At 45.0% G+C, this 142,502-nt stretch overlaps 7 protein-coding genes, 1 long non-coding RNA gene and 1 pseudogene across 10 annotated transcripts; 8 read left to right on the plus strand and 1 right to left on the minus strand.

Annotated features, from left to right (window-relative positions):
* Window positions 1-3,092: 3,092 nt before the first annotated feature.
* On the plus strand, window positions 3,093-6,141 carry LOC116519198 (zinc finger protein 665-like). Its single transcript, XM_032232961.1, has 2 exons — window positions 3,093-3,181; window positions 3,316-6,141. The coding sequence occupies exon 2, from the start codon at window positions 3,731-3,733 to the stop codon at window positions 4,856-4,858; it is 1,128 nt and encodes a 375-aa protein (XP_032088852.1). The 5' UTR covers window positions 3,093-3,181; window positions 3,316-3,730; the 3' UTR covers window positions 4,859-6,141.
* Window positions 6,142-11,456: 5,315 nt separating this feature from the next.
* LOC116519196 (zinc finger protein 420-like) lies at window positions 11,457-13,643 on the plus strand. Its single transcript, XM_032232958.1, has one exon. The coding sequence runs from the start codon at window positions 11,493-11,495 to the stop codon at window positions 12,807-12,809; it is 1,317 nt and encodes a 438-aa protein (XP_032088849.1). The 5' UTR covers window positions 11,457-11,492; the 3' UTR covers window positions 12,810-13,643.
* A 5,970-nt stretch (window positions 13,644-19,613) lies between these two features.
* LOC116519348 lies at window positions 19,614-37,962 on the plus strand (annotated as a pseudogene).
* A 4,627-nt stretch (window positions 37,963-42,589) lies between these two features.
* On the plus strand, window positions 42,590-43,433 carry LOC116518946. The gene is made up of 2 exons (XR_004256601.1): window positions 42,590-42,664; window positions 42,815-43,433. It is a non-coding gene; the product is annotated as an uncharacterized LOC116518946 (long non-coding RNA).
* Window positions 43,434-43,474: 41 nt separating this feature from the next.
* Window positions 43,475-45,922, plus strand: LOC116518945 (zinc finger protein 420-like). Its single transcript, XM_032232514.1, has one exon. It carries the CDS (start codon window positions 43,584-43,586, stop codon window positions 44,817-44,819), a length of 1,236 nt encoding a protein of 411 aa, XP_032088405.1. The 5' UTR covers window positions 43,475-43,583; the 3' UTR covers window positions 44,820-45,922.
* Window positions 45,923-55,354: 9,432 nt separating this feature from the next.
* Window positions 55,355-58,261, plus strand: LOC116519091 (zinc finger protein 347-like). The gene is made up of 2 exons (XM_032232771.1): window positions 55,355-55,503; window positions 55,646-58,261. Exon 2 carries the CDS (start codon window positions 55,762-55,764, stop codon window positions 57,319-57,321), a length of 1,560 nt encoding a protein of 519 aa, XP_032088662.1. The 5' UTR covers window positions 55,355-55,503; window positions 55,646-55,761; the 3' UTR covers window positions 57,322-58,261.
* Window positions 58,262-62,677: 4,416 nt separating this feature from the next.
* LOC116519090 (zinc finger protein 850-like) lies at window positions 62,678-87,774 on the plus strand. 3 transcript variants are annotated; one of them, XM_032232768.1, is made up of 5 exons: window positions 62,678-63,358; window positions 63,755-65,162; window positions 84,838-84,926; window positions 85,200-86,412; window positions 86,488-87,774. In XM_032232768.1, exons 1-5 carry the CDS (start codon window positions 63,049-63,051, stop codon window positions 87,122-87,124), a joined length of 3,657 nt encoding a protein of 1,218 aa, XP_032088659.1. In that variant the 5' UTR covers window positions 62,678-63,048; the 3' UTR covers window positions 87,125-87,774. The 3 variants fall into 3 exon arrangements, with proteins under 3 accessions (XP_032088659.1, XP_032088661.1, XP_032088660.1); XM_032232770.1 differs by lacking the exons at window positions 62,678-63,358; window positions 63,755-65,162 and adding an exon at window positions 84,057-84,140 and having other exon boundaries at window positions 84,540-87,774; XM_032232769.1 differs by lacking the exons at window positions 62,678-63,358; window positions 63,755-65,162 and adding an exon at window positions 84,218-84,306 and having other exon boundaries at window positions 84,540-87,774.
* Window positions 87,775-122,225: 34,451 nt separating this feature from the next.
* Window positions 122,226-126,131, plus strand: LOC116518950 (zinc finger protein 883-like). The gene is made up of 2 exons (XM_032232516.1): window positions 122,226-122,569; window positions 122,923-126,131. Exons 1-2 carry the CDS (start codon window positions 122,530-122,532, stop codon window positions 125,040-125,042), a joined length of 2,160 nt encoding a protein of 719 aa, XP_032088407.1. The 5' UTR covers window positions 122,226-122,529; the 3' UTR covers window positions 125,043-126,131.
* Window positions 126,132-129,070: 2,939 nt separating this feature from the next.
* LOC116518952 (G-protein-signaling modulator 1-like) lies at window positions 129,071-131,555 on the minus strand. Its single transcript, XM_032232518.1, has 3 exons — window positions 131,465-131,555; window positions 130,981-131,183; window positions 129,071-129,280 (listed from the first exon to the last, which is right to left on the minus strand). Exons 1-3 carry the CDS (start codon window positions 131,553-131,555, stop codon window positions 129,113-129,115), a joined length of 462 nt encoding a protein of 153 aa, XP_032088409.1. The 3' UTR covers window positions 129,071-129,112.
* Between the last annotated feature and the right edge of the window lie 10,947 nt (window positions 131,556-142,502).

The following is a 142,502-nucleotide window of genomic DNA, read 5'->3' on the forward strand; positions in this document are numbered from 1 at the left end:
AGCTCCCTCCATTATTTCTGAATCCCAAAGACCCTTATTCTGAATCCCAAAGTAAAACAGCGATCCAGGACAGAAAAAAAAAGTCCAGTCTCCTTTGAACAACTTCTGCCCCCCAAAATATTGCATACCTTAATGATGCTTCAACCCCAAGGCACATTTTTGGCCATGTTCCAAATATGAGGATTCCAGCAGTTAAAGAGACACAGAAGGAATCCAACTTGGATTATATCAAAATTATATGATTTCCTTTTTCCAACAGTGGTATTGATTTCTATGAGGAAATTCACTAGCAGGAACTATTGGCAGCAGACTCTCCTTAGGTCCTCTTTAACTGGAGACAGTCTCCTTTTGTGCAAGAATTCCGAATTCCTTATATCCAGGAAGAATAATTGTCCTGCATCGAATAGAGGCCATGTAGTTGCGTTTACAGGGACGTGCAGTCACTAGAGGCAAAGGGAGGCGGAGCCTCACCAGTCTCCTCAGGAAAAAGAAAGAAATTTAAATATTTTTTAAATAATTAAAGCCAAGATAGTTGCTACCGGATTCCAGGTCACAGTGGCTTGGTGTCTGCTTAGTGTTAACCAAAGCAAGAGGCGAGAGAACTCGGGGCCTCTTTTCCATAAGGAATTTTTCGCCTTCTAAAGTTAATAAAGAGTTAAAGGCAAAGAAGTTCAGATGGAAAAGAGGCCACTAATTCTCCCGCCTCCTGATCTGGAAGCAGTTGAATCATGTCTTCTTGAGCACGCTTACGTTGGGCGGGGCGTGCTTCAGAGGAGAGAGGAGGGGAGAGAAGGAGGAGGCTGCCTCTTTGCTGCAGACCTGGGCGCTTGGCGGCTCCCGCCATGCAAAGTGCCCCACCATCCCCGATGCTGCCGCCCGCTGCCCCGGCCTGCTTCTCCAGGCTCGCCGCTGGAAGTCCCCGATCGCCTCTGGGGTAAGGCTGGGTGAGAAGCGGAGCGAAGCTTCTCCGGCGGCCTCCCGGCACTACGCAGAGGCTCTTGCAAGAGCACGTGTCAGCGGCCGGCATCCTGGAGCGGCCCCAGCTGCGAGACAAGGGAGCGCTTAAAGCAGCCGCTGCCCGCCACCGCCCCTCCTTCGCCCGGCGGGGTGGTGGCGCCGGCAGCGGCTACTTTAAGCGCTCCCTTGTCTCACAGTTGGGGCTGCTCCGGGCCACCGGCCGCTGACACGTGCTCCTGTGACAGCCTCTGAGTAGTGCCGGGAGGCCGCGGAGAAGCTTCGCTCCATTTCTCACTCAGCCTTCCCCCAGAGGCGATCCAGGACTTCCAGCGGCGGAGCTTGGAGAAGCAGTGGACGCAGGCCGGGACAGCGGGGGAGGGGGGGGGCAGCGGGGCACTTTGCATCGCGGGAGCCACCCAAGCGCCTTTGCTGCAGACCCGGGCGCTTGGTTGCTCCCGCGATGCAAATTCCCTCCCCCCCCCCCTCGCCAAGGCCGACCGCTGCCCTGCTGAGCTGTTTCACAAAAGGATGCCCAGCTGAGCCTCACCAGGTATAACCTCACCTCACGTCACTGGCTGTTTAAAAACACACTTGAGTGAGTCACATATGGAGAGTTATTTATTTGGATCCTGACTTTATTATTTCTACAAGAAGGCGGAGAAGAGATGCAAGAAAAGGAAGGAGCCAATTTGGAGCTCAGGGTTGGACTGAGGGGCCTTTGGAGCTCTCTGAGCCCCTCCCCCTTCCAGCCACGGTGACCCCTCCCTCCTCTCTTCCCCCAACAACAACCCTGTGAGGTGGGCTGGGCCGAAAGAGCGGTTGCCCTACACTTGAACTCAGGCTCTCTTGCTTTCTCCCCACTGGACCCCCTTTATAGGCGGCTATAAGGCCTCCGCCCCAGAAGAGCCCCTGAGCTCCCCCGGCCTCAATAGGGGGGAAAGAGCGGGGGAGAAGGACCCCAAACATCAATGGGATCCCTCCGCCCCACCTCCCTGGGGAACCATAGCAACCATCCACACCGCACAGGCGCCATCTGGCTGGTCGAAGGAAAGAGGATGCCGATTGGTCATTTTGGGGAAGGCGGCAATTGGCAGGAGGGACTCATTGGGTGCAGTTCCTCCAAAGGAACAGGCGGAATTGTTATTATGGGTGTCTGAGAAGCTGAGTCCTGGGGGTTAAAGGGGTAGCCAGTGGGGCGGGGTGGAGGGAAACACCTCCTCTTTTATCCTTCTCTGCCCCTGTTTTCAGCCCATGAGCCTTGACTGGGGCCAGAAATCCGAAAGCAATTGGGAAGACTGGCTTGCAAAGGACTCCTGGCAGCTGTAAGGGGGGTCCACATGAAACGCCCTTGGCTCTTGGCGAGACAGAGGCCCACGAATGGAAGCAGTGGAAGCGGGCTCCATCTTTGAAGGAGGGAGGGGGAGCAGCAGGGAGAGTAAAATATAAGAATGCCACACCATTTTTTTGGCATACATTTTAGATCTTTGTCTTAAAATTATAATTATTACTTTTATGTATTATTTCATTTTGTTTGCCAAAGGTGAATTATTAATTTTAAACCATGAAAATTTATGCTTTTTAAGCGAGCAAACACCAGTGGACTGTCCCTGATCACAATAAAGGTTTGATAAGATAACCTTTATTTTCACGTTTTCCTATGAAGAAACTGGGACCCATTTAAAAAGGGAATTCTGATGCCTGCTCTCAACATATTATTATTTATATTTTTTATATTATATATTTTCTACACACGCACATTAATAACAGCCCATATAGAATATATAATGGAAAAAAGAAACTTGGGAGTTCAGAACCCTCCACCATCCCCACCCGTGCCTTCATCACTGGACCCCACTGGTTCCCTTTATAGGCGGCTATGAGGTCTCCGCCCCAGAAGAGCCCCTGAGCTCCCCCGGCCTCAATAGGGGGGAAAGAGGGGGGGGAAGGGCTCCAAACATCAATGAGATTCCTCCGCCCCACCTCCGCGGGGAACCATAGCAACCATCCACACCGCGCAGGCGTCATCTTGCTGGATGAAAGAAGGCGGACGCCGATTGGTCAGTCTGGAGGGGCTGGCGATTGGCAGGAGGACTCCTTGGGCGATCCCTCCAAAGGAGGAGGCGGAACTTCTGGAAAAGAAAGGGCGTGAAGCCTCCACGTCCGGAAACAAACTGGCAACGAGGGAGCTGCCTAAACCGGCGACAGAGAAGCCCAGTTGATGCAGGTTTGGCGCAGGGGATGATGGGAATCGCACTCCGGGAGGGTCTCTTTCGGGTCCGCTGAGGCGGAGGCTTCGGCCTGGGTTTCTTCTGTGGGGAAGGAACGCAGCCGTGACCCGCCTCTCTTTCTCCCCTGCAGGAGGCCGGAGGAGTCCGGCTGGAGAAGGAAGGAAGCGCCGGCCGAGAGGAGGAGGAAGAGAGCGGGCTGTCTGGAGGGCGAAGCGGGAAGGAGGAAATGGGCGAAGACCGAGAGACGGTCCTGGAGGGTGGAGAGTCCTTCCGGATACCTGGGAACCCCCAAAGGATCCAGGAGAGAGGAAAAAAATATCAGTGCCCGGTATGCAAAAAATCAATAAAGAGAAACGACCTTCTTAAAAGGCATCTAAGGATCCACACAGGAGAAAAGAACTATGAATGCCCAGAATGCAAAAAATACTTCAAAGAAGTAGAGAACTTAAGACCATCTAAGAATCCACACAGGAGAGAGACCGTTTAAATGCTTGGAGTGTGGAAAGAGCTTCCGTCAAACGGGAAGCTTTTATAGACATCAAAAGATGCATTGTGGAGAGAAACCAAATAAATGCCTGGAGTGTGGAAAGAGATTCCGTCAAAGGGCGCATCTTTATAAACATCAAAGGATCCACTGGAGGGAGAAACCGAATAAATGCCAGGAGGGAGGAAAGAAATATTATTGCCTAGAATGTGAAAAATCTTTCAAGAGAAATGACGTTCTTCAAAGGCATCTATGTATCCACTCAGGAGAAAAAAAATACGAATGCCAAGAATGTGAAAAATTCTTCAGAAGAAATGACCACCTTCAAAGGCATTTAAGGGTCCACACAGGAGAAAAACCTCACAAATGCCTGGAGTGTGGAAAGACCTTCAGTCAGAGGAGTAGCCTTTATAGACATCAAACAGTCCATTTACAAGAAGAGTATGAATGCGGGGAATGTGAAAAATCCTTTAAAACAATTCAGATCCTTGAAAAACATCTAAGGATTCACAAGCCAAATATATGCCTGGAATGTGGAAAGAGCTTCAGTCAAAAGGGAAGTCTTGATATTCATCAAAGAATCCACACAGGAGAAAAACCTTACAAATGCTTCCAGTGTGGAAAGAGCTTTACTAATGGTTCAAAACTCCGTCGACATGAAAGAATCCACACAGGAGAAAAACCACATAAATGCCTTGAATGTGGAAAGTGTTTTAGTAGAAGAGGAAGTCTATATGGACATCAAATGATTCACACAGGAGAAAAACCACATAAATGTCTGCAATGTGGGAAGAGCTTCAGTCAAAGGGGAAGTCTCGATAATCATCAAAGAATCCACACAGGAGAAAAACCCTTCAAATGTCTGGAGTGCGGAAAGAGCTTTGTTGAGCGTAGTAGCCTCCGGCGACACCAAAGAATTCACACAGGTGAAAAACCACATAAATGTCTGCAGTGTGGAAAGAGCTTTAGTCAGAGAGGACACCTTGACAGACATCAAATAATCCATGCATGGGAGAAACCACATAAATATCTGGAGTGTGGAAAGAGCTTCAGTCAGAGAGGAAAACTTTCACTCCATCAAACAATCCATTCAGGAGAAAAGCCGCATAAATGTCTTGAATGTGGAAAGAGCTATACTCAGCGTAGAGGCCTCCAGCGACACCAAATAATTCACATGGGAGAAAAATGATAACATGCCTGGGTGTGAGAAGACCTTCAATCCCAGAGTGTATCTCAGGAATTGAATTGCCTATTTAATCTCTATAGACATCAAAGAATCCACTCAGGAGAAAAACCATATCAATGTTTGGAGTGTGGAACGAGCTTTACTGACCATTCAAACCTCCGTCAACATCAAATAATTCACACAGGAGAAAAACCTTCAATCCCAGAATGTATCTCAGGAATTGAATTGAATTGCCTATTTAATTTGGCCAAGTGTGAATAGGCACCCAAAGAATTTATCTTGCCTGCACGAACTCTCAGGCTACATACAAAGCAACAGAATAATGATATTCATAATAATTATAATAATTCCAATATGAAGGTTTCAGTAAAGAAGATATTAAGAAGGGCAAATATGGGACTTTTCCAGGCTGAATAATAATAATGCAATTCTTTAGTTGTATATGATAGATGTTTCAACTGGCTGAAATTGTACCTTTTCACAGTAGGCTTTTGTGACTCATTATGCCATTTTCCATGTCAACATTGTTTTAATGCAAGGCTTATTTCTGTAGTTACCCTTAATATTATGGGATGTTTCTGTCCATATCTCTCATGTAACTGTAACTGAACAGGATTATTTCTTCCAGGATTGATTCGATTTAAATCACAATTTAAATCATTATATAAATCACAAGTAAAATGGCTTAATTTAAATCAACTTGATTTAAATCATAATTTTTAAAGAGCAACTGTTATGTCTGTCATGCAGCGGCTCCTCCTCTGACCCGCTGTTGACTCACCGACAGTCCCATTCACTTTATTGGGAGGGCTGGTGATACATCAAGGACACAACAAGGTGAGCGATGTGGCTGGCAACAGGTGAGCGGATGCCCACTAACAAGCACTGCCATGATCAATCTGAAATGTCAGGTGCTCTTTAACATATTTATAAGCTGCTTAAAAGGTTTCACTTTTGTTTTTACCGCTTGCCGTTTCCCCCTCCCACTTGGAACTTTGTGGTACAAATGTATATCTCTTCAAACAAAATTGTTTAGTCCAAACAATCTTATAGCTTGTAGTCTACATAGATTTGCAAAACAATAGGATAAAGGAATATTCCTGCACTTTATGATTATCTCATGGTTACTGTGAAATTGTGTGAACATATCCGTGCAATGCATGTTTAATTGAAATATTGCAGAAAATACAGTTTCATGCAACATAATGATGAGCGTTTGCAGGAACTGGGTATGTCTAGTTTAATGAAAAGAAGGACTAGGGGAGACATGATAGCAATATCCAATATCTGAGGGGCTGCCCCAAAGAAGAGGGAGCCAAACTATTCTCCAAAGCACCTGAGGACAGAACAAAAAGCAATGGATGGAAACTAATCAAGGAGAGAAGCAACATAGAACTGAGGAGAAATTTCCTGACAGTTAAAACAATTAACCAGTGGAACAGAAGTTGCCTCCAGAAGTTGTGAATGCCCCCACATTGGAAGTCTTTAAGAAGATGTTGGATAGCCATTTGTCTGAAATGGTATAGAGTTTCCTGCCTAGGCAGGGAGGTAGACTAGAAAACCTCCAAGGTCCCTTTATTGTATTGTATAACTAAGCTCCATTTCATGCTGAATAAATAAATTATTAATGCATCTTAAATAGAAAACTATCTTTAGACAGTTTTTAACTCCAAAAGCATTTTATTAAAATAAATTGATAAAAATCAAAAATGATTTAAATTTTAAAAACTGATTTTTAAAAATTGATTTTTATCGACCCTGATTTCTTCCATGCAATCAACTCATTTTCTAATTTTTCTACTTCATGGAGTATAAAATAAATCTCGATTCTGTGTCCTGTATTGCTTCTTTTCATTGTGGGATGACCATTTAAAGTTGCCTTTAATGGACATCCCATTCGGTGCCTAATTGGAGCAAGGGTTCCCTGGCTGAATCTAGGGCTAATTTGGCCTTTATTGTGCCAGATGTGAAAGTGCTTCTCCTTGTCATTGTTTGATATAATAAATGTGGGTTTTCTAAATGTCTGTACCATGTAAAACCATAACCAGACACCTGACACTCTTGTCAGTTGGATTCCCTGAATGGTCTCCTGTCTTCCAGCAGAAACCGCTACAAGGGACTCTCTAAGGCCAACAAAGCTTTGTGAGATACCAGCCATGTTCTCAAAGGGCCTCCATCCTTTTAGCCTTAAGCACCTGGCTTTCCTCCAGGCACTGGGAGATCAGACAATGAGAAATTGACAAGGATTGATGTCAGTCTTTTGTTTGTTGGTTTTGATTTTCAATGTTTTATGTTTTTATGTGTTGTATAGTTTTTTAAAACTGTTTTTTGTGACCTGCACAGAGTTGACTGAAAGATGGGCAGTTATAAGAATGTTTTAAATGAATGAGACTCATGAGGGACCTGTTTGCGCAGGTGTTCCCAGTTTTCAGGATAGTTAAAAGTCCCCCATTACTATGCTTTCTCTTAAATCAGCTAACCCTTCAACCAGCCAGGGGGTGTGCCCAGTCCCTCCCTTGTTCCACAGCGGTGAGGTGGGGTGTTCCCTTTGATCTTGGGCTCAGGCAGGGGGATGTTGATCCACCCTCAACTTATCCCATATTCAGGGTCCTCCCTAAGCAAAGCGAGGGGGGTGGTCTGTAAGATCATCAAGACAGGCAAGAGCTGCAGATGACAGACTCAATAATTCCTCTGTAGAACTGAATCAGCAGCCCTTTGGGCAGTTTGAGTTTTCTGAGTTGGTGCATAACTATTTTTTCTGATGCCTGCTCTCAAAGGAATATACAGTATATACATACATACAGGGCGGGGCATAACCTTTTCCTAGGGGGTCACAGCAAGATCGACAGCAGTTTACAACTTCCGCGACACCTCATTTTAAAGCCCATAAAAAACTGAATTGAATGAGCTATTAAATGTTAAATTTGCTTTAAGAATGGCTGGAAAATTCGATTCGGAAGAACAAAGGATCATTGACAGAATAAAATGCATTGCCTTTCGAGAGGCTCGCGATGCTGGAGCCAGATCTCAATTCGCCAGATCTCAATCCGGCAGAGAACATTGGGGCCATAATTAAGGATGAAGTGGAAGCTCTGATGATTCAGGAGCAAGGTCAAAATCGATATTCGGTTGAAACTTTGAGAATGAATTTGGAAACTGTGTTGAAAAATCTGGAAATCGAATGGAACTGTTTGAAGATTTGTTGTGTTCTTATCCACCTCGTTTGAATGCTGTTCAAAGGGCTAATGGTGGTCATACTGACTATTAAATCGTGTCAATAAACTCAGTTTTTGATGGGCTTTCGAATGGTGTATGAATTATTTGTGTTGTTATTACAAGTGTTGCTGTGACCCCCTAGGAAAAGGTTATGCCCCGCCCTGTACATACATACATACATACATACATACATACATACATAGGAACCAGCCTCACCCTCCCTCTAGCTGCCTTACCAGCCCCTCCTTCCCGAAATCCACCTTTTCCTTTCTCATCCCTTCTTTCCGCCTTCTTTCCAAAAACTACAGCAGAGGGAGGAAATCCCCAATACCTGGGATGCCCACAGTTCTTTCCATGCACCTGTTAAGGTAAAGAATAAGACTTGATTTAAAATGATCAACCAATAATTAAAAGTAATCAGAAATAGGGCTGAATGTTCTCATTTTCTCCCTGCTTCTCTTTCCTAAGAAGGGGCCAAATTGGCATTTTTGCCCTTGGAATACAACTCTGATGAATTGGCTGCAAATAGAGAGAATATTTCCCAGAACCCAGGAGTTCTTCTGAAGACTTCCTAACCTATTGGATGGCATCTTCACTCTGACAACTGAGAGTAACTGTCAGTTTAGCCTGCATTAATGAGGTCATAAAGCCATCAGAATTCCCATGGAGATGACAGGTGCCTTTCAAACCTCAGTTTCAACACTTTTTGGAACTATAGCATTGCCAGGCAAATATCTTTAGGAGGCAACCAGATAAATCACGCAAGCTGCCCATTTGTGAAAAAACAACCGATTGTTTAATGAAGACTGCCTCTATCAATGGAAGCTCTACACGTTAATGTAGCTCTGGGTCAACATCCCATCGGACCCTTTGTGTTGCCATCTGTTTTATGTTTTGTCTTAAAAGGGTCCCTGGAAGGATTAGAGCATGTACAGAGGGTGCCTAACCTGACCTTGGATTCCCTGCTGAGCTGAGCTCCATTGTAACCTAGTGGGCCAATTGAGGAGATAAAGCCTCCGGGCAAATTCCCAAGCTGAAGTAACCTGTGAAAAAGAAAGTGTGGATTCTGCTTCTTTGATGTAATTAAAAATGTGTATTCTCTGCAACCTACTGAGAGATAATAATGCCAAGCTCTAACAAAGCTCTGAGTAGACTTAGCAGTAGACTTAGCAGTAGACTTATATACCGCTTCATAGGCCTTTCAGGCCTCTCTAAGCGGTTTACAGAGAGTCAGCATATTGCCCCCAACAATCTGGGTCCTCATTTTACCCACCTCGGAAGGATGGAAGGCTGAGTCAACCCTGAGCCGGTGAGATTTGAACCGCTGACCTGCTGATCTAGCAGTAGCCTGCAGTGCTGCATTTAACCACTGCGCCACCTTGGCTCATGCTAAGTAACATGCTAGAAAATGTATTTCTTTCCCCTTCTAAGGTCCATTGTTCAGAGAAGCGCTGCAAAAATCATGAGCTTTTCCGTGACATTAAATCATGTTTTCTAACACTATGATGGTCAGTGCAAGCTGTTTAAGGGTATAAGAAGATTGACAAAACTGGGATTTTTTTGTGCGTGCCTGCTTTCCTCTCTGCCTGCTGTTAAGGGGGGAGAATAAAACCGTGGCCCAGTTTTGCTTTCTACCTAGAAATAAGAGTTGATAATCAGTAGCCTCATGTTCAGAGTTTCATTGGATTTAAAAGATTCTGAGCTGCATTGACAAACTTTACAGTTCCCTCATCCCAAGTGAGCTCCCTCCATTATTTCTGCTTAGGTTCAGATATGACTCTCTTTTAGCCAAGTTCCAAATGTTGAGAGATCCAGCAGAGAGAAACCAACTTGCATCACATCAAATTGTTTGATTTTCTGCTTGTTTTTTTTCCAACACTGAGGTATTGATTTCCATGAGGAAACTCATTAGCAGGAACCATTGGCAGGAGATTCTCCTCCTCAGGTCCTCTTTAACTGGAGACGGTCTCCTTTTGTGCAAGAATTCCGAATTCTTATATCCAGGAAGAATAATTGTCCTGCATCGAATAGAGGCCATGTAGTTGCTGTTTAAAAACACACTTGAGTGAGTCACATATGGAGAGTTTATTCATTTGGATTCTAACTTTATTATTTCTGCAAATGAGGCAAAGAAGATGTGCAAGAAAAGGAAGCAGCCAATTTGGAGCTCAGGGTTGGACTGAGGGGCCTTTGGAGCTCTCTGAGCCCCTCCCCCTTCCAGCCACGGTGACCCCTCCCTCCTCTCTTCCCCCCAACAACAACCCTGTGAGGTGGGCTGGACCGAAAGAGCGGCTGCCCCACACTTGAACTCAGGCTCTCTTGCTTTTTCCCCACTGGACCCCACTGGCTCCCCTTTATAGGCGGCTATAAGGTCTCCGCCCCAGAAGAGCCCCTGAGCTCCCCCGGCCTCAATAGGGGGGAAAGAGGGAGGGAGAAGGACCCCAAAGATCAAAGGGATCCCTCCGCCCCATCTCCGCCGGGAACCATAGCAACCACCAACACCGCACAGGCGCCATCTGGCTGGTTGAAGGAAGGCGGATGCCGATTGGTCGTTTTGGGGAGGGTGGCAATTGGCAGGAGGACTCCTTGGCGCGGTCCCTCCAAAGGAACAGGCGGAACCTCTGGAGAAAAAGGGCGTGAAGCCTCTACTTCCGGAAACAAACTGGCAATGAGGGAGCTGCCTGGATCGGCGACAGAGGAGCCCGGATGATGCAGGTTTGGCGCAGGGGATGCTGGGATTCGCAGTCCGGGGGGAAGGTCTTTCGGGCCCACGTGACGCCGAGGCTTCGGCTTAGGCCTCCCTTGCGGGGAAGGGGACGCAGCCCTGATCTGCCTCTCTCTCTCCCTCTCCTACAGGAGGATGGAGGACCCTGGCAGGAGAAGGAAGAAAGGAAACGCCGCCTGAGAGGAGGAGGAGAGCGGGCCCCGCGGAACAGCCCTGCCGAGTCCCGGCGTGGCTTCCCCGGGTGACGGTGGGGAAAGGTCGGGAGTCTCCGGGGCTGCAGGAGGGATGAGCCCAGGGGGACCCCGGAAAAGGCTGTTGCCTGGAGGGCGATGCGGGGAGGAGGAAACGTGCGGAGAGTCCGAGACGGTCCTGGAGGGCGGAGTGTCCTTAGGAAGACCGGGAAATTCCCAAAGGATCCAGGAGGGAGGAGGGAAATATCAGTGCCCGGAATGTGAAAAATCCTTCAAGAAAAACGACCTTCTTCAGAGTCATCTAAGGGTTCATTCAGTAGACAAACCATTTAAATGCATGGAGTGTGGAAAGAGCTTCAGTCAGAGGGGCAACCTTTTTTCACATCAAAGGATCCACACAGGAGAAAAACCTCATAAATGTTTGGAATGTGGAAAGAGCTTCAGTCAGAGGGGCAACCTTTATACACATCAAAGGATCCACACAGGAGAAAAATCTCATAAATGCATGGAGTGTGAAAAGAGCTTCAGTCAGAGGAGCAACCTTTACAGACATCAAACAATCCATTGGAGGGAGAAACTGAAGAAATGCCTGGAGGGCGGAGGGTCCTTTGGAAGACCTGGAAATCCCCCAATGATCCAGGAGGGAGGAAAGAAATATCAATGCCCGGAATGCGGAAAGAGCTTCAAAAAAAAGGGAGATTGTAAAAGGCATCTAAATATCCACTCAGGAGAAAAGAAATACAAATGCCCGGTATGTGAAAAATCTTTCAAAACAAATGACAATTTTCAAAGGCATCTAAGGATCCATTCAGGAGAAAGAAAATATGAATGCCCAGAATGTGAAAAATCCTTTAAAACAGTTCAAATCCTTGAAAAACATCAAAGAATGCACAAGCCGAATATATGCCTGGAATGTGGAAAGAGCTTCAGTCAAAGAGGAAGTCTAGTTATCCATCAAAGAATCCACACAGGAGAAAAATCCTACAAATGCCTGGAATGTGGAAAGAGCTTCACTAGTGCTTCAAACCTCTGGCGACATCAAATAATCCACACAGGAGAAAAACCACATAAATGCCTTGAATGTGGAAAGTGTTTCAGTATGAGAGGAAGTCTGTATAGACACCAAAGGATTCACACAGGAGAAAAACCACATAAATGCCTTGAATGTGGAAAGTGTTTCAGTATGAGAGGAAGTCTGTATAGACATCAAAGGATTCACACAGGAGAAAAACCACATAAATGTCTGGAGTGTGGAAAGAGCTTCAGTTACAAGGGAAATCTTGATACCCATCAAAGAATCCACACAGGAGAAAAACCTTATAAGTGCCTGGAGTGTGGAAAGAGCTTCCGTTGTAGCAGCAACCTTTATAAACATCAAAGACTCCGTTTACAAAATCCATACCAATGTGTGAAATGCAAAAAATACTTCAAAACAATTCAATTCCTTGAAAAACATCAAAGAATCCACACAGGAGAAAAACCTCATACATGTCTGGAATGTGGAAAGTGTTTCGGTATGAGAGGAAGTCTGTATAGACATCAAAGGATTCACACAGGAGAAAAACCACATAAATGTCTGCAGTGTGGAAAGAGCTTCAGTCACAAGGGAAATCTTGATACCCATCAAAGAATCCACACAGGAGAAAAACCTTATATGTGCCTGGAGTGTGGAAAGAGCTTCCGTTGTCGAAGCAACCTGTATAAACATCAAAGACTCCATGTACAAAAACTGTACCAATGCAGGGAATGCAAAAAATACTTCAAAACAATTCAAATCCTTCAAAAACATCAAAGAATCCACACAGGAGAAAAACCTTATTAATTTTCTGGAGTGTGGAAAGAGCTTCAGTCAGAAAAGAACTTTCCCAGCATCAAATAATCCATTAGTGAGAAAAACCACATAAATCTCTGGGCTGTGGCAAGTGTTTCCGTTCAAAAGGAAGACTTCGTTCACATCAAACAATCCATTCAGAGAAAAACCATATAAATGTTTTGAGCGTGGAAAGAGCTGTACTGAGAGTAGAGGCCTCCATCGACACCAAAGAATTCATGTGGGAGAAAAATGAAAAATGATAAACATGCCTGAATGTGAGAAGTTACAGAGTGTATCTCAGAAATAGAATTGAATTGCGTATTTAATAGTGTGAATAGACAGGCTAAGAATTTGTCTCGAGAGCACAACCTCTCAGTGTACCTACAAAGCAATAGAATAAGGATATTCATGATAATAATTGTAATGATTCTACTATGAGGGTTGAGTAAAGAAGATAAGGGTAAATAATAACTGCCAAATAAGGGACTTTCCCAGGCTGAATAACAAAGGGCTTTTTCAATTTTATATGCCTTTTCAACTGGCTGAAATTGTACCTTTTCACAACTGACAGGTGACTCATTATGCCATTTCCCACATGAATGTTCTTTTAATGCAATGCTCATTTCATTTATGCTTAATATTATGGGATGTTACTGTCTATGTCTCTGATGTAACTGTAATAACTGAGCAGGATGATTTCTTCCATGCAATCAATTCATGTTTTCTTCTTTTTGTGCTATATGGAGTATAAAATGAAACCCAATTCTCTGTACTGAATTCCCTCTTTTCATTCATGGAAATGTCTTTGCTACAATACTCTAATAAATTGCCTTTAAAATTTCATCCCAATCAATGCCTAATTGGAGCAAGGGTTCCCTGGCTGAATCTAGGGCTAATTTGGCCTTTATTGTTGTGGATGTGAAGAAGCATCTCCCTGTCATTGATACAATCTATGTGGGTTTTCTAAATGTCTATACCATGTAAGACCACCTACAGATACCTGAAACTCCTGTCAGTTGGATTCTCTGAATGGTCCCCTTGTCTTCCAGCAGAAACCACAACAACGTACTTGCTAAGGCCAACAAAGCTTTGTGAGATACCAGCCATATTCTCAAAGGGCCTCCACCCCTTTAGCCTTAAACACCTGGCTTTTCTCCAGGCGCTGGGAGATCAGACAATGAGAAGGTGACATGGATTGATGCCAGTCTTTTGTTTGTTGGTTTTTATTTTCAATGTTTTATGTTTTTATGTGTTGTATAGTTTTTAAAACTGTTTTTTGTGACCTGCACAAAGTTAACTGAAAGATGGGCAGTTATAAGAATGTTTTAAATGAATAAGACTCATGAGGGACCTGTTTGCGCAGGTGTTTCCCAGTTTTCAGGATAGTTAAAAGTCCCCCATTACTATGCTTTCTCTTAAATCAGCTAACCCTTCAACCAGCCAAAGGGTGTGCCCAGTCCCTCCCTTGTTCCACAGCGGTGAGGTGGGGTGCTCCCTTTGATCTTGGGCTCCGGTCTTCTCCTCTTGCATTCAGGTGGGGGGATGTTGAGCCACCCTTCTGGGGCTGCAACTTATCCCATATTCGGGGTCCTCCCTAAGCAAAGCGAGGCGGGGGTGTCTGTAAGGTCACCAAGACATGCAAGAGCTGCAGATGACAGACTCAGTAATTCCTCTGTAGAACTGAATCAGCAGCCCTTTGGGCAGTTTGAGTTTCCTGAGTTGGTGCATAACTAATTTTTCTGATGCCTGCTCTCAAAGGAATATACAGTATATACATACATACATTCATACACACACACACACAAACATTAATCACACCCCATTTAGAATACATAATGGAAAAAAGAGACTTGGGAGTTCACAGGGTTGATATTGATATTTTTTCATATGGAAGAAAAGTGACTGAATCCGATGTGCTGCTTCAGATACCGCAGAGTCTCTTCCCAGGAGGTATAAAACAGCAGTTGTGGAGAGGATGTGTTGTCTCCCAGACACTCCTGAAGAGCCTGCTCAGGCATCGTTTCTAGGTAATTAGAAACCAGTTGAGTATTTCTGGGATGGAAAAGTCTTCAGTGGGATGAGACATTTTACTTTGAATTTAAGAATCCCCATATTTTATATCTTCTGAGTTTGCAAACTTTTATCGAACTTGATCAGGGTAAAATTAAAATCAACAGTGCCATTTTCTTGCATAATTTTACCTCTAAGGATCTAGATACAGTTTGGGGTCAATATATCACTCATGAACCATAACCACAAAATACATTCCAGAGACAGTAAGCAAGGTTGAGTCAGCCAGCCAGCCAGCCTCACCCTCCTTCTAGTGCCTTACCAGCCCCTCCCTTACCAAATCCACCTTTTCCTTTCTCATCCCTTCTTTCCACTTTCTTTCCAAAAACTACAGCAGAGGGAGGAAATCCCCCATACTGCCTCCATCATATTTGCATTTTTCAACCTTTTGAGTCCTTGGAAACCTGAATGAAAGTTGACACACATTTTCCTTTCACACCCCCTCCCTCTTTGGAGGGGGTCCAGTTGCAGCTGCTGCCTCCACTGTGTCCTGCGACATATCCTTTCACTCCTGGGCTGGCAGCTAACTCGTTTTCTCTTATTCTTGCACCTGGATGGCAAAGCAACACACATCTGTTTATCTGCCAGCACATTTTTTTTTTTTTTAGATATTTTATTAATATTTATAGGCCGCCCTTTTCCCCGCGGGGACACAAGGCGGCTTACATAAAATAGGGAGGGGGGGTATAAACAATAAACATAAGACAATACATAAGAGTAAAATAGTACACAACATTCATTCTTCATTCGGGTGGGGACAGATTGTGATCTTATCCCCAGGCCTGACGGGATAGCCAGGTCTTGAGGGCTGTGCGGAAGGTCTGGACGGTGGTGAGGGTACGAATCTCCACGGGGAGATCGTTCCAAAGGGTCGGAGCTGCTACTGAAAAGGCCCTCCTCCGTGTAGTTGCCAGTCGGCACTGACTGGCGGATGGTATTCGGAGGAGGCCCAATCTATGTGATCTTATAGGTCGCAGGGAGGTAATTGGCAGGAGGCGGTCTCTCAAGTACACAGATCCACTACTATGGAAGGCTTTATAGGTGGTGAGTAGCACCTTGAAGCGCACCCGGAGATCAACAGGTAGCCAGCGCAGCTCGCGGAGGATAGGTGTTATGTGGGCGAACCGAGGTGCGCCCACAATCACTCGCGCGGCCGCATTCTGGACTAGCTGAAGTCGCCGGATGCTCTTCAAGGGCAGCCCCATGTAGAGCACATTGCAGTATTTCAGCCTAGAGGTCACAAGGGCCCGAGTGACTGTTGTGAGAGTCTCCCGGTTCAGGTAGGGTCGCAACTGGCGTACCAGGCAAACCTGGGCAAATGCCCCCCTGGTCACAGCCGTCAGATGGTGGTCGAAAGTCAGCTGTGGATCCAGGAGGACTCCCAAGTTGCGAACCCTCTCTGAGGGGTATACAATTTGACCCCCCAGCCTGAGCGATGGAACACTGGTCAAATTTTTGGGAGGGAAACACAACAGCCACTCGGTCTTCTCCGGGTTGAGTACAAGCTTGTTAGCCCTCATCCAGTCCCTAACGGCTTCAAGACCCCAGCTCACCACGTCCACCGCTTCATTGAGTTGGCACGGGGCGGACAGATACAACTGAGTATTGTCCGCGTATTGATGGTATCTTAACCCGTGCCTCTGAATGATCTCGCCCAGCGGTTTCATGTAGATGTTAAATAGTAGGGGGGATAAGACCGAACCCTGCGGCACCCCGTATGTTAGGGGCCTAGGGGTCGATCTCTGCCCCCCAACTAACACCGACTGCGACCTGTCCGAGAGGTAGGAGGAGAACCACTGCAAAACAGTGCCTCCCACCCCCACCTCTCGCAGTCATCGCAGAAGGATACCATGGTCGATGGTATTGAAAGCCGCCGAGAGCTCAAGGAGAACCAGGATGGAGGCATGGCCTCCATCTCTGGCTCTCCAGAGATCATCGGTCAATGCGACCCAAGCGGTTTCTGTGCTGTAACCAGGTCTGAAGCCCGACTGGAAGGGGTCAAGATAACTGGCTTCCTCCAAGGACCGTTGAAGCTGGAAGGCCACCACCTTCTCGACAACCTTCCCCACAAAGGGGAGGTTGGAGACTGGACGATAGTTGTTGAGAACAGCTGGATCCAAAGATGGCTTCTTCAGGAGGGGTCTCACCACCGCCGCTTTAAGTGCGGCGGGGAAGTGCCCCTCCCGAAGAGAGGCGGTAACAACCGCCTGGATACAGCCTCGTGTCACCTCACTGCTGTTGGCAACCAGCCAGGAGGGACACGGGTCCAGTACACAGGTGGAGGCACTCACAGCTCTCATGGCCTTGTCCACGTCCCCAGGGGCAACATCCTGAAACTCAACCCAGGGGCGGTCTACCAATTCATCCTCTTGTGCCTCGGCTGGAACTGCAGAGGTGGAGTCCAAATCCGACCGAAACCGAGCAACTTTGTCCGTTAAGAATTGGGCATAATCCTCAGCTCTACCCTGCAAGGGTTCCCCCGTATCCCTCCTATTCAGGAGAGAACGGGTTATCCTAAACAGGGCGGCTGGGCGAGACTCAGCGGACGCAACCAAGGTGGCAATATGAGATCTTTTTGCTGCCCTAAGTGCCCTGATGTACTCCTTGGTGCAAGTTGTTAAAAGTGCTCGGTTCGTTTCAGACTTATCGGACCTCCACAGGTGCTCTAGGCGTCTCCTCCAGCGCTTCTTCTCCCGGAGCTCCTCAGTGAACCAAGGAGGCCTCCGGGATCCGCCGACCCGGAGGGGCCGTAGTGGCGCAATCCGGTCAAGGGACTCCGATGCTGCCGAGTGCCAGGCAGCAACCAGAGTCTCTGCCGAACTGTGGGCGAGAGTATCAGGAATAACCCCAAGCTCCGTCTGGAACCTCAGAGGGTCCATCAGTCGCCTGGGGCAGAACCACCTGGTCGGTTCCTCCTCCCTACAGTGGGGGTTTGGCCTCCGGAAGTCAAGCCTCAGTAGGCAGTGGTCTGACCACGACAGGGGTATGATCTCATTACCCCTCAGACCAAGATCACAAGTCCACTGCTCCAAGAGGAATACGAGGTCGAGCATGTGACCCGCTGAATGGGTTGGGCCCCGAATTACCTGGGTCAAGCCCATGGCTGTCATGGAAGCCATGAACTCCTGCGCCCCATCAGAGTGTTCACCGAGCGAAGGCAAATTGAAATCCCCCAGGAACACCATAAGCCTGGGGAACTCAATTGCTAGACATTGGCAAGTCCCCTTCACACATACACACCTTTGGGCTCCCTACCTGTCCACTTTGACGGACATGTCAATTGATTACTTACCTGGCACGTCCACAGATTTAGATTTGCTTTATTTATATGCCGCCCTTTTCCGGGAGGGACTCGGGGCGGCAAACAAATCAAGAGGGAAAGGGAAAACATAAAACACAATACAAATAGTTAAAATAGCCAAGAATCACACAACCACACAGGTCGAGAGGGGAGGGGAACTCATCAACCCCAGGCCTGTCGGCAAAGCCAGGTTTTGATGGCTTTTCGGAAGGCCTGGAGAGAGGTGAGGATCCGAATCTCTGCGAGGAGTTCATTCCAAAGGGCCGAAGCTGCCACAGAGAAGGCCCTCCCCCGGGTAGTAGCCAGATGGCATTGGCTGGTAGACGGAACCCGGAGGAGGCTGACCCTGTGTGATCTAATGGGTCTTTGGGAGGTAATTGGCAGCAGGCGGTCTCTCAAGTTCTTTCCATGCACCTGTTAAGGTAAAGAATAAGACTTGATTTAAAGTGATCAACCAATAATTAAAAGTAATCAGAAATAGGGCTGAATGTTATCATTTTCTCCCTGCTTCCCTTTCCTAAGAAGGGGACAAATGGGCATTTTTGCCCTTGGAATACAACTCTGATGAATTGGCTGCAAATAGGGGGAAACTTCCCCAGAGTCCAGGAGCCCTTCGGACACCAACCTACCTCTTGGAAGGCATCTTCACTCTGATAACTGGCAGTTTAGCCTGCATGGATGAGGTCATAAAGCCTCAGAATTCCCTAAGAGATGACAGGCTCCCTTGGCATCCTATGAAAGGTCACCCGCTCCACCTTTTACACGTACACCAATGTCAAGGAAATATCTGCAGGAGGTGACCAAACCAATCACTGAATTTGCCCATTTCGCACAAAAGGCAGATTTTTGTATGTAGTCAGGGAGAAGGCAGGGGTTATATATATGAGGAAGGGCAATTTCAGCTTTGGGCAATCCACAAAACCAAATCTTATTTGTTAAACACATCACCCACAATCCAAAAACTCCTATTATACCGCAAAGAACCCATTCCCACGATTCCTCAAACATAAGTGTCATCAGAAGATTCACACTCCTCTTTGTCACAGTCAATATTTTAGCCTCAGCACCTGTCTTCCTCTGGAGGGGGCAATTCCTGAGGGATGAATATGCAATACAACAAATAAGTACATTCACTTATCTGTGACCTTGAATGGGTGGGCTAGACCGAAAGAGCGACTGCCCCACACTTGAACTCAGGCTCTCTTGCTTTCTCCCCACTGGATCCCCTTTATAGGCGGCTATAAGATCTCCGCCCCAGAAGAGCCCCTGAGCTCCCCCGGCCTCAATACGGGAGAAAGAGGGGGAGAAGGGTTCCAAACATCAATGAGATTCCTCCGCCCCACCTCCGCGGGGAACCATAGCAACCATCCACACCGCGCAGGCGCCATCTGGCTGGTTGGAGGAAGGCGGAGGCCGATTGGTCGCTCTGGGGGGGGCCGCGATTGGCATGGGAACTCATTGGGAGCGTTTCTCCAAAGGAGCAGGCGAAACCTCTGGTGAAAAAAGGGCATAAAGCCTCTACTACCGGAAAAGAAACGGGCAACGAGGGAGCTGCCTGGATCGGTGACAGAGGAGACCGGATGATGCAGGTTTGACGCGGGGGATGCTGGTAGTCGCTCTCTGGGAGGGTCTCTTTCGGTTCCACGTGGAGTGGAGACTTCGGCCTAGGCCTCCCTTGCGGGGAAGGGGACGCAGCGGTAACCCGCCTCTCTCTCTCTCTCTCCCCCTGCAGGAGGACGTAGGAGCCGGGCGAAGGAAGGAAGCGCCGCCTAGGAGGAGGAAGGCCCGGCCCGGCTTCCATGAGAGAGGGCGGTGAAGGGCAGAGGGGCTCCGGAGCTGCAGGAGGGATGAGCCCAGGGGGACCACGGGAAAGTCGGCTGCTTGGAGGGCGATGCGGGGAGGAGGAGGCGGGCAGAGACCCCGAGACGGTCCTGAAGGCCGGAGGGTCCTTAGGAAGACGCGGAAATCCCCAAAGGATCCAGAAGGGAGAAAAGAAATATCATTGCCCGGAATGTGAAAAATCCTTCGAGAGAAACGACCTTCTTCAGAGCCATTTAAGGGTCCATTCAAGAGAGAAACCATTTAAATGCCTGGAGTGTGGAAAGAGCTTCAGTCGGAGGGACAACCTTTATACACATCAGAGGATCCACACAGGAGAAAAGCCTCATAAATGCCTGGAGTGTGGAAACAGCTTTAGTCGAAGGGACAGCCTTTATACACATCAAAGTATCCACACAGGAGAAAAACTTCATAAATGCCTGGAGTGTGGAAAGAGCTTTAGTCAGAGGAACAACCTTTATACACATCAGAGGATCCACACAGGAGAAAAAACTCATAAATGCCTGGAGTGTGGAAACAGCTTTAGTCGGAGGAGCAACCTTTATACACATCAGAGGATCCACAGAGGAGAAAAGCCTCATAAATGCCTGGAGTGTGGAAACAGCTTTAGTCGGAGGGACAACCTTTATACACATCAAAGGATCCACACAGGAGAAAAACTTCATAAATGCCTGGAGTGTGGAAAGAGCTTCAGTCAGAGGAGCCCACTTTATATACATCAAAGGATCCACACAGGACAAAAGCCTCATAAATGCCTGGAGTGTGGAAAGAGTTTCAGTCAGAGGAACAACCTTTATAGACATCAAAGGATCCACACAGGAGAAAAACCTCATAAATGCCTGGAGTGTGGAAAGAGCTTCAGTAGGAGGGGCAATCTTTATAAACATCGAAGTATCCATAGGGGAGAGAAACAGAAGAAATGCCTGGAGGGCAAAAGAGCCTGGAATCCCCAAAGGATCCAGGAGGGAGGAAGGAAATATCAGTGCCCGGAATGTGGAAAATCCTTCGAGAGAAAGGGCCATCTTCAGAGCCATCTAAGGGTCCATTCAGGAGAGAAACCTCATAAATGCCTGGAGTGTGGAAAGAGCTTCAGTCAGAGGAGCCAACTTTATACACATCAAAGGATCCACACAGGAGAAAAAGCACATCAATGTCTGGAGTGTGGAAAGAGCTTCAGTCAGAGAGCACATCTTGACAGACATCAAAGAGTACACTCAGGAGAAAAACCATATAAATGCCTGGAGTGTGGAAAGAGTTTTACTGAGCATGGTATCCTTCATAAACACCAAAGAATTCACACAGGAGAAAAACCACCGTGGCACGACAAAACCGCGCTCGACTAAAGCGTGCCCGATTAAATCGCGTCGCTGACGTCATCAACAGGGCGACAACAGCGAGCGCAGAGAAAGAAGGGCGCTTTAAATAGCGCTTTAAAAGCAAGCCGATTCAAGTTAAGGTAAGGGTTAGGTTTAGGGTTAGCTTTAGGGTTAAGTTTATGGTTAGGTTAAGGGTTAGGGTTAGGTTTAGGGTTAGGTTAAGGGTTAGGTTAAGGGTTAGGATTAGGGTTAGGATTAGGTTTAGGGTTAGGTTAAGGGTTAGGGTTAGGTTAAGGGTTAGGGTTAGGGTTAGGGTTAGGTTAAGGGGGGTTAGGTTTAGGTTTAGGGGTTAATTTTAGGTTTAGGGTTTACAGCGTGCTTCTGTCTCCGTGCTGTTGTCGCTCTGTGATGACGTCAGCTACGCGGTTTCGTCGAGCGCACTTTAGTCGAACGCGGTTTTGTGGTGGAACCAAAAACCACATACATGTCTGCATTGTAGAAAGAGCTTCAGTCAGAAAGCACAGCTTAACAGACATCAAAGAATCCACTCATGGCAGAATTCAGCTGAGAAAATGCGATAAACATGTCTGAGTGTGAGAAGACCTTCAATCACACTGTATCTGAGGAATTGAATTGTATATTTAATTGGCCAAATGCGAATAGACACACTAGGAATTTGCCTCCAGTGCACAAGCTCTCAATGTACAAAAAAGCAACAAATAATAATATTCATGATATTTATAATAATTCCAATAGGAGGAATTTATCTTTACTCCAAATGAGTAAAGAAGATATTAAGAATGGTAAATAATAATTACCAAGTAAGGGACTTTCTCAGGCTGAATAATAAAGGCCTTTTTCAATTGTGCCTGGTACATGATTCAACCGACTGAAATTGTACTTTTTCAGAACAGACTTAAGTGACTCATGATGCTGTTTCCCATGTGAACGGCTTTTTAATGCAATGCTCATTTCAGTGGTTATACTTAATATTATGGGATGTTACTGTCAATATCTCTTATGTTACTGTAACTGCCCAGGATGATTTCTTCCATGCAATGAACTCTTATTTTGTACTTTTCTTACTGTATGGAGTATAAAATGAAGCCCAATTCTGTCTCCTGAATTCCTTCTTTTCATTGAGGGAAATCTCTCTGCTACAATAAGTTGCCTTTAAAAGGACATCCCACTTCATATCTAATTGGAGCAAGTGTGGAGTGGCTGAATCTATGGCTAATTGGTCTTTAAAAGTTTCTCCCTGTCATTGTTGGATATAATCTATATGGGTTTTCCAAATATCAGTGTCATGTAAGACCTTCCCCAGACAATTGGATTTTCTCAATGGTCCTGTTATCTTCCAGCAGAAATTGCTACAAGGGACAGGTCCCATAGATAATATTCTGTTTGGGGGAGGGGGAAGACTGGGTGCATTGCTCACTTTATACCCCTTTTCCTGCTTATCCTGCACTGAGATGTTCCTTCTTGGGAATGAAAGGCTCCTTTTGAAATGCCAAGCGTTTCAAGAGTTTTAGTTTCTTGAGTGGAGAGACAAGGGACATCCTTACACACTTTAAGGCCAACTAACCTTTATGAGATACTAGCCATATTCTCAGCCTTTAGGAGGAGAAGTACTTTGGGACCCAGGGATTGAAGCAGGTTTAATTAGGAGTTGGTCAGTTCACCTGTTAAGGAGTGAAACTGCTCCCTAAAGAAGGTGGAGGTCAAAATACAGCCCCGGGAGACTTTTCTGAAAAGGGTGGTTAGCACATTTCATCCAATTGCTGAATGAGAAACACCCTTTGTACTGTATTTTCCAAGTTCCTCTTAATGATTTCTCTCAAAATGGAATCAAATGTCAATTTAAAATCAATACAGGCTGCATGCAGTAATTCTCTCCCTGCCATTTTAATTTGTTTAGTTTAGGAAAAAAAGTTTACTCGTAAATCAAAAATTGCTCCTTGGATCAGTTTCAACTGATTTCACAGTAAATTGAGATTATTTGTTAAAAGGGTACCCCTACGTTTTCCATAGTTCATTCCCTCTTTGCCCATGAGCCACACACGCTCCATTATGTCCCTCAATCACTTCTGTTCCTTTTGTTATGGGAAGAAATCAGCCATGCTGGGAAATCTGGTTGGGATGTCCTTGTGGTGGGAGTAATTTATTCACGGGAAGCGACAATGCTTGGATGCCATTCCTCCCAAATGGTTGCATTCCATCCCACCCCTCCCTTTTCTTTATCTAGGTAGGAGTGAAGCAGAATATAGGTGACAGTGCTAGTCAGTCTTGACATGCTGACCTCCCCCCCCCAAAGAAAGGTTGACCTGAAACAAAAATAAACATAAGTTCAAATTATTACTTGATTATCTGTGCTTTCAGATGGACAAAGAAGCTCCTTTGCTTCTCTCAAAGTCTCTCAAATTCAGGTAATCAAGTTGATTGATTGATTGATTACATTTATATGCCGCCCTTTTCCCCGAAGAAAGTTCTTTTCATCTCCACACTAAAATTGGTGCCTGAGTTTGGAGATTAAGACTTGATTTAAAATCTTCAATCAATAATTAAAAATAAAAGGAAACAGGGCTGGGTGTTCTCATTTTCTCCCTTCTTCCCTTTCCTAAGAAGGGGATGTTTGTAGAATTTTAAAAGAATTCTAGAGACGAGGTTCGGGGTAGAAGAATAAAATTCCTTTTTATTATCCAAAAATCAGAGTTAATTTGAAAACGGTTTGCAAAGCGTTGGTGGGTCTCACCCTGACTTCACCTGAGTCACAAAGGAGAGCCACACCAAATTCGAAAGTGAAACAATAGTTATACCCTCCCTAACTCCTCCTACTCCTGGTCAGCTAGCCTGACGAGGGTGGTTACAGACCAATCAGAGACAATAATTGCCCTATCTTTTACCTTATTTGGGAATACAATTTTTAACCAATTAGCCCTTGGCATCCTTCTGGCCAATCAAGCAATCACATTTTTCCCGCTCAATTCATAGCCACTCCTCTTACAGTTCATTGTTCTCCTCTCAAGCATTTACATATTCCTTCCCTCCGCCATTACCACATGGTATAGCTCCCCCTAGGGGACTATTTCAGTAAAATATAAACACTTTATATTATTTTATTACTCCAATTCCCCCATTTCTTATTTGGTGATTTGTTTAATATTTTCTTTTATTTCTTTCAATCTTTCTTTCTCAGTTTCAGTATTTTTCATAGGGTGTAGAGTGTCCATACTTTCCAACAGGTGTATTTGGTTACCAATTTCTTTTAGTACCATCATTGTTTTCTCTGTTTGTTGGGCCTGCATAATACTTTTCACAGTTGTGATTACTAAGTTTCTTATTACCGGGATTAGACATGGCAACAACTTTAATCCAATAAAAATTACACTAACCATAAATAAGGCTTGCTTCCAGTTTCTGAAAATGTCCCCTAGGAACCCTCCTTCATCTAACAGGCCAGTCCAGGTTTGTGAACCACATTTTCGGAAGGCTATCATATCCATTGCTCTACATACATCTAATGAAAGCTCCCATTTTTCTTCTTTGGTGACCACCATATGATTAAGATATTTTAGTAATGCTGCCCCAGGTTGTCCACTAATAATTCCCAGTCCAACCCACAGGGTCACATTATACCTTGTGAGTAGGCCTGGGTTATGGTAAGTAATGCTCTGTTCTTTCTTTTTCCATGGGGGTTTAAGGGATAGGCTGGTTGATGACTCCGAGCAGGTTCTCACAATACTTTACACAACCCCTTCCTGGTTGTAAATACTGACTCCTAGTATTATCACATAGAAAGTGGAGATTCTCAGTGCCTTCCCCTTCCGTGCCACAACCACTGAACCACAAGGCCTTCCCTATCCAATAGCACCTTGAGTCTCCCCTGGTTGCATTTTCACACATCTGGGTGATTCCACTCATCCACTCTCTACTTTGATTTTTACAAGTCCAAGCTGGATCTCTCTGAGTTTGCCTTGGTGTTACCTCCAGAGTCAGATTACATCCATATTGGGCAGTTTTCCAGTATTGGAACTCTCCCTTTCGATGTCCCCCACTTTTCAAACAGATCACCATACCAACGGCTCTATTCTTTCTCTGCAGTCTCCTAATAGCCGAAGCAGTCAGCATCCACGAGGGGATAGGAGGAAATTCGAAAGAACTTGGGGAGACCACTAAAGAGCTTGTGTTTAAATAGTCTTTCTCCTCCCACATTGTACAAGTATATCTTCCTATAGTCTCTAGGTTTATTTGCAAATATAGAGTGGTTTGACACTTACCCCCTCTCTTTTGTGTTACCACTATCCAACTTTCCTCCTGACCTACTTGTTGCCAGTTTGGTTGTAACTTAGATTCATACCACCAAATTTTGGGTTCAAAGATCCAATTCATGGGAAAACACTCACTCTCCTTGTCATTATAACACCGAATTTGTGTCCAAGTTCCATCAGGTTCAAAGATTCTAGGCGGTTCAATCCATAACTTTCCCCCAACCGCCACTAGGGTTATATTCAAAAGGATATAAGTCACTTTTTTTTTTTTTTTTTTTTTTTTTTTTTTAACACCAGTTTCAAGGGTTCTTTTTGAAGGGCTTTCCATGTTTCCGACTCCTCCAAGTTGGCTCTCTTCGCTCTGGTGTAGTGGGTCCAGACTTCTTTCGTCCGGATGGCAGTGTCTGTGGTCAGCAACACCAGGAATGGTCCATCCCACTTTGGCTTTAGGGAATCGTCCTTCCAAGTCTTTATCCACACCTGGTCTCCCACTTCAATGGAATGTACTTTGAAGCTCAATGGAGGAGTCTGTATTAAATAGCCTGCTTTTCTGAAAGAATCAAAAGTCTGGGACAGTATTTGCAAGTATTGTATCAACCCTTGGTCTTTACTAGGTAAATTCCCCATTCGTATCCCAGCATTCCTTAGTGGCATTCCATTCTCCACCTTTCCACTAGAGGGCGGATGCCACGGGCTATGCAGGTCCCACTTAATTCCCAATACATTAGCAATTCCTTGAGTAATCTTCCCCGTGAAATGTCTTCCCTGATCACTATCGATTCTCTGAACCACTCCATATCTTGGTATAATATGCTCTAAGATTAATCTGACAACAGTTCTAGCAGTTTCATCAAAACATGGGTAGGCTTCCACCCACCCCGTTAAATGATCTATAATAACCAACAAATATTTATATCTTCCCACCTGTGGCATTTCAGTAAAGTCTATTTGTATATTTTGAAAAGGATAAAGCGCTAAAGGCCTCCATCCTCTTTGTTTTTCCCTTAATTGGTTTTGATTTACCCTCTGACAAATTATACATTTTTGGGTCACTTGTTGCGCGGCAGTATAAACTTTTATTCCTGCATATTTCTTTAGTACTTCATCAATCAAAGCCTGAGTTCCCCAATGGCTCCCCTCATGTAATCTCTCAAAGATTTGTCTCATTAGGGAGTAATTGAGGATTTGTCTCCCATCTGGTAACCACCATTTCCCCTCTTCATCCTTCTTTCCCCCCATTTGTTTAATTTTATTCTCCTCCTTCTCATTAAAAATTGGTACTTCTTTCACTTCATACACATGGGGAATCATAACTTTGATCTGTTCAATGACTTCATTCATGCCTGCTTCTTTAGCCTCCTGGTCTGCCAGCCTATTTCCCTGTTTCTCTATTTCATCCCCTCTTTGATGTGCCCTTAAATGCACCACTGCAACTCTATTCCTTCCCCCTTTCCTTCCAGATTTTCCCAAAGGTTTGCACCACTCCAAAGGCGTACTTAGAGTCGGTGTAAATCGTTAAATTTGATTTTCCCCCCAATATGAGAGCTCTTTTCAAGGCATATAATTCAGCTGCCTGTGCAGACCAATGGTTTGGCAACCTCCTCCCTTCCAAAAGAGCCCACGTGCCCTCCTGAATTATAGCGTACCCATTTTGCCTTTTCCCCTCCACCACTCGTGAAGAACCATCAATGTACCATCTTTCTCCCTTTTCCAAAGGGATATCCTGTAAATCCGGCCTAATTTTTGTTTCTAAATCCACTATTTCACTACACCAATGTTCAATTTCTTCACCTCCTGATGAATTAGTTTTATTGAGGAACTATGCTGGATTCAATGTCGAGTCCGTTGTTAGAACTAGGTCAGCATGATCCAGCAACATACCCTCATATTTCAACAACCTTGAATCAGTCAACCACCTCCCAGCTTTCTGTCTCAACTGTGTTCTCACTTGGTGTGGGCTGCTTACAATTAGCGCCCCTCCCATTGTGATTTTCTCACTCTTTTTCTTTCTTTTCCATTCTTCTCTCTCATCTAGGCTGTGATGAGTTCTCAGATGCCTTGTGGTCAGTTGAGTAATATCCCTTCCCCCTACAGTTGCAGTGAGGAGAAGTCTTTATTATGTAAAGTGAGCTAGCCGGGCCATCTTAATGGCCCATTAGCTGGGGGTGGGCAGAAAGCTATAGGCAACAATTCTGTCCTCTGTCTCTTTCTGTCTCTTTCACTCTTTTTCTTTCTCCCTCTCTCCCACTCTTTTATCACTTTCTCGTTACTCTCTACTGTCCAACCTGTCCCCATACTTATCTTTGATTAATCATGTTTGCAATAACTCACCTACTTCCCTAAATAGGCGCAATTCCCTCACCGGAGAGCTTTCGTTCACTCAAACACATACATACACTCTCTCCCCACCTCTCCTATTTTCCTCCAAAGAATGACTCAGGGGGAAAAGAGGGGGGGGTTCACGCAGGCGATCACAGGTCTTTGGATCTCTTCAGTTATCACTTTCGGGGACATATACATTCATACTGCAATCATGCTTGCTCAAGCCAACCAATCATTATAATTATTTCAGGAAGCTTTTTCACAAGCCACCAAGCTTCATTTTATTTATTAGAGGATCTCACCCTCCTTTCAGGTTTGGAAATGATAACACACAAGCATACATGCACATACCATTAAACAATCTTGCAGCTTACTGTTTCTTTATAGTGCATTCATATCAACTTTTACCATGACATACATTTGCACTGCAATCAGACTGCTTGTTTAGATTAATTTCACATACAAATATCCCATTTCATTCTTCTTTCATACAAAGCAATTATTATAATTATTTCAGGGAGCTGTACATAAGCCAATGAGCTCCTTTTTCTATTATTAAGAAATCTCAACTTCCCTCCAGGTCTGAAAATGATTACACACACACATGCACACATACCATGAAACAACACTTTCAGGCCTGGGGGAGGTCCTGTCACTTTAAATCTTCAAATTTCTTTCCTTGGAGAACTTATGGCTCATTCTCCAAGCAGCTGAGAAACTCAGAGAGAGCAGTTTAAATCCTAACTACTCTCCCCTCCCCCATAGCTTCAAGCCCAAGCTGATAAGCTTATTTATTCTGCTAGCTTGGTTAAACATATCACAATCAATTCAACGCCATTCAATTCTACATGTTATTAGTATAGATGCACGCCTAATAATTTTTTTATTTTTTTTTAAACAGACATTATATCAAATTAATCAAGTCCAATTACCTAGGTCTTCCCATTCAGTCAGGCTTTACCTTATTATCTGCTAACTTTCTTACTTTTGCTCGAAGTTACACCCATTGTTCTATCTCTTTAAGCACTAAATTGTTAATACCTGTCTCTGCCCTGGGGTGTTCCATTTCTATCTTGATCTCCCAGCAACGCTGGCATAATTTTAAAGGTCAAGATTTATAGAGACAATGTATAGGGATGTTTGTCCACACATTGCTTGGCCAGGGTTCTAGATTGGACCTCCCAGCTGAGCGCTGGCATAGTTTTAAAGGTCCAAACTCTTAGCTCTCCCAGCAGAACGCTGGCATAGTTTTAAAGAGCAAGATATATATAGATATTTTATTAACACATCATTTGCATCTGGGTGGGGCTCGAGCTCTACTTTTCTTTTAAAAGACAACTATTAACAGCTTTCTAACATGTCCCTGTGGACTTCTTAATCGCTTTGGGGAAGAAACTCAGGTAGAACTTCTCTTCAGTTCACCTGATGGTGGCCAGTTCCTGAGTTTGTTACAACTTGATGGACTAAGCTTATAACCCTAGGATCCAGAGTTCCCTCTGGGGGCCATCCTACACCAAAAGTGGGCCATTCTGACTCACAAAATATTTTTAAATTAGCCTGGGTTGATGGGGGGTCCCCATGATCCCCATTATATGCCTTCTTAAAATTCTTCAACATACACTGGAGGGGTGTTCTCAGAACACTACCTCCTCCTCCCTGTTTACATAAACCTTTTGTGCTTCTCTTAACAGAACCTTCATAGCTTCTGTGGTCCAATTTTCTCTCTTTTGTAACTTCTTAGCAATATCCGGCCAGGCTTTGGTAACAAACTGGATTTTCACCAATTGGATATTTAGAGCATTGTCCGGATCTACCCCAGCGTATTTCCGCATTCCGTCTTTAAGACGCTGCAAATCTATCACCGGGTCCTCATCTTTCCCTTGATTTATATTTACTGCTTTGGTCATGTTTTGTGCTTGTGGAATAGCTTCTTTCATTCCTTTTATGATTATTGATCTCAAATCCATCATATTCTGTCTTCCCTCTGCATCATTATTATTCCAATTTGGCCTTACTAATGGGTATTTAATGTCCCCTCTGATTTGATTTCCTTGTACTCCCGGATTCTCCCTTTCCCAAATTGCCATTGCAGCTGTCCTAATTAAATTTCTTTCCTCTGGGCTAAACAAAGTTCTCATTATATTTTGCATTTCATCCCAGGTATAAACGTTAGGTCCTAATAGGGCATCCAACTGATCACTTACGGTCAGGGGATCTTCAACAAAACTTTTCATTTCTTTCTTAAATGCCCGTACTTCGGACGATCGCAAGGGTTCATGTACATATGTTATGATCGGAATCCCATTGGGATCATTTCTGTTCGGGGTTTCCCTTAAGGGGAATTGCTTAATTTGTTCTCCTTCTTGTGTGGAATCCAAAGGAGGCTGTCTAATTAGTTCCTCTTCCTCCATCTGCCTTGTTAAATCTTTCCTCACGTTTGCTAGCTCATTTCCCCTACAAACCTCCCTTTTGTTTCACGTAATCATACAGATTACGGCATTGAAAGTAATTTTACAGCGCCATCTCGTGGCCACTCAACATTATCATTTTTCCACTATATAAAACAACATAAATTAACCATATCTTCTTTGTTCAACCTCAAACTCAAAATCTCCCGGTTATAGGGCGGGGATCCCCATCCAGCCAATATTCTGCCCAAAGGGCCATTCGGGTTGATTTTCAGTTTGGGGTTTTTCTGGATCCTTTTAACACACTTTTTCCCTGACTCAGTCGACTTTGTATTACCCCCCATCTCTCTTATGGGTAGGTAGCCTTCCCTTGAGTATGTGCTCCTGTGTCCCTCCCAGCAATTCCTTTCAATTCCACACGTCACCGTCTCCGGATATTCACAATATCCCCATCACTCATTCCGTCCTGCGAATCTCCCCTGAGATTCCTCAAAAGGACTTCCACCCGGCCCCTTTGCTAGTTCTCACATCCACACACTCCCTGACCGCCCTGGGTCTTGTGTTCTGGTGTCTTTACCAGGTACTCACCAGGGTTCTGTGCACAGATGTTTCCCGGTCGATCTCCAAGCCGGCTTTTCCTCTTTATTCAACCTCTTTCCCTTTATTCAACCCCCCCTACTGCTCGTCTATCGCACAATTTTTACGGGCTTCCAAGAGCTGCGCAGTCCTCTGGGTGATTCTTCTCCTTTCAAAAAGGAAAGGGGTGCACCTGAGGAGAATCCCTCAGAGTTCCAGCGCAGATTGGATCCCGGACACGAGCCCCCAATTTGTTTGTAGAATTTTAAAAGAATTCTAGAGACGAGGTTCGGGGTAGAAGAATAAAATTCCTTTTTATTATCCAAAAATCAGAGTTAATTTGAAAACGGTTTGCAAAGCGTTGGTGGGTCTCACCCTGACTTCACCTGAGTCACAAAGGAGAGCCACACCAAATTCGAAAGTGAAACAATAGTTATACCCTCCCTAACTCCTCCTACTCCTGGTCAGCTAGCCTGACGAGGGTGGTTACAGACCAATCAGAGACAATAATTGCCCTATCTTTTACCTTATTTGGGAATACAATTTTTAACCAATTAGCCCTTGGCATCCTTCTGGCCAATCAAGCAATCACATTTTTCCCGCTCAATTCATAGCCACTCCTCTTACAGTTCATTGTTCTCCTCTCAAGCATTTACATATTCCTTCCCTCCGCCATTACCACATGGTATAGCTCCCCCTAGGGGACTATTTCAGTAAAATATAAACACTTTATATTATTTTATTACTCCAGGGACAAATGGGCATTTTTGCTCTTGGAATACAACTCTGATGAATTGGCTGCAAATAGGGGGAAACTTCCCCAGAGTCCAGGAGCCCTTCGGACACCAACCTACCGGTGCCTCTTGGAGGGCATCTTCACTCTGATAACTGGCAGTTTAGCCTGCATGGATGAGGTCATAAAGCCTCAGAATTCCCTAAGAGATGACAGGCTCCCTTGGCATCCTACGAAAGGTCACCCGCTCCACCTTTTACACGTACACCAATGTCAAGCAAATATCTGCAGGAGGTGACCAAACCAATCACTGAATTTGCCCATTTCGCACAAAAGGCAGATTTTTGTATGTAGACTGTCTCTGTCAATGGAAGCTCCACTCATTAATGTAGCTCTGGATGAGCTTCCCATCGCATTCCCTTTCTTTTGCCATGCTCTTTTGTGTTTTGTTCCATCATTTCAGGTTATCTGCCTCCGTGATTTCTGCTTAGGTGAGAAAGCTTTTTGTGACTCCCAAAATAATAAAACAATTCAGTAGATAGGAAAAAATCCTGTCCCCTTGAACAACTTCTGCCAAAGAAAATACTACATGGCTTAATGACTGTTTTACCCAAGTTCCACATGTTGAGCGATCCAGCAGTTAAAGACACCCAGAAAGAATCCAATGTGGATCATATCAAATGACATGATTTCCTTTTTCCAACAATGAAGTATTGATTTCTATGAGGAAATTCACTAGCAGGAACCATTGACAGGAGATTCTCCTCCTTAGGTCCTCTTTAACTGGAGACGGTCTCCTTTTGTGCAAGAATTCAGAATTCTTATATCCAGGAAGAATAATTGTCTGCATCAAATAGAGGCCATTTACTTGCTATTTAAAAACACTTGAGTGAGTCGCATATGGAGAGTTTATTTATTTGGATCCTGACTTTATTATTTCTACAAAGAAGGCGGAGAAGAGATGCAAGAAAAGGAAGGAGCCAATTTGGAGCTCAGGGTTGGACTGAGGGGCCTTTGGAGCTCTCTGAGCCCCTCCCCCTTCCAGCCACGGTGACCCCTCCCTCCTCTCTTCCCCCAACAACGACCCTATGAGGTGGGCTGGACCGAAAGAGCTTCTCTTGCTTTCTCCCCCAGTGCCTCCATCACTGGACCCCACTGGCTCCCCTTTATAGGCGGCTATAAGGCCTCCGCCCCAGAAGAGCCCCTGAGCTCCCCCGGCCTCAATAGGGGGGAAAGAGGGAGGGAGAAGGACCCCAAAGATCAATGAGATTCCTCCGCCCCACCTCCGCGGGGAACCATAGCAACCATCTTGGTAAATGAAAGAAGGCAGAAACCGATTGGTCAGTCTGGAGAGGCCGGCGATTGGCAGGAGGACCTTTTGAGGCGGAGCCTCCGAAGGAAAAGGCGCGAGTTCTGGAGAAAAAAGGGCATGAAGCCTCCACTTCCGGAAAAGAACGGGCAACTAGGGAGCTGCTGGGAGCGTCTTTCTCGGAGAAGCGGGGGAAAGGGAGGCCGAGGCCTGGCTGCCTGGGCGGCCAGGGAGGGAGACCGGATGCTGGTAGGGAGGCCGTGTCCGCCTCTCCAGCATGCCCGGAAGAAACGCGGGAGGCGGAAGCCTGGGCCTCCCTGCGGGGAAGGGGACGCAGCCGTGACCCGCCTCTCCTTTACCCTGCAGGAGGACGGAGGAGCCCGGCGGGGCGGTGGGGAAGGAAGGAAGGATGGATGGATGGAAGGAAGGAAGGAAGGAAGGAAGGAAGGAAGGAAGGAAGGCCGCCTGAGAGGGGGAGGAGGAGACCGGCACCCCTGAGCAGCCCTGGGAGACGGCGGGGAAAGGCCCGGAGGTTCTGGGGCTGCAGGATAATGTTAACAGAATAACAGCAGTGGGTGGACCTTGGAGGCCTTCTACTCCAACCCCTTATTAAAGCAGGAGACCCTATACCATTCCAGAAAAGTGCCTGTCCATTCTTTTTCCCCCGTTTATCAAAAGTTCTATTTCTATATTGAACCCTCTGTTCTATTCTCTAGGTACAAAGGTGTTAAACTATAAAAATCATCACAATTGTTGCAATCATATGGATATACATGTAGATAATATCATTGTAAAAAGTAATATCTTCCATATTGACATCAATTGGATAACCAACAAAGTATTTGCTAATCACTTTAAATCTTTCTCATGTAATCCACTTTTCTCATATTTCCAACCATCTAACCTCTGTTTTTGTGGACTAACCAACAAATGGTTAGTATAACTCCCGTGTTGACATTTTCTTTCATTTTTAACCTTAACCTATCCATTTCTGCACATTCCAATATTTTTTAAATTATATTCTCATCTCTGGAGGTTTCTTCATTTTTCCAGTATTGTGTGTATACAATCCGGGCTGCTATTGCAATATGTAGAATTACACATATATTGCCTTTATTGTAATTTCCTGGCAGCATGCCCAACAAGAATATCTCTGGTTCTAGGCCTATGTGTTGTGTTATCATAGCTTCCAGCCATATATGGATTTTATACCAAAACTTATTTCCTTTTGGACATGCCCACCACTTATGATAAGAACCGGGTATTTGGTTACATATCAACAATTAACAGATTTAACTTTGTACATATTCGCTATTCTTGCAGGTGAAAATATCCATCTCTAGAACATTTTATAAAGATTATAGTTTCCATCCCATAATTTCTGCCATTTACCTAATTTATTGCATAGCCAAAATTCTTAGCCCGTTACTGTTTTGTCCTTTTTCCTCTTTAAACTTAATATATTTAATTATATAATTAATTTAATACTTAATAATTATATATCCTTTTAATTTGAAACAAGTGGCTGTTCAGTCTATTGTAAAAAACATCTAGTGATGAAGCACCCACAACTTCTGAAGGCAAGCTGTTCCACTGATTAATTGACATATATTGGAACAGTGCTATCATGTCACCTCCAGTCTTTCTTATCTCTAGACTAGCCATATGCAGTTCTCCATATCCTTTAGTCTCCAGGCCCTTAATCATCCCAGTTGCTGTTCTTTGCACTTTTTTCTATGTCTCAACAACATTTTGTAATGTGGTGACCAAAATTGAATGTAGTATTCAGGTGTGGCCTTACTAAGGTTTTATAAGGTGGTAGAAATAGTTCACTTGATGTTGATTCTATGCCTCTGTTTACACAACCAAGTATTTCCCCAGCAAGTAACCCCTTGAGAAAAGACCTAGAAGAGAGGAGGAGAAGACTGAGGCAAAGTCTAAGAAAGCAAGTTGATTCACAGCAAGTTAAACAAAGTATCATCCTTTAGCTTCACATTTTAGGCTTCATCACGAACTTGTAATGACATATTAGGTCTTTTAACATGGGAATCTGTGCCTCTTTTTTAAGTTTACGAATGCATGTTTTCCCCTTCCTGACTAAGGCTCTTTATGTTAATATGTGAGATGTTGCTTTTTCAGCCACTACACCACAGAGAATTCTGTCTGAATACACCTGCAACTTTCAAGACACAAACCCAGCTGGGAAAGACTAAGACATAAATTTGTCACGTGTGGACTTTTCTCTGGAATCAATGTTTCCTGCTGTTCAAACTTCACAAGCAATCAGTGCACTTAATTGTTTGTTTTCAATTTTTTATTAGTTTATCATAGCATAAAATACAAAAGATAAAGAAAAATAAACGTTTAGGGTAAAATAATGGTGGAAGAGAGGAAAGAGTACGGTAGAGGGGAAAGCATTAATTTCCTCGACTCTAATGCAGTAGAATAAATAACATTCAAAATTTTATTTTTATATAATACATAGCTTCTGTAGCATCAAATCGAATTGACAAAACCCAAAATCAAAGTTTTTTCCCCACCTTAAGCACAAAGTCCAAAAGTGGTTTCCAAGTAGAAACAAAATTACATTTTTTAATCAGTCCGTTTAGCTGCCTCTACTAACTCCAATCAGCTTTTGCAGCCATTATTGTCCATTGAGGGAATGACAGTTTGGTCATTTGCTTACTGATGTGTCACTTGGACTGAATATTATATTCCTTTACATGATCATTAATCAACCATTTTTGCTTTTCTTGAATTACTTGGTGATTTGTATTTGTATGTTCAGGTGAGCAAAGAAGCCCCTTTACAAAGGTAAAAGTCTCCCAAAGGGGAAGAAATTCAGCTCTTTTCAGCTCCACACAAATCTGGGAGCACCTGGCTTTAGAAGCAACAATCCCACAGGATTAAAAACAATCAAGGACTAATTAAAAGGAAGAAGGAAGGGAGCTGGGTGTTCTCTGGAGCACGTCTTCACCCACCTCCCCTTTCCTGAGAACAGAAATTGAGTTGAAGAATTGGAATAAAACTCTGATAAATTGGCTGCAAATAGATCTGGCTTCCCCAGAGCCCAGGAGCCCCTTTGAAGACTGACCAACCTCTTGGGTGGCATCTTCACTCTGACAACTGAGAGCAACTGGCAGCTTAGGCTGCATGGATGAGGTCATAAAGTCATCAGAATTCCCAAGGTGACAGGTGCCTATCAAACCTCCCCTGCTCCACCTTTTCTACCTGCAACAATGCCAGGCAAAATGTCTGTAGGAGGCAAGGAGACAAATCACTCAAGCTGCCCATTTCTCACAAAAGGCAGATTGCTGGATGTAGACTGCCCCTTTCTAGGAAAGCTCCATTAAGACTTATTTGTACATCCTCAGGTCAACCTGCCATTGCATTCCCTTTCGCTTGCCAAGTTGTGTTTTGTTCCATCATCCCAGGTGAGCTCCCTCCATGATTTCTGCCTGGGGGCTGAAGCCTCTTTCACCCAAAGGCATCCAGAGAAAGTATGGTGGGACGTTTGAGGACGCAGAAATTATCTCCCCGAGTTTTGAACTTCAGGCCTCCTTTCTCCCCCATCGATCCAGGCCAGGAAAATGAATTCCAGCCTCCCTGGAACAGATTCTGCCAAAAGAAAATACTGCACAGATTAATGGAGGGGGGCACAGAAGAAGGGGGTGGGGTGGGAAGTAGAGGAGGGCCAGGGGGTGGGGAGAGGGAAAGGGGATGGGTGGGGGTGAAAGAGAGGCAGGGAGAGAAGGAAACGGTGGGGCAGAGGATGAGGAGGAGAGGTGGAGGGAAAGGGGCAGGGGGTGGGGAAAAGGAGAGGGGGGAGAAAGAGGGGGGCAGGACAGACGATTCCCATCCCCCGCCCTATCGCCGTTCCGCCCCCTGCCCTCCTTAGGCGCTTTGCGGGGGTCAGTCGGATTCCTCTCCCTAGGTCTCCCTTCCAAACAGCCCTGCGATGTAGGCCTGCGGAGGGAAGGTTGCACCCCCCCCCTCAGAGCAGCACCGCCTCGAAAAGGGACCAGGTTGGGGGGAGGGGCTAACTAGAAGCCGAGCGGCCAGAGCGCCACGCCAGTAAGGGGCGAGGGGCGGAGTCAGAAAGCAGTCACCGCCAATGGGATGACGTAGATGGCGCCGCATGCAAATAAGCACCGGCCTTGAAGAGAAAGTTTTCTTCCCAGATTACACAATCGGAGAAACATACAAGGGAGGAGAGGAAGTGGCGTAATCTGACGAGCGACGGAAGTAGGTCTGTGGTTAGGCGACGGAAGTCACCGGATGGAGGTAGGGCGTGGAAGACCCCGGTATTCCCAAACGATCCAGGAGGAAGGAAGGAAATATCAATGCCACGAATGTGAAAAATCCTTCAAAAATAATGGACATCTTCAGAGCCATTAAGGATCCACACAGGAGAGAAACCTCATAAATGCCTGGAGTGTGGAAAGAATTTCAGTCATAAGAGCAGCCTTTATAAGCATCAAAGGATCCACACAGGAGAAAAACCTCATACATGCCTGGAGTGTGGAAAGAACTTCAGTCAGAGCAGTGGCCTTTATGGACATCGAAGGATCCACTCAGGAAAAAAACCTCATAAATCCCTGGAGTGTGGAAAGAGCTTCAGTGAGTGGAGCAGCCTTTATAAACATCAAAGGATCCACTCAGGAGAGAAACCCCTAAATGCCTGGACTGTGGAAAGAGCTTCAGCCATAGCAGCAACCTTTATATACATCAAAGGATCCACTCGGGAGAAAAACCTCATACATGCCTGGAGTGTGGAAAGAGCTTCAGTCAGAGAGCATACCTTGACGGACATCAAAGAGTACACTCAGGAGAAACACCCTATAAATGACTTGAATGTGGAAAGAGCTTTACTGAGCGTGGTCACCTCCATAAACACCAAAGAATTCACACACAAGAGAAAAACCACATACATGTCTGCATTGTAGAAAGAGCTTTAGTCAGAAAGCACAGACATCAAAGAATCCACTCATGGGAGAATTCAGCTGAGAAAATACGATAAACATGTCTGAGTGTGAGAAGACCTTCAATCACACTGTATCTGAGGAATTGAATTGTATATTTAATTTGGCCAAATGTGAATAGACATACTAGGAATTTGCCTCCAGTGCACAAGCTCTCAATGTACAAAAAAGCAACAAATAATATTCATAACATTTATAATAATTCCAATAGGAGGAATTATTTATCTTTACTCCAAATGGGTAAAGAAGATATTAAGAATGGTAAATAATAATTACCAATTAAGGGACTTTCTCAGGCTGAATAATAAAGGATTTTTTTCAATTGTGCCTGGTACATGATTCAACCGACTGAAATTGTACTTTTTCAGAACAGATGTAAGTGACTCATGATGACATTTCCCATGTGAACGTTCTTTTAATGCAATGCTCATTTCAGTGGTTATACTTAATATTATGGGGTGTTACTGTCAATATCTCTTATGTTACTGTAACTGCCCAGGATGATTTCTTCTATTTTCTACTTTTTCTACTGTATGGAATATAAAATGAAGCCCAATTCTGTGTCCTGAATTCCTTCTTTTCATTGAGGGAAATCTCTTTGCTACAATAATAAGTTGCCTTTAAAAGGACATCCCACTTGATGCCTAATTGGTGCAAGTGTGGCATGGCTGAATCTATGGCTAATTGGCCTTTAAAAGTTTCTCCCTGTCATTGTTTGATATAATCTATATGGGTTTTCCAAATATCAGTGTCATGTAAGGCCATCCCCAGACAATTGGATTTTCTCAATGGTCCTGTTGTCTTCCAGCAGAAATTGCTACAAGGGACTCTTAGGTCCCATAGATAATATTCTGTTTGGGGGAGGGGGAAGACTGGGTGCATTGCTCACTTTATACCCCTTTTCCTGCTTATCCTGCACTGAGATGTTCCTTCTTGGGAATGAAAGTGGGGAGGGATGCAATCTGTTATGTCTCAGCACTGGAGCCTCCAGCAAGTGATGCTGGAGGACAACTTCTTATCACTTTCTCATCCTGCAGTTCTTAAAACCACACCCACACATAGGTTTCTCCCACACCGGATTGAGGGGAGGAGTCTCTCATTGTTTTACCCTGAATGAATTGCATGGGAATCCTCAAATCCTGCTTTCTTTGTCTTGCTATCCCTTTCTCAATAGGCTCCTTTTGAAATGCCAAGCGTTTCAAGAGTTCTGGTTTCTTGAGTGGCGAGACAAGACACATCCTTACACACTTTAAGGCTGATAAAGCTTTGTGAGATACTAGCCTTTAGGAGAAGTACTTTGGGACCCATGGATTGAGGTAGGTTTAATTAGGAGGTGGTCAGTTGACCTGTTGAGGAGTGGAACTGCTCCTTAAAGAAGATGGAGGTCAAATACAACCCTGGGAATCTTTTCTGAAAAGGATGGTTAGCACATTTCGTCCAATTGCTGAATGAGAAAAAATATTGCTACTGTATTTTCCATAATGATTTCTCTCAAAATGGAATCAAATGTCAATTTAAAATCAACACATGCTGCATGCAGTAATTCTTTCCCTGCCATTTTAATTTGTTTCGTTTAGAAAAAAGTTTACTCGTAAATCAAAAATTGCTCCTTGGATCAGTTTCAACTGATTTCACAGTAAATTGAGATTATTTGGTAAAAGGGTACCCCTACTTTTTCCATAGTTCATTTCCCCATGAGCCGCCCACGCTCCATTATGTCCCTCAATCACTTCTGTTCATTTTGTTATGGGAAGAAACCAGCCATGCTGGGAAATCTGGTTGGGATGTCCTTGTGGTGGGAGTAATTTCTCACGGGAAGCGACAATGCTTGGATGCCATTCCTTCCAACCATTGCATTCCATCCCACCTCTCCCCCTTCTTTACCCAGGTGAGAGTGAAGCAGAATATAGGTGACAGTGCTAGTCAGTCTTGACATGCTGAAACCCCTCCCCCCCAGAAGAAAGGTGGACCTGAAACAAAAATAAACATGTTCAAATTATTACTTGATTTTCTGTGTTTTCAGGTTGACAAGCTCCTTGGCTTCCTTCAAAGTCTCTCAAATTCTGGTAATCAAGTTCTTTTCATCTCCTGACCAAAACTGGTTCCTGAGTTTGGAGATTAAGACTTGATTTAAAACCATCAACCAATAATGAAAAATAACAGGAACTGCTATTCAGCGAGGAAAACTTTCCAAGCATCAAATAATCGATTCGTGAGAAAAATCACATAAATGCCTGGACTGTTGCAAGTGTTTCCATTCAAAAGAAAGACTTCGTTCACATCAAACAATCCATTCAGAGAAAAACCATATAAATGTTTTGAGTGTGGAAAGAGCTGTATTGAGAGTAGAGGCCTCCATCGACACCAAAGAATTCATGTGGGAGAAAAATGATAACCATGTGAGAAGTCACAGAGTGTATCTCAGAAATAGAATTGAATTGCATATTTAATAGTGTGAATAGACACGCTAAGAATTTGTCTCGAATGCACAACCTTTCAGTGTACCTACAAAGCAACAGATTAAGGATATTCATGATAATAATTGTAATGATTCTACTATGAGGGTTGAGTAAAGAAGATAAGGGTAACTAATAACTGCCAAATAAAGGACTTTCCCAGGCTGAATAACAAAGGACTTTTTCAATTGTATATGCTGTTTCAACCTCCTGAAATTGTACCTTTTTAGAAGAGACTTAGGTTGACTCATGATGCCATTTCTCATGTGAATATTCTTTTAATGCAATGCTCATTTCAGTTGTTATGCTTAATATAGGATGTTACTGCCAAAGTCTCTGATGTAACTGTAACTGAGCAGGATCATTTCTTCCATGCAATCAACTCTCCTTTTCTACTTTTTCTACTGTATTGAGTATAAAATGAAACCCAATTCTTTGTCCCGTGTTCCCTCTTTTCTTTGATGTAAATCTTTTTGCTACAATAGTCTAACGAATTGCTTTTAACTGTCATCCCACTCGGATCCCAATTGAAGCAAGTGTTCCCTGGTTGAATCTGGGGCTAATTTGGCCTTCATTTTTGTGGGTGTGAAAGAGCTTCTCCCTTTCATTGGTTGATACAATCTATGTGGGTTTTGCAAAGAGACAATCCCCAGATATCTGAAACTCTTGTCAATTGGATTCCTTGAATGGTCCCCTTGTCTTCCAGCAGAACTCTCTAAGGCCAACAAAAATATCGCTTTGCAAGATACAAGTGATATTCTCAAAGGGCCTGCACTCTTTTAGCCTTAAACACCTGGCTTTTCTCCAAGCGCTGGGAGATGAGACAATGAGAAGTTGGCATGGATTCATGCCAGTCCTTTGCTGGTTTTTATTTTCGATATTTTATGTTTTACAAGTTGTACAGTTTTTAAAACTGCTTTTTGTGAGCTGCTCAGAGCTGACTGAAAGATGGGCAGTTATGTTTTAAATGAATACGACTCATGAGGGACCTGTTGGATCTCCCACTAGGTGCAGAGACTAGAAGTTTCCCAGTTGTCAGAATCGTGAAAGCATTTCTGTGCTTCCTGTTCATCAGCTAAATGATCAGCAAAATATTCATCTTGTTCCGATGTCAAAAGGGCTGCATCAGGATTGTGTTTGACATGCGAGGCGGGAACAGATGGGTGTTTTCAGTGTAATCGTGGCCATCTCATGGTTACTTCTGTTGGGGGCACCTAGTGGCTAAGTGACCAAGGAAGGACTTCCCTCAGACCCTCCCTCATTATAATCTTCCTCCCTCCATTTTCCTTATTTTTCCTCCCTTCTTCTCACCTTTCCTTCTTTCTCTTTCCTGTCCCTTCTTGCATACTCAAGGGCAAAAGTTTATTTTTCTTTTAGTTTGTTTTCCTAACACACTGCAAGTGAAAATGGACCCTCTTTTAGCCAAGTTCCAAATGTTGAGGGATCCAACAGTTAAAGAGACCCAGAAAGAATCCAACGTGGATCATATCAAATTAAATGATTTCCTTTTTCCAACAATAAGGTAATGATTTCTATGGGAAAATTCACTATGAGGAACCATTGGCAGGAGATTCTCCTCCGATTCTGATATTCAGGAAGAATAATTTTCCTGCATCAAATAGAGGCTGTGTAGTGGCCATTTAACAGCACACTTGAGTGAGTCACATATAGAGTTTCTTTATTTATTTGGATCCTGACTTTATTATTTCTACAAAAAAGGAGAAGATATGGAAGAAAAGAAAGGAGACAATTTGGAGCTCAGGGTTGGACTGAGGGGCCTTTGGAGTTCTCTGAGCCCCTCCCCCTTCCAGCCACGGTGACCCCTCCCTCCTCTCTTCCCCCAACAACGACCCTGTGAGGTGGACTGGAGTGAAAGAGCTTCTCTTGCTTTCTCCCTTGGTGTCTCCATCACTGGACACCTCTTGCTCCCCTTTATAGGAGGCTATAAAGTCTCCGCCCCAGAAGAGACCCTGAGCTCCCCCGGCCTCAATTGAGGGGAGAGAAGGACCCCAAAAATCAAAGGGAGCCCTCCACTCGCATCTCCGCGGGGAACCATAGCAACCATCCACAGCGCGCAGGCGTCATCTTGCTGGATGTAGGAAGTGAGACGTCGATTGGTCGCTCTAGGGAGGACGGCGATTGGCAGGAGGACTCCTTGGGGCGCTCCTTCGAAAGGAAAAGGCGGAACTTTTGGAAAAAAGCGTGTGAAGCCTCCACTTCCGGAAACAAAACGGGCAACGAGGGAGCTGCCTGAATCGGCGACAGAGTAGACCGTATGATGCAGGTTTGGCGAAGGGGATGCTGGCTCAGAGTGGGAGTGTCTCTTTTGGATCCGCTTGTTCTGGAGGCTTCGGCCTGGGCCTTTCCTGCCGGCAAGGGGACGAAGTCGTGACCCGCCTCTCTCTCTCTCTCTCTCCCCCCCCCCCCCTTGCAGGAGGACGGAGGAGCCCAGCGGGGGAAGGAAGCGCTGCCTGAGAGGAGGAGGTCCTGACGCGGCTTCCCCTGGAGACGGTGGGGAAAGGTCGGGAGGCTCCGGAGCTGCAGGAGGGATGAGCCCATGGGGACCGCGGGAAAGGCGGCTGCCTGGAGGGCAATGCGGGGAGGAGGAAACGGGAGGAGTCCACGAGACAGGCCAGGAGGGCGGAAGGTCCTTCCGAAGACCCGGGAATCCCCAAAGGATCCAGAAGGGAGGAAAAGAATATCAGTGCTCGGAATGTGAAAAATCCTTCAAGAAAAAGGACCCTTTTCAGAGCCATTTAAGGGTCCATTCACGAGAGGAACCATTTAAGTGCCAGGAGTGTGGAAAGAACTTCAGTCGGAGGGGCAACCTTTATAGACATCAAAGCATCCATTTGAGAGAGAGATTGAAGAAATGCCTGGAGGGCGGAGGGTCCTTTGGGAGACCAGGAAGGCCCCGAAGGATCCAGGAGGGAGGTATGAAATACAAATGTCCAGAATGTAAAAACTTATTCGGGAGAAATGACCATCTTCAAGGCCATCTAAGGGTTCATTCAGGAGAGAAACCTCATAAATGCCTGGATTGTGAAAAGAGCTTCAGTCAAAGGAGCAACCTTTATAAACATCAAAGGATCCACACAGGAAAAAAACCTCATAAATGTCTGGAATGTGGAAAGAGCTTCAAAAAAAAAGAGGTTTTTAAAAGGCATCTAAATATCCACTCAGGAGAAAAGAAATATGAATGCATGGTTTGTGAAAAATCTTTCAAAACAAATGGCAATCTCCAAAGGCATGTAAGGATTCATTCAGGAGAAAGAAAATATGAATGCCCAGAATGTGAAAAATGTTTCAAAACAAATGACTATCTTAAAAGGCATCTAATGGTCCACTCAGGAGAAAAACCTCACAAATGCCTGGAGTGTGGAAAGAGCTTCAGTGAGAGAAGCAGCCTTTATATACATCAAAGAGTCCATTTACAAGAAGAATACAAATGCGGGGAATGTGAAAAATCCTTTAAAACAGTTAATATCCTTGAAAAACATCAAAGAATCCACAAGCCAAATATATGCCTGGAGTGTGGAAAGAGCTTCACTACAAGGGGAAGTCTAGATAGCCATCAAAGAATCCACACAGGAGAAAAACCCTACAAATGCTTAGAGTGTGGAAAGAGCTTCCCTAGTGCTTCAAACCTCGTTCGACATCAAAAAATCCACACAGGAGAAAAACCACATAAATGCCTTGAATGTGGAAAGTGTTTCAGTATGAGAGGAAGTCTGTATAGACATCAAAGGATTCACACAGGAGAAAAACCACATAAATGTCTACAGTGTGGAAAGAGCTTCAGTCACAAGGGAAATCTTGATACCCATCAAAGAATCCACACAGGAGAAAAACCTTATAAGTGCCTGGAGTGTGGAAAGAGCTTCCGTTGTAGCAGCAACCTTTATAAACATGAAAAACTCCATTTACAAAACCCATACCAATGTGTGGAATGCAAAAAATACTTCAAAACAATTCAATTCTTTGAAAAACATCAAAGAATCCACACAGGAGAAAAACCTCATAAATGCCTGGAATGTGGAAAGAGCTTCAGTCAAAGGGTAAGCCTTGAGGACCATCAAAGAATCCACACAGGTGAAAAACCCTACAAATGTGTGGAGTGTGGAATGAACTTCAGTAAGAGGAGCAGCCTTTATAACCATCAAAAGATCCACACAGGAGAAAAACCTCATAAATGCCTGGAGTGTGGAAAGAGCTTCAGTCAGAGGAGCAACCTTTATACACATCAAAGGATCCACACAGGAGAAAAACCTCATAAATGTCTGGAGTGTGGAAAGAGCTTCAGTCGGAGAGGACAACTTTACCTGCATCAAAGAATCCACACAGAAGAAAAAAGATATCAATGTAAAGAGTGTGGAAAAAGCTACCGTTGGAGAGTAAACCTTGATAGACATCAAAGAATCCACTTACAAAAACCATAACAATGTTTGGACTGTGGAAAGAACTTCAGTCAGAGATGAAAACTTTCCCAGCATCAAATAATCCATTAATGAGAAAAACCACATAAATTCCTGGACTGTGGCAAGTGTTTCACTTCGTTCACATCAAACAATCCATTCAGAGAAAAACTATATAAATGTCTTGAGTGTACAAAAAGCTATATTGAGAATAGAGGCCTTCATTGACACCAAAGAAATCAAGTGGGAGAAAAATGATAAACATGCCTAAGTGTGAGAAGTCACAGTGTGTTTCTCAGAAATAGAATTGAATTGCGTATTTAATAGTGTGAATAGACATGCTAGGAATTTATCTCGAATGTACAACCTCTCTGTACCTACAAAGCAACAGAATGATATTCATGACATAATTATAATAATTCCAATATGAGGGTTGAGTAAAGAAGATAAGGGTAAATAATAGGTGCCAAATCTCAGGCTGAATAATAAAGGACTTTTTCAATTGTACATGCTAAATGTTTCAACTAGCTGAAATTGTACCTTTTCCAAGAGAGTCACGTGACTCATGATCCCATGTGAATGTTCTCTCTTTAATCCAATGCTGCTTTCAATTTTTATGCTTAATGTTAATATATTATTAACATATTAATATTATGTTTCTGTCCATGTCTCTGATATAACTGAGCAGGATGATTTCTTCCAGGATGGTTGATTTTAATCATGAAAAAAATCACTATTAAAAAGGCTTGATTTAAATCAACTCGATTTAAATCATAATTTTTAAAGAGCAACTGTTATGTCTGTCGTGCAGAGGCTCCTCCTCTGATCCGCTGTTGACTCATTGACAGTCTCATTCCTTTTAATGGGATGGCTGGTGATGAGGCAGGGACACAACAAGGTGAGGGACATGGTGGGTACCACTAACAGGGGCTGCCATGATGGATCTGAAATGGCAGGTGCTTTTTAATATTTTATTTATAAGCTGCTTAGAAGGTTTCACTTCCATTTTTACTGCTTGCCATTCCCCCTCACACTTGGAGCCTGGTGGTACAAATGTATTTATCTCCAAACAATTACACAGTTTGTGGTCTAGATAGATTTGCAAAACAAGGAATATTCCTGCACTTTGCTTTATGATTTATCTCATGGTTACTGTGAAACTGTGTGAATGTATCAGTGCAGTGCATGTTGTCTCAGCTTGAAGAGCTTGGATTCATTGAATGAATTTTTTACCAAAAATATAAATATTGCATAAAATACAGCTTCATGTTACATAACTAAGCTCGGACACTGCCGTTCTGGTTTAGGGGGAGGCCATGGGTAGGTTCCTCACTTTATAACCCTTTTCCTGCCTATCTTGTACTCTGACTTTCCTTCTTGGGAAAGAAAGAGGGGAGGGAATGAATTGAGGGCCATCTGTTATGTCTCAGCATAAAGACATAAGCAAGTGGCGCCTGCAAACAACTTATTGCTTTCTCAGTCGGCACTTCTAAGGCCAACAAAGCTTTGTGAGATACTAGCCGTATTCTCAGCATATAGGAGGAGAAGTACATTGGGGATTGTACGGATTGAGGCAGGTGTATGTAGGAGATGGTCCTGTGCAGGTGGATACTTAAAGAAGGTGGCGGTCAAAATACAGCCCTGGGAGACTTTTCTGAAAAGGGTGGTTAGCACATTTCATCCAATTGCTGTATGAGAAACACTATTTCTACTGTATTTTCCAAGTTCCTCATAATGATTTCTCAAAACAGAATCAAATGTCGATTTAAAATCAACACAGGCTGCATGTAGTCATTCTCTCCCTGCCACTTTAATTTCTTTCAGTTAGGATAAAGTTTACTCGGAAATCAAAATTTACGCCCTGGATCAGTTTCAACCGATTTCACATTAAATTTAGATTATTTGGCAAAAGGGTACCATTTGGCATAGTTATTTCCGCCTTTCCCCATGAGCCACCCACAGTCCATAATGTCCATCAACAATTTCTGTTCCTTTTGTTATGGGAAGAAACTAGCCATGCTGGGAAATCTGGTTGGGATGTCCTTGTGGTGGGAGTAATTTCTCACGGGAAGCGACAATGCTTGGATGCCATTCCCCCCAATTGTTGCATTCCATCCCACTCCTACCCCTTCTTTATCCAGGTGGGAGTGAAGCAGAATATAAGTGACAGTGCTATTCAGTCTTGACATGCTGACGCCCCCCCCCCAAAGAAAGGTGGACCTGAAACAAAAATAAGCATAAGTTCAAATTATTACTTGATTATCTGTGTTTTCAGGTGGACAAAGAAGCTCCTTTGCTTCTCTCAAGGTCTCTCAAATTCAGAAAAGTTCTTTTCATCTCCTGACCAAAATTGGTTCCTGAGTTTGGAGATTAAGATGTGATTTAAAATCATCAACCAATAATTAAAAATAACAGGAAAAAGGGCTGGGTGTTCTCATTTTCTCCCTGCTTCCCTTTCCTAAGAAGGGGCCAAATGGGCATATTTGCCCTTGGAATACAACTTTGATGGATTGGCTGCCAATAGGGGGAAGCTTCCCCGGAGTCCAGGAGCCCTTCGGACACCAACCTACCTCTTGGAAGGCATCTTCACTCTGACAATTGGCAGTTTAGCCTGCATGGATGAAGTCAGGAAGCCATCAGAATTCCCTAAGAGATGACAGGCCTCCCTTGGCATCCTACCAAATGTCACCCGCTCCACCTTTTACACGTACACCAATGTCAAGAAAATGTCTGCAGGAGGTGACCAAATCAATCACTGAATTTGCCCATTTCGCACAAAAGGCAGATTTTTGTATGTAGACTGCCTCTGTCAATGGAAGCTCCACTCATTAATGTAGCTCTGGATGAACTTCCCATCGCATTCCCTTTCTTTTGCCATGCTGCTGCTTCGGCTGCCATTGAAACGGGGAGGGGGGGGCATGGTATTTGGGAGGGGAATCATATGTGCTGGAGGAATATTCTAGAAGCTGTCCTGAGCATCTCATTGCACATGTGGAGAAAGGGAGTTTCCAGCCAAGGTTAACTGTCCAGCATTCTACCCTGATGAGGTTTTTTGAAGATATCTCCCACCTGACAGTTGGGTGAATTATTATTGGACTATGGACTGGGGTGCCAAGGTGAGGGGATTGAGGTATACATGATATTAATTGCTTTCGCACCCAATTAACCAGACTCAGCTTTGCTTTGCTACTATTCGTTTGTAATTAGTAAAAGTACACTTAATTTCAAACAAATGGAGTTGAGTGGTTTCTTTCCTGATTATTAAATGAAGCAGCATCTGACATTAAGATGAGTCTCACCTCGCACCCAACCCAGAGCGAACACCTTCCAAGGGGGGTGTCCTCACAGAAGGAAAAGAAAAATGTCTTTACATGAAAGCAACCAGGAAGAAGAAATGGGTGCAATGGCAGCACCATCTTTAACAGAAATGCTGGCCGACCTGAGAGTGGAGGAAACTGCTGTTCCACCCAGGTGGACTTGGGGAGTGGGACAGAAAGAGGAAATGAGGAAATTCATTGATAAAAACTTGGAAAGGGGCTTCATTAAACCAGCAAGGCCCAAGGTAGCTGCAGCAGTATTGTTCAGAGAAAAGAAAGATGGCTCCTTCAGGTTATGTGTTAATTTCAAAAATTTAAACTGCATATTTGCCCAGAACCTCTACCCTTTACCACTAATGAAAGATATGCTGGCCCAACTAGGGAAGGGGAGGATTTTCACTAAATTGGACCTACGGGACCATACTATTGGGTCAGAATTAGGGAGACGAATGGAAAACTGCTTTCAACTGCAGTTTGGTTGCTTCCAATTTCGAGTAATGCCATTTGGCCTCCAGGGGGCGCCAGCAGTCTTCATGCAACTGATTAATCAGGTTTTGCATGACCATCTTTACAAAGGCGTAATGGTCTATTTAGATAATATCCTTATTTACACGGAAACATGTGAAGAACACGTGAAGCTTGTTCGCACGGTTCTGAAGAAACTCTGAGCTGCAGAACTTTATGCCAAATTGTTCAAGTGCGAATTTCATCAGGAATGGGTTGATTACCTGGGTTATCGAATCTCCCACAAGGGGATAGAAATGGACCCCGCTAAGGTCAAGGCTGTCACCAAATTGGAGGCCCCACGTACACATAAGTAATTACAGAGGTTTGCTAACTTCTATCGTCAGTTTATTCTCTCGTTCGCTAAGATAGCTCTCCCTATAACTAACCTCCTTAAATCAAAAGGAGGAGCTAAGCCCAAACCTAGCAAACCATTGTCTGGACTATGGAGTGTCAAGCTGCTTTCGAAAAGCTGACACGCCTCTTTGCGGAGGAACCGGTCCTGAAGCACCCAGACATGGACGCACTTTTTGTGGTCCAGGCTGACGCCAGTGATGTGGCAGTGGGGGCGATACTGCTTCAAGCAAATAGCCAAGGTAAATTACAACCCTGCGCTTACACCTCTCGCAAACTGACCGACACAGAAAGACATTGGGATATTTGGGAGAAGGAGGCTTTTGCTGTTTGTTGGGCTTTAACAACCTGGCACCATTTTCTAGAGGGCGCCAAACACCCTTTTGAGGTGTGCACTGACCATAAAAATTTGGAGGCGTTGAGAACCTCCAGAAAACTTTCTCCCAAATACATGCGCTGGGCTCAGCATTTCAATAGATTCAATTTTACTTTGAAATACATACCGGGAGGGAAATTTTTTATGGCTGATGCTTTGTCCAGACTTCCACAGGACAACTGTTCAAAGCTCAGTGTTGTCCAACCTGTTATTCCCACAAAAAGCCTGGCTGCTCCTGTTGTCACTAGAAGTCAAACAACTTCTAAATTAGAGGTCACAAAGGACTTTATCTCTGACCTAAAGAAGGCCCTTGCAAAGGATGACTGGTTCCAGCAACACATGGATGAATGCATATAAAAGATGGATTGGCTTGGATTGGTGCTAAATTATACATCCCTGTGTCCATTAGGACCATCGTACTCCAACGGGCACATGACTCTCGCATGGCTGGACACTTTGGGTTCATCAAGACCCTGCATCTCGTTAAGAGACAATTTTGGTGGCCGCCTTTGAAAAAGGACATTGAGGCTTATGTAGCTAGTTGTCCCGTTTGTGCTGCGGCGAAACGGCCTCCGGGAAAGCCCCAAGGATTGCTCCAGGCGGTAGCTCACCCAGAAGCCCCATGGAAGATCTCTATGGATTTCATTGTTGAACTTCCAGAGAGTCAAGGGAACACAGTAATCTGGGTTGTTACTGACTTGTTCTCCAAGCAAGTTCATTTCATTCCTTGCTCCAAGATCCCTTCCGCTAAATCTCTCGCTAAGATGTTCATCTCACATATATATCGCTTGCATGGGATACCCAACGGCATCATTTCTGATAGGGGTGTTCAATTCACCTCCCTATTCTGGAAAGAATTCCTAAAACGGATTGGCTCCGCCCAGGTATTAAGCTCCTCTCACCATCCTCAGACTAATGGCGCCTGCGAGAGGACTAATTCTGTGCTAGAACAATATTTATGTTGTTTCATCAACTACCAGCAAGATGATTGGGTGGAATTATTGCCTCATGCTGAAGTGGCTTACAACAATTCCGTGCACAGTAGCACTAGCTTTACCCCTTTTTGTGTGGTATACGGACAGGATTTTGTGCCCATTCCAGAGATTCCTCGAGAGAACCCGCAAGTGTCTTCACTATCCGAATGGAGTGACCGCCTTCGGGAAGTATGGCCTTTGACACTCTGGGCTCCAGATGCTGCACACTGCACTCATAAGAAGCATGCTGATAGGAAACGGACTAAGCCCCATGAATATAAAGTTGGTGATCGGGTTTATTTATCCACTAAGTTCCTTCAAATGACTCATAAGTTGAAGAAGTTGGGCCCCAAATATGTTGGCCCGTTCCCAATTATCAAGATCATCAACCCTGTCTCCATCCGCCTCCAGTTACCTAAGCACCTCAGCCAGGTTTATCCTGTTTTTCATGTTAATCTCCTAATGCCTGAACTTACTTCTTCGTTGAGAGCTCCTCTTCCGCCTCCACCCGCCCCCCTCTTGATAGAGGGAGAGCAGCATTTTGAGGTCCGTGAGATTTTGGACTCTCGTAAACGGAGGAACCGTGTTCAGTACCTTGTTGCTTGGAAGCATTTTCCCCCATCTCACACTGAATGGGTTGACAAGTCCCATGTTCGAGCTCCCCGTCTACTCCGCAAGTTCTACTCTACCTACCCTGACAAGCCCTGATTCTTGGATGGACTGCTAATTTTCCTGTTTTCCCTCCCCTTCCCATCTCTCTTTTCTGTGTCCTGTTGTCTGTCTGTTTTGTCTGTGTTCTTTCATTTCTGCAGGTTTGACCGCCCTTTTCTGGAGGAGGGCCGGATGTCAGCCTCTGCCTTGCTGCTGCTTCGGCTGCCATTGAAACGGGAGGGGAGGCATGGTATTTGGGAGGGGAATCATATGTGCTGGAGGAATATTCTAGAAGCTGTCCTGACCATCTCATTGCGCATGTGGAGAAAGGGAGTTTCCAGCCAAGGTTAACTGTCCAGCATTCCACCCTGATGAGGTTTTTTGAAGATATCTCCCACCTGACAGTTGGGTGAATTATTATTGGACTATGGACTGGGGTGCCAAGGTGAGGGGATTGAGGTATACATGATATTAATTGCTTTCACACCCAATTAACCAGACTCAGCTTTGCTTTGCTACTATTCGTTTGTAATTAGTAAAAGTGCACTTAATTTCAAACAAATGGAATTGAGTGGTTTCTTTTCTGATTATTAAATGAAGCAGCATCTGACACTCTTGTGTTTTGTTCCCTCATCCCAGGTTATCTCCCTCTGTGATTTCTGCTTAAGTGAGAAAGCTTTTTGTGACTCCCAAAATAATAAAACAATTGAGAAGATAGGAAAAAAATCCTGTCCCCTTGAACTTCTGCCAAATAAAATACTACATGGCTTAATGACCCTCTTTTACCCAAGTTCCACATGTTGGGCAATCCAGCAGTTAAAGAGACCCAGAAAGAATCCAACGTGGATCATATCAATGACATGATTTCCTTTTTCCAACAATGAGTTATTGATTTCTATGAGGAAACTCATTAGCAGGAACCATTGGCAGGAGATTCTCCTCTTTAGGTCCTCTTTAACTGGAGACTGTCTCCTGTTGTGCAAGAATTCAGAATTCTTATATCCAGGAAGAATAATTGTCCTGCATCAAATAGAGGCCATTTACTTGCTATTTAAAAACACACTTGAGTGAGTCACATATGGACAGTTTATTTATTCATTTGGATCCTGGCTTTATTATTTTTGCAAATAAGAACAATTACAAGAAAAGGAAGGAGCCAATTTGGAGCTCAGGGTTGGACTGAGGGGCCTTTGGAGCTCTCTGAGCCCCTCCCTCTTCCAGCCACGGTGACCCCTCCCTCCTCTCAACAACAACCCTGTGAGGTGGGCTGGACTAAAGAGCGGCTGCCCCACACTTGAACTCAGGCTCTCTTGCTTTCTCCCCACTGGATCCCCTTTATAGGCAGCTATAAGGTCTCCGCCCCAGAAGAGCCCCTGAGCTTCCCCGGCCTCAATAGGGGGGAAAGCGGGTGGGGGAGAAGGGCCCCAAACAATGAGATTCCTCCGCCCCACCTATGCGGGGAACCATAGCAACCATCTACAGCGCGCACGCGCCATCTGGATGGTTGAAGGAAGGCGGACGCCGATTGGTCGCTCTGGGGCAGGAGGACTCCTTGAGGCGGTTCCTATAGGAGGAGACCGGATGATGCAGGTTTGGCGAAGGGGATGCTGGGAGTCGCAGTCTGGGAGGATAGCTTTCGGGTCCGCTCAAAGTAGAGGATTTGGCCTGGGCCTTCGGTGCGAGAAAGGGGACGCAGCCCTGACCCATATCTATCTATCTATCTATCTATCTATCTATCTATCTATCTATCTATCTATCTATCTATCTATCTATCTCTCCCTCTCTCCCTCTCTCTCTCTCTTTCTATCTCTCCCTCTGTCTCCTTCTCTCTCTCTCTCTATCTCCTTCTCTCTCTCTCTCTCTCTCTCTCTCTCTCTCTCTCTCTCTCTCTCTCTCTCTCTCTCTCTCTCTCTCTCTCTCTCTCTCTCTCTCTCTCTCTCTCTCACATATCAATGTCTGTGTTGTAGAAAGAGCTTCAGTCAGAGAGAACATCTTAACAGACATCAAAGAATCCACTCATGGGAGAAAAGCTGCATCAATGTCTTAAATGTGGAAAGCGCTATACTGACTGTAGAGGCCTCTATCGACACCAAATAATTCACATGGGAGAAAAATGATAAACATCCCTGAGTGTGATTAGACCTTTAGCTCCTTTAGTGCGAAATCTCAGGCTGAATAATAAAGCACTTTTTCAATTGTACATGCTAAATGTTTCAACTGGCTATAATTGTTCCTTTTCACCAAAGACTCACGTGACTCATGATGCCATTTCCCATGTGAACATTCTCTTTTTAATGCAATGCTCATTTCAATTGTTATGCTTACTATTATGTTACTGCCCATGTCTCTTAGATAACTAACTGAGCAGGATGATTTCTTCCAGGGTGGGTTTGATTTAGAGCAAGTTGATTTTAATCATGAAAAAAATCAAATTAAAAAGGCTTGATTTCAATCAACTCAATTTAAATTATAATTTTTAAAGAGCAACTGTTACCTCTGTCATGCAGAGGCTCCTCCTCTGGCCTGCTGTTGACTCACCCCACTTTCCTAGGGAGGGAGCCTTTTCGGCTCCGCACCAAACTTGGTGCCTGAGTTGGAGATTAAGATATGATTTAAAATGATCAAGCAATAATGAAAAGTAACAGAAAGAGGCAGACGGAGGTTGAGTGGGCCTTCTGGGACTGTGATTTTCCTCCCCATCCAGGCTCCCTCCCTAGGAAAGTGGGGGGGGGGGAAATTGGGGGACACTCAAGCAGGTGAAAGTCCAAATGTGCATTTTCGCCCTTGGAATTCATCTCTGATAAATTGGTTGCAAATAGAGGGAAGATTTCCCAGAGTCCAGGAGCCCTTTTGAAACCAACTTACCTCTTGGAAGGCATCTTCAGTCTGATAAATGGCAGTAACTGGCAGCTTAGACTGCATGAATGAGGTCATAAAGCCACCAGAATTCCCTAGGAGATGACAGGCCTCCCTTGGCATCCTACCCAGTGGTAGGTTCTGGCAGCCACTACTGCTGGTTGGATCAGGGAACCGTTGCGCACGCATTTGCAGTACAATGAAAATTGCTCTGCCAATGCACAGAAACCAAAAACAAAATGATGGATCCTATGGTGCTTTTGGAAGAACTGTTTTGGGAGCGTACCAGGCCTCAGTCACTGCCTGTTCCAGCGACCCAGGCTGCCAACCTACTACCAGTACCACAGAACCAGGCCGAACCAGTAGGAACCCACCACTGATCCTACCAAAGGTCCCCTTTTACACATACACCAATGCCAGGCAAATGTCTATAGGAGGCAACCTAATCAATCACTAAAGCTTCCCATTTCTCACAAAAGGCAGATTTTTTGTATGTAGACTGCTTCTGTCAAGGGAAGCTCCACTCATTAAGGTAGCTCTGGATGAGCTTCCCATCGCATTCCCTTTCTTTTGCCATGCTCTTTTGTGTTTTGTTCCATCATCCCAGGTGAGCTCCCTCCATGATTTCTCCTTAGGTAAGAAACCTTTTTGTGAATCCCAAAGAAAAATGCTGTCTGCCTTGAACAATTTCTGCCAAAAGAAAATACTGCATAGCTTCATGATGTTGAGTCCCCCAAGGCACAAGACCCTCTTCTGGCCACGTTCCAAAGGTTGAGGGATCCAGCAGTTAAAGAGACCCAGAAATAAACCAACTTGGATCCTATCAACAATGTATGATTTCCTGTTTCCTTTTTCCAACAATGACGTATTGATTTCTATGAGGAAATTCACTATGAGGAACCATTGGCAGGAGATTCTCCTCCTTAGGTCCTCTTTAACTGGAGACCGTCTCCTTTTGTGCAAGAATTCAGAATTCTTATATCCAGGAAGAAAATGTATCCATGTAGTTGCTCTTTAAAAACACACTTGAGTGAGTCACATATGGAGAGTTTCTTTATTTATTTGGATCCTGACTTTATTATTTGTGCAAATGAGGCTGAGAAGAGATGCAAGAAAAGGAAGGAGACTATTTGAAGCTCAGGGTTGGACTGAGGGGCCTTTGGAGCTCTCTGAGCCCCACCCCCTTCCAGCCACGGTGACCCCTCCCTCCTCTCTTCTCCCAACAACCACCCTGTGAGGTGGGTTGGACCGAAAGAGCTTCCCTTGCTTTCTCCCCCAGTGCCTCCATCACTGGACCCCACTGGCTCCCCTTTATGGGCGGCTATAAGGTCTTCAACCCAGAAGAGCCCCTGAGCTCCCCGGCCTCAATAGGTGGGGAAGAGGGAGGGAGAAGGACCCCAAAGAAAGATCAAAGGGAGCCCTCCGCCCCCACCTCCGCGGGGAACCATAGCAACCATCCACCGCGCGCACGCTCCATCTGGCTGGTTGAAGGAACGCGGACGCCGATTGGTCGCTCTGGGGAGGGCCACGATTGGCAGGAGGACTCCTTGCGGCGGTTCCTATAAAGGAAAAGGCGCAACTTCTGGAAAAAAAAGGGGCTGAAGCCTCCACTTCCGGAAAAAGAATGGCACAGAGGGAGCTGCCTAATCGGCGATAGAGGAGTCCGGATGATGCAGGTTTGGCGAAGGGGATGCTGGGAGTCGCAGTCTGGGAGGATAGCTTTCGGGTCCGCTCAAAGCGGAGGCTTTGGCCTGGGCCTTCGGTGCGGGGAAGGGGACGCAGCCCTGACCCGCCACTCTCTCTTTCTCTCCCCTGCAGGAAGGCAGGAAGCGGAGGAGAAGAGCGGGCCCCGCAGAGCAGCCGTGCCCTGTCCCGGCGCGGTTTCCCCGTGAGACGGCGGTGAAAGGCTGGGAGGCTCCGGGGCTGCAGGAGGGATGAGCCCAGGGAGACCCCGGAAAAGTCGGCTGCTTGGAAGGCGATGCGGGGAGGAGAAGGAAACGGGCGGAGACCCTGAGACGGGCTTGGAAGGCGGAGGTTCCTTCGGAAGATCCCGGAATCCCCAAAGGATCAAGGAGGAAGGAAAGAACTATCAGTGCCCGGAATGTGAAAAAGCCTTCAAAAGAAATAGAGAACTTAAAGACCATCTGAGAATCCACACAGGAGAGAGACCATTTAAATGCTTTGAGTGTGGATACAGCTTCCGTCAAAGAGGACATCTTTATAGACATGAAAGGATCCATTGCGGAGAGAAACTGAATAAATGCCTGGAGTGTGGAAAGAGATTCCGTGAAAGGGGACATCTTTATAGACATCAAAGGATCCACTGGAGGGAGAAACCGAATATATGCCTGGATGGCAGAGTGTCCTTCGGAATACCAGGGAATCCCCAAAAGATCCAGGAGGGAGAAAAGAAATATCAATGCCTGAAGTGTGGAAAGAGTTTCAAAAGAAAGGATGTTCTTAAAAAGCATCTAAGTATCCACTCAGAAGAAAAGAAATACGAATGCCCGAAATGTGAAAAATATTTCAAAACAGTTGAGCATGTTCTAAGGCATCTAAGGATCCACTCAGGAGAAAAGAAATACAAATGCCCAGAATGTGAAAAATCTTTCAAAACAAATGACCATCTTCAAAGGCATCTAATGATCCACTCCGGAAAAAAACCTCATAAATGCCTGGAGTGCGGAAGGAGCTTCAGTCAGAGAAGCAGCCTTTATATACATCAAAGAGTCCATTTACAAGAAGAGTACAAATGCGGGGAATGTGAAAAATCCTTTAAAACAATTCAAAACTTTGAAAAACATCTGAGAATCCACAAGCCGAATATATGCCTGGAGTGTGGAAAGAGCTTCAGTCAAAAGGGAAGTCTTGATATCCATCAAAGAATCCACACGGGAGAAAAACCTTACAAATGCCTCAAGTGTGGAAAGAGCTTCACTAGTGGTTCACACCTCCGTCGACATCAAAGAATCCACACAGGAGAAAAACCATATAAATGCCTCGAATGTAGAAAGTGTTTTGGTACAAAAGCAAGTCTATATGGCCATCAAAGAATTCACACAGGAGAAAAACCACATAAATGTTTGCAGTGTGGAAAGAGCTTCAGTCAAAAGGGAAATCTTGATACCCATCAAAGAATCCACACAGGAGAAAAACCCTTCAAATGTCTTGAGTGTGGAAAGAGCTTTGCTGAGCGTGGTAGCCTCCGTCAACACCAAAGAATTCACACAGGAGAAAAACCACATAAATGTCTGCATTGTAGAAAGAGCTTCAGTCGGAGAGGACACCTTAACAGACATCAAAGAATCCACTCATGGGAGAAACCACATAAATGTCTGGAGTGTGGAAAGAGCTTCAGTCAGAGAGGAAAACTTTCACTGCATCAAACAATCCATTCAGGAGAAAAGCCGCATAAATGTCTTGAATGTGGAAAGAGCTATACTCAGCGTAGAGGCCTCCAGCAACACCAAATAATTCATATGGGAGAAAAATGATAAACATGCCTGGGTGTGAGAAGACCTTCAATCCCAGAGTGTATCTCAGGAATTGAATTGTATTGCCTATTTAATTTGTCCAAGTGTGAATAGGCACCCAAGGAATTTGTCTTGCCTGCACAAGCTCTCAGTGTATCTACAAAGCAACAGAATAATAATATTCATGACATAACTATAATAATTCCAATATGAGGGTTGAGTAAAGAAGATAATAAGGGTAAATCATAGCTGCCAAATCTCAGGCTGAATAATAAAGCACTTTTTCAATTGTACATGCTAAATGTTTCAACTGGCTGAAATTGTACCTTTTCACCAGAAACTCACGTGACTCATGATGCCATTTCCCATGTTAACGTTCTATTTTTAATGCAATGCTCATTTCAATTATGCTTAATATTATGGGATGTTACTGTCCATGTCTCTTAGATAACTGTAACTGAGCAGGATGATTTCTTCCAGGGTGGGTTTGATTTAAAGCAGGTCGATTTAAATCATGATATAAATCACTATTAAAAAGGCTTGATTTAAATCAACTCGATTTAAATCACAATTTTTAAAGAGCGACTTATGTCTGTCACGCAGAGACTCCTCCTCTGACCCGCTGTTGACTCATTGACAGTCTCATTCCTTTTAATGGGATGGTTGGTGATGCGGCAGGGACACAACAAGATGAGGGACGTGGTGGGTAGCAGATGAGTGGATGCCCACTAACAGAGGCTGCCATGATGGATCTGAAAGGGCAGGTGCTTTTTAATATTTCATTTATAAGCTGCTTAGAAGGTTTCACTTCCATTTTTACCGCTTGCCTTTTCCTCTCACACTTGGAGCCTGGTGGTACAAATGTATTTATCGCCAAACAATCATAGTTGTAGTGTACATAGATTTGCAAATCAGTGGGATAAAGGAACATTCCTGCACTTTGCTTTAATTTATAACTAAATTATTAATGCATCTTAAATAGATATTTATGTTTAGATTTTTACCATTTTATTAAAATAAATTTGATAAAAAAATAACAAAAAAAGATTTAATTTTGAAAAATATTTTTTTTAAAAAAAATTAATCTATTTTTATCCACTCATATTTCTTCCATGCAATCAACACTTATTTTGTACTTTTTCTACTGTATGGTGTATAAAAGGAATCCTGATTCTGTGTCCTGGATTCCCTCTTCATTAAGGGAAATACCTTAATATTCTAATAAGTTGCCTTTAAATGGACATCCCATTCGGTGTCTAATTGGAGCAAGGGTTCCCTGGCTGAATCTAGGGATAATTTGGCCCTTATTGAGCCAGATGTGAAAGTGCTTTTTCCTGGCATTGTTTGATACAATCTCTATGGGTTTTCCAAATATTGATACCAATAGTTTTTTGAGAGCTGCAGAATTGACTGAAAGATGGGCATTATAACAATGTTTTAAATGAATAAGTCTCATTAGGGATCTATTTGATCTCCCACTAGATGCAGAGACTAGTAGTCACTAGGGGTTCCCCAGTTGTCAGGATAGTGAAAGTCCCCCATCACTATGCTTTCTGTTCATCAGCTAAATCGGCGTCCACCCTCCTTCAGCCAGCTAGAGGCCACCTACAAGAGTCCCTAGTCTCACTTGGAGGTGAGGCAAAGGGCTCCCTTTGATTTTTTGGGTCCCCTCCTCCCCACTAAATGAAGGCAGGTGGAGGTTGAGGGGCCCTTCTTTGGCTGCAGCTCCCCCCCATCCGGGGTTCCTCCCTTGGTAAGGCGGGGAGGTCTTGGAGGTAAGAACTGCAGGGGCTGCAAATTTGACATCATTTTAATGTTCTCGTTTTGCATTAAAGACCTGATATAATCTGATGCAGGAGCCCAATGAGGTTCTCCAGGTGTTTTTAGATGTATGGAGGAAGTTCCCTTCTCAGTTAACACAATAAGAACAGCGAGCTGGAAGGGGCCTTAGATGTCTTCTAGTCCAACCCTCTGCTCAAGCAGGAGAGTTTAAGTCTTGAGATATGATAGAACCTAGAAGCTTGAAGGTCTCTACTGTTGATAACTTTGTTGTTTCGTATTGTAAGAGGTGATAGTATGGGAGGGTTTCTCCTAAAATCTACTAAGATTTCTATGGCTTTTAGTGTATTTAGTTCATGATTGTTTGGATTGCACCCCAAGGCTAGTTGTTCAACCTCCGTCTGTATGCAGGTTTGTCGTTGTCTAGAATGCAGTCACCGGCTGACTGCAAGGAAAGTTAATCTAACACCAGCCAAGCTGAGCAGGCCATGCAAATGCAGCCATGATGGCTTCCCTTCCCGGGGGACACATCTTGTGGAGAATCGGCTAAGGAGCCATGTGGAGATTGTGGCTGTAAAGTGGTCTTAATGTCCATTGAACATTATGAAATTCTGATGCCTGCTCTCAAAACTGTCCGTGTGTCTATGTGTGTGTAGCATATGTATGGGTATGTGTCAGTGGTGGGTTTCAAATTTTTTTGAACCTACTCTGTGGGTGTGGCCTCCTTTGTGGGAGTGGCTTGCCGGCCATGTGCTTTCTCCCCCAGCTCTCTCTTTCCTTCCTTTTGTCTCTGTCCCTTTTTCCTTTTTTTCTTTCATCTCTCACTTTTTCTTTCTTTTTTCTTTCTTCTTTCTTTCTCTTTCTCTCTCTCTCTCTGTGTGGGGGGAATTCAAAGGGTTGATACTTCTTCAAACGGAAGAAAAGTGATTGAATCCGATGTGCTGCTCCAGATACCGCAGAGTCTCTTCTCTCCCTAGGAGGTAACACAGCGGTTGTGGAGAGGATGTGTCATCTCCCAGAAAATCCTGCAGAACCTGGTCAGGCATCGTTTCTAGGTGATTAAAACCTGTTGAGTATTCCTGGGAAGTTTTTCAATGAGATGAGACCTTTTATTTTGAATTTGAGAATTCCCACATGCAGGATTATTACAATGCATCATCTGGATGGTTCTTGGAACTGCGGTTACACTAAAGTGACCAGATTTTAAAATTGGTAAAGCGGGACACCATTGACTGGGTGTGGGGGAGGGGGGTGGCAGTGTGTTCTTGATTAAAAATTTTGCCATCCGGCGCTGCGGCTGAGGTGAAACTGCCAAAGTCCCCCCCCTGCTCGGAGCACCTGAGCTGGGCACCGCGTTACCCCTGCCGCCTCCTACTCCGCTGTGCTTTTGAGAAGCCATGTGGCCTTTTTTTTCCTGCTCCCGCCCCCTCCGCCCCCTTCCTACTGTTTCCCGCGGCCTCATGGCTCCTCAAAAGCACGGCAGAGGAGGAGGGGGCAGGGATAATGCGGTGCCCAGCTGAGGTGTTCTGAGCGGAGGGGGAGACGTTGCTGCCACGGGCGGGGGAGCTGGCGGGAGCTTGGCAGTTTCACCTCAGCCGCAGCGCCGGGCGGCAAAAGTTTTAATCAAGAACACCCCCAGGGAGGGAGGCGAAAGGGAGGAAGGGAAGAGAAGGGAGGGAGGGAGGAAGAACCCGGCTTTCCCGAGAATAGTCTGCTCTGGGCCGAGGAGGGCGAACCAAGAAGTTTAGATGGGACTGCTGGCAGTTGCAAAGCAGCCTCCCCCCGATTGCCTTCCCCCAACGCCCCCCAACCCTTTCAAAAGCCATCCCCATCAGCTCACCCAGACCAGGTTGCTGACGGCGGCTTGAACGGCGGCCACCGGGGCGGTGAGGTCCGGGATGGCCTTGCCGTCTACCTCGCCCTCCTCGTGCATGATGACCAGGTGAGAGATCTGCTGGGTCACCGGCTCCAGGATGCTCTCGATGGTGCGGGTGTGGAAGACCGGCATGGCTGCAGGGAGAGCGGCGCCCAAGAGAAGCGGGCAAAAAAAAAAAAAAAACTTCCAATAGCTGAGCCGCTTGGCCCGGTACTGAGCACTGGGGGCTTTGGGGAAGTCCTTCAGACTTCGGGGAACGGAGCCACAGCCGAGCAGGGACTTCCCCCTCAAAAAAGAAACCTCGCTTCGCCCAGCTCAGCCCTCCGCTCCGCAGACCTGACCCCATGCCACTAATCCCCAGTTCTAGCCACATGCAAAGGATCTCCCCAGCTTCCGGAGCCTGTGACAGTAGAAATCACTGTGCGGCAGTTGCAAACTGCTGTGCGTTGTTTTCTTGCCATGTTTGCGGCTGACCAAAAAATCGGGACTTTTTAAAAATGCCGCAGGACGCGGGACAAATTGTTCAAAAGCGGGACGTCTAGTCACCTTAAATTACACATAATTGCAAACTTCAGCAATTCTTTGCTTGCAGTGTTCCCAAGCATGTACAAGGACACAGGATGAAACAATGTATAACCTGTAACATTTGCTGCTTTGAATGTATAACATTTGATTCTTTCATTGTGTGAGAAAACATGCATATTCTCATGAGCACCAGTGATATAATTGCTAACCAATTACTGTACCTTGGAGATTTGTTAACCAATAATGAAATAACAGGTAAAGTAAGTGAGAACTGAGAAACTAAGAAACTATATAAATCATGTCTGATGCTCAATAAAATGCTGTTGATTCTGCTATCCGTGGATTGGTTTCCTTTCACTCATCTTCAGCATTTGGGAACAAATGCAATAAATCAAATGTTATACATTTGTGCACCCTAAAACTATTGAAGATGAATTAGCTAATTTACAAGCTTCTATAAGGTTTATAAATGGTCTGATTACCTGAAAGCTAAACGTATTTTAGATAAAGGAGGGAATCAAATGTTATACATTTATCTTCTGAGTTTGCAATCTTTTATATAATGTCTTGGTAAAATGAAAATCAACACTGCCGTTTTCTTGCTTACCGCTTCTTGTAAAGATCTAGGACTACCTGTACAGCTTGGGGGCAATATAACCAACCTTCACAAACAATAACTACAAAATACACCCCAGAGACAGTAAGCAGGGTTGAGTCATCCAGCCCCTCCCTCCTTCTAGCAGCCTTATCAGCCCCTCCCTCCCCAGATCCACCTTCTCCTTTCTCATCCCTCCTGTTGTACAGGTAGTACAACTTGGGTAATATCGAAATTGCCCAATTTTCTACTTCCTTTTTCCCACAATAATGTGTTGGAATGAGAGGAAATTCATTAGCAGGAACCGTTGGCAGGATCTTCTCATTCTTAGGTCCTCCAAAGACATCTGCTTTGGCATTTGGCCCTGTAGTTGCTATTTCAAAGAAGACTTGAGTGAGTCACATATGGAGACTTTATTTATTTGGATCCTGACTTTATTATTTCTACAAATAAGAACAATTACAAGAAAAGGAAGGAGACTATTTGGGGCTCTCGGAGCCCCTCCCCCTTCCAGCCACGGTGACCCCTCCCTCCTCTCTTCCCCCAACAACAACCCTGTGAGGTGGGCTGGACCGAAAGAGCGGCTGCCCCACACTTGACCTCAGTCTGTTTTGCTTTCTCCCCACTGGACCCACTGGCTCCCCTATATAGGCGGCTATAAGGTCTCCGCCCCAGAAGAGCCCCTGAGCTCCCCCGGCCTCAATAGGGGGGAAAGGGGGGGGAAGGACCCCAAAGATCAAAGGGAACCCTGCGCCCACGGCTCCACTGGGAACCATAGCAACCATCAACACCGGAGGCGCTATTTGGCTGGTTGGAGGAAGGCGCACGCCGATTGGTCCTCTGGGGAGGGCGGCGATTGGCAGGAGGACTGCTTGGGACCGGTCTCTGCAAAGGAACAGGCGGAACCTCTGGAGAAACAGGGCGTGAAGCCTCCACTTTCGGAAACAAAACGGGCAACTAGGGAGCTTCATGAATGGGCGAAAGAGGAGGCCGGATGGCGCAGGGGATGCTGGAAGTCGCAGTCCGGGTCGCAGGAGGGTCTTTTTCGGACGGGGAGGCTGCGGGAAAGGGGACGCAGCCGTCACCCGCCTCTTTCTATGTCTCTCTCTCCCCTGCAGGAGAACGGAAGAATCCGGAGGAGGAAGGAAGGAAGAGCCCCCCCCCCCCCCGAGGACGAAGTCCCTTCGTGGCGTCCCAGAGAGACGGCGGGGAAAGGCCGGGAGGCTCCGGGGCTGCAGAAGGGATGAGCGTAAAAGGTTCCCCGATGCAAATGACACGATCTGGTAGGAAAAGCGCTTCCTTCCCGACTTCCGCAATCGGACCAAGAGAGGTGCAGGGGGCGGTGGAAGAGAGGAAGAGGCGGAGCTTGGCCAAAAACGGGGCGGAGGACAGTCTGGCCCTCATTTTCCGATACAGAGAAGCAACGGGGGGGGGGGAATTCGATTAAAGGTGCGCATGCGGACTGATGCAGGTAGGGCGCAAGGGACGCCGGGAGTTGCAGTCCGGGAGATTCCTCCGGAGAAGGACCTGTGAGGGAGGAGAGGGCGGGCGCCCGAGGCTTGGTCTGACGGCTGAGGGGGACTTTGGTAGGGAGGCCCGTGGGATGCGGAGGCTTCGGCCTGGGCCTCTCCTGCGGGGAAGGGGACGCAGCCGTGACCACCTCTCTCTCTCCCCTGCAGGAGGACGGAGGAGCCCGGCGGGGGAAGGAAGAAAGCGCCGCCCGAGAGCAGGAGATCCCTGTGCGGTTTCCCCGGCAGTTTCTCAGGGAGACGGCGGAGAAAGGCCGGGAAGCTCCGGGGCTGCAGGAGGGATGAGCTCAGGGAGATCCCGGGAAAGGCCGCTGCCTGGAGGGCGATGCGGGGAGAAGGAAATGAGCGGAGACTCCGAGACGGTCCTGAAGGGCGGAGGGTCCTTCGGAAGACCCTGGAATCCCCAAAGGATCCAGGAGGAAGAAAAGAAATACAAATGCCCGGAATGTGAAAAATCCTTCAAGAGAAACGACCATCTTGAAAACCATCTAAAAATCCACTCATTTGGAAACCCACACAAATGCTTTGAGTGTGGAAAGAGCTTCAATTATAGAGCAGAACTTAGGCAACATGCAATAATCCACACGGGAGAAAAACCTCATAAATGCCTGGAGTGTGGAAAGAGCTTCAGTCATACCAGCAGCCTTTATGTACATCAAAGGATCCACACAGGAGAGAAACCTCATAAGTGCCTGGAGTGTGGACAGAGTTTCAGTCAGAGGAGCCACCTTTATACACATCAAAGGATCCACACAGGAGAGAAACCTCATAAATGCCTGGAGTGTGGAAAGAGCTTCAGTCATAGCAGCAGCCTTTATGTACATCAAAGGATCCACACAGGAGAGAAACCTCATAAATGCCGGGAGTGTGGACAGAGCTTCAGTCAGAGGAGCAGACTTTATACACATCAAAGGAGCCACACAGGAGAAAAAGCTCATAAGTGCCTGGACTCTGGACAGAGCTTCAGTCAGAGGAGCAGACTTTATGCACATCAAAGGAGCCACACAGGAGAGAAGCCTCATAAATGCCTGGTGTGTCAAAAGAGCTTCAGTCAAAGCAACAGCCTTTATGTACATCAAAGGATCCACACAGGAGAAAAACCTCATAAATGCCTGGAGTGTGGAAAGAGCTTCAGTCATAGGGGCAACCTTTATACACACCAAAGGATCCACACAGGAGAAAAACCTCATAAATGCCTGGAGTGTGGAAAGAGCTTCAGTGACAGGAGGAACCTATATACACATCAAAGGAGCCACACAGGAGAAAAACCTCATAAATGTCTGGAGTGTGGAAAGAGCTTCAGTTGGAGGAACAGCTTTTATACACATCAAAGGATCCACACAGGAGAAAAACCTCATAAATGCCTGGAGTGTGGAAAGAGCTTCAGTCGGAGGGACCACCTTTATATACATCAAAGGATCCACACAGGAGAAAAACCTCATAAATGCCTGGAGTGTGGAAAGAACTTCAGTAGGAAGGACCACCTTTATACACATCAAAGGAGCCACACAGGAGAAAAACCTCATAAATGCCTGGAGTGTGGAAAGAGCTTCAGTGAGTGGAGCAAACTTTATAAACATCAAAGGATCCACTCAGGAGCGAAATCCCATAAATGCTTGGAGTGTGGAAAGAGCTTCAGTCGTAGGGGCAACCTTTATAAACATCAAAGGATCCACACAGGAGAAAAACCTCATGAATGCCTGGAATGTGGAAAGAACTTCAGTCAGAGGAGCAGCCTTTATAGACATCAAAGGATCCACTGGAGAGAGAAACCAAATATATGCCTGGAGGACGGAGGGTCCTTGGGAAGACCCGTGGTTTCCCAAAAGGATCCAGGAGGTAGAAAAAACACATAAATGCCTGGAGGGTGGAAAGAGCTATACTGAGCATAGAAAGCTCCTTCGATACACAAGAATTCACGTGGGAGAAAAATGATAAACATGCCTGAGTGTGAGAAGATCTTCAGTCCCGGTGTGAATTTAAGGAATTGAATTCAATCGCATATTCAATTTGGTCAAGTGTGAATAGAGAGGGTAGGAATTTGTTTCGAGTGCACAAGCTCTCAGTGTACCTACAAAGCAACAGAATAAGGATATTCATGATAATAATTGTAATAATCCCAATTGGGGGGGTGAGTAAGGAAGATATTAAGAAGAGTAAATAATAACTGCCAAATAAGGGACTGTCTCAGACTGAATAACAAAGGACTTTTTCAATTATACATGCTGTTTCAACCTCCTGAAGTTGTACTTTTTCAGAAGAGACTTATGTGACTCAGGATGCCATTTCCCACGTGAATGTTCTTTTAATGCAATGCTCATTTCAGTTGTTACGCTTAATATTATGGGATGTTACTGTCCATGTCTTTGATGTAAATGCAATTTAGCAGGATGATTTCTTCCATGCAATCAACTCTCATTTTCTACTTTTTCTACTGTATGGAGTAAATTGAAGCCAAATTTTGTCTCCTGGATTTCCTCTCTTTATTGATGGAAATCTCTTTGCTACAATCCTCTAATAAATTGCCTTTAAATAATCATCCCACTCAGATTCTAATTGAAGCAAGTGTTCCCTGGTTGAATCCACTGCTAATTTGGCCTTTTTTGTTGTGGGTGTGAAAGAGCTTCTCTTTGTCATTGATTGATACACTCTATTCTATGTGGGTTTTCCAAATGTCAGAAACATGGAAGATCATTTCCAGATATCCGAAACTCCTATTGGTTAAATTTCCTGAATGGTCCACTTGTCTTCCAGCAGAAACCACTATAAGGGACTCTCTAAGGCCAACAAAGCTTTGTGAGATACCAGTCTCCATCCTTTTTGCCTTAAACCCCTGGCTTTCCTCCAGGTGCTGGGAGATCAGACAATGAGAAGTTGATGTGGATTGATGCCAGTCTTTTGTTTGTTGGTTTTTATTTTCAATGTTTTATGTTTTTATGTGTTGTATAGTTTTTAAAACTGCTTTTTGTGAGCTGCAGAGAGTTGACTGAAAGATGGGCAGTTATAAGAATGTTTTCAATGAACAAGACTCATTAGGGACCTGTTGGATCTGCCACTAGGTGCAGAGACTAGGTGTTTCCAGTTGTCAGAATCGTGAAAGTATTTCTGTGCTTCCTGTTCATCAGCTAAATGATCAGCAAAATATTCATATTGTTCCCTGATGTCAAACTTGATTTCATTCAGGACCACATCAGGGTCGGGTTTGACTTATGAGGGCAAGGGGGCAGTGGGGGGGGGGGTGTTTTCAGGGTAGGCGTCGCCATCTCATGGTCAATTCTGTTGGGAGCGCCTGGGGTGGCTAAGTGACCAAGGCAGGACTTCTCTCAGACCCTCCATCTCTCTATAATCTTCCTCCCTCCCTCCTTTTTCCTTCCCTCTTCATTCTTCCTTCTTCCCTTTTCCTTATTTCTCCTCCCTTCTTCTCACTTCCTTCTTTCTCTTTCCTGTTTCCCTTTCCTGTCCCTTCTTGCATGCTCAAGTGCAAAAGTTTCTTTTTCATTTAATTTGTTTTCCTAACACACTGCAAGTGAAAATGGAGCTGCGGGGGGCAAATGTTTGCTGGCAGAGGACTGCAGGAGGCCGTCACCGCTGAAAACAGGGCCCAGTAGGGCTGCACACATCACTGCACATAGCGGGCCGGTCCTTTGCTTTTTCCAGGGCACCCCCCATGCGCCATAACCAAGCACCATTGAGTTTGATACCCCCGATCTATTTTCTCCGATTTGGTAGTCCGGAGTATACACCTATGACAATCTCATTCAGTTTTCCTTTCATATTAGCCCAAATGCATTCAAGATGGTTTTCTTTTCTTTTGCATTTCTACCAAGGTTTAGTGCAACTTCTCCTCCTCTTTTATTAGGCCTGTTTTGAACATTTTAAATCTTCCTGGTTTCTTCCTGCTGTGTAACGGCACCAATATCATCTTTGCTCTCATGTACTAAGACTGTTCACTCTGTTTATTCTTCACTCTTTGGGTGCTAATGTGTAACTTTGTAAACTTCTGGGACTTTGGCATCCTGGCACGGAGACCCTTAACTGTGGCACAAAGCAAAGGGTGGGGCTGTTTGCCCCAGCAGCCGCCATGCCTCCCTCACTGCCCATGGACTCTGAGGAGAAAGGCTTTCTGGATGTGGCTGTGTCCAGAAGGGGGATTTGGGACCCCCTGAACCCTTTTGGAGTCAGGGCACGTTCTCTACCACTGGAGGTTTTATAGGATGCCATCAAAGACGCTTTTGCTGAGAAGATAATTTGTTTGGGAGATACTCACCCAGCAACGAGAACAATCCCTCACCTCGGCCCTTCTGTTAATTAGCTGGATAGTCAATGGACGGGATGGAGAAAGGGAAGAAGAGCCAGCCTTTCACTGCAGTTGCCAGGATTTCTGAGCTGCTGCAGTTGGATTCCCAGGGCTAGAAGTGATGGGGTGGTCCTTCCTGACCCCCATCTCTGGCCCATGAGCATGCAAAACTTCAAGGACCTCTGAAGGATCATGGGAATGGAGACCACTTGGGAGAGCGGCACAAGGCAGCCTTTGTAAGAAGGCCTTGCCGCACACAGGCCGGGCACGCCTGACCTTGCTTGGGAAGGGATGGCAAAAGTGTGCTAGCACACCAGACCTCCCTACCCGAGTGGGCTGGATACAAACTTTGTGATGCACTGTAGCATCTGCCATCCTGCCTCGGGAATCCCAAGATTTCCCCAGCCTTCCTAAGACACCCCTGGCACATCGAACCAGGGATTCAGTCCACCTGAGGAGCCATCACTTAACAAGCAGGAGTTTTGGGTTCACAGGCTTTGAGCGAAGTGATCACATCCCACCTGGTTTTAAGAACTGCGGCAACTCCATCCCTCCACCCATCTACCCGATCTCCAGAGAGATGCAGAATACTGAAGGTGACTAGCACCGAAAAGAAAAAAACGGGAGCATAAAACATGGGTAGGCGTGGCTACGATGGGTCATGTGACTGGGTGGGAATGAGCAACGTAGAGTTGGCCACGCCCACCCAGGTTTTGTGGCTCCTGGTGATTTCTGTGGAAAACGGGCCCAAGCGGCTCTTTGTGTGTTTAAGGTTGCCGACCCCTGACTTAGAATAACTTTGTCACTATTGAACGGCATGGAGCAATTTACAAGTGGTGCCGGATCCTGTAATCGGGCCGGGGCTGGCCAGGCAGGCAGAAGGCCCATGGATATTTCTGTGCCCCAGTGGGCCCTGCAGCCGACACAGGCGTGGCCTGTGGGAAGATTTCTGCAAACTGCACAGCCTGATTCCCCGCCACCATCCTGTAATCCCGCTTCCCCAACTCTGCTTAATAACCTGCCCAATCACTGCAACTGGAAGAGCCGGGATTGCAGTCGCTGAGCAAAACAGCCACCCGACACAATTCTGAACTCAACTGCAGTCGTAAGTCAAAGGCGATCCGCCCAATTATGGGTCCTGCCCAATTTCCCCTGGCTAACAGAAACCGTGCATCTTGGCTCTGGATGTTTGCTTCCCTCTGTCTCCTCCCTAACACCTTTCCAACTAGCATCCGATTGCACCTGAGATAAAAGGGCATCCAAAACATATTTTGAAAGTAAGGTTTGCATACGCACACGCACACACACAGAGTCACTGATTTGTCATCAATTCATATTCCCGAGTCGGCTGCTGAAAGAGGCAGAGACATAAATCAACCTGGTTTTTTTTTGGGGGGGGGGGTGTCAACCTCTCCAGCAGCCTCTTGAGGCGTGGCCCTCATCCAGATTTCCTTGGTGCAGACTGTCCCCTTCCTCAGTTCTTGAGCCTGGTTTTCACAGCCAAACATCAAGCAGAGATGGGGCCACACACTTGGCGATCCTGCCCAGCTGGCCCACAGGCACCTTGGTCAGGAGAAAGTGCCCACCCATTCTGCTTGCCATTCTGGCCAGTGCCATGTTCCCCAGGGGGAGAAAGTGCACCCCACCCAGAAATGCACTGAGTGCCACAGCCCGGATCTTCAGCTGCATCCAGAAGTCCTTTCGCTGGGCGCTTGCTCTGCCTTAACAGAAGCTGGGCCTTTGCTGGCAATCTGATGCTCAGTCCTCCACTTGGTCTTCTTCGCCTGAGGCCAGGTCCACCCTCTGCTCATCCATGCGCTTGGCTTGGACCCGCTGGATGAGGCTGAAGAAATCCTCATCGGGCACCGTGGGGCCATGGGGGGCGGAATGGGGCGGGGCACAGCACTGGTCATCCAGGCGGGAGGACTGCAGAAAACGAGGATGGATAAAAACCAAGGATTAAAAAAAGAATCTGCAATATTTAATTTCTTGGCAAACTCATTCCATGGATCAAAGCTCCATGCAAGCTGAGACAACAGGCACTGCATTGATGCGTTCACCACAATTTCCCAGTAACCATGAGACAAATCATAAAAGTGCAGGAATATTCCTTTATCCCCTTGTTTTGTAAATCTATGTAGACTAAAAACTGCAAGATTGTTTGAAAGGATATACATTTGTACCACAAAGTTCCAGGTGGGAGGGGAAAAGGGCAAGCAGTAAAAATGGAAGTGAAACCTTCTAAGCAGCTTAGTGCTTAGTGTTAGTGGGGATCTACTCACCTGTTGCCCACCATGTCCCTCACCTTGCTGTGTCCCTGCTGCATCACCAGCCCTCCCATTAAAGTGAATGGGACGGTTGGTGAGTCAAGAGGGTCAGGGGAGGAGCAGCTGCGGGACAGAGATGACAGTTGCTCTTTAAATATTATGATTTAACTCAGTTTGATTTAAATCAAGCCTTTTTACTAGTGATTTAAATAGTGATTGATTTAATAGGGGTTCATTTAACTCAAACCCACCCTGGCAGAAAACAAAGGGGAAAAAATTAAGTTCATGACTTAAGAGGAGGGTCACCAAACCAGGTTCTTCTGTTGAGTTGCTCCACTAGGCAGGGCTTCCTTGCCAGCCAGCTTTGCAGGGCTGTCAGAGGACTTCAGCGTGAATCAGGAAGAACCCCACATACGGCACTGAGCATCTTGCTCAGCATGAGAAAGCAGGAGGGATTGTAATCTAATTTTAGAGGACAGCAAAGTGTTTGAAGTGCTAAAGCTGACTTTAGCAGGGGAAGCCATATACTCTCAAGATCTTTCCCTGCAGTGGGAAAAGGATTGAACCCTCCTGCTTGGCTCCCCAAGTGAAGGACAGGCTCACCCATCCTGTGCTTGGTCCCTGGGGCTTCTGGACTGGCATTACACCTCTTACGTTCCCCCAAAAGCTAAGATTTGCCCAATGCTAGATAAAGAAGTTAGCCACAACTTCTCTTGAACTGGGCCAGACTGCTCCGGTTATGTTGTTTATTTCATTACTGCATTTATATCCTGCTTTGTTGAAAATGGCCTATGCCAGGGGTGTCCTTCCCCCTCCTCATGTCATCTCCACCTCAACAAGAAACTAATCAAGGAGAGAAGCAGCTTAGATCTAGGAGAAATTTCCTGACAGTGAGAACAATTCATCCGTGGAACAACTTGCCTCCAGAAGTTGTGGGTGCTCCAACACTGGAAGTTTTAAAGAAGAGAAACCTAAAGAAAAGACAAATGCATAAAGCTTTAGACAATGATTATAAAATACTTGAAAGAGAATTACAGAGATCGCCACCAAAAAAAAAGATGTCAAGATAAAAATGGACATAATTAAACATAAAATGGACCTACTGGAAAAGGAAGAACTGGCACAAAAAATTAGAGGTGCTAAACAGAACTATTTTGAAAATGCAAATAAACCAGGGAGGTGGTTGGCATATAAACTGAAAAAAGAGAGAGAGAGAAAAAAAATCCAATTAAGAGATGAACACGGACAAATTCAGTATGGAAATACTGAGAAAAAAATATTATACAAGACTACTATGCTAAGCTCTACGAACAAGAGAAGGTGGAGGAGGGAGGAGTCAAAAAGTACTTACAGGATGCCAATCTTCCCCAGATATCAGATGAAATTAGAACAATGCTAGAAAGTAAAATAACAATGGAGCTAAGAGATGCACTTAAAAAACAAAACAACGGGAAAGCCCCAGGACCGGATGGACTACTTGTGGAATTTTATAGAACATTTGAAGAAATTTTGATTCTCCCACTCCTACAAGTTATGAATGAAGTGATGTTTGAGAGTAAAATACAGAAGTAATGGTCAGAAGCATATATTACATTGCTACCCAAGGAAGAGACCGATCTAACACAAATTAAGAATTATAGACCAATTTCTTTATTAAATTCAGACTATAAGCTATTTGCATCTACACTAGCAGAGAGACTTAAAAATATTTAAATGGCTTCATCCACTCAGATCAAAATGGCTTTTTACCTATGAGACAAATTAAAGATAATATGAGAATGATTTTGAATACTCTGGAATATTATGAGGCCCACCCTGAAAAACAAATGGCTTTGATGTTTCTCGATGCGCAGAAGGCCTTTGACAATGTGAATTGGCAATTTATATTTTTACAACTGGAGCAGATGAACTTTGGTAAGAAATTTACTCAAACCATACGAATGATATATCAGAAACAAGCAGCAAAGATAATGGTAAATGAAGAATTAACAGGTCCTATTGAAATAAAGAGAGGTACGAGACAAGGTTGCCCATTATCACCATTACTCTTTGTGTTAACATTAGAGGTCTTAAACAGAAAGATCAGAGGAGAAGAAGAAATAAGAGGAATGAAAATTTAAAAAGAAGAATATAAGCTACAAGCATTTGCAGATGATCTAGTTTTTATTCTTGAAGATCCATTAGAAACAGCACCCAAACTGCTAGAAAGAATAGAGGAATATGGAAAAGTATCAGGCTTGAAAATAAACAAGGACAAAACAAAGATTATGACAAACAATATGCCAGCAACACAAAAGGTTGTCAGAAACTTAGCAGATTCAAGTTACAAGTAAGGTAAGGTGACCAGACGTCCCGCTTTTGGCGGGACAGTCACGATTTTGCACAATTTGTCCCGCATCCCGCGGCATTCTTAAAAAGTCCCAATTTTTTTAAAGAGCGGGCGTGGGGCTGGGGGCGGGAACGTACGCAGCATGGCTGGCGTCTTTGACATGTTTGGGGACGTCGCAAGACCTTTGCAAGGTCCCCGGTCTTGCCCAAGATGCCAGGCCTCCAAAAAGAACGGGCGCGGGTGCAGGGGTGGAGGCGGGAACGTACACGGCACGGCTGGCATCTTTCACATGTTTTGCGCCAGCCGCACTCGGTCCCCAAGCCTCCCGTGCCGCGTTCTGCTGGAGCCAGACAGCAGCAGCAACAGCAGCAGGAGAAAGCCTGAGCTTGTCGAGCCACCGCGGCAAAGAGTCCCCGGAGGAGTCGAGAGCCTTGCGAGAGGGTGATTGCGAGCAACTTCCACCTGAGGGAAGGCGAGAAGGCGTGAGGAGGGAGCTCGGGTGGCTGCCACAAGTTTGCTGCGGCAGGGGGGGGAAAACTATCCCCCACCTCCTTTTTCTCCCGAAAGCGATGTTGCGGCAGGCAGGTGGGATCTCAGCAGCTATTATTTCCTATCGTGCGCCAGGGACACCAAGTGGGTTGCTCGCATCGGGACTGAAGGGAGAATTACCACAGAATCTGGAATTTTCAGCAGAATGATGCTGATGCTAATAAAACATCCTGATTTTTGGTGAAAGGATGGAAGGAGGAAGGAAGGGGGAAGAGAGATCTAAAGAGCAGAAAGACAGAAGGTAGATAGGCAAGAGGAAGGATTGAAGGAGAAAGAATGGAAAGGGAGGAAGGCTAGAAGGAAGAAAGACCTATGATCCTGCTCCTCTGATCATGTTCTATGAAAATGTTACTGCCTGCCTGATGCAAATTTAGACAGACGGTGCTTTGGGCTGCCCCTCAAATCTCCCCCTTACTCCTCCCCCTGTAGAATTCAGCCTCCCGAGTTTTGCCTTTGAGAGCCATCTAAATGTCATGTGTGGTTATGGTGGATGGCAGAGTCAGGTGGAGGTTGAGAGGGGATTGGGTTTTTTTGTCCACCTGTGGAGTTCCCCCCATGGACAGGATGGGATGTTGGCATGAAAGGGATCCAGACACAATCTCACCTGTTCCAAGTAAAGTTGCCTTTTGCAATTTGCTACCGGTAATCCTCGACTTACGACCAGGATTGATCCCCCAATTTCTGTTGCTAAGGGAGACATTTGTTAAATGAATTTGGCCTCATTTTGCGACCTTTTATTGCCATGTTAAGTGAATCATGGTGATTGTTAAGTCAGGAACATGGCTGTTTAGTGACCAAAGTTACAATGGCATTGACCATTTTTCACACTTAGCGATCATTTTCACACTTAGTGACCGTTGCAGCATTCTCATGGTCACGTGATCAAAATTGTGATGTTTGGCAACAGTTACAATTTATATTTGTAAATTGTAGTTATGTTGAAATAAAAAAATATTACAATACTATTTTTGCATTGTATGAAAATTTTTGTTGCTCCGTATAAAATTTTTAATCAAGCCCCCTCCCCCCGCCCCCGGTGTAAGGTGTCCCTCTTTACCAATCTGAAAATCTGGTCACCTTAGTCTTAGATGTTTAATGTTTTTTTTTCTTAGCCCGTAATTAACTAATGTGGGATTGAGGGAAAAGTCCTATAAATCTTGTTAATAAATCATTGTTTAAAGACGGTTATAAAGTCATAATATTGTGTGGGCCTGGAGAGGAGAGGTAATAACCTTTAGTTAACTACAATAACAACAATGAAATGTTAATGGACAATATTTAATGATACATACAGGTGTGTGTATTACTAAGGTGACCAGATTTTCAGATTGGTAAAGAGGGACACCTTAGACCGGGGTGGGTGGGGGGTGGGGGGGCTTGATTAAAAATTTTATACGGAGCAACAAAAATTTTCATACAACACAAAAATAGTATTGTAATATTTTTTTATTTCAACATAACTACAATTTACAAATATAAATTGTAACTGTTGCCAAACATCAAAATTTTGATCACGTAACCATGAGGATGCTGCAACGGTCGCTAAGTGTGAAAAATGGTCATCAGTCACTTTTTTCAATGCCATTGTAACTTTGGTCACTAAACAGCCATGTTCCTGACTTAACAACCACCATGATTCACTTAATGTGGCAATAAAAGGTCGCAAAATGAGGCCAAATTCATTTAACAAACGTCTCCCTTAGCAACAGAAATTGGGGATCAATCCTGGTCGTAAATCGAGGATTACCAGTAGCCAATTGCAAAAGGCAACTTTACTTGGAACAGGTGAGATTGTGCCCGGATCCCTTTCATGCCAACATCCCATCCATTTTTCACACTTAGCAACCATTTTCACACTTAGTGACCGTTGCAGCATCTTCATGGTCACGCAATCAAAATTTTGATGTTTGGCAACAGATTCATATTTATGATGATTTCAGTGTCCTTGGGTTATATAATCACCTTTTGACAAAGTCAAATGGGGAAACCAGATTCACTTATGTTACTAACTTATCAGCTGCAGTTATTCACTTAAGAACTGTGGCAAGAAAGGTAGTATAATGGGCTTAGTGACCAAAGTTACAATGGCATTGAAAAAAGTGACTGATGACCTTTTTCACACTTAGCGACCATTTTCACACTTAGCGACCGTTGCAGCATTCTCATGGTCACACGATCAAAATTTTCATGACCTAGGTGCCCTATATGATTTTTCAAGTTAGCACTTATAACTGGGGGGTCTCCCAAACATCACTTCAAAAGGAGATAACCCAATTTCCTTTTGCGTAGAGCATCACACAGACTAAAGTGCCATTGGCAATGCATTCACCCATTTATGACTAGCATTGCCTTATATAGCCCACACTTGGGCATGTCTGTGAAATCAATGAATCCATGGGATAATATCCTTTGGGTTGACTTCCAGGAGGGAGTCTAGGTCCTTGCCTTGGGTTTACTTGAGCACACATGCTACACCTTTCACTTGCATGGGCACACAGTGCGTGTAAGCGGTCAATGTAAGATGGAGTTCTTCTGCTTTGGAATATCTGGAGCTCAGTCTCCTTCACATTTTTCAATGCTGCATAAGTTATCATGTCAGGGTGGCTCTGATCACCTCGGGTTGCTGACAGCCTTGTTTTTCTGTCAGCTGCTTTTCCCTTTTCTGCTGGATCCGACCATCCAGTTTAGATTAATGAGCTATTTAGAGTCCTTTACATGGGGTAAATCTTACAGACCAGAGAACTAAGGGTAAGGCGTCTACCCATTTAAGGTGGGTTTCAACACATTTTATCTTTTCCTTAACAGTGCGATTCACACATTTGCTTAATTTCTTTCCTGAGGCCGTTAAAAGACCTCTTTCCCCATAATCAGCAGTATTGATATGTAAAGTAAGGAAGGCATATGGAGTCAGTTCAGAAGTTCACCCTTCATTAATTCTTTGTCCTCTTTTAAAGCACAGATTAAAGCCCATAATTTTGCTACTTGGGTTTGTTAACCATAAATGTCCTTTCATTTCTAAAATTATTTGAATTGCGTGACTTATGTAGATAAAAGTAGCCTGTCCAAAAGTTAATTTATTAGCTTCTTCTATCACAAGAGCCGTGGTGGCTAGAATCTTTAGGCAATGTGGCCAGCCTTTTGCAACACAGTTCAGTGTTATATAGATAAGCCACAAGTTGTTGCCAACTTCCCTTTTCTTATCAGAGCCTGAGATAATTCTGACTTCAGGGCTTTTTACACTCGTTTCTGCTTTAAACCCCAAACAAAAGGTTCTTTTTCACCCCCCCTTCGTAGATGTGTAAGGAGGTTTGGCTAGAAGAGCGAAATTTGAAATCCACATCCTGCAATTTGGCACACAGCTTCTTTTCACTTATTTCCTATTGCCTTCTAACCTCGACTTACGGTGTACCTTAAGTATTTACTTGGGGCTTTCCCAGGTGAGCTTTTTTGCCTTGGGGCACCATGTCCCTTGTTCATTAACAAATGGAGCAATTGATTGGGTTTTTTCCAACAAGTTTCCTTTGTCTGTCCTATCACTAAGATATTGTCTACATATTGGAGTAGCACATTCCACCTTTGCCAAAAAGGTAGGTGAATTTTTTTTTCAAATCCTTGGCAAGCAAACTGCCGCTTGTGACCTGTTACTAGGTTTTCCCCAAAAGCAAATAGTTTTTGGCTGTCTCTATGTATTTGAGGTGGTAGGCAGACAGGCATGGCTAGAAGCTTTACTTGTATAATTATTGGTACATGATGAGATGCATAGCCTAGTGGATTAAATGCTTAAACTACCATTACTCGCCATATCTCATCTGGGGGGGGTGTCTCATTTTAGGGCCATTTTTTTCTTCCTCAAAGGACAGTGTAACTCCCATTTTGCATAGGATCACATCTCAGAAGAGGAACTGGGCATTCAGGCATGTCTTGGGACATTTTTGTAGTCAATGGCCTTTTTTCTTTTCTTTTCACCAAATACATTGACCTCTGCTTTGGAATTATTTGACAACGCAACTGTCAGCAATTGAGCTTTACATTGCATCCTGTCTTTTTCTTTCTTCCTTCTTTCTTTCTTTCTTTCTTTCTTTCTTTCTTTCTTTCTTTCTTTCTTTCTTTCTTTCTTTCGACCTTTCATGCAATTTCCATTTATTCAAGCCACACAGACCTTCGTGGCTTTCTTTTCTTGCTAACTGGAAGGCTCTTTCTCTGAATGGGCATGGATTCTATCTATTTGGCCTCTCCTCGACAATTCTTACAGCAAGTCCCCTAGCCTCCCACTCTTTCTGTCTTTCTTCTCTGAAATTTGAGCCCAATTAACATACATTTTGTACGCTTATTTCACAAGTTCAGAGATGCCTTTCCTGGCCCCCCTTTTTGTCTTCTGTATTTTGTTTATTTGTTTACCCTAATGTCATCTGCAGAGTGACCAATGAAGATCATATTGATCATTCTCTTACTTTCTTCAAGCTCAGGATCTAATGTGATATTTTGCCTAAAGGTTTGATAAAATGCATTCTAGGATTTCCCCTGGATTTTCATCCTGTTTCTGTTGAATTTAATAGACCTTCAATAAAATCTTTACTTTTGTTGAATCCTACCAAAACTAAGGTCCAATAGTTTTTCAGCTGAATGGACTAGGTTCCCAATCTGGTTCCTTCAGTAACCATGTCCAGTCTGGATTTTTTTTCTCCTTATGATCCTTCTGCAAAGGCTAATTCATGGTTATCTTCACCAGCCTTCTTTTCTCTGGGGTTAATAAAATTTCCATCAGAATTTGTATGTCAGCTCAAGCAGACGGGTGAGTTCAGAAAAATGGATGCAAAAAGGACATGCATCTCATCTGGATTTTCTCTATAAGCAGGAATTTGATTTTTCCAATTATATAAATCAGCCACTGAGAATGGAGCATATCCACACCTTATGTAGCTCCCCCTCAGCTTCTGGCAATAAAATTTCCCTTAGGTGCAATCTGAGTTTTTGTCTTAACTGCTCCCTTGGACCAGGTTTGTGGTCCACTTGATCTGTCCCTTCAGTAACCTTTTTGGTTTCCTTTCCCCTGGCCCCACCTAATGGGACCGTTTGTTCATTCTAATCAATATCTGATTCCACTTTTTGTCTCCCTGGGTCTCCTACCCCTTCAGTGTCAAGCACTTCATGTTAAGGCTACACAGGTGGAGGGCACTGATCTCAGAGACACACTCTCTCTTTCTCTTTTTGAACACTTAAACACATCAACAAAGACAAACATGCAAGCTAAAACATTGAGACTCTCTTTTTTTCGTTTGTTTCTTATTTCTTATCTATGTCTCTTTTGTGGATTCATACCGTGGTTTGACTAGGGGGGCAAAATTCAGTATCCATATTCTACAATACCCTGCTATAACCAAAAAAAACTCATAATTGTCTCCTATTAGTTGTTTTGTCATTAAATCAAATCATTAAATATTTCAACACCACTACTCTGTGGGGAATAGACAGCATGAAGTTTCCACTTAATTCCAAAAGCCTAGGAAACAGTTTGTGTCACCTGAACTGTGAAGTATGGGTTCACATGCTTCAGGAACAAAATGAACAGGTAAAATCATTTAAACACACAATAACTACAAGGATGAAACTTTTCTCATGTCCTTTTGGATTGGAGACATCTTAGTTTCAATAACCTTGAGGGTGCACAAAGACTTAGACACACCTAAGAATTTCAACAGACAGTACATCAAATTAATCAAGTCCAACTACCTAGATCTTCCCATTCAATAGGCTTTTCCTTTTTATTACCTGCTAAATTTCTTACTTTTGTTCAAAGTTATGCCCGATGTTCTATCTCCTTATGCACTAGATTCTTAATACCTGTCTCTGCCCTGGCGTGTTCCATAATTTGGACTTCCCAGCAGCGCTGGCTAATTTTTAAAAGTCCAAATTCTTGATCTCCCAGCCCACGCTGGCATATTTTTAAAGATCAAAATATATGGAGACTTTCATTAACATATCATTTGCATCTGGGTGGGGCTCTTGATTCATCTCATGGTGGCCAGAATCTGAGGGCCTACAGAAAGGCACCCCAAATCTTGGCACATCGTCTTTTAGTACACACAAAACCAAGAGATCTCTAAATCCCAATTTCTGGGAATATTGTGGGGAAATCTATTTGCCACACAGCACCTGGGAGCCCTGTAGAAGGATTTCCAAAGGAAGTTTCCATCCTGTCTTTGGGTTGTTTTTCTCACAACTGAGACAGGCTGCAGCAACCTGATTAACAACAGCATATGTGTCTCTAACTACTGATCCCTACAAACAACCTCCTTGAGGCTTGTGCAATGGGGGTGATAATTTCTCTGCCAGAGACTTTACTAAAACTTTTCTGAAGGGTTTTTTCAACATGTATTGGAGGGGCGTTCGAGGAACGCTCCCCACCCTCCCATGTTCTATTTCTAACACACTTTTTGCTGACCTGTGGCCCCAGAGCTCACGGCCACCAACAGGAAATGCAGCAGATTATCCTCCCACACAAACCTAGAGCCTCATTAGGATACGCCGGTTCCCTTTGGAAGGGACGCTACCCCAGGCCCAGGGGGGTGATCAGGCCCCCACTTCCACTCCTAACTGAGTGGGTCTACAATTCTTATGATACTTGCCTGCAGGCGTCTTCTTTCTCAGCCGGCGTAATTTTTATTAACTTGTCCTGCCCCTGGTCAGATTCTTGGATCGGTGGTGTCCTCCGGATGCCCAAGAGAGGTCATCAGCCATCTTCCAGAGAAAGGTCTCTGTGGCGCCTGAAGATGGGCGAGATGGCTTCGATGGGGCACCAGTCGGTCCGTTCCGTCCTCAGCAAAATATCGCTCTAAGTCCTGCTGCGGTCGCCAGAATATGTTGCAGAAAATTACAGGCTTTAGACTTCTCAGGATACAGGAAAAGTTTATTTGGCAGCCAGGTTCAGAAAGCTAGCCCATGGCTAACATTGCAAGTTCTGAACAACCTTAATTATCGAAGCACACGTTCTTATACATTCTCAAAAGCATTGCAACACGGAAATACTTAACACATTTCTTAGTGGTTACCTTGAGGAGAAAGTCTTATAAGGAGATGGGGTCTTACTTCTCCTTTTGTTTATGAAATACGTGTCATTAACGAACTTTAATTGAACCTTGGACTTTTGACATCTTGTGGTTAGGCACTGGCTTCCTGTTCTTTTGCAAGCTGCAATTCTGCCTATGTGGCTTTAATATAGAAGTAAAGGGGCTCTAAGAGGCTGTCCAGCCTGACCCAGTAGGTTTCACACTTAATGTCCAAATCTCACTTTACGTCTGCTTTATCATCACTGGGTTTGATTTTTCCCTTCCGCCAGCTCGGAAAAAAATCTTAAAGGTAAAGGTTTCCCTCAAACATGGGCTTGTCATTCCCAACTCCAGGGGGCAGTGCTCATCTCTGTTTCAAAGCCGAAGAGCCAACGCTGTCCAAAGAGGTCTCCGTGGTCATGTGGCCGGAATGACTCAACACTGAAGGCGCACAGAATGCTGTTCCCTTCCCACCGAAGGTGGTCCCTATTTTTCTACTTGCATTTTTATGTGCTTTCGAACTGCTAGGTTGGCAGATGCTGGGACTGGGATCGATTTAGGATGCCATATGATATTTAAGAGCCGAGGTGGCGCAGTGGTTAAATGCAGCACTGCAGGCTACTTCAGCTGACTGCAGTTCTGTAGTTCGGCTGTTCAAATCTCATCGGCTCAGGGTTGACTCAGCCTTCCAACCTTCCGAGGTGGGTGAAATGAGGACCCAGACTGTGGGGGCAATATGCTGACTCTGTAAACCGCTTAGAGAGGGCTGAAAGCCCTATGAAGTGGTATATAAGTCTAACTGCTATTGCTATTGCTATTAAGGATGCCACCTTATTTTTTGGCATACATTTTAGATTTTTGTCTTAAAATTATAACTACATAATTATTACTTCTTAAGTATTTATTTAGATTTATTTGCCTCAAGGTGAATGATTAATTTTTAGACTTTGAAGTTTATGTTTTTTGATTGACGAAACCACAATGGACTGTCCCTGATCACAATAAAGGTTTGATAAGATCATCTTTATTGTTACCTTTTCCTGTAAAGAAACTGGTACCCATTAAAAAATGAAATTCTGATGCCTGCTCTCAAAACTCTGTGTGTGTGTGTGTATAAACATACACACACACACATATCCATACATATGCCACACACACACCATTTACAATACATAATGGAAAAAAGAGACTTGGGAGTTCACAGGGTTGATACTGCTTCAAACGGAAGAAAAGTGATTGAATCCGATGTGCTGCTTCGGATACCGCAGAGTCTCTTCTCTTCCCAAGAGGTAACACAGCAGTTGTGGAGAGGATGTGTCATCTCCCAGAAAATCCTGCAGAACCTGGTCAGGCATAGTTTCTAAGTGATTAGAAACCAGTTGAGTATTTCTGGGAAGTTTTTCAATGAGATGAGACCTTTTATTTTGAATTTGAGAATTCCCACATTTATATCTTCTGAGTTTGCAACCTTTTAAATAATGTCAGGGTAAAATAAAAATCAACACTGCCGTTTTCTTGCTTACTGCTTCTTGTAAAGATCTAGGACTTCTTGTACAGCTTGGGGGCAATATAACCAGCCTTCACAAACAATAACTGTAAAATACATCCCAGAGACAGTAAGCAGGGTTGAGTCATCCAGCCCCACCCTCCCTCTAGCAGCCTTATCAGCCCCTCCTTCCCCAGATCCACCTTCTCCTTTCTCATCCCTCCTTTCTGCCTTCTTTCCAGAAACTACAGCAGAGGGGGGAAATCCCCTCCAATACTGCCCCCTTCATATTTGGATTGTTCAACCTTTTTTGAGCCTCTGGAAACGTGAATATATTTTTCTCCTATACCCTTTTTGGAGGGGACTCCTGTTGCAGCTGATGCCCGGGCCAGTGTGCCCTGCGACATAACCCTCCACCCCTGGTCTGGCACCTAACTCATGTTCTGTTATTATTGTTTCAGCTGGCTGGTAAAGCAACACAAATCTGCTACAGATGCCAGCACATTGGCAAGTTTCCATCACACGCACACACCCTTGGGTTAAGTACCATTCCACTTCCATGGACATGTGCAATCATCCACCTATTTAGCACGTCCAAACATTCTATTGTGTCCACAGTTCTTTCCATACGCCTGGAAATTTGTTCTCTCCTGGGGTGACTTTTTCCCTTGAAACTAAGGCTCTCGGCTCTCTTGCACCTTCTATCCTTCCATACAGGCTCCTAGGCTGGGGGTGGGTGCAGGGTGTTAGACTGTTCCTTGAGCCATAGGGAGCTTTGGTTTTTAATACAGTGTTTTGCCCAGGTGTACATCTTCTTCCCTGTTTTATTTTTCTCTTTTGTAGGCTACCCAGAGTCATTGGGATAAATGAAGTCACTCCTAAAGAAATGGGCAAGTCCCCCAAATTTCCTGCCCTTGGATATCCCATAGAGCCACTTTGAAACTTCCCTGAGAGGACCCTGGCTTCTCTTTCAGGACACAATCTCCAAAAACTATTTCCAAGGTGGCTCATCATCCTGGAGTCCCGATAGTGAAATGCCTGGAATGCAACAACCATCATATATAAATATACAGTATAAAGAATTGGTTTTTTTCCTTTGCTATCTGTAGTGATTAGTACTGTGTACAGTGGTTCTTCTGGACAACTTTGAACATCAGCCCACAGACGTCCTATACAACCCCACCACCACCATCTCTCCTTCGCCAGCAAGAAAACCCCCTGAGAAAAGTGCTAGAGCAGAGAAGAAGACTGAGAAAACAATTTAATTCCCAGCAAGTTAAATTGACTGTGAGATTCTGTTGCTTCACATTTTAGGCTTCATCACTAATTGAATTGTTGTTTGAAGGTCCACTAAGAAATCATCCCAGGTGAGCTCCCTCCTTTATTTCTGCTTAGGTGCAGCCACCTTTTCCTGGATCCCAAAGTAATACAGCAATCGAAGACAGAATAAATAAACCCTGTCTCCCTTGAACAACTTTGGCCAGAACAAAATCCCGCATACCTTAATGATGCTATTAGCCAAGTTCCAAATGTCGAGAGTTAAAGAGAGCCAGAAAGAAAGCAACTTGGGTAATATCGAAATTGCCCAATTATCTACTTCCTTTTTCCCACAATAATGTGTTGGAATGAGAGGAAATTCGTTAGCAGGAACCGTTGGCAGGATCTTCTCATTCTTAGGTCCTCCAAAGACATCTGATTTGGCATTTGGCCATGTAGTTGCTATTTAAAAGAAGACTTGAGTGAGTCACATATGGAGACTTTTATTTATTTGGATCCTGACTTTATTATTTCTACAAATAAGAACAATTACAAGAAAAGGAAGGAGACTATTTGGGGCTCTCTGAGCCTCTCCCCCTTCCAGCCACGGTGACCCCTCCCTCCTCTCTTCCCCCAACAACAACCCTGTGAGGTGGGCTGGACCGAAAGAGCGGCTGCCTCACACTTGAACTCAGCCTCTCTTGCTTTTTCCCCACTGGATCCCCTTTATAGGCGGCTATAAGGTCTCCGCCCCAGAAGAGCCCCTGAGCTCCCCCGGCCTCAATAGGGGGGAAAGAGGGGGGGACGACCCCAAAGATCAAAGGGAACCCTGCGCCCACGCCTCCACTGGGAACCATAGCAACCATCAACACCGGAGGCGCTATCTTACTGGTTGAAGGAAGGCGGACGCCGATTGGTCGTTCTGGGGAGGGCGGCGATTGGCAGGAGGACTGCTTGGGACCGGTCTCTGCAAAGCAACAGGCGGAACTTCTGGAGAAGATAGGGCGTGAAGCCTCCACTTCCGGAAAAAAACGGGCAACTAGGAAGCTTCATGAATCGGCGAAAGAGGAGGCCGGATGACTCAGGGGATGCTGGGAGTCGCAGTCCGGAAGGGGAGGCAGCCGTCACTTGCCTCTCTCTCTCTCTTTCCTCTGCAGGAGGACGGAAGAATCCGGAGGGGGAAAGAAGGAAGAGCCGCCCCAGAGCACGAGGTCCCTTCGCGGCGTCCCGGGGAGACGGCGGGGAAAGGCCGGGCTGCAGAAGGGATGAGCGTAAAAGTTTCCCCGATGCAAATGACATGATCTGGTAGGAAAAGCTCTTTCTTCCCGACTTCCGCAATCGGACCAAGAGAGCTACAGAAGGCGGTGCCAGGAGAGGAAGAGGCGGAGCTTGGCCAAAAACGGGGCCGAGGCCGGTCTGGCCCTCATTTTCGGATACAGAGAAGCAACGGGGGGGAAAAATTCGATTAAAGGTGCGCATGCGGACTGATGCAGATAGGGCGCAAGGGACGCCGGGAGTTGCAGTCCGGGAGATTCCTCCGGAGAAGGGAGACCTGTGAGGGAGGAGAGGGCGGGCGCCCTTGGCTTGGTCTGACGGCTGAGGGGGACTTGGGGAGGGAGGCCCGTGGGAGGCGGAGGCTTCGGCCTGGGCCTCTCCTGCGGGGAAGGGGACGCAGCCGTGACCGCCTCTCTCTCTCCCCTGCAGGAGGACGGAGGAGCGCGGCGGGGGAAGGAAGGAAGCGCCGCCCGAGAGCAGGAGATCCCTGATCCCCGGCAGACGGCGGAGAAAGGCCGGGAGGCTCTGGGGCTGCAGGAGGGATGAACTCAGAGGGATCCCGGGAAGGGCCGCTGCCTGGAGGGCGATGCGGGGAGGAGGAAACGGGCGGAGACCCCGAGACGGTCCTGAAGGGCGGAGGGTCCTTCGGAAGACCCTGGAATCCCCATAGGATTCAGGAGGAAGGAAGGAAATATCAGTGCCCGGAATGTGAAAAATCCTTCAAGAGAAACGACAATCTTAAAAGACACCTAAAGATCCACACGGGAGAGAAACCATTTAAATGCATGGAGTGTGGAAAGAGCTTCAATCGGAGGAGCAACCTTTATAAACATCAAAGGATCCACACAGGAGAGAAACCTCATAAATGCCAGGAAACGGGCCGAGACTCTGTGACGGTCCTGGAGGGCGGAGGGTCCTTCGGAAGACCCTGGAATCCCCAAAGCATCCAGGAGGAAGAAGAGAAATATCAGTGCCCGGAATGTGAAAGGTCCTTCAAGAGAAACGACCATCTTGAAAACCATCTAAAAATCCATTCATTTGGAAACCCACATAAATGCTTTGAGTGTGGAAAGAGCTTCAATTATAGAGCAGAACTTAGGCAACATGCAAGAATCCACACAGGAGAAAAACCTCATAAATGTCTGGAATGTGGAAAGAGCTTCAGTCAGAGTAGCAGCCTTTATGTACATCAAAGGATCCACACAGGAGAGAAACCTCATAAATGCCTGGAGTGTGGAAAGAGCTTCAGTTGGAGGAGCCAACTTTATACACATCAAAGGATCCACACAGGAGAAAAACCTCATGAATGCCTGGAGTGTGGAAAGAGCTTCAGTCAGAGGAGCAGCCTTTATGTACATCAACGGATCCACACAGGAGAGAAACCTCATAAATGCCTGGAGTGTGGAAAGAGCTTCAATCAGAGGGGCAACCTTTATACACATCAAAGGAGCCACACAGGAGAGAAACCTCATAAATGCCTGGAGTGTGGAAAGAGCTTCAGGGAGCGGAGCAGCCTTTATACACATCAAAGGATCCACACAGGAGAAAAACCTCATAAATGCCTGGAGTGTGGAAAGGGCTTCAGTCAGAGAAGCAGCCTTTATGTACATCAACGGATCCACACAGGAGAGAAACCTCATAAATGCCTGGAGTGTGGAAAGAGCTTCAGTGAGCGGAGCAGCCTTTATAAACACCAAAGGATCCACACAGGAGAAAAACCACATAAATGCCTGGAGTGTGGAAAGAGCTTCAGGGAGCGGAGCAGCCTTTATACACATCAAAGGAGCCACACAGGAGAGAAACCTCATAAATGCCTGGAGTGTGGAAAAGGCTTCAGGGAGCAGAGCAGCCTTTATAAACATCAAAGGATCCACACAGGAGAAAAACCTCATACATGCCTGGAGTGTGGAAAGAGCTTCAGTCAGAGGAGCAATCTTTATACACATCAAAGGAGCCACACAGGAGAGAAACCTCATAAATGCCTGGAGTGTGGAAAGAGCTTCAGTCGGAAGAGCAACCTTTATACACACCTAAGGATACACACAGGAGAAAAACCTCATAAATGCCTGGAGTGTGGAAAGAGCTTCAGTCAGTGGGGTAACCTTTATACACATCAAAGGAGCCACACAGGAGAGAAATCTCATAAATGCCTGGAGTGTGGAAAGAGGTTCAGTCAAAGGGGCAACCTTTATAAACACCAAAGGAGCCACACAGGAGAGAAACCTCATAAATGCTTGGAGTGTGGAAAGAGCTTCAGGGACAGGAGCAACCTTTGTACACATCAAAGGATCCACTGGGGAGAGAAAGGGAAGAAATGCCTGAAGGGCAGAGGGTCCTTTAGAAGACATGGGAATCCCCAAAGGATCCTGGAGGGAGGAAAGAAATTTGAATGCCTCAAATGTGGAAAGAGCTTCAAAAGAAATAATGTTCTTAAAATTCATATGAGTATCCACTCCGGAGAGAAACCCCATAAATGCTTGGAGTGTGGAAAGAGCTTCAGTCATAGGGGCAACCTTTATAGACATCAAAGGATCCATACAGGAGAGAAACCTCATAAATGCCTGGAGTGTGGAAAGAACTTCAGTCAGAGGAGCAGCCTTTATAAACATCAAAGGATCCACTCGGGAGAAAAACCTCATAAATGTGTGGAGTGTGGAAAGAGCTTCAGGGAGCGGAGCAGCCTTTATACACATCAAAGGAGCCACACAGGAGAGAAACCTCATAAATGCCTGGAGTGTGGAAAGAGCTTCAGTGACAGGAGCAACCTTAATAAACATCAAATGATCCACACAGGAGAAAAACCTCACAAATGCCTGGAGTGTGGAAAGAGCTTCAGTCAAAGGGGAAGTCTAGTTATCCATCAAAGAATCCACACAGGAGAAAAATCCTACAAATGTCTCGAGTGTGGAAAGAGCTTCAGTCAGAGGGGCAACTTTTATATACATCAAAGGATCCACTCAGGAGAAAAAACACATAAATGCTTGGAGGGTGGAAAGAGCTATACTGAGCGTTAAAAGCTCCATTGACACTAAAGAAATCACGTGGGAGAAAAATGATAAACATGCCTGTGTGTGAGAAGATCTTCAGTCACTGTGTGTATTTTAGGAATTGAATTCAATCGCATATTCAATTTGGCCATGTGTGAATAGACAGGCTAGAAATTTGTCTCGAGTGCACAAGCTCTCGTACCTACAAAGCAACAGAATAAGGATATTCATGATAATAATTATAATAATGCCAATTGGGGGGGGGAGGTGAATAAAGAAGATATTAAGAAGAGTAAATAATAACTGGCAAATAAGGGACAGTCTCAGACTGAATAACAAAGAACTTTTTCAATTGTACATGCTGTTTCAACCTCCTGAAGTTGTACTTTTTCAGAAGAGACTTAGGTGGCTCAGGATGACATTTCCCATGTGAATGTTCTTTTAATGCAATGCTCATTTCAGTTGTTATGCTTAATATTATGGGATGTTACTGTCCATGTCTTTGATGTAAATGCAACTTAGCAGGATGATTTCTTCCATGTAATCAACTCTCATTTTTTACTTTTTCTACTGTATGGAGTATAAAATGAAGCCAAATTTTGTCTCCCGGATTCCCTCTCTTCATTGTTGGAAATCTCTTTGCTACAATCCTCTAATAAATTGCCTTTAAATAATCATTCCACTCAGATCCTAATTGAAGCAAGTGTTCCCTGGTTGAATCTAAGGCTAATTTGGCCTTTATTGTTGTGGGTGTGAAAGAGCTTCTCTCTGTCATTGTTTGATACACTCTATTCTATGTGGGTTTTTCAAATGTCAGAAACATGGAAGACCAATTCCAGATATCCGAAACTCCTGTCAGTTGGATTCCCTCAATGGTCCCCTTGTCTTTCAGCAGAAACCGCTACAAGGACTCTCTGAGGCGAACAAAGCTTTGTGAGATACCAGCCATGTTCTCAAAGGGCCTCCATCCTTTTAGCCTTGAACACCTGGCTTTTCTCGTGGCGCTGGGAGATCAGACAATGAGAAGTTGGCATGGATTGATGCCAGTCTTTTGTTTGTTGGTTTTTATTTTCAATGTTTTATGTTTTTATGTGTTGTATAGTTTTTAAAACTGCTTTTTGTGAGCTGCAGAGATTTGACTGAAAGATGGGCTGTTATAAGAATGTTTTCAATGAACAAGACTCATTAGGGACCTGTTGGATCTCCCACTAGGTGCAAAGACTAGGTGTTTCCAGTTGTCAGAATCGTGAAAGCATTTCTGTGCTTCCTTTTCATCAGCTAAAATGATCAGCAAAATATTCATATTGTTCCCTGATGTCAAACTTGATTTCATTCAGGACCACATCAGGATCGGGTTTGTGGGGGCAGCAGGGGGTGGGTGGGGTTCAGGCCACTTCTGTTGGGAGCACCTGGGGTGGCTAAGTGACCAAGGCAGTACTTCCCTCAGATCCTCCCTCTCATTATAATCTTCTTCCCTCCCTTCTTTTTCCTTCGCTCTTCATTCTTCCTCCTCCCCTTTTCCTTATTTCTCCTCCCTTCTTCTCACTTCCTTCTTTCTCTTTCCTGTTTCCCTTTCCTGTCCCTTCTTGCATGCTCAAGTGCAAAAGTTTCTTTTTCTTTTAATTTTTTTTCCTAACACACTGCAAGCGAAATGGAGCTGCGGGGGGCACATTTTTGCTGGCAGAGGACTGCAGGAGGCCGTCACCGCTGAAAACGGGCCCCAATAGGGCTGCACACATCACTGCACATAGCGGGTTGGTCCTTTGCTGTTTCCAGGGCACCCCCCCATGGGCCATAACCAAGCACCCTTGAGTTTGATACCCCCGATCTATTTTCTCCGATTTGGTAGTCCGGAGTATACACCTATGGCAATCTCATTCAGTTTTCCTTTCATATTAACCCAAATGCATTCAAGATGGTTTTCTTTTCTTTTGCATTTCTACCAAGGTTTAGTGCAACTTCTCCTCTTTTATTAGGCCTGTTTTGAACATTTTAAATCCTCCTGGTTTCTTCCTGCCGTATTTCAGTAACGGCACCAATATCATCTTTGCTCTCATGTACTAAGACTGTTCACTCTGTTTATTCTTCACGCTTTGGGTGTTAATGTGTAACTTTGTAAACTTCTGGGACTTTGGCATCCCAGCACAGAGACCCTTAACTGGCACAAAGCAATGGGTGGGGCTGTTTGCCCGAGCAGCCGCCATGCCTCCCTTACTGCCCATGGACTCTGAGGAGAAAGGCTTTCTGGGTGTGGCTGTGTCCAGAAGGGGGATTTGGGACCCCCTGAACCCTTTTGGAGTCAGGGCACGTTCTCTACCACTGGAGGTTTTGTAGGATGCGATCAAAGACACTTTTGCTGAGAAGACAATTTGTTTGGGAGATACTCACCCAGCAACGAGAACAATCCCTCACCTCGGCCCTTCTGTTAATTAGCTGGATAGTCAATGGAGGGATGGAGAAAGGGAAGAAGAGCCAGCCTTTCACTGCAGTTGCCAGGATTTCTGAGCTGCTGCAGTTGGATTCCCAGGGCAAGAAGTGCTGGATGGTCCTTCCTGACCACCATCTCTGGCCCATGAGCATGCAAAACTTCAAGGACCTCTGAAGGATCATGGGAATGGAGACCACTTGGGAGAGCGGCACAAGGCAGCCTTGGTAAGAAGGCCTTGCCGCACACAGACCGGGCACGCCTGACCTTGCTTGGGAAGGGATGGCAAAAGTGTGCTAGCACACCAGACCTCCCTACCCTAGTGGGCTGGATACAAACTTTGTGATGCACTGTAGCATCTGCCATCCTGCCTCGGGAATCCCAAGATTTCCCCAGCCTTCCTAAGACACCCCTGGCACATTGAACCAGGGATTCAGTCCACCTGAGGAGCCATCACTTAACAAGCAGGAGTGCTGGGTTCGCAGGCTTTGAACGAAGTGATCACATCCCACCTGGTTTTAAGAACTGCAGCAACTCCATCCCTCCACCCATCTACCTGATCTCCAGAGAGATGCAGAATACTGAAGATGAGTGACTAGCACCGGAAAAAAAAACCTGAAGCCATAAAACCTGGATAGGCGTGGCTATGGTAGGTCATGTGACTGGATGGGAATGAGCGACGTAGAGTTAGCCATGCCCACCCAGGTTTTCTGGCTCCCGGTGTTTTGCTTTCTGTGGAAAACGGGCCCAAATGGCTCTTTCTGTGTTGAAGGTTGCCGACCCCTGACTTAGAATAACTTTGTCACTATTGAACGGCATGGAGCAATTTACAAGTGGTGCCGGATCCTGTAATCGGGCCAGAGCTGGCCGGGCAGGCAGAAGGCCCATGGATATTTCTGTGCCCCAGTGGGCCCTGCAGCCGACACAGGCATGGCCTGTGGGAAGATTTCTGCAAACTGCACAGTCTGATTCCCCCCCCCCTTGTAATCCCGCTTCTCCAGCTCTGCTTAATAACCTGCCCAATCACTGCAACTGGGATTGCAGTCGCTGAGCAAAACAGCCACCTGACACGGTTCTGAACCCACTGCGGTCGTAAGTCAAAGGCGATCTGCCCAATTATGGATCCTGCCCAATTTCCTCTGGCTAACAGAAACCGTGCATCTTGGCTCTGGATGTTTGCTTCCCTCTGTCTCCTCCCTAACACCTTTCCAACTAGCATCCGATTGCACCTGAGATAAAAGGGCATCCAAAACATATTTTGAAAAGAAGATTTGCGCACACACACACACACACACACACACAGTCACACACACATAAACACAGTCACTGATTTGTCATCAATTCATATTCCCGAGTCGGCTGCTGAAAGAGGCAGAGACATAAATCAACCTGGCTTATTGGGTGGTGGGAGGTCAACCTCTCCAGCAGCCCCTTGAGGCGTGGCCCTCTCCAGATTTCCTTGGTGCAGACTTTCCCCTTCCTCAGTTCTTGAGCCTGGTTTTTACAGCTGTAGTTCAAGCAGAGAAGGGGCCGCACACTTGGCGATCCCCCCCAGCTGGCCCACAGGCACCTTGGTCAGGAGAAAGTGCCCACCCATTCTGCTTGCCACTCTGGCCAGTGCCATGTTCCCCAGGGGGAGAAAGTGCACCCCACCCAGAAATGCACTGAGTGCCACATCTTGCTGTGTCCCTGCTGCATCACCAGCCCTCCCATTAAAGTGAATGGGACAGTTGGTGAGTCAACAGAGGGTCAGAGGAGAAGCAGCTGCGGGACAGAAATGACAGTTGCTCTTTAAATATTACGATTTAACTCAGTTTAATTTAAATCAAGCCTTTTTACTAGTGATTTAAATAGTGATTTAAATCGGGTTGATTTAACTCAAACCCACCCTGGCAGAAAACAAGGGAAAAAGCTTAAGTTCATGACTTAAGAGGAGGGCCACCAAACCAGGTTCTTCTGTTGAGTTGCTCCACTAGGCAGGGCTTCCTTGCCAGCCAGCTTTGCAGGGCTGTCAGAGGACTTCAGCGTGAATCAGGAAGAACCCCACATACGGCACTGAGCATCTTGCTCAGCATGAGAAAGCAGGAGAGATTGTACTCTAATTTTAGAGGACAGCAAAGTGTTTGATGTGCTAAAGCTGACTTTAGCAGGGGAAGCCACACACTCTCAAGATCTTTCCCTGCAGTGGGAAAAGGATTGAACCCTCCTGCTTGGCTCCCCAAGTGAAGGGCAGGCTCACCCATCCTTTGCTTAGTCCCTGGGGCTTCTGGACTGATATCACACCTCTTAGCCACAACTTCTCTTGAACTGGGCCAGACTGCTCCGGTTATGTTGTTTATTTCATTCCTGCATTTATATCCCACTTCGTTGAAAATGGCCTATGCCAGGGGTGTCCTTCCCCCTCCTCATGTCATCTCCACCTCAACAAGAAACTAATCAAGGAGAGAAGCAGCCTAGATCTAGGAGAGATTTCCTGACAGTGAGAACAATTTATCCGTGGAACAACTTGCCTCCAGAAGTTGTGGGTGCTCCAACACTGGAAATTTTAAAGAAGATGTTGGACAACCCTTTGTCTGAAGTGGTGTAGGGTTTCCTGCCTACGCAGGGGGTTGGACTAGAAGACCTCCAAGGTCCCTTCCAACTCTGTTATTCTATTCAATTCTTAATTATTATTTTATTTCTATTTCTGTTATTCCTATTCCTGTTTCCATTCCATTCATTTTCTATTATTCCATTCTAAAGCCTGCGAGATAGATCTAGCTGCAAGAAAGTGGTTTTAAAATCCCCCAATGAACCCCGAAGGCCCAGACCTTCGCCCCAAGGCCAAAGCGTTAACTCTAAAAGAGGTCTACACTGACCCAGGGAACATGAAGGCCTGTGAATGAGAGAAGCCCCTCACCCTTTTGAAGTTTGGCAGAGGTTGAATTTCCCTCCCGTTTACTATTAAAATTTCCCACCAGTGGTAGAAAGGGCAACAAACTCACCTGGCACTTCATCAGCATGTTGAAAAAATCATTGCCAGGTTCCTGGGCCTCACCGTCCTTGCGAAGGTGACCCAGGTTGCTGGGCGTGATGCGGAGGCTGGGAAGATTCCCCACACTGGCCCGCTGGTCATCCAACCTCCGGCTCTGGGAGCTGGCCATGAGGTCGATGAGATCCTCGGTCTGCGGGGAGTCCATGGACTGAGCTGGGAGAGAAACCAGCCAAGGGATGAGAAAGCCAGCAAGCTTTGGGGGAACCCTTAGTTACCTGGGGCGGAGGGCTATCATCTCAGCTCATTTTGCTCACCTTGGAAGGTTTTAGCCCTCCGGAGCGTTGAGGAGCCTTCAGGAGGGAAAAAATGATCCTACGAGCAAACCGGAAGTCACTTCTGGGTTCCGTGTAGGGTCATTTTAGAATCCTCCGCATTCCATCGGCCAGCCAGTGTCGGCTGGCAACTACAAGGAGGAGGGCCTTCTCAGCAGTAGCCCCGACCCTTTGGAACGAGCTCCCCGTGGAGATTCGTACCCTCTCCACCGTCCAAGCCTTCGCACAGCCTTGAAGAACTGGCTCGCCCGTCAGGCCTGGGGATAAGAATTATTACCCCGCCCGAATGATGAATGTATGGTGCTTATTATTTTATTATATGTTGTTATCTCAATGTTGTATCCCCCCCCTCCCTGGTTTTTGTGTGAGCCGCCCTGAGTCCCCTCAGGGAAAAGGGCGGCCTACAAATACTAATAAAACCTAAAAAAAACCTAAAAACCTAGATAGGGAAGGCGGGTGGCGAGGCAGAGCAAGGGAGCGCAAACGGCGGATCCCGGGCTCATATGCAGAGGGAGCTCTCCAGGCACAGGAGCGCTGGAAAAGTGCTCCGCTCATGCACCCACCGGGACGGAGCACGCTCGCTCGCTCGCTCCAGCCCTGCCTGCCGGCATGACTTTGAAGTGTTGGCTTGCCGCTTGCCTTCCACGTCGGCCTGCGTGGAAGGCAATCCAGCCCTTTCAAAGTCATGCCGGCAGTTTAGAACTCGCCCACCATTCAGCGAAACATCTTTCGCTGAATGGCGGCCGAGGGGCACGCTAAAGTGCCGGCATGAGTTTGAAGGGCTGGCTTGCTGCTTGCCTTCCACGTCGGCCCGTGCGGAAGGCAATCCAGCCCTTTCAAAGTCATGCCGGCAGTTTAGAACTCGCCTGCCATTCAGCGAAACATATTTCGCTGAATGGCGGCCGAGGGGCATGCTAAAGTACCGGCATGAGTTTGAAAGGCTGGCTTGCCGCTTGCCTTCCACGTCGGCCCACGCAGAAGGCAATCCAGCCCTTTCAAAGTCATGGCGGCAGTTTAGAACTTGCCCGTCATTCAGCGAAACATATTTTGCTGAATGGCGGCCGAGGGGCACGCTAAAGTGCCGGCATGAGTTTGAAGGGCTGGCTTGCCGCTTGCCTTCCACGTCGGCCCACGCAGAAGGCAATCCAGCCCTTTCAAAGTCATGGCGGCAGTTTAGAACTTGCCCGTCATTCAGCGAAACATATTTTGCTGAATGGCGGCCGAGGGGCACGCTAAAGTACCGGCATGAGTTTGAAAGGCTGGCTTGCCGCTTGCCTTCCACGTCGGCCCACGCAGAAGGCAATCCAGCCCTTTCAAAGTCATGGCGGCAGTTTAGAACTTCCCGTCATTCAGCGAAACATATTTTGCTGAATGGCGGCCGAGGGGCACGCTAAAGTGCCGGCATGAGTTTGAAGGGCTGGCTTGCTGCTTGCCTTCCATGTTGGCCCGTGCGGAAGGCAATCCAGCCCTTTCAAAGTCATGCCGGCAGTTTAGAACTTGCCCGCCATTCAGCGAAACATGACTTTGAAGTGCTGGCTTGCTTGCCGCGTTTCCCCGGAGCGCTCGGGCTCCTTCTCTGGGCAGAGTTGGAGCCTATCCTCCAGCTCCTCCCAACAGAGGGGCGCCCTAAAAAAAAAAAGAAAGGAGCCAAGCCGTTCCAAAGATGTGAAGGGAAGCAACGCAGCTAGGCGGAGTGAGGGAGCTTCGCTTGAGATGACCAGGCTATGCCCTCCATAGCCTGGCCATCCCAAGCAGAGCCCGCCTAGCTGCGTTGCCCACACCCGCGGGGATTCAAGGAATCCGGCCAGATACCTTGAATCCCTGTGCATGTGGGCAACGCAGCTAGGCGGGGGGGGGGGACTCCACTTGGGATGCCGGGTCATGCTGTTGAAGACGCACTGGACGCAGCAGGGCAGGGGCCCGCGGCCGGGAGCAGAGCCAGCCACTGCTGCAGGGATTGGGTGCCGCAGCAGCAGTAGTTCCCAGTTGGGACTGGGCACCCTTAACGTAGCAACCCTGCATTGCTCATAATCTTGAGGCACCACGCGAAAGGGCCAAACACGGAGGAAAGGAAGGCACGTCGGGCATCCAGATCGCAGTGAGGAGAAGGAGGAGGGAGGTATTTATTATACTTGTATTTATTATACTGTGGATTTGGTCTGCACCAACCTGCCGCCTCTCCTCACCAGGCAAATCGCGGTGAAAACTCTGGGTGTCTCTCCGTGGAGAGCTTGGCGGGCAGCTGGCTGGACTTCTAAGAGGTGGGGGGGAGGAGTGGCAGCTCCTTGAAATGGAAAAAGGCTTGCTTCCCCCTCCCCAATGAGACGCCTTCCACGATAATAGGAGAGGAGAGCCTGGAGACAGCAATCACAAGGCAGAAAGTAGCTAAGAGAACAGGGCGGGGGTTGGGAGAAGGCATGGGACCGGGCTCCCAGCAGCGGCTGCTCGGATTTGCCATTTGAGAGAGAGAGGGGGGGGGGGAGGGAGGAAGGGGGAGAACGCGAGTGTGTGTATCCCTCCTTCCTTCAGCCCAACACTCTAGCCCGGCTTGGCTCCCGCTTCGTCTCTCCTGCCCCTTCGCTTCTCTGTTCGATTGTTGAAAGTGGGAGCCAAACCGGGTCATTCCTTCCAAGAGGCAAGTTTCCGTTCTCTTAGCTACGTTCTGCCTTGTGATTGCTGTCTCCAGGCTCTCCTCTCCTATTATCGTGGAAGGTGTCTCATTTGGGGGAGGGGGGGCAGGCCTTTCTCCATTCAACAGATCCAATATACAGAGTTTTATTTTTTGGCCCTAAAAATATTGTCACTGAGGATGACAGAAATTTCTTCATCATTGCTATTGGCCTCAAGTAGCAAATAATTAAACATGGTTTTTAGTGTACTTAGTTAGCCATCTGCTTTTTAACATTACATAGTATCAGTTTCAAGAATGCATGCATTCCTGAAAATTTGTAACAAACTTGTTGAAGGGCCTATGAAATATTTTCTAGTTTAATGTAGAATAAGTATTCTTAATAAAAGAAAAAGTCATTTTTATTTAATCAATTGCATTCCTTTTTATAATGACATTAATTAACTAAACTGGAAATAAATCTATGTTTTGCTAGAGTTTTAAAATTAAAAAACCTTACATTTTGTTGCTATTATTTTAATCACAGTTTTGCCAAGTGAAATTATATAATGGTTCCTCATGTCTCTGTAATTTTCTAAATCTCATCCAGAAGTACCACAGAATTTGGCATTTTCAGCAGAATGATGCTGATGCTAATAAAACATCCTGATTTTTGGTGAAAGGATGGAAAGAGGAAGGAAGGAGGAAGAGAGATCTAAAGAGCAGAAAGACAGAAGGCAGATAGGCAAGCGGAAGGAAGGAAGGAGAAAGAATGGAAAGGAAGGAAGGCTAGAAGGAAGAAAGAGGGAGGGAGGGAGGGAAGGAAGGAAGGAAGGAAGGAAGGAAGGTGAAAGGAGGAAGGAAGGAAGGAAGGGGTACTTCCACTTGTAGGCCTGGGACTGAATGCAGGAGGAGTCTCTCCATAGGATCAGCTGCTCCTCTGATCATGGTCTATGAAAATGTTACTGCCTGCCTGATGCAAATTTAGACAGATGGTGCTTTGGGCTGCCCCTCAAATCCCCCCTTTACTCCTCCCCCTGTAGAATTCAGCCCCCTGAGTTTTGCCTTTGAGGGGCATGTGTGGTTATGGCGGATGGCAGAGTCAGCTGGAGGTTGAGAGGGGATTGGGGGCTTTTGTCCGCCTGTGGAGTTCTCCCCATGGACAGGATGGGATGTTGGCATGAAAGGGATCCGGGCACAATCTCAGCTGTTCCAAGTAAAGTTGCCTTTTGCAATTAGCTACCGGTAATCCTCGACTTACGACCAGGATTGATCCCCCAATTTCTGTTGCTAAGGGAGACGTTTGTTAAATAATTTTTGCCTCATTTTGCGACCTTTTATTGCCACGTTAAGTGAATCATGGTGGTTGTTAAGTCAGGAACATGGCTGGTTAGTGAGCAAAGTTACAATGGCATTGAAAAAAGTGACTGATGACCATTTTTCACACTTAGCAACCATTTTCACACTTAGTGACCGTTGCAGCATCCTCATGGTCACGCGATCAAAATTTTGATGTTTGGCAACAGATTCATATTTATGATGGTTTCAGTGTCCTGGGGTCATATAATCACCTTCTGACAAAGTCAAATGGGGAAACCAGATTCATTTATGCTACTAACTTATCAGCTGCAGTTATTCAATTAAGAACTGTGGCAAGAAAGGTGGTGTAATGGGCTTAGTGACCAAAGTTACAATGGCATTGAAAAAAATGACTGATGACCATTTTTCACACTTAGCAACCATTTTCACACTTAGCAACCGTTGCAGCATTCTCATGGTCACGTGATCAAAATTTTGATGTTTGCCAATAGTTACAATTTATATTTGTAAATTTTAGTTATGTTGAAATAAAAAAATATTACAATACTATTTTTGCGTTGTATGAAAATTTTTGTTGCTCCGTATAAAATTTTTAATCGAGCCCCCACCCCCAGTCAAAGGTGTCCCTCTTTACCAATCTGAAAATCTGGTCACCTTACCTTCCCACCAAAGGTGGTCCCCATTTTTCTACTTGCATTTTTACGTGCTTTTAAACTGCTAAGTTGGCAGAAGCTGGGACAAGTCACGGGAGCTCACTCTGTTACGCGGTGCTAGGGATTCGAACTGCCAACCTTTCTGATTGACAAGCTCAGTGTCTTAGCCACAGAGTCCCAATGTTCAGACACACACACACACACACACACACACACAGGTAAATATGTATGTATATAGCACAGGGGTCACCAACCTTTCGGACCTCAGGGACCACCAAATCCAGAATTTTAAATACCACGAACCACTAATATGAATTTTTAAAAAGGATAAATAGTATTTAGTGTAATATTAAAAAAATGCAAATAATCTTTTTCTGTGGATCCTCAAAATTTTCTCACGGACCACCAGTGGTCCACGGGCCACCAGTTGTTGACCACTGATTTATCATGTGTATATGTGTGTTATGTGTGTGTTTGGGAGATACACACTTTCTCTCGAGATGAGGGAACAGAATTTCATTTTTGATGTGGGCCAGTGTGCTCGCAATAAAAAGAATGTCAATAAAGTTATCTTTTATCTTATCTTTTATCTTTTATCATCTTTTATCTTTTATCATCTTTTCTGTTATCTTTCAACTTATCTCGTCTCATCTTATCTTCTTATCTATGGTGCCCAAAGCTTGTATTTAAGCCCCTTATCCCCCCTGGCAACTGACTGCTGCTCCATCATCCCCTGCCCACATGCCAGCATTCAGGATGCCTGGATGACTGAATAGTTGCCCTGACACACATTTGCAGAAGGAAGATGTTCCTGTAAGATATGGTCAAAAATCAATCAATCAAGACCGGATCCTGACTGGTGAGGTCAAATTGATCCTCCTGTTGTGGGTGCTGACTTGATTTTTTCCCCACCTCACTGTGGTGGTGAGGCAGGAGGGAGTACACAGGTAAACCCACCAGGAGTCTGCCAGGTTGAGAAGCCTTTAATATGCTGAAAACTATAACTTCATATTAGCTTGACATTTAGCTTTGGTGCACATTACTTCAAACTTCCTCATAAGTATTACAAATATTACTGGAACATGTCTCAAGCTATAGCACAAGGATGGCACAGGAAATCAACATGGGTGTAAGATACTGAGACTAGCGAAGTTACAGAATAATGTGGGCATAGCATCAGCAATTCGCTTTCCTGTTTTTTTAAGACTTTTTGTTTTCATTTCTGCTTTTGTACTTTTCCAAGATGTACTTCCCTGTCCTAAGCAGGGGCTTTGATGTTTTGTATGAATACGCCTCTTGTAACGCCTTCTGATTAAGAAGTTTGATTAAAAGTATAAAATCACTGCCCTGGGCGTAGCCAAGGCAGTTCAGATTTTGGTGTGCGAACACGCTGAACTCGATGCATCAATAAACCTGTTTCTCTTACACCTTTGTGGTCTCGAGTCCTGGTCTCTCATAAGTAGATTGATCAAGAAAACCTCAATCTGCTGCTACAATGGAATATATTGAAATAGGAAGCACCAAAAATCAAGTCAAGTCTCTTCCTAATGCAGCTACAAATCTCGAGCAACTGGAACAGAAATGAGAGTTGGAAGGGACCTCTGGAGGCCTTCTAGTCCAACCCCCTCCTCAAGCAGGAGGCAGCTCAGCCGACAAAGCCAGCTTTAAATATAGGGAATCCAGCAGTTACAACTTCTTTTTCCTTTACAACGTCCAAGAGTAAGTGGAATTTCAAAATCCCTCCCCAAGGTGGGGGCGGGGAGGACAATATGTGATTTCAGAGCTGTGAAATATTTCCAGTGTCTGTCTGTGTTTCTTTCAGCTGCTTCTGTTAAACTCCACACTGGAGAGAGTTAAACCATTTCCCTTCAATAGACAGTTTCACAGAGATGTCAGTTGCTGGTTATAAATAATGTTCCTGACAGTAAACTGACTCTTTATCCCACTGCAAAAAAAATCCTCTTAGCTTGTTGCCTCCACAATAATGGAAAGTTAGCTTAGGGCAGTGATGGCGAACCTATGACACGCGTGTCAGTGCTGACACGCGTAGCCATTTGGGGTGACACGCACAGGATTTCATGCGATTCATCCTCGGCTCCTGCACGGCCGCCGAGGATGAAAGAATCTGTGCTGGAGGAACGGGGGGGGGGCAGGACGTGTGATCTCCCCCGCCCACACTCACTTACTGTATCGCCGCCGCCCCTTTCTGAGCGCAGGGGCTGCTGGTAAGGCGTGTGTGCCGTGCGCACACACGTCATCAGCGCGGCGAGGGAGGACCCGCAGGAGAGGAGCGCGGGAACAGTGCGCGCCTCTCTCCAGTCAGGCCGGCACAGAGAGTCTACTCCTGGGACTGTCGGTTACGACCGCACCACACTTATCTCAGTTCACGGCAGGGCTGTGGAGTCTGCTGCTTCCAGCTCCACGTCCTCATCAACATGCCGCTCCGGCCCGCCCCCACTATGAATATTTATATTCTTCGCCCTCGCGTCACTAGGAATATTCATAGCAGGGGCGGGCTGGAGCGGCATGTTGATGAGGACGTGGAGCTGGAAGCAGCCGACTCCACAGCCCTGGTTCACGGCACCCCAAACAAGTTCAATAATATCAAGGGCAACATACAAAATCGACTGATGAACAAAGAAGTTACTAAGCAGGTATGTTAAATAATTTGTTTTTGGTTTATTAAATACAATTATATATTGCAATTATACATTTTTGTAGTTTAAACTATAAATTGCGCAAAATTATGTTTTTGTCGAAGTGACACACAACGCGAGTTATGCTCGATTTTTTGCCGATTTTTGACACACCACGCCAAAAAGGTTGCCCATCACTGGCTTAGGGTAAGGTGACCAGACGTCCCGCTTTTGGCGGGACACCCCTGCTTTTTAAAGCATTTTCCCGTGTCCCGCACGCTTTTTAAAAAAGCACGCTTTTTTTGGCGCTCGCAGCTCCCGCCCATCAGCTGCTAGCTTGCTGGGCTGGCTCATCGTTCTGTTCTATCTGCTACCTACAAATTTAAGCCAGCCCAGCCTGCCGCTCACTGATTTAATTGGCCAGGACTCCAGCCAATCAGTGAGCTGGCTGGGATGGAAAATTTCCATCCCAGCCAGCTCACTGATTGGCTGGAGTCCTTAGCCTGAGGACGCCTGCGCGAGTCTCCATTTTCCTTTCGTCTTTTTGGGTTGCAGCTGCGCTTGTTGGTGAGTAATGATAATCTAACCTAATCAGAGAATTTTCCGCTCGCCGCGGCAGGAGGAGAGGGTGGGGGCGCTGGCAGCCGCCCTCAGACAACTTCCTCTCGCTTCCGGGGCTCCTGCCGCCCGGCAGAAGTTCTCTGCTGGCGTCTGCCGCTGCCCCGACCTCTCCTCCTTCCGTGGAGTCCGTTCGTGAATCAATGGGATTCGCCGCGGAAGGAGGAGAGGTCGTGGCAGCGGCAGACGCCAGCAGAGAACGTCCTCTCGCTTCCGGGGCTCCCGCTGCTGCCCCGACCTCTCCTCCTTCCGTGGAGTCCGTTCGTGAATCAATGGGATTCGCCGCGGAAGGAGGAGAGGTCGTGGCAGCGGCAGACGCCAGCAGAGAACGCCCTCTTGCTTCTGGGGCTTCCGCTGCTGCCCAGATGCGAGAGTGGGCTTGCATTGATGATACAAGCATTCTCACAATCCGGTGGTCCAAATCACGAATTCTGATTCCTAGGCTGCTTTGGCAATGAGACATGCACACACTGCAGACTGGGTGAAAATGGCGTCTTCTGGCTAAACCAGAACACTTTTTATTAGGAAAGTTCAAAGAAAGCTAGTCAGCAATTTAATACAAACAAAGCATCTCACAGTATGTTACAAATCGCTTCTTGATTACATTCTGGCAGAAAGGGCAGGGAGGAGGGACAAAAGGTACTCTTTGATAAGAGGAAGTTAGGAAGTATGGAATTGTAAATCACATCCTGATAAGGAGAGCAGGAAGGAGGAACAAACGGTCTTAGAATTGTAAATCACAGAGAGCTACATTAGGCATATGGAAATGACTTGATTTGTTACACGAGGCGGCAAAAGGATGCAAGGCTAATTCTGTGTGTTTATATCTCAGATAATAGAGGCCTCTCATCTCTGTGTGTATTGCTATTCACATAGACACCCGAAATGAATTCGGCTTCCTTATCTAAAAGCTTTCCCAGGACTGTTTTCTCCATATGGCTTTTGGCAAATGTTCACTGGGATACTTTTGATCCAGATAGATATTGATCCAGATATTCTATCCTATCCTATTGATCCCAGCTAATTTCACCCAGCCAATTATGGGATAATTTCCCACATCTCCTCCTTTTTTATTTTTTAAATGGAAGCAATTGCCATGGGTTGTTTCTTTCTCACAAATCCCCCTTCCATTGGATATCCAGGGATTATTAATTCTGATGTATTGACACTTATTAATAATGCGTGATGCTTCTGGATAGCAGCGTCCGCAATACTCTGCATAGTGGATCTCAATAATGGTATTATGCATGGCAACATAGTTAATCCCAAAAATATCATCCCAATAAAAAATAAACCTTGCTTCCAATTGTTAAAAATACCTCCAAGCCAACCGTCAGTGTCCAATATGCCTTTCCAAGTTTGTACAGGAACATGTGCAGTTTGTATCATAGTTCGAGTTATTTTTTCTATCACAATTCCAGAATCATCAATTTGTATACAACAATTACTAAGATTAAATTTACCACACACTCCGCCTTCGGCAGCGAGCAAATAGTCTAAGGCTAAACGATTTTGCATAATATAAGTTCTTGACAATACACTTTCTTTTGCAAGCTTAGTTAATGCCAATGCAGTTTCATTTGTAATTATTTCTAATACAGCTTGTAATCTAATAATGCGATTTATCATGTATATAGGCGTTCTATATCCCCATGATCCGTCTTGTGCCCACGTCGCAGGATCATAATATGCAATAATTCTCTCAGGGGGCCACTCATCATCCTTCCAGTTACCTATTTTTATCCCTTTAGCAAGATCTATGGTACGTTTACGTCTTTCAAGAGTATCATATACAGGGACTCCCAATTTTTGTTTTTTCTCTATAGGCATTAGGAAGAATGAAGGCTGAATCGCCCCTAAGATGCATGACCCATACCAACCCGTGGGTAACATATTATAGGCAAAATTACCACATATCCAATATAACCCATCAGGTGAATTCCACACAATAGTATCATTTTCAGGGTCTGAAAGTCCTCGTAACTTAGTTACTTCCAGCAAGGAGTTTTCAGGTTTGGTCATATTAGTTTGTGAAACCCAAGTGTTATTTTCCCACTCATTAGAACATTTTAAAAATCCCATAGGTTTATTTCTTTTAGTCTGATTATTTTTATTTCTGGTATAACATATGTGACCTATTATATGAGAGGTAACTTGCCAGGTTTCATTGAAGTTGTTATTAAAGGTGAAGTTCCCTTTCCATTGAGCTATTTCAGTATAGTTTGCTTCTTGTACGTGCCATGGCCAGCGATCTCCCATAGTGGTTCCTCCACATACAAAACAATTTTTTAACATAAGTTCTGTAGCAACTTCTTGAGCCAAATTAATAAACATATTTTTTGCTTTTGGAGGTGTAGGTAGATCGTTGAGTTTAGCAATCTCCTGCTCATAACTCCAAAAAAACTTTACAGGTTGATTTGTCAATTTTGTTGCTTCAGTCTTTACAATGATGTATCCATAAGGATCCTTTCCTGCTTTATCTATACCAATACCATAATGATAGTATCGGGTGCCTAAAGTACCTGCTACCTGTGCAGTAAGGCAGAGTGGTGTGCAGTGATGGGATTGACAATCAGTAGTGACTGGAGTAATAGAAAGATCAAAATTGTTAGGTCCATAGCCACTTGTATACCAATATACACTCGGTTGGGTATAGCCTCCATGTGCTGAGAGTGTCGAGCGAGTAAATAAATATCTATGGTTTTGGATGTATGATTGTTCCCACGACTGTCCTCCACAGGTTACCCCCGCGGATCCTGTTCCTTGCCCTATGGCAATTGCTAAACATGTATCAAAACAAACAGTAATGGGTGCCATTCCCTTTGAAACATTATGGGCTATGTATCCTGATAATCTTTGTGCTGTAAGAAATTGATGTTTTAAATTAGTTGATCCTCCTTTATAGCCATAAACATAGATGCTACTTGTTATAGGTCCTACCGCTTTCGGTTCATAACACTGTATTCCATTTGGTGTATAGCACTGATTGTATTGTGTATTATTATGTGTGCATGGTGGTATTAAAGTTCCATTGCATTCAGGTTTCATAGTATAATATATTAAGGTCATGGAGATTTTTGTGCCTTGTTTGGTTTTTTGTAAACAGGCTGTGCAAATGTCCTCTTTTATCTCTCTTTTTGTTTGGTGGTGAGAGCTGTCTCCTCTTATCTCTTGTTGATAACTCAATAGTGTTAAGAACCATTCACTAACTGGGGGAAATTTTATACTTGCTCTTGAAGTTACTTCTGTTTTTATCATTTTATTAGGCAACCCTTTTTGGTATTGTGTGCATCGATACCAACCTATAGAATTCTCTGTAATTCTTATTCTAATATGTGAAGAGCAGCCATTCTCTTTCGGGTGTGAAATACCTCTCACATTTTGGATTGCCTTTTTGTATTTTGCAGGCAAAAATTGCCATGTAATTAAACATGCTGCAGCTGGATTTTTCAAATAACAAGTTAAGGTAACTTGTGTATTGGCTTCTCCGTATGTATTGTGAGGGTAGATGCATATCCCTTGAGAATTGCAGTTTTCCCCATTGGAGTATGGAATGATCGCTCTTTTTGAGTGGTTGTGTGTGAAAGGAATTTCTTGAATATCCTCCACTATTCCCTTCTTATTTTTGCGTTCATATTCACATGCCCCCCATATAATTAAAAGCACAATTCCCATTCCCAACATCATTAGCAAAAGGTGTAACAGAAAATGCTTACAAGACATCGGAAGAGCCCAAAAATCCCAAAATCCCATTTCCTGTCCAGGCGACGGTCCTCTGAAAAATGGGCATCGGGGCTGACGTACTCTGGGAACATATGACCGGCCAACGACCTGTTCCGGACGGATTTTCATCTTGAGTATCAAAAGAGGGGTCAATAGATCCTTGGTGATAATTGTTAACCCAATGACTGTCAGGGGCCTGTTGCACAGTAAGGGTAATGCGAAGGCAAGTAGTAGTGTAGAAAGGATTTGTGTAATCAAAATATTCTTCAAAAAGCTGTTCAATCACCACAATGTCGCACTGGAGTTTGCAGTCAGCTCACAGGAGAAACAATGGAAACACCAACAGGCTTCGCAGGGAGCAATGTTAGTCGTCTGTGGCTTGAAACAAAAGGGATAGGCTTGCTTCGGGATCCTTGTTATCATCTGTCTTCACTGGTCTCTCATGAAACGGTCGTATGCATCTTCCAGGAACCCACAACACTCTGTCCGGGAGTTGCACAGCAGCGTAACCACGTCCCCAAGTAACGAGCTCCACGGGGCCCTTCCACTGAGGGTCTGGTAATTGTCTGTAATAAACAAGAGGGCGGGGAGAAACTACGCTATGCTGAAAATGTCTTTCCCCAGCTGTGGAAGCTATGGGTGAGCCTGTAAGATTCAAAAAATTCTGTGTGTATAAGGCTTTGCTTAAACGGTTTTGGATTTCAGGCAACCCTATCTTAAAGGGGCCTTGCTGTTTATCAAGCATCATTTTTAGTGTTAAATTTGCTCTTTCTACAATTCCTTGTCCTTGGGAATTGTATGGGATGCCAAATTTATGGACAATTTTCCATTGATCACAAAAGGTAGTGAAAGCAGCGCTACTGTATGCGGGTCCATTGTCTGTTTTAATCTCCAGAGGGCTTCCTAAGACTGAAAAAGAGCGCATACAATGGTTGATCACTTGTTTGGTTGTTTCCCCCCGCTGTGGACTTGCAAAAATAAAACCTGAAAAGGTATCCACTGTGACATGAATATGTTTCCAGGGTGTAAAAGAAGAATATTGTGTGATATCCATTTGCCATATCTCACAACGTTTAATTCCTCGGGGGTTAACTCCCATAGGAATTGCGTTACCTTGCCTGCTACAGGTTGAGCACTGTTGGATGATCGCTACAGCCTCAGTTTTTGAAATTCCAAACATCTTCACTAAGGCTTTTGCATTTTGATGAAAATACTCATGGCTTTCCCATGGAGTTGCAAATCCAATAAAACTTTCCCTAGCGGCTTTGTCCGCATAATCATTTCCCTCTGTTAGCATTCCAGGGAGTGACTGGTGACTCCTAATATGAGCCACAAAATATTGAAATTTTCTATCAACAATTAATTGCTGTAACTGTAAAAACATATCTAACAATTGCTTATCTAGGGCTGGTGAAAGATAGGCATCAAACAAGTTATTAATCACTTGGTAAACATACAATGAATCCACAATTAAATTAAATGCTTGATCTTTTAATTTCTCAAATGCTAATATGGATGCAGCCAACTCAGAACGCTGTGCTGAACTCTGAGGGTGCGTGTGGTAAATCACCCATTGTCCAGAGATTTGATACACACATGCACCCCTGTTCTTAGTTCCGTCAGCAAAAACTGTGACTGCATTTTTAATTGGCAGTTTACTTTGTAAGGAAGTCAATTGTAAATGTTGTAGATTCAGTAACAAAAACCTATAATCTGTGGGATAGTGGTATTTAATTGTCCCTAAATAGTCACTTAAGGCCAATTGAAGTGCGTCTGAGATTTGAAAATATTTTTCCCACCAAGGTAGCGGATATGGGACGTAAAAGGTTTCTGGATCCGTTCCTAGTGTAGCTCGAGCTCTCTCTCTTAGCTTTATAATTATCTGGGATAACAATAGAGGTTTTGTTGAAACTGTTCTCCCCGGGCTGTTTGCTAAGTGTATCCATTCAATCACTAACACTTTGTTCTGTTGTATTTGCAGCAAACACCCTGTGGGCAAGTTTTTGGTATTGAAAATAGCAGCTGAGATAGGAACGTGTGAAACCATCCTGTCTACCCAGGTTTTTGTTAAAGCTGCCTCAATCACCTGAATACACTCTTTTTCTTTGTCCCCTATGGTTAGTATAGCAGCAGGCTCTTTTCCTCCTGCCAGCAATGCAAATAAGGGTTGTAATTGACTCGTAGTTAATCCCATGTAGGGACGTGCCCAGTTAATTGAAACCAAATATTGTTGTAACTGCACCAAATTACATTTATCCATCTCAGGTAGTTTTGGAATTACTGGTGAGGCGTGAGACGTCATGATTCTATGTCCCAAATATAAATATGGTGGTATAGTTTGAATTTTTTCTGAAGCAATTTTAAATCCTTTATCATTAAAATCTTGTATGATCTCTGTTAAAATCTGTGGATATGCACTTTGTGCATCTTTTTCTATGGCTAGCAAGATATCATCCATGTAGTGGTAGAATAGGATACCTTTATACTTGGCTCTAAAATGTTTTAAAATTTTATTAATGTAATATTGACAAAGCGTTGGGCTATTTAGCATTCCCTGGGGTAAAACTTTCCACTGATACCTTACTGTTGGCTCACTGTAATTTAGTACAGGAATTGTAAATGCAAATAATACTCTGTCCTTTTTATGCAAAGGTATTGAAAAGAAGGCATCTTTTAAATCAATAACTGTTAAAGCATAATTTTGAGGAATTATGTTAGGGTTGGGTAAACCGCATTGCAGGGGTCCCATGGGACAAATTACTTCATTTATCTTTCTTAAATCTTGAAGCATTCTCCACTTCCCTGATTTTTTCTTAATTAAAAATACAGGAGTATTATAAGGGCTATTTGACAATTCTATTTTTTTATCTAATAACAACTGTTGCACAATTTCTTTTAAGGCTTCTAACTTGACAATGGGGAGGGGCCACTGTTCAATCCAAATTGGGTCATTGTTTTTTAATGTTAGTTTCATTAAAGGGTCCATTTCATTTATTCTTAATACAAAACATTCATTACCATCAGTTCAAAAAGCTATACGTAAGCCAATGAGCTCTATTTTCTTACTGTCTCTCTCCCTCTAGGTCTGAAAGCAGTTACACACACACACTTCTCTCTCTGTCTCCCCCTTTCTCCTGTTTCCTTCCAAGGAAAGGCTCAGGGAAAAAAAGGGGGGGGGAATGGCTGGGCTAACCTCTCACAAACTCTCCTTTGTTCTCACTCTGCTTTCTCTCAACAAGCTTCTCTCTCCCCCCCTTCTCCTGTTTCCCTCCAAGGAATGACTCAGGGGGGAAGGGGGGGGTGGAACTCACGCACGCAATCACTTTAAGTTAGCCCAGGGCTGAACAATTCTACAAACGGCTATCCTGCTCTTTAAAACATGCTTTCTCTCAACAAATTTGGAAATGATATCACAAAAGCATACACACATCCCATTAAACAACTTTTGCAACTTACTGTTTCTTTATATGAAAGAAATCAAAGTACGTGCATACCAACTTTTACCATTTAACATATATTAACACTGCAATCAAACTGCTTGTGTAAATTAATTTCACATGCAAAATCCTTAGTCATGCATTCTTCAAACAGCGAGGAATTTCAGAGAGCAGTTTAAATCCTAACTAATCTTCTCACCCTCACGGCTTCAAGCCAAAAGCCCATTTACAAACTTCAAACATCAATTCAATTCAATTCTCCTCTTTCTCTTTTCCTCTATTCACTTCCTTTTTTCCCTCTACCTCTCTCTCACTCTTTTTTCACTCTTTCTCTACCTTACTCCAAAGTTAGGGTTGCCCCAAACTGAGACAACAAATCTCTCCCCCACAAATTAACATGCAGTTTTAAAACAACCGGTCGTGCCTTAATTATAGAACCTTTAAAAGACAACTATTACAGTTGTAACAATTTTCATCTGATGGTGGCCAGAAAGTCAGCAAATTTGTTATAAAATTGAACACTTTAAAATCCCTGTCTTTTGGATTGAAAATATCTTAGTTACAATTACCTTGAGGGTGCACAAAAAACTTAGGCACACATTCATGCATGCACAAAAACATTTTTTCTTCATTCCAATTCAGATCTGACACGGGCTTTTGTAATTAGAGCTGCAAAAGGTGCAGGTTTCTGAGAAATGAAACATCTGTGAAAAAGTTTCAGGTGCTCAGGCAGAAGAATGTGCTTAAAGCAATCAGAAGAAAAATTAGATGAGTAAGTAAGAAAGGGAGTAACAAGAACTCCTTGAGACAAGAAATGAAATAGAGGTAGCCGGAATCACCGGAAGAAATAGGAAGAGCCAGGCAGATTCACTTGCCAAAAGATTGAAATGAGAAGGAAAATAAAAGGCAGCCTTTTGTGTGGGGCTGGCCGAATGCCCCAAAATTAATCTCCCGACCATGAAACAGACAGAAGCGTAACGTTGAGAAGCTTCAAAGGCATACATACAAGGGAAAAGAAAGCCTTGGATTCAGAGTGAGAGTGTGAATTTAGCAAAGAGGTTTTCAAATATAGCAGGGGGGTGTCTGTTCCCCCCATCACGGCTTGTTCATGAGTTTTTAAACATTCCGTGATGATCTGCCAAGTGGAAAGTATTTTTGCTACTGAGTACCATTCATTTGGCAATAAAACATAATTTTCAGACAAACTCTGCAATAAACCTTGCACATATGGAGACAACAGGCCGTAGGTTACTATGGCTGATTTTAAATCTTTTAAAACATTATGTGGCAAGGGGGTGAACACAGGATTTTGTCCTGCAAAATCAACAGGAAAGGCGGCTAACATCTTCAGGTCGTCCAACTTCACATCGTCCCCACTTCTCTTTTTTTGCATTCCTGCAGTGAGGGGACCGAGTGAGTACTCAGTACTTCTTAAAACTGGATAAATATTAGATTTTTCTTCCTGAGGAGCCTGTTGTTTGATCTCCTCTTTTATCTTTTCTACAATTTCTGATGTGATTTCCTCTTTTACTTTTTCTACAATCTCTGTTGTTACTTCTTCATATTTAGGAGGGATATCAGATTTTTCTGGGGTGTTGGATTTTTCTTCTTGAGGAGTTTGCTTTAAAATCTCCTCTTTGCTTTCCCTTTTCTCTTCCCCTACAGCCTTTGTTGTTATTTCCTCATACTTGGGAGGGGCAGTGGGTTTTAGAGATGTTAATTCATCTGCCTGCTTTTTGGAAAGCGTGAATGTGTCTCCGTGATGAAGACAAAGAGCAGTTAAAACAGCTTTACAGCTGATTAATATGGTTGTCGGTGCTCTAGGCTCCTCGTGTAAATAGGAGCCTATTTTCTCCCACGTGTCTGTATTAAGAGATCCAAATGTTGGGTAACACGGACAGTATTGCCAAATGTACCTCATTAATTCTCTAACCTCTTTTTTTGTGGGAATTTCAGTATTATCTTTTAATATAATTTTGTGAGCTCCAATTATCTGTCCAATCTCCTTAAGGTGAGCCTTCTGCTCTCTGGACAGGGGTCCTGTTTCCTTAAGACGGGCCGCCCGCCCTTTAGACAAATCTTTTCCCATACTTACGTAAGGTGCGCTGGGTAAGAGATGGGAATATTGGGCACGCTGAAAGTCCGTTCGACCTGTCCGGGCCTCCCTGCGTCGCACCTCGACTGATTCCTGGCGTTGTGAAATGGATCACGTCGGAGGTCACCACTTGCGAGAGTGGGCTTGCATTGATGATACAAGCATTCTCACAATCCGGTGGTCCAAATCACGAATTCTGATTCCTAGGCTGCTTTGGCAATGAGACATGCACACACTGCAGACTGGGTGAAAATGGCGTCTTCTGGCTAAACCAGAACACTTTTTATTAGGAAAGTTCAAAGAAAGCTAGTCAGCAATTTAATACAAACAAAGCATCTCACAGTATGTTACAAATCGCTTCTTGATTACATTCTGGCAGAAAGGGCAGGGAGGAGGGACAAAAGGTACTCTTTGATAAGAGGAAGTTAGGAAGTATGGAATTGTAAATCACATCCTGATAAGGAGAGCAGGAAGGAGGAACAAACGGTCTTAGAATTGTAAATCACAGAGAGCTACATTAGGCATATGGAAATGACTTGATTTGTTACACGAGGCGGCAAAAGGATGCAAGGCTAATTCTGTGTGTTTATATCTCAGATAATAGAGGCCTCTCATCTCTGTGTGTATTGCTATTCACATAGACACCCGAAATGAATTCGGCTTCCTTATCTAAAAGCTTTCCCAGGACTGTTTTCTCCATATGGCTTTTGGCAAATGTTCACTGGGATACTTTTGATCCAGATAGATATTGATCCAGATATTCTATCCTATCCTATTGATCCCAGCTAATTTCACCCAGCCAATTATGGGATAATTTCCCACACCCAGACCTCTCTTCCTTCGGTGGAGTCCGTTCGTGAATCAATGGGATTCTGTTAAGGTTACAATTGGATGTGTTGGACGAAACTTAAAAGATGAAAGTTTTATTAAAACGTTTGACTTAACTAAAAACGTCTTCCTTTTTCTTCTTCTTCTTAAATATGATTTATTTATTTATTTTTACTTCAGAAGTTTGATGACCGTTGTACAAACTAATCCAACCTAAATGTAGAGGAGGAGAAGAAGGGGGGGATTTAAAAAGAGCAGAGGAAAAAGAAAAGAAAGCATGAAGAAAACATAAAGAAAGGGATGGGAGGGAGGGAAGGAAGGAAGGCACTTTATGTTGAAACAGAAAATATTATATAAGGAAGAAAATGGAAATAACTTAGGAAGGAAGGAAGGAAGGAAGGAATTGCACTTAATATTGAAGGAAAAGAGAATGAAGGAAAAAGTATTGGAAGGATTGAAAGAAGGAAGGAGGAACAAAGAATTACACTTAATATTGAAATGGAAAAGAAAACATAATGAATGAAAGAAGAAGTATAGGAAGGAAGGGAAGGAAGGAAGGAAGGAAGAAACAAAGACTGTTGAAACAGAAAAGATAATATAAGGAAGAAAATGGAAAGACGTATAGGAAGGAAGGAAGGAAAAAAGGAAGACAATGTTGAAATGGAAAAGAATATAAGGAAGAAAATGGAAAAAATTATAGGAAGAAAGGAAGAAATGTACTTAATATTGAAACAGACAAGGGAATGAAGGAAAAAAATATTGGAAGGATTGAAAGAACAAGGTTTTCCTTGTATGGGATTGATAGTGTCATTCTTAAATTTATTCCCCCAAATTTTTCCCATTTGTCTAGTTCAATGTTATAGCCAAAGTTCTGTGCCCATTTTATCATTGGTTCTTTTACAGTTTCCAATTTCCTCTTCCATTTGATACTTCAAGAGGAATTTGTATATTTTCCCTATCATCTTTCTGTCCAGACTTTGAATAATTTTATTCAATTTGTGTGGTTCTGTTTCAATACCATATATTTTAGTGTCTTTATTGTATTTAGTTTTAATTTGAAGGTAGGTTAGCCAATCACCTTTCATATTCTGATCTGCCAATTCTTCAATTGTTTTTAAATTTCCCTGTCTGTCAATTAGATCTCTGTATCTTAGAATTTTGTTCCAATCTGTAAAATTTGGGTGTGTCGTTCTTTCTGTTGGTGATAGCCAATTTGGGGTTTTCACATAGTGGATTTTTTTGATTTTGAGCCATTGTTGCAGTAAAGTTCTAATTAAATGATTTTGAAAGTATTTGTGCGTTTTATGTTTGTCATTCATTCCATAAGAAATTATGCCAGCCTGCCTGCAGGTCATGGCCTTCTAAGATCAGAATTCTTTTATTCTTTAACTCAATCCAATCCTTCATCATTGTCATTGTTACTGCAGTTGCGTATATATAGGCTCCCTGTGTGCTTCCATCCATCCCTACGAAGATCTGCTGACTCTGCCTGCCTGCTGGTAAGTGAGCTGGGTTTTTTCTTTTATTTTTTTAATGTATTTTAAAATAATATTTTATTTATTGTGCATATGATTTTTTAAAATAGTGTTATTCTGTGTTGATTCTTTTTTTAAATTGTCTTAAACTATTTAAAAAAAGATTCTATCCAAAATAAATTGAAACAAGCCATTTTTAAAATTTCAATGCACAATACTTTGAAATGGACTCAGGAGTCATGATTGACACTGAGTGAATTTGCACTTTTAATAATCAGGAAGATACAATGGCATTGAAAAAAGTGACTGATGACCATTTTTCACACTTAGCGACCGTTGCAACCATTTTTCACACTTAGCGACCGTTGCAGCATCCTCATGGTCACGTGATCAAAATTTTGTTTGGCAACAGATTCGTATTTATGCTGGTTTCAGTGTCCTGGGGTGACCTTTTGACAAAAAAAATTTTTTTTAATCAAGCCCCCCCCCCCCCCCTCCGGTCAAGGGCGTCCCTCTTTTCCAATCTGAAAATCTGGTCACCTTAGCTTAGGGTGTTGCTGGAAGAGAAGAAAACAGAAATACCCCAAAGACATGGGAAGGCTGGGCAAAGGGAGGGGAAAAGGTGTCCATCTTCCCAAAAGTCGTATTTAGAAATAAGAGTCTAAAATTATTGGCTGTGATTTTAAAAGCTGCCTGCATTGTAGAGCCAAAAGGAGGATACCAGGTTCTTTGCTCGGCGGGATTATTTCTAAACCGTGTGTCCAAAGAAGAGTCAGAGGAAAACGGACACATGGGCATGCATGCGCACACACCCATGTTCCTCAAGTCCTGGTGACTTCACGAAGAGCTTTGTGTTTTCTCTTAGCAGCAGTGCAGAATTATTAGTCCTTGCTTTATCTCTGGGGATTCGTCCAATCTAGCCCACAACTACTTCATGCTTCTTGTAGAGGGCAGGAGCTGTGTTAATCTGCCACAGCAAAAACTCAGGTGGTCTCACCTTTTCTGACCAACCCACTGGATTCAAAGCTCAAGACAATCGATGTGTTTTCCTCACAGGGGTTATTAGGAGCAGGTGTGTGCCGATGCCAATGGCAGAGCAACTGGCCACAAGACCTCTGCCTCCTGGCAGTCCCTAAGTTAACAGAGAGTTCACCCTTTTGCTCAGTGTTGGCACGGCGCCTTGTGCAAAGGACAGCCATTTTCCAATGCCAGGGGAAACGGACACTGCATCTAATCAGCCTCACCCCACTGTTTAAAGAGACCTTGCACAGCACAGAACTTTCAGTCTCTCCACTAGTGCAATATTTCTTAGTGTTAGAAGATTTTAAGGTATGTGGACAATTACCAGAATTTTCTCCAGCCAGTATGCTCCCAGAATACTGTGTGTCCTTTCTCCTTTCCTTTCCTCTTTCCTCCTCTCCTCTCCTTTCCTCCTTTCCTTCCCCCTCCTTTCCTTTCCCCTTTCATTTCCATTCCCCTTTCCTCCTTTCCTTACCTTTCCTTTCCTCCTTTCCTCTCCTTTTTTCTTTTTCTTTCACCTTTCTTCCGCTCCTTTCCTTTCCTTTCTTCTTTCCTTTCCTTTCTTCTTTCCTTTCCTTTCTCCTTTTCTCCTTCCCTGTCCCCTTTCGTTTCCTCCTTTCCTTTCTCCTTTCCTTTCCTTTCTCCTTTTCTCCTTCCCTTTCCCCTTTCCTATCCTCCTTTCCTTTCTTTTCCTTTCCTTCCCCCCCCCTCCCCTCCCCCCCTCTCTCACACACTTAGCTGGGAAAGCGGAAACGGGTGGAGACACTGAGATGGGCTTGGAAGGCGGAGGTTCCTTCGGAAGACCCCGGAAGACCCAAAGGATCAAGGAGGAAGGAAAGAAATATCAGTGCCCGGAATGTGAAAAAGCCTTCAAAAGAAATAGAGAACTTGAAGACCATCTGATAATCCACACAGGAGAGAGACCATTTAAATGCTTTGAGTGTGTGTAGGAAGTTATCACCTAGCCCTCTCCCAGATAAATGAAATATCCTAGGAAATATTGATCTGGATGTGAAAAGTAAGAAACATGTTTTAAAAGACTGAATAGCCACCTGCAGCTTCCTTTGTCAATGAGCCATTAAAGCCTGAGCTAGTCCACTTTACATAATAAAAAGAGTTCTCCCCTTCAGCTCCAGAGTAATGGGATTAAGGCATTACCCAACTCCCCACATGGCGTCTGAGAACTCAACCAAACCTAAGATGACCAGATTTTCAGATTGGTAAAGAGGGACACCATTGACTGGGGGTGGGGGTGGGGGTTGATTAAAAATTTTATATTTTGTCAAAAGGTCACCCCAGGACACTGAAACCAGCATAAATACGAATCTGTTGCCAAACAAAATTTTGATCACGTGACCATGAGGATGCTGCAACGGTCGCTAAGTGTGAAAAATGGTTGCAACGGTCGCTAAGTGTGAAAAATGGTCATCAGTCACTTTTTTCAATGCCATTGTAACTTTGGTCACTAAATGTTTTCCCTCTCCTTGAGACACCTCACTTCTTCCTTCATTCCTCTTGCTTATCTACCTTCACCTTATCCGTCTTCTGCTCTTTCCCTCTCTTTCTTCCTTTCTCCTTCCATCCTCTCTTCTTTCCTCACTCACTCCCTTCCTCCTTTTCTCTTCCTCCCTCCTTCCATTCTTTCAGCTTCATTTCTTTTGCCTATCTACCTTCTCTGTCTTTCTGTTCTTTCCATTTCTCTCTTCCTCTTCGCTTCTGTTCCTTCCTCCTTCCATCCTTTCACCTTCCCTCCTTCCTATTTCCTCCTTCTTTCTTCTTTCTGCCTATCTACCTTCACCTTCTCTGTCTTTCTGCTCTTTCCCTGTCTTCCCCTTTCCTCCCTCCCTCCCTTCTTTCCTTTCCTGTGTTGTTTCTTTGTGCAACACTTAACACCACGTATGATTGAAGTGTATTCTTTTTTAATGAATGAATTTGAAAAAGAAATGTTTCTCTTTGGTCAAGGATGTCTGTATGTGTGCAACACACACACACACACACACACACCCTAGGAGAGTGAAATTAAACATTTTCCGAATGTTTGAGCCCAAAAGATTTCCCCATCACTGCTGTAACAGGTGAAGCCAGCTTTCCCTATGAATGCCGTTCTCACAACCACCTTGGCAAAACTGACCCGCAATCAGCAACACGGCTGGGACTCAGCTTGGACTGGCAAGCCTGCAAGTTGGAGGCTGGTGTGGTTGCTACCTTAGACCCAAAATAGCACACACAGAGAACCCCGCTGGCCCATGCCAGGGCTGGCAAGATAGGTGTGCCCGCACCCCCCCACCTGCCACCTGATGGGGGAGGGGGGAGGTTTTGTTGCACGGTGCCCGCCAGCCCAAAGCCCCATGTGCCTTCTCCACTGGGGTGGGCACTGGGCAGCGGGTGTCCCGCTCTCTCTCTGAAGTGGGGAGGGCTGGGTTGGCACCAGCGGAGCTAGAGATGGCTCCTCCACCCCCGCCTTCCCTTACCCGGCGCCCCCCCCAATCGGCGCTTGGCTGCTCCGCGTCACCACTTTGACAGGTGGGCACCGAGACGGGCGCGGGGCAGCGATGGGCTCAGCAACCTGGGCGCCTCCTCTTGCTCGCCTTCCTCTGCGCCTCCCGCCTGCCCAGGCAGGGGAGGAGGCTGGATCCGATCGCTCCCCGCCGCACCGCTCCGATGGTAAGTGGAGAGACCCCCTGAAGGGGAAGAGGGTGGGGGTCTTTTTTCCTCAGCTGGCTCCCTCCCCTCCTCCAACGTCGGCGCTGCCTCGGCTGCGGGTCTCAAGCGCAGGCGAGGGAGACACATTTGCAACCAGGCACCCACGCTCCACTGCTGGGACGGGGGAAGTGGAGGACCCCTCACCCCAAACCTTCCCCCTTGCCGGGCAAGGAGGCTGCAGGGAGGTCACCTAGCGGCCGGACTGGATGCACGGCCGGAGAAGGACCGGAGCAGCTGCCGGTGCCAGCGGGGCGACGCGCCTGGTGGGAAGGCGGCCGTCCAGCCTGCTCCTCCCGGCGGTGGCTGATCCTGCTCCTCCCTCCCTTCACGCAGCCTCCTGCCTCTCTCCTAGCCAGAGCAGCGCTGTGCCCTGCCAAGAGCCTCCACCGGGCAGCTTCACGTGAGTAACTCCGGAGGTGGGAATTGGGAGGCTTCGGGTGGGCGGCGGCGCTTCCCTTGCAAAGGCCGTCCAAGAAGCGCTGCCACCCACCCGAAGCCTCCCGATTCCCACCGCCGGAGTTACTCACTCACGTGAAGCTGCCCGCCCTTCCCTTTTTCTTTAAACGAGCTTCAGTTTCTGAGGGGGGGAAAAAGCTTTATGTGCCAGGATTATTGAGTTCCTCGTCAATGGAGATCCGCCCACAATTGGGGGCAACTGGGGCACCTGCAAAGGCATCACATCACTGCCACCCACATTCACGAGGCGCCGGCAACCTCCGGGCAGCATGGACGTCTCCCCCCCCCACTCCATTTTCCCTTCCCCAAAGCAAATTTTCCATATTCCGGGAAAGGGAGGGTGTTTTGTTTGTAGCGAAGAATAAACTGACAGTTGGTCGGAGGGAAGGTGGTGGTGGTGGTGGAGGCTGAGTGTCCAAGGAAGCCAACCCAGACGGGGATCACAGGGCGCAGAGTAACCCAGCAGACGGAAGACCCGGGGGGGGGGGGAGGAAGAGGTCCCGTCCAGGGTAAAAAGAGGGAAAAGCAGAGAGCCTAGTGCAACCCGGAGGGTTTCCCAAAGTTGTTTCTTGGACGGCCTTCGCAAGGGAAGCGCCGCCGCCCACCCAAAGCCTCCCGATTCCCACCGCCGGAGTTACTCACTCACCTGAAGCAGCAAAACGGCGAAGGCGAAATGGAGACTCGTGAGTCGTGCAGCTGCGTGCTTAAAGTTTTCCATCCCAGCCAGCTCACTGATTGGCTGGAGTCCAGGCCAATCAGTGAGCAGCAGGCTGGGCTGGCTTAGATTTTTAGTGTAGAACAGAATGAGCGAGCAAGCTAGCAGCTGATGGGCGGGGGAGCGAGCGAACTGCGAGCACCAAAATAAAGCGGGGTTTTTTGAGAACGGCCCGGGACGCAGGAAAAATTATGGGAAGGCGTGCCTGTCCCGCCAGATGCCGGATGTCTGGTCACCTTAACCAAACCTGGATTCAAAACGCAGCCTAGAGAGTTGTCCCTACATGGCTCCATGGGAGTCTGACAACCAATCAGAACACAAGATCAAGATCAAAGGCCAGAGGGGGATAAAACCAGGGACTCAGCTTCTCTTCTCTTTTCACCACCAACATTGAAGCATGTGATCTCCTTTTCTGTTCAGGACTCGAGCCATGTGGTCCTGTCCACCATTAAAACCATCTTTCCAAGCAGCCTCCATGTCTCCAGTGTCTTTTTCCCCACTTGGTTACAGTGTAAATTATTGCTGGTGTAATACTTAACAATGGTTTTTAAGGATTTCTTTTATTTATAGAATATCTTTTTAAATTATTTTGGGGGGAATTTTATTTTTTAATTGTTTATAAAATATATTTACTACAAGAAATGTTCCTTTTTGCAAATGTTTTCTTTGTGATGCAATATGTTCAGACCAGGTTTATGTGTCTCAAAGTGGTTGCTATTCTATGGGCAGGCCAGGTTGGTGCAAGGCAGCTTTGCCAGATTTAGTGTGTTTCACCCTTGTTGAATTTTATTTCGTATAAAATAGTATAATTTTATTTTATTTTTAGATTATTAACATAATGATTAAAAAAAGAGGATGCAAATTCAACGATGATCTAAGAAGTGAATTTCCTTTTCTTAAAAAAACCAAAAGCGATCACATAGTAACATGTGAAAAATGTAATGCTGAATTTTCTATTTCACACGGCGGGAAGAATGATATTTCAAAGCATTTGGAGACACAGAAACATAAAAGATATTTAGATACTGCTGCATCTTCCTCCAAAATACAGGAATTTTTTCGGAAAACAACTTATGGAGACGAAGAAAAGAAATTAGCATTAGCAGAAGGACTTATGTCTTTTCATGCTATTAATCACAATCATTCCTTCAGATCTATGGACTGTACATCACAAGTTGTCAAAAAGTTATTCAACAAAAAATTTGCCTAGAACAAAATCTGAGACAATTGTGCATAATGTGCTTTCCCCATATGCATTTTCAGAATTAAACAAAAATCTAGAGAAAATTAATTTTATATCCATATATTCTGATGCATCTAATCATAAGGATATAAAATTATTTCCAACCATTATTAGATTTTTTGATTCAGAAACTGGAATACAAATTAGAATTTTAGATTTTGTTTCTTTCCCCGGCGAAACGTCTGAAATAATTTTCAGTTCCATTATTAATATTTTGGAACAATACAATTTAAAACATAAAATAATTGCCTATTGTGGAGACAACACGAACGCAAATTTTGGAGGAAAAGCGAGAAGAGGTACAAATAATATTTTTTATAAATTAAACAAAAACCTTAATCAAAACATTATTGGTGTTGGTTGTGCAGCGCACATAATACATAACGCCATTCAAACAGCTGCTGACTTGTTGCCCATAGATGTGGAAAATATTGTTGTTGAAATATATTCTTACTTCTATATATACACTGCACGTTGAAATGCTTAAAGAATTTTGTCAAAATGCGGAAGTCGAATATCACAAAATACTTGGATACAGTAAAACGCGCTGGTTAGCTCTTTTGCCAGCTGTCGAAAGAATTTTGAAAATATACGATCCTTTGAAATCCTACTTTCTATCACAGGATAAATGTCCTAGAATTTTAGAAGAGTTTTTTGAAAAAGAATCTTCAAAAATTTGGTTAGAGTTTGTACACAATCAAGCAGCTGTTTTTCAAAATACTATAAAACTTATTGAAGATGACAAAATTTCGGTAATCGAAGTAGCAAATGAAATTAATAATTTAAAATTTCAGTATCAAGAGCGGTTAGAAAATATTTTTATTCCCATAACTCTCCGTAATAGTATAAGCCAGCTAGAAGAACAAGGTGCAATAAATTGTGCAGACATCATGAATCACATTAAAAAGTTCTATAGTAACTGCATAGATTATTTAGAAGAGTGGACGGTACATTACAATGATATTGAACATTTTCATTGGGTTGCATTAAAACAAGAACTTAATTGGCATGATGTGCAAAAATCATTTGATCATATTAATCAAAATTTCCCAAATAGTAATATTTCTGAAAATGATCTCTTTTTTTGAGAATTTTTTTTATTGTTTTAATTGAACAGAAAGAAAAAAAAATCATATTTCGTTACATCTTGTTGAAAGCGTATTGATTGGTTACAAATATATTCCGTGCATTTCTTCCACAGTCCTTACATATACTTCATTTAAATCATGTTGTACATTTTAAATCAAGAAAGAAAAATGATACATTTTACTATCCCTGTATCTTAATTCTCATTTGGCTACCATTGTTCAAACATGTTTTTATCTAGAATCATCTACATTAGAAGACACAACCATCCACTGGCGTTCATTTGCAATTTAAATATATCTCCAATACCATTACACCTTAATGACATATTCTAAAATTAATTCGGTTAAGTAGGATATCTGAGCATCCTCCCCCAACACACCTGTATGTATCATTAAATATTGTCCATTAACATTTCATTGTTATTATTGTAGTTAACTAAAGGTTATTTACTAATTATCTCACCTCTCCAGCCCACACAATATTATGACTTTATAAACTTCTTTAAACAATGATTTATTAACAAGATTTATAGGACTTTTCCCTCAATCCCACATTAGTTAATTACGGGCTAAGAAAAAAAAACATTAAACATCTAAGACTAAGGTGACCAGATTTTCAGATTGGTAAAGAGGGACACCTTACACCGGGGGCGGGGGGAGGGGGCTTGATTAAAAATTTTATACGGAGCAACAAAAATTTTCATACAACGCAAAAATAGTATTGTAATATTTTTTTTATTTCAACATAACTACAATTTACAAATATAAATTGTAACTGTTGCCAAACATCACAATTTTGATCACGTGACCATGAGAATGCTGCAACAGTCGCTAAGTGTGAAAATGATCGCTAAGTGTGAAAAATGGTCATCAGTCACTTTTTTCAATGCCATTGTAACTTTGGTCACTAAACAGCCATGTTCCTGACTTAACAACCACCATGATTCACTTAACGTGGCAATAAAAGGTCGCAAAATGAGGCCAAATTCATTTAACAAATGTCTCCCTTAGCAACAGAAATTGGGGGATCAATCCTGGTCGTAAGTCGAGGATTATCGGTAGCCATTTGCAAAAGGCAACTTTACTTGGAACAGGTGAGATTGTGCCTGGATCCCTTTCATGCCATCCTGTCCATGGGGAGAACTCCACAGGTGGACAAAAAACCCCAATTCCCTCTCAACCTCCACCTGACTCTGCCATCTGCCATAACCACACATGACATTTAGATGGCTCTCAAAGGCAAAACTCAGGGGGCTGAATTCTACAGGGGGAGGAGTAAAGGGGGAGATTTGAGGGGCAGCCCAAAGCACCATCTGTCTAAATTTGCATCAGGCAGGCAGTAACATTTTCATAGACCATGATCAGAGGAGCAGCTGATCCTATGGAGAGACTCCTCCTGCATTCAGTCCCAGGCCTACAAGTGGAAGTACCCCTTCCTTCCTTCCTTTCACCTTCCTTCCTTCCCTCCCTCCCTCTTTCTTCCTTCTAGCCTTCCTCCCTTTCCATTCTTTCTCCTTCCTTCCTTCCTCTTGCCTATCTACCTTCTGTCTTTCTGCTCTTTAGATCTCTCTTCCCCCTTCCTTCCTCCTTCCATCCTTTCACCAAAAATCAGGATGTTTTATTAGCATCAGCATCATTCTGCTGAAAATGCCAGATTCTGTGGTACTTCTCCCTTCAGTCCCGATGTGAGCAATCCACTCGGCGTCCCTGGCCCGCGATAGGAAATAATAGCCCCTGAGATCCCACCTGCCTGCCGCAATATCGCTTTCGGGAGAAAAAGGTGGTGGGGGATAGTTCTCCCCCCCCCCCCCCGCAGCAAACTTGTGGCAGCCACCCGAGCGTAGATTATTTAGAAGAGTGGACGGTACATTACAATGATATTGAACATTTTCATTGGGTAGCATTAAAACAAGAACTTAATTGGCATGATGTGCAAAAATCATTTGATCACATTAATCAAAATTTCCCAAATAGTAATATTTCTGAAAATAATCTTTTTGATGAGGTATCATTATTAAAAATATATATTGATAAGGAAAAGGTTGAATCTTGGGCATCAGCAAAAATCACAATAGAGAACAAATGGTTAGAAATATTTCATGATTTTGAAACAAACCATATTCCATACAATAATGCATTAAAAATTGTGGAATATGCGCTGTCCTTACCAGGAACTATGCTGCGACTGAACGTGTTTTTTCTACGGTAAATAAAATGTGGACATCAGAAAAATCACAATTTAGTGTTGAGACTTTGAAAGCCATTTTATGTGTGAAATATAAATTAACAAATTCTTGTGAAAAATTTCATGACCTTTTAAACAAGGACAGCAATCTACTAAAAAAATTCACTCAAGTGAGAAATATGCCAAAGAGTAAAATTATACTGTAAAATTTTTAATCAAGCCCCCCCCCCCCCCAAAGGTGTCCCTCTTTACCAATCTGAAAATCTGGTCACCTTACTCTCTTGCTTTCTCCCCACTGGATCCCACTGGATCCTCTTTATAGGCGGCTATAAGGCCTCCGCCCCAGAAGAGCCCCTGAGCTCCCCCGGCCTCAATAGGGGGGAAAGAGGGGCGGGGGAGAAGGACCCCAAAGATCAAACAGAACCCTGCGCCCACGCCTCCACTGGGAACCATAGCAACCATCAATACCGGAAGCGCTATTTGGCCGGCTGAAAGAAGGCGGACGCCGACTGGTCGCTCTGGGGAGGGCGGCGATTGGCAGGACGACTGCTTGGGACCGGTCTCTGCAAAGGAACAGGCGGAACTCCGGGGAAAAAAGGGCGTGAAGCCTCCACTTCCGGGAAAAAAACGGGCAACAAGGGAGCTTCATGAATCGGCGACAGAGAAGACCGGATGGCGCACGGAATGCTGGGAGTCGCAGTCCGGGAGGGTCTTTTTTGGAAGGGGAGGCTGCGGGAAAGGGGACGCACACTCTCTCTATGCCTCTCTCTCCCCTGCAGGAGGACGGAAGAATCCGGAGGGGGAAAGAAGGAAGAGCTGCCCCAGAGCACGAAGTCCCTTCGCGGCGTCCCGGGGAGACGGCGGGGAAAGGCCGGGAGGCTCCAGGGCTGCAGAAGGGATGAGCGTAAAAGGTTCCCCGATGCAAATGACACGATCTGGTAGGAAAAGCGCTTTCTTCCCGACTTCCGCAATCGGACCAAGACAGCTGCAGGGGGCGGAGGCAGCCCTCATTTTCCGATACAGAGACGCAACGGGGGGGGGGGGGAATTCGATTAAAGGTGCGCATGCGGACTGATGCAGGTAGGGCGCAAGGGACGCCGGGAGTTGCAGTCCGGGAGATTCCTCCGGAGAAGGGAGACCTGTGAGGGAGGAGAGGGCGGGCGCCCTTGGCTTGGTCTGACGGCTCAGGGGGACTTGGGGAGGGAGGCCCGCGGGAGGCGGAGGCTTCGGCCTGGGCCTCTCCTGCGGGGTAGGGGACGCAGCCGTGACCGCCTCTCTCTCTCCCCTACAGGAGGACGGAGGAGCCCGGCGGGGGAAGGAAGAAAGCGCCGCCCGAGAGCAGGAGATTCCTGTGCGGTTTCCCCGGTAAACGGCGAAGAAAGGCCGGGAGGCTCTGGGGCTGCAGGAGGGATGAGCTCAGGGGGATACCGGGAAAGGACGCTGTTTGGAGGGCTGTGGGGGGAGGAGGAAACCGACGGAGACTCCGAGACGGTCCTGAACGGCGGAGGGTTCTTCGGAAGACCCCGGAATCCCCATAGGATTCAGGAGGAAGGAAGGAAATATCAGTGCCCGGAATGTGAAAAATCCTTCAAGAGAAACGACCATCTTAAAAGACACCTAAAGATCCACACGGGAGAGAAACCATTTAAATGCATGGAGTGTGGAAAGAGCTTCAATCGGAGGAGCAACCTTTATAAACATCAAAGGATCCACACAGAAGAGAAACCTCATAAATGCCAGGAAACGGGCGGAGACACTGTGACCGTCCTGGAGGGCGGAGGGTCCTTCGGAAGACCCTGGAATCCTCAAAGGATCCAGGAAGAAGAAGAGAAATATCAGTGCCCGGAATGTGAAAAGTCCTTCAAGAGAAACGACCATCTTGAAAACCATCTAAAAATCCACTCATTTGGAAACCCACATAAATGCTTTGAGTGTGGAAAGAGCTTCACTCGGAGATCAAAACTTACACAACATGCAAGAATCCACACGGGAGAGAAACCATTTAAATGCTTGGAGTGTGGAAAGAGCTTCAGTCATAGCAGCAGCCTTTATGTACATCAAAGGATCCACACTGGAGAGAAACCTCATAAATGCCTGGAGTGTGGAAAGAACTTCGGTGAGCTGAGCAGCCTTTATGTACATCAAAAGATCCACACAGGAGAGAAACCTCATAAATGCCTGGAGTGTGGAAAGAGCTTCTGTCACAGGGGCAACCTTTATACACATCAAAGGAGCCACACAGGAGAGCAACCTCATAAATGCCAGGAGTGTGGAAAGAGCTTCAGTCACAGGAGCCTCCTTTCTAAACATCAAAGGATCCACACAGGAGAGAAACCATTTAAATGCATGGAGTGTGGAAAGAGCTTCAGTCAGAAGGGCAACCTTTATAAACATGAAAGGATCCACACAGGAGAGAAACCTCATAAATGCATGGAGTGTGGAAAGAGCTTCAGTCAGAGGGGCAACCTTTATAAACATGAAAGGATCCACACAGGAGAGAAACCTCATAAATGCCTGGAGTGTGGAAAGAGCTTCAGTGAGCGGGGCAGCCTTTATAAACATCAAAGGATCCACACAGGAGAAAAACCTCATAAATGCCTGGAGTGTGGAAAGAGCTTCAGTCAGAGGGGCAACCTTTATACACATCAAAGGAGCCACACAGGAGAGAAATCTCATAAATGCCTGGAGTGTGGAAAGAGGTTCAGTCAAAGGGGCAACCTTTATAAACACCAATGGATCCACACAGGAGAGAAACCTCATAAATGCTTGGAGTGTGGAAAGAGCTTCAGGGACAGGAGCAACCTTGGTACACATCAAAGGATCCACACAGGAGAAAAACCTCATAAATGCCTGGAGTGTAAAAAAAGCTTCAGTCGGAGGAGAAGCCTTTATAAACATCAAAGGATTCATTCGGGAGAAAAAGAAAAGAGGTTCAGTTGGAGGAGCAGCCTTTGTAGATATCAAAGGATCCACTGGGGAGAGAAAGGGAAGAAATGCCTGGAGGGCGGTGGGTCCTTTGGAAGACATGGGAATCCTGAAAGGATACAGAAGGGAGGAAAGAAATTTCAATGCCTCAAATGTGGAAAGAGCTTCAAAGGAAATAATGTTCTTAAAATGCATCTGAGTGTCCATTCAGGAGAGAAACCCCATAAATGCTTGGAGTGTGGAAAGAGCTTCAGTTATAGGGGCAACCTTTATAGACATCAAAGGATCCACACAGGAGAAAAACCTCATAAATGCCTGGAGTGTGGAAAGAACTTCAGTCAGAGGAGCAGCCTTTATAGACATCAAAGGATCCACTGGAGAGAGAAACCGAATATATGCCTGGAGGACGGAGGATCTTTGGGAAGACTCTGGATTTCCCAAAAGGATCCAGGAGTGAGAAGAGAAATATCAGTGCCCGGAATGTGAAAAATCTTTCAAAACTAATTGACATCTTCAAAGGGATCTAACAATCCACACTGGAGAAAAACCTCACAAATGCCTGGAGGGTGGAAACAGCTTCAGTCAGAGGATACACCTTTATACGCATCTAAGGATCCATTGGGGAGAAAAACCACATATATGTGTGGAGTGGGAAAAGAGCTTCAGTGAAAGGGGAAGTCTAGATATCCATCAAAGAATCCACACAGGAGAAAAATCCTACAAATGTCTCGAGTGTGGAAAGAGCTTCACTAGTACTTCACCCCTCTGTGAACATCAAAGAATCCACACAGGAGAAAAACCACATAAATGCCTTGAATGTGTAAAATGTTTCAGTAGGAGAGGAAGTCTGTATCGACATCATTCACACAGGAGAAAAACCACATAAATGCTTGGAGGGTGGAAAGAGCTATACTGAGCATAGAAAGCTCCATCGACACTAAAGAATTCACGTGGGAGAAAAATGATAAACATGCCTGAGTGTGAGAAGATCCTCAGTCCCGGTGTGAATTTAAGGAATTGAATTCAATTGCATATTCAATTTGGCCAAATGTGAATAGAGAGGGTAGGAATTTGTGTCGAGTGCACAAGCTCTCAGTGTACCTGCAAAGCAACAGAATAAGGATATTCATAATAATAATTGTAATAATCCCAATTGGGGGGGGGATGAGTAAAGGAAGATATTAAGAAGAGTAAATAATAACTGCCAAATTAGGGACTGTCTCAGACTGAATAACAAAGGACTTTTTCAATTATACATGCTGTTTCGACCTCCTGAAATTGTACTTTTTCAGAAGAGACTTATGTGACTCAGGATGCCATTTCCCATGTGAATGTTCTTTTAATGCAATGCTCATTTCAGTTGTTATGCTTAATATTATGGGATGTTACTGTCCATGTCTTTGATGTAAATGCTACTTAGCAGGATGATTTCTTCCATGCAATCAACTCTCATTTTCTACTTTTTCTACTGTATGGAGTATAAAATGAAGCCAAATTTTGTCTCCCGGATTCCCTCTCTTCATTGTTGGAAATCTCTTTGCTACAATCCTCTAATAAATTGCCTTTAAATAATCATTCCACTCAGATCCTAATTGAAGCAAGTGTTCCCTGGTTGAATCTAAGGCTAATTTGGCCTTTATTGTTGTGGGTGTGAAAGAGCTTCTCCTTGTCATTGTTTGATACACTCTATTCTATGTGGGTTTTGCAAATGTCAGAAACATGGAAGACCAATTCCAGATATCCGAAACTCCTGTCAGTTGGATTCCCTCAATGGTCCCCTTGTCTTCCAGCAGAAACCGCTACAAGGGACTCTCTGAGGCCAACAAAGCTTTGTGAGATACCAGCCATGTTCTCAAAGGGCCTCCATCCTTTTAGCCTTGAACACCTGGCTTTTATCCACGTGATGGGAGATCAGACAATGAGAAGTTGACATGGATTGATGCCAGTCTTTTGTTTCTTGGTTTTTATTTTCAATGTTTTATGTTTGTATGTATTGTATAGTTTTTAAAACTGTTTTTTGTGAGCTGCAGAGAGTTGACTGAAAGATGGGCAGTTTTAAGAATGTTTTCAATGAATAAGAATCATTAGGGACCTGTTGGATCTCTCTCTCTCTCTCCCTCCCTCCCTCCCTCCCTCCCTCTCTCTCTCTCTCTCTCTCTCTCTCCCCTCCCCCCCCCAACTGGCATAAAGCAAGCCGCCATGCCTCCCTCACTGCCCATGGACTCTGAGGAGAAATGCTTTCTGGGTGTGGCTGTGTCCAGAAGGGGAATTTGGGACCCCCTGAACCCTCTCGGAGTCAGGGCACGTTCTCTATCACTGGAGGTTTTGTAGGATGCCATCAAAGACACTTTTTCTGAGAAAACAATTTGTTTGGGAGATACTCACCCAGCAATGCGAACAATCCCCCACTGCAGCGCTTCTGTTAATTAGCTGGATAGTCAATGGAGGGATGGAGAAAGGGAAGAAGAGCCAGCCTTTCACTGCAGTTGCCAGGATTTCTGAGCTGCTGCAGTTGGATTCCCAGGGCTAGAAGTGCTGGATGGTCCTTCCTGACCCCCATCTCTGGCCCATGAGCATGCAAAACTTCAAGGACCTCTGAAGGATCATGGGAATGGAGACCACTTGGGGGAGCGGCGCAAGGCAGCCTTTGTAAGAAGGCCTTGCCGCACACAGGACGGGCATGCCTGACCTTGGTTGGGAAGGGATGGCAAAAGTGTGCTAGCACACCAGACCTCCCTACCCTAGTGGGCTGGATACAAACTTTGTGATGCACTGTAGCATCTGCCATCCTGCCTTGGGAATCCCAAGATTTCCCCAGCCTTCCTAAGACACCCCTGGCACACTGAACCAGGGATTCAGTCCACCTGAGGAGCCATCACTTAACAAGCAGGAGTGCTGGGTTCGCAGGCTTTGAACGAAGTGATCACATCCCACCTGGTTTTAAGAACTGCGGCAAGTCTACCCATCTACCCGCCTGCTGCCAATTACCTCCCACAGACCCATTAGATCTCACAGGGTTGGCCTCCTCCGGGTGCCTTCTACCAGCCAATGCCATCTGGCTATTACCCGGGGGAGGGCCTTCTCTGTGGCAGCTCCGGCCCTCTGGAATGAACTCCCCGCAGGGATTCGGACCCTCACCTCTCTCCAGGCCTTCCGAAAAGCCGTGAAAACCTGGCTTTGCCGGCAGGCCTGGGGGTGATGAGTTCCCTCCCCTCTCGACATGTATGGTTGTTGCCTATTTTTATTATTTGTATTTCGTTTTTATGTTCCCCTTTTCCCCCTTTTGAATTGTTCGCCGCCCTGAGTCCTCCCGGAGAAGGGCGGCATACAAATAAAGGGAAACTAAACTAAACTAAACTAATATTGAAGGTGAATGACTAGCATCGAAAAGAAAACACCGGGAGCAATAAAACCTAGGTAGGCGTGGCTACGGCGGGTCATGTGACTGGGTGGGAATGAGCGACGTAGAGTTGGCCACGCCCACCCAGGTTTTGTGGCTCCCGGTGTTTTCTGGGGAAAACGGGCCCAAGCGGCTCTTTGTGTGTTTAAGGTTGCCGACCCCTGACTTAGAATAACTTTATTGTCACTATTGAACTGCGTGGAGCAATTTACAAGTGGTGCCGGATCCTGTAATCGGGCCAGGGCAGGCAGAAGGCCCATGGATATTTCTGTGCCCCAGTGGGCCCTGCAGCCGACACAAGCGTGGCCTGTGGGAAGATTTCTGCAAACCGCACAGCCTGATTCCCCACCACCACCCTGTAATCCCGCTTCCCCAGCTCTGCTTAATAACCTTCCCAATCACTGCAACTAGGAGAGCCAGGATTGCAGTCGCTGAGCAAAAAAGACACCAGACACAGTTCTGAACCCAACTGCGGTCATAAGTCAAAGGCGATCCGCCCAATTATAGGTCCTGTCCAATTTCCCCTGGCTAACAGAAACTGTGCATCTTGGCTCTGGATGTTTGCTTCCCTCTGTTTCCTCCCTAACACCTTTCCAACTAGCATCCGATTGCACCTGAGATAAAAGGGCACAACAGAACATATATTGAAAAGGTTTGCACACACACACACACACGCACACACACACACAGACAGTCACACACACATACAGAGTCACTGATTTGTCATCAATTCATATTCCCAAGTTGGCTGCTGAAAGAGGCAGAGACATAAATCAACCTGGTTTTTTTTTGGGGGGGGGGTGTCAACCTCTCCAGCAGCCCCTTGAGGCGTGGCCCTCATCCAGATTTCCTTGGTGCAGACTGTCCCCTTCCTCAGTTCTTGAGCCCGGATTTCACAGCCAAACATCAAGCCGAGAAGGGGCCGCACACTTGGCGATTCCGCCCAGCTGGCCCACAGGCACCTTGGTCAGGAGAAAGTGCCCACCCATTCTGCCTGCCATTCTGGCCAGTGCCATGTTCCCCAGGGGAGAAAGTGCACCCCACCCAGAAATGCACTGAGTGCCACGGCCCAGATCTTCAGCTGCATCCAGAAGTCCCTTCGCTGGGTGCTTGCTCTGCCTTAACTGAAGCTGGGCCTTTGCTGGCGATCTGGTGCTCAGTCCTCCACTTGGTCTTCTTCGCCTGAGGCCAGGTCCACCCTCTGCTCATCCATGCGCTTGGCTTGGACCCGCTGGATGAGGCTGAAGAAATCCTCATCGGGCACCGTGGGGCCACGGGGGGTGGAATGGGGCAGGACACAGCGCTGGTCATCCAGGTGGGAGGGCTGCAGAAAATGGGGGTGGATAAAAAGTATTAAAAAAAAGAATCTGCAATATTTACATTCTTGGCAAACTTATTCCATGGATCGAAGTACATGCAAGCTGAGACAACAGCCACTGTATTGATGCATTCACCACAATTTCCCAGTAACCATGAGAGAAATCATAAAAGTGTAGGAATATTCCTTTATCCCCATGTTTTGCAAATCTAAGTAGACTACAAACTGCAAGATTTCTTGAAGAGATATACATTTGTACCACAAAGTTCCAAGTGGGAGGGGAAAAGGGCAAGCAGTAAAAATGGAAGTGAAACCTTCTAAGTAGCTTATAAATATAATATTAAAGAACACCTGTCACTTCAGATCCATCATTGCAGCGCCTGTTAGTGGGTATCTACTCACCAGTTGCCCACCATGTCCCTCACCTTGCTGTGTCCCTCCTGCAACACCAGCCCTCCCATTAAAGTGAATTTAAATCAAGCCTTTTTACTAGTGATTTAAATAGTGATTGATCTAATGGGGGTTCATTTAATTCAAACCCACCCTGGCAGAAAACAAAGGAAAAAGCTTAAGTTCATGACTTTAGAGGAGGGTCACCAAACCAGGTTCTTCTGTTGAGTTGCTCCACTAGGCAGGGCTTCCTTGCCAGCCAGCTTTGCAGGGCTGTCAGAGGACTTCAGCGTGAAACAGGAAGAACCCCACATACGGCACTGAGCATCTTGCTCAGCATGAGAAAACACAAGAAAGCAGGAGGGATTGTAATCTAATTTTAGAGGATAGCCAAGTGTTTGAAGTGCTAAAGCTGACTTTAGCAGGGGAAGCCATACACTCCCAAGATCTTTCCCTGCAGTGGGAAAAGGATTGAACCCTCCTGCTTGGCTCCCCAAGTGAATTGCAGGCTCACCCATCCTTTGCTTAGTCCCCTGGGGCTTCTGGACTGGCATCACACCTCTTACGTTCCCCCAAAAGCTAAGATTTGCCCAATGCTAGATAAAGAAGTTAGCCACAACTTATCACAAACTGGGCCAGACTGCTCCGGTTATGTTGTTTATTTCATTCCTGCATTTATATCCCGCTTTGTTGAAAATGGCCTATGTCAGGCGGTGTCCTTCCCCCTCCTCATGTCATCTCCACCTCAACAAGAAACTAATCAAGGAGAGAAGCAGCCTAGATCTAGGAGAAATTTCCTGACAGGGAGAACAATTCATCCGTGGAACAACTTGCCTCCAGACGTTTTGGGTGCTCCAACACTGGAAGTTTTAAAGAAGATATTGGACAACACTTTTTCTGAAGTGGTGTAGGGTTTCCTACCTAGGCAGGGGGTTGGACTAGAAGACCTCCAGGGTCCCTTCCAACTCTTATTATTCTATTCTAATTATTTTTTCATTTCTATGTCTATTATTTCTATTCCTGTTTCCATTCCATTCATTTTCTATTATTCCATTCTAAAGCCTGCGAGATAGATCTAGCTGCAAAAAAGTGGTTTTAAAATCCCCCAATGAACCCCGTAGCAGCGTAGCTAAACCTTGGACCTTCGCCCCAAGGCCAAAGCGTTAACCCTAAAAGAGGTCTACACTCACCCAGGGAACATGAAGGCCTGTGAACGAGAGAAGCCCCTCACCCTTTTGAAGTTTGGCAGAGGTTGAATTTCCCTCCCGTTTACTATTAGAATTTCCCACCAGTGGTAGAAAGGGCAACAAACTCACCTGGCACTTTATCAGCACATTGAAGAAATCATCGCCAGGTTCCTGGGCCTCACCGTCCATGTGAATGTGACCCAGGTTGTTGGGCGTGATGCGGAGGCCGGGAAGATTCCCCACACTGGCCCACTGGTCATCCAACCTCCGGCTCTGGGAGCTGGCCATGAGGTCGAAGAGCTCCTCGGTCTGCGGGGAGTCCATGGACTGAGCTGGGAGAGAAACCAGCCGAGGGATGAGAAAGCCAGCAAACTTTGGGGAAACCCTTAGTTACCTGGGGTGGAGGGCTATCATCTCAGCTCATTTTGCTGACCTTGGAAGGTTTTAGCCCTCCGGAGCGTTGAGAAGCCTTCAGGAGGGAAAAAATGATCCTACAAGCAAACCAGAAGTCACCTCTGAGTTCCGTGTAGGGTCATTTTTTGCCCTCCAGAGCTTTCAGGGAAGCCTCCTGAAGGCTCACTTCCTTTTACTTAAATAAACCTTGCCTACTTACTGCCTGCTTCTTCCAGGGCAGGGACAGGGGTAGCCGCTGCTTTGTCCGACTCTCTCTGAGAGTCCTCCAGAGGACACCGCTGGTCTTCCATCCGGTTGCTCTGGAAATTGCTCAAAAGGTCAAAGAAGCAGTCCTCGGTGGACGGGCTCGCTTGATTTTCTGCAATGATGATTGAAAGAAAGGAGATGGTTGGACATCCCTGAACATCATCACACCAAATGGTTAGGTAAAACTACCACTGGGTTTGATTTTTCCCTTCCGCAAGCTCGGGAAAAAAATCTTAAAGGTAAAGGTTTCCCTCAAAACATGTGCTAGTCATTCCCGACTCCAGGGGGCAGTGCTCATCTCCGTTTCAAAGCTGGAGAGCCAACGCTGTCCAAAGAAGTCTCTGTGGTCATGTGGCCGGAGTGACTCACCACCAAAGTTGGTCCCTATTTTTCTACTTGCATTTTTACGTGCTTTCGAACTGCTAGGTTGGCAGAAGCCTGGACAAGTCACGGGAGCTCACTCTGTTATGTGGCGCTATGGATTTGAACCGCCGACATTTCTGATTGACAAGCTCAGCGTCTTAGCCACAGGGTCCCAATGTTCATACACACACATATTCACACACATTCACACACACGTAAATATGTATGTGTATAGCACAGGGGTCACCAACCTTTTGGACCTCAGGGACCACCAAATTCGTGATTTTAAATCCTGCGAAACACTAATACGAATTTTTAAAAAGGATAAATAGTATTTAGTGCAATATCAAAAAAATGCAAATAATCTTTTTCTGCCGATCCCCAAAATTTTCTCACAGACCACCAGTTGTTGACCACTGATTTATCATGTGTGTATGTGTGTTATGTGTGTGTTTGGGGATATACACACTTTCTCTCAAGATGAGGCAACAGAATTTCATTTTTAATGTGGGCCAGTGTGCTCGCAATAAAAAGAATGTCAATAAAGTTATCTTTTATCTTATCTTATCATCTTTTATCTTTTATCATCTTTTATCTTTTATCATCTTTTATCTTTTATCAACTTTTATCTTTTATCAACTTTTATCTTTTATCATCATCATTTATCATCTTTTCTCTTATCTTTCATCTTATCTCGTCTCATCTTATTTTCTTATCTATGGTGTCCGAAGCTTGTATTTAAGCCCCCTATCCCCCCTGGCAACTGACTGCTGCTCCATCATCCCCTGCCCACATGCCAGCATTCAGGATGCCTGGATGACTGAATAGTTGTCCTGCCACACATTTGTAGAAGGAAGATGTGCCTGCAAGATATGGTCAAAAATAAATTAATTAATTAAGACTGGATCCTGAATGGTGAGGTCAAATTGATCCTCCTGTTGTGGGTACTGACTTGATTTTTCCCCCACCTCACTGTGGTGGAATATATTGAAATAGGAAGCACAAAAGGAGGCTGTTCTCTTCCTAATGCAGCTACAAATCTCGAGCAACTGGAGCAGAAATCAGAGTTGGAAGGGACCTCTGGAGGCCTATTAGTCCAACCCCCTGCTCAAGCAGGAGGCAGCTCAGCCGACAAAGCCGGCTTTAAATATAGGAAATCCAGCAGTTACAACTTCTTTTTCCTTTATAACGTCAAAGAGTAAGTGGACTCTCAAAATTCATCCCTGGGGGTGGGGGGGGGGCCAACAGGCAATGTGTGATTTTCAGAGCTGTGAAATATTTCCAGCGTCTGTCCGTGTTTCTTTCAGCTGCTTCTGTTAAACTCCACACTGGAGAGAGTAAAACCATTTCTCTTCAACAGACAGTTTCACAGCGATGTCACCTGCTGGTGATAAATAATGTTCCTGACAGTAAACTGTCTCTTTACCGAACTGCAAAAAAAAATCTTCTTAGCTTGTTGCCTCCACAATAATGGAAAGTTACCTAAGGGTGTTGCTGGAAGGCAAGAAAACAGAAATACCCCAAAGACCTGGGAAGGCTGGGCGAAGGGAGGGGAAAAGGTGTCCATCTTCCCAAAAGTCGTATTTAGAAATAAGAATCTAAAATTATTGGCTGCGATTTTAAAAGCTGCCTGCATTGTAGAGCCAAAAGGAGGATACCAGGTTCTTTGCTCGGCGGGATTATTTCTAAACTGTGTGTCCAAATTAGCAATATTACAAGTATTTTCTCCGATTCACAGCAGTTATTCCATGCTGTAAACAAAAGATTCTTAAGCCAGAATCGGAATAGAGCTGGAAGGGAACTTGGAGGTCTTCTAGTCCAACCCCCTGCTCAAGCAGGAGCATGCCACTCCAGACAAGTGGCTTTTCTCCAGTGATGGAGCACCGACAACTTCTGATGGCAAGATGTCGAATTGTCAACCAGTTTTGAAGTCCACAATTTTAAGACTTGTTGACTCCAACCCCAGAATTTCCCTGCCAGTAAAACACCTCCAGAAAAACAGCATTTGTTCTCCAGGTGCATCTGACCCATGCCTAGTCTGTCTCTTGTACTTGTGATGTGGGAGACCTACTGGGCCCAAAATGGGGCGTGGGAGTGTGGGGCGTGGGGGTGTCACGCGTGTCAACATCCCGTGTTGGCATTCCACGCAGAGCATCAGCGGAGCTGGATCTCAGATTAGAGTAGCTGGGTTGAGATGTATGTAACTATTGGGTAACGTAATTTAAGACACAGACTGAAGGGAACAGGGGCAAAGTTCAGAAGCAGATGAAGAAAGGAAAGGAAAGGAAAGAAATGGCTGCGGATAATATCTAATGAAGCTGTTAATAAATCACTGCTTTTTGTACTATAATATTGAGTCGCTGTCAGCCTCTGCTTTGCTGCTGCTTCAGCTGTCATTGAAACGGGGAGGGGGGGGCGTGGTATCTGGGAGGGGAATCATTATGTGCTGGAGGGAGTTTCTAGTCACTGATCTGATCACCTTATTGCCCATGTGGAGGAAGGAGTTTCCCGCCAAGACCAACTGTCCAGCATTCCATCCTGATGAGACTTTTTGAAGTTATCTCCCACCTGACAGTTGGGTGCATTATAATTGGACTATGAACGGGGGTGCCAAGGGGAGGGGATTGAATTGTATTTGATATTATCCGCTTTCGCGCCTAATTAACCAGACTCAGCTTTGCTTTGCAACTGTTCATTTATAATTAGTAAAAGTACACTTGATTTCAATTCAAATGGAGTCTAGTGGTTTCTTTCCTGATTACTAAATGAAGTCAATGCTGACATTAAGCTGAGTCTCCTTTCGCACCCATCCCAGAGCTAAAACCTACCGAGGGGGGTGCCCTCACAAGAAGAAAAGAAATGTCTTTGCATGTAAGTGACCAGGAGGAAGAGGAGGGGGCAGCGGCGGGACCATCTTTAACCGAAAGGGTGGCTGAACTAAGAGTGGAAGAACCTGCCGTCCGTCCCAGATGGACTTGGGGTATGGGACAGAAAGAGGAGCCTGAGGAATTGAATGCTGGAGCTACAAGAAGGAGGCCAAAGAAAAAATCATTTGATTGGGGTGACACTGGAGAAGAAGATTACAAGCTTTCCCACACCATGAGACTTCTCGAAGAAGCATGGACTGAACACAGAAACCGTGAGAGAACAGTGTAAAGGGAGTCAACAGAGGAGTTTCAACAAAGGTACTCAATGCATAGTTTAAGGGAGAGTGAAGGGGCCAAGGGGGGTTGTGCGCAAGAAAACCCAGAACCAGCCTCCCCCACTGCAGCTAGAGTCGTTCAAAGAGCAGGGGGGGACCCCAGGCGACGCCGAATGGCAAAAATCCCTCCCTTAACCGTAAAATACGATGGGGATCCCAAAAGTCTTGGGTTGAGAACAAAGCAGCCAAACGGATGGTCTGCCTACACAAATGCAATTCCCCTCTTCTGAGGAATTTTAATGATTTTATGGCAGCCATAAGAAGGAGGTTTGATGACCCTTTTACCGAACGACGCAGCTGCCTGAAATTTACGGCTCTGAAGCAGGGAAACAAAAATGTGTCAGATTATGTCCAGGAATTTCCAGGAGTTGCCATCTTATATGAGGGGGTGGTCGGAAGAGGCTATGCTGGATCAGTTTGCTGAGGGATTGAATGAAAAAATATACCAAGAGTGCATAAACAGACGCCTTCCCCGTCGTTTAACTATTTGCTATGAGCACGCTGCAGACGTGGAGTTGGATTTAGCCAGGCTTCAATGCATGAAAGAGGGAGATGTGGAGAAATCCCCCCCAGCAGTCCTAAAAAACCCCTCCTGCCCCAGGAGTGAGGGCAGAGGAAGTTTTGCAGGCGAAGCCAAGCCTTTCACTTGTTTCTGCTGTGGGAAGGAAGGCCATCGCGCTGCGAATTGCCGCGGCAAATTGGCTCAGCCCGCCCATCCCCCCGCCGAGAGAGAGAAAGGCTGTGAAAACTCCAGGTAAGAGAAGGGAAGCTGCATTTGCTGCTGAGAATGTTCCCCAGCACTTCCAGCCAGAGGAGGAGGGAGGCATGAGCCCCAGCTCGTCTGACGAATCGGATGAGGAGGAGTCTCATCGCTGGGTAAGTTCCAGAACGGGGCCCATGCTTATCTCAATTGAGATGAGAGTGCCATCTTCTGGCGCAACTGAGAAACGTTTAGCTCTCCTTGATTCAGGCTGTTCTCGCTGCATGATAAGCCCTGAAATGGTGGAGAAACTAGGCTTAAAATTGAGGACTTTGAAAACCCCTATTGTTTTTTGCCAAATTGATGGTTCTATTGCGGGAGGCGGCCCTGCTCATTTTTCTACTGAGCCCATGGAGATGAAAATGGGGACCCATCAGGAATTAATAACTTTTATTGTGGCACCTGGGATGGACCAGCCTCTTATTTTGGGACTCCCCTGGCTTCGTAGATGGAACCCCCGCATTAACTGGAGAAAGGGTTGGTTACGAATTCGCACAAACATACCCCCTGAATGGAAGGTTGAGACTCCAGATTCTGCCGCTACTAGCCCCACATTGGCAGCCAGGGGGCAGGAGAGAATCGAAGGTGAAGAAAGAATTCCAAAGGAGTATTGGGATCTCAGGGTGGGGGGGGTTAGTGAAAAATCTTCTGATAAATTACCCCCCCCCCCCACAGACCCACTGATTGCACCATTGATATTTTACCTGGGGTGAAGCTTCCAAAGCCCCAGATATATTCAATGTCCCCTAGGGAAATGGAGGAAATGAGAAACTTCATCGATAAGAACTTGGAGAGGGGGTTCATTGAACCGGCGAGACCCAAGGTAGCAGCTCCTGTACTATTCAGAGAGAAGAAAGATGGCTCCCTGAGATTATGTGTTAATTTCAAAAACCTGAATGCGATATCATCTCAGAACCTCTACCCGTTGCCACTGATGATGGACATGCTGGCCCAATTAGGGAAGGGCCGCATTTTCACTAAGTTGGACTTAAGGGAGGTATATTATAGAGTCAGAATTAAAGAGGGGGACGAATGGAAAACTGCTTTCAACTGTCCCCTTGGCTGTTTCCAATTTCGTGTGATGCCATTTGGCCTACAGGGGGCGCCAGCGGTCTTCATGCAACTAATTAATGAAGTTTTACATGACTATCTTTACAAGGGCATTATCGTATATTTAGATGATATCCTTATCTACACAGAAAGACGTGAAGAACACGTGAAGCTGGTTCGTACTGTGCTGAAGAAACTTCGGGCGGCTGAACTTTACTCCAAATTGTCCAAGTGTGAATTCCATCAGGAGAAGGTTGACTACCTGGGCTATCGCATCTCCCACGAGGGTGTTGAAATGGACCCCGCTAAGGTAAAAGCGGTCACCGAGTGGGAGGCCCCTCGTACACGCAGGCAATTGCAAAATTTTGGGGTTTTGCTAATTTCTATCACCAGTTCATCCCCTCTTTTGCTAAGATAGCTCTTCCCATAACTAACCTTCTGAAGTCTAAAGGTGGGGCGAAACCCAAGCCTAGCAAGCCACTGGATTGGACCATGGAATGCCAAGCTGCTTTCGAGAAGTTAAAGCGGAAATGGACGCACCTTTTGTGGTTCAAGCTGACTCCAGTGACATGACTGTGGGGGCTGTATTGCTTCAAGCTAATAGTCAAGGTAATTTACAACCCTGCGCATACACCTCTCAGAAACTAACTGACACGGAAAGACGTTGGGCTATTTGGGAGAAAGAAGCGTTTGCTGTTCGCTGGGCTTTAGCCACGTGGTGCCATTTTCTAGAAGGTGCAAAACATCCTTTCGAGGTGTGGACTGACCATAAAAATTTGGAAGCTTTGAGAATGCCCAGGAAACTTTCTCCTAAACAGATGCGCTGGGCTCAGCATTTCAATAGATTTAATTTTATCCTGAAATACATTCCAGGGGGAAATTTTTTTATGGCTGATGCTTTATCCAGACTTCCTCAATACAACTGCTCTAAGCTCAGTGTGGTCCAGCCTGTCATTCCCGCGACAAGCCTCGCTGCTCCTGTTGTTGCTAGCGCGTTCGAAGGTAGAGATGTCTCAGGACTTTCTTTCCAACCTGAAAAAAGCCCTCGCTGATGATGATTGGTTCCGACAGCACGTGAATGAGTGCACTATGAGAGATGAATTGCCTTGGATTGGGACAAAATTATACGTTCCTGCGTCTCTTAGATTCATTGTTCTTCAATGGGCTCATGATTCCCGGATGGCGGGGCACTTTGGTTTCGTCAAGACGCTCCACCTCGTCAAGCGACAATTTTGGTGGCCCTCTTTGAAAAAGGACATTGAAAAATATGTTGCCAGTTGTCCCATTTGTGCTGCTGCTAAATGCCCACAGGGAAAGCCGCAGGGGTTGCTCCAGGCAGTAGCTCGCCCAGTGGCCCCTTGGAAGGAGATCTCAATGGATTTCATTGTCGAACTTCCTGAGAGTCAGGGTCACACTGTTATCTGGGTTGTTACCGACTTGTTCTCCAAACAGGTCCATTTGATCCCTTGCTCCAAGATTCCTTCTGCTAAGTCTCTTGCTAAGATGTTCATCTCCCATGTTTACCGCTTACATGGGGTGCCCGACCGCATCATATCGGACAGAGGTGTGCAGTTCACCTTCGTTTTCTGGAAGGAGTTTCTGAAGCGGATTGGCTCCGCCCAGGGATTAAGCTCCGCCCACCACCCTCAGACTAATGGGGCTTGTGAGAAGACTAATTCTGTACTGGAACAATATTTACGTTGTTTCATCAACTACCAGCAAGATGATTGGGTAGATATGTTGCCGCATGCGGAGGTGGCTTACAACAATTCCGTGCATAGCAGCACTGGTTTCACCCCTTCCCGTGTGGTGTTTGGCCAGGACTTTGTGCCCATTCCTGAGGTTCCCCGTGAACAGCCCCAAGTGTCATCGCTGTCTGAGTGGGGTGATCGCCTTCGGCGCATTTGGCCTTTAGCTCTCTGGACTCTAGATGCTGCGCATCGCGCTCATAAGAAACAGGCTGATAAGAAACGGACTAAGCCTTACGAATACAAGGTTGGTGATCAGGTGTATTTGTCCACTAGATTTCTTCAAAAAACCCAACAGTCGAGGAAATCGGGGCCCAAGTATGTTGGCCCGTTTCCTGTTGTCAAAATCATCAACCCTGTTTCTGTCCGGCTCCAGCTGCCTAAGCACCTCAACCGGGTTTACCCTGTTTTCCATGTTAACCTCCTGAAGCCTGTCTGCACTTCGTCGTTGAGGCCGCCTCTCCCTCCTCCCCCCCACTCCGCTTTTGATTGAGGGTGAGCAACATTTCGATGTCCGTGAAATTTTAGACTCTCGTAAGCGCCGGAACCGTGTCCAGTACCTGGTGGCTTGGAAGCATTTTCCACCTTCTCACACTGAATGGGTTGATGGGTCCCATGTTCGAGCACCTCGTCCACTCTGCAAGTTCTCCTCTGCTTATCCTGACAAGCCCTGATTTTGGACATTCTCCTGATGTTCCTTTTTCTTGTTTTTCTTCCCTCCCCCATTTCCCTTTTTGTGTCTTGTTGTCGATCTGTTTGTTTGTGTTCTTTTCGCTTCTGCAGGTCTGACCATCCTTTTCTGGAGGAGGGCCGGATGTCAGCCTCTGCTTTGCTGCTGCTTTGGCTGTCATTGAAACGGGAAGGGGGGGCATGGTATCTGGGAGGGGAATCATTATGTGCTGGAGGGAGGGAGGGAGTTTCTAGTCGCTGATCTGACCACCTTACTGCGCATGTGGAGGAAGGAGTTTCCCGCCGAGGCCAACTGTCCAGCATTCCATCCTGATGAGACTTTTTGAAGTTATCTCCCACCTGACAGTTGGGTGCATTATAATTGGACTATGAACGGGGGTGCCAAGGGGAGGGGATTGAATTGTATTTGATATTATCCGCTTTCGCGCCTAATTAACCAGACTCAGCTTTGCTTTGCAACTGTTCATTTATAATTAGTAAAAGTACACTTGATTTCAATTCAAATGGAGTCCAGTGGTTTCTTTCCTCATTACTAAATGAAGTCAATGCTGACATTCGCTTACTATGAATCAGGCATTGTTAGGAAACTTTACAATGCGCATATGCACGGGGAGGCAGGGGGAGCACAGATAGTCAAATGTGCATGCGTTGGGGCGGATGGACCATGGGGTGTCACGCGTGCATACGTAGGGGACCGGGTCCGAGGGTGGGTGTCATGCACGCATTGCATTACGGCTCGTCTCAGCCTAGCCCACCTCACAAGGGTGTCATCCCTCTAAGATTCTTTTTGGATCTCCCAGAAGGTGCACAGACTAGGTGTTTCCCAGTTGTCAGAATCGTGAAAGCATTTCTGTGCTTCCAGTTCATCAGCTAAATGATCAGCAAAAGATTCATCTAGTTCCCTGATGTCAAATTCGATTTCATTCATGACCGCATCAGAGTTATGTTTGACCTGGGGGTGGGAGTGGGGCAGGTGGGTGTTTTCAAGGCTAGGCGTTGCCATCTCATTGCCTCTTCTGTTGAACTCAGAATAAATCTGGGACCCATCCCAGCCCCAGAAGAGCCCTGGCCTGAATACAGAGGGGGTGGAGGAGTGGTGGTGAAGACCAGATCCCAAAATTAAAATGGAGCCCCCACCTCTGCACAGAAGCATAGCAAGCCTCAGTGCCATGCAGGCACCCTCTGGCTCATTGGAAGACATATTTACTGTGATAACTGACAGTAACTGTCAATTTAACCTGCATGGATGAGGTCATAAAGCCTCAGAATTCCCTAAGAGATGACAGGCCACCCTTGTCATCCTTCCAAAGTTCACCTGCTCCACCTTTTACACGTACAGCAATGTCAAGGAAATGTCTGAAGGAGGTGAAAAAACCAATCAATAAAGTTGCCCATTTCTCACAAAGGGCAGATTTTTTTTTTATATATATATATTTTATTATGTTTTTCATTCTATACAATCACATATTTACTGTGCTTAATCAGGGCATATAACATTGAATAATAAACACGGCCCTCACTTATATAGAAAATGCCCCCTACAATACAAACCCAATATACCACCTTGGCCCACCATACACCCTCTTTCAACCCCCTCCAACTTTCATTCTTCCTTCTCACACACCCCTCTACGCCTACTTCCCCTCCCCTTCTTTCTAACCCTAACCCTATCACTCCCTCTAATCCATTCCCTCCCTCCCTTCTCCTCCTCCTCTCTCTCACCCTCTCCACCCTCCTTCTTCTTTCACTCGACTCTTTCCTTCGGTATATTTCTATTACCTTCCAGTATATTCGGTTTGTTCTGTTTTCGCACTAACATTAAAAAGCCACAGTATACAAATGCAATCATGGAATTTAACACATATTGTATTTCCCCCCTCCCCCCTCCCCCTAAATCCCCACCTCCCTTCCCTCCCCCCGACTTCCCAAAGACCATACGTGGTATAACTTTTGGACAATCACAGTCTAAAATATCTCTACATTGAACTCAGCTTCTTACTGTTACCCAAATTTTAAACAATTTAAATTGTTACTGATACTAAGCATAAGCTATCTGGAGTTTCTTAGTCCCATATTTACTTTTTATGTAATCAATCCATTTTTTCCAGTCTCGTTTATATCTCTCGTTTGAATGTTCTTTGAGATATGCTGAAATTTTGGCCATTTCGGCTAAGTTCATAACTTTCAAAGTCCATTCTTGAATTGTAGGTAAATCTTTCTTCTTCCAATACTGCGCCACCAAGAGTCTTGCTGCCATTATTAAGTACAGAACCAAATTAGTCTCTACTGCTGTAAAGTCAATACATATACCCAGTAAAAACAACTGGGGGGTGAATTTTATCCTTCTTTTGAAGATGTTTTGCAGGATCCACCATATTTTTATCCAAAATGCCTTGACATTACGACATGTCCACCATATATGAAAATATGTAGCATCAAAAGAACCACATCTCCAACATTTAGGTTGAACATTTGGATACATAGAGGCAAGCTTTTTAGGATCTAGGTGCCATCTATAAAACATCTTATAAAAATTTTCTCTCAAGTTTTGTGCTTGTGTAAATTTCACATTTCTTACCCAGATTCTTTCCCATGTTTCAAGCATTATTGGTTCCTCAATATTCTGAGCCCATTTTATCATACAATCCTTAATCAGTTCCGTTTCAGAATCCATCTGTATTAGTACATTATATATCCTCTTTATATGCATTGAGCTTTGATCTCTTATTTGTTTAAACAAATCCATTCCTCACTTTATACCATTTTCCTGCTTATCCTGTACTGAGATGTTCCTTCTTGGGAATGAAAGTGGGGAGTGATGCAATTGAGGGCCATCTGTTATGTCTCACTATGGAGACTTCAGCAAGCTATGCCTGAGAACAACTTTTTATTGTTTTCTCATCCTGCAGTTCTCAAAAAAACTTCACACCTGCAGATTGGCTTCTACACTGGACTGAGGGGAGGAGTCTCTAGCTGTTTTACCCTGAAGGAATTTCACAGGAATCCTCAGATCCTGCTTTCTTTGTCTTGCTGTCCCTTTCTCAATAGGTTCCTTTTGAAATACTAATTGTTTTAAGAGTACTAGTTTCTTGAGTGGAGAGACAAGGCACATCCTTACACACTTTAAGGCCAAAAAAGCTTTGTGACCTGCTAGCCATATTCTCAGCCTATAGGAGGA

This window comes from Thamnophis elegans, chromosome 16, assembly GCF_009769535.1.
Source record: "Thamnophis elegans isolate rThaEle1 chromosome 16, rThaEle1.pri, whole genome shotgun sequence".
In the NCBI taxonomy this organism is placed as follows: domain Eukaryota; kingdom Metazoa; phylum Chordata; class Lepidosauria; order Squamata; family Colubridae; genus Thamnophis; species Thamnophis elegans.

Bases quoted from the DNA above. Each gene is read 5' to 3' on its own strand.
- LOC116519198 (XM_032232961.1), top strand. From the start codon at position 3,731: ATGCATTGTGGAGAGAAACCAAATAAATGCCTGGAGTGTGGAAAGAGA.
- LOC116519196 (XM_032232958.1), top strand. From the start codon at position 11,493: ATGGAGTGTGAAAAGAGCTTCAGTCAGAGGAGCAACCTTTACAGACAT.
- LOC116518945 (XM_032232514.1), top strand. From the start codon at position 43,584: ATGGTTTGTGAAAAATCTTTCAAAACAAATGGCAATCTCCAAAGGCAT.
- LOC116519091 (XM_032232771.1), top strand. From the start codon at position 55,762: ATGAGCCCAGGGAGACCCCGGAAAAGTCGGCTGCTTGGAAGGCGATGC.
- LOC116519090 (XM_032232768.1), top strand. From the start codon at position 63,049: ATGGGCGAAAGAGGAGGCCGGATGGCGCAGGGGATGCTGGAAGTCGCA. The intron at 63,359-63,754 runs GTAGGAAAAGCG...TCTCCCCTGCAG, and splicing joins GATGCAAATGACACGATCTG to GAGGACGGAGGAGCCCGGCG. The intron at 65,163-84,837 runs GTGGAGCAAACT...ATCCTTCAAGAG, and splicing joins TGTGGAAAGAGCTTCAGTGA to AAACGACAATCTTAAAAGAC.
- LOC116518950 (XM_032232516.1), top strand. From the start codon at position 122,530: ATGAGCGTAAAAGGTTCCCCGATGCAAATGACACGATCTG. The intron at 122,570-122,922 runs GTAGGAAAAGCG...TCTCCCCTACAG, and splicing joins GATGCAAATGACACGATCTG to GAGGACGGAGGAGCCCGGCG.
- LOC116518952 (XM_032232518.1), bottom strand. From the start codon at position 131,555: ATGGAAGACCAGCGGTGTCCTCTGGAGGACTCTCAGAGAGAGTCGGAC. The intron at 131,184-131,464 runs GTAAGTAGGCAA...TTTCTCTCCCAG, and splicing joins TGCCCTGGAAGAAGCAGGCA to CTCAGTCCATGGACTCCCCG. The intron at 129,281-130,980 runs GTGAGTTTGTTG...CATTTTCTGCAG, and splicing joins ATGTGCTGATAAAGTGCCAG to CCCTCCCACCTGGATGACCA.